The sequence below is a fragment of the Azolla caroliniana genome, unplaced genomic scaffold (assembly GCF_043228905.1).
Source record: "Azolla caroliniana isolate FFs.n. ecotype wild unplaced genomic scaffold, voAzoCaro1.0.p SCAF_1, whole genome shotgun sequence".
NCBI lineage: Eukaryota > Viridiplantae > Streptophyta > Polypodiopsida > Salviniales > Salviniaceae > Azolla > Azolla caroliniana.
In genome coordinates this window covers 27,171,530-27,292,078 of record NW_028230436.1, presented here as the reverse complement: position 1 = coordinate 27,292,078, position 120,549 = coordinate 27,171,530, and the positions used below count along the sequence as shown (strand labels likewise).

The window sequence follows — 120,549 nt, the reverse complement described above, 5'->3', positions numbered from 1 at the left end:
AAACAAGATGACAATACAAATGCAAGGTAATAATGCAATATACATGCCCCCTTGTGATTTATTCTTGTCTATTCTCATCATTTTTTTCTGCTTTTTTTGTGCTACGATAATTTGTTGTACATAATTCCCACCCATTTTCAGCCTATCCTCCACTACATGTGTTTGAAACACATGTTGATTCTCATCTCAAATTTGTTGATTCATCTGGTTATGTTGTAGTAAGTAAACAGTATGTCAGATTCGTCTAATTTGTTTATCGTACTAGCCCCTTGACGATGATGAAGAAGAGCAATCTCTTTCCACACCTAGTTCCCTTACATCTTCACAACTTCATGTTCACCCACTAAAAAGCACCACGAAGATTCAACCCTCTTCTCCAATGCAAATACTTTGCGATGATTCCACATCCATGAATACCTTTGACCAATTGTTCCCATTGGCCAAGCCCAATAATGTCTCATCAAGAGGGATTAAGTTATTAGATTACATGGGGTGTTCACCTGGTTTGTCTAGGTTAGTTACAATATTTATGTGATGAATATCAAGATAAGGTCCCGAAGGAACATTTATCTTGTAAATCCCCTTTGGGCCAAATTAGCACGGTACAAACTTTTCATGGTCGGGAAAATGTCAAGGAGGTTAATGAACTTTATTTTGATGCACTTAACATAAGCTTTGACGATCATCTGTCAGAAAAAAGATAGTAGTATTGGTACTCAAAAATCAATGTGTACACATGAGAAACCAAGAGAAAATGAGGACATAACTAATGTGGTGCCAATTGTGATGGAGGCTCTAATGTTAGTCAATGGTGGGCTTAAGAATGAGATCTATCCATTGGAGGAAACAATTCACTAAAAAAGATGATGGAAATTTGGTGCTGGATGAAAATATGGCTCATGTGAATGAGCCCCAAAAGATTTCAACAGTATTACTCGACATCGAGTGTAAGAAGGAGAAACAACATCCAACTTCTTGTGTGCAGGTACTAGAGTATATTTATGTCTTTCTCTTCTAATAATGTATCCTTTTTTTTTGTTAATTTCATAAATTTTAATATATAGGGGTGCTAGTTTGGGTACCTGGTAAAAATGAACTATCCACTTTTTGAATTACTTCACTATTTCACATGGTACTTTCTTAAAGGATGTCAAATCATGTCTAGTAGGAAATCTACTCAATCAATAACTACGCACAACCTACAAACAAATTTGACCTTTATCTTGGTGGACAATACCCTTGCCGAACATTTGTTCATTGTATACTAGATTTCATGCACATATATATTAAGCTCAAGGCAAGCTATTATAACCATACTCTCGTTGAGCAATGCATTAGCAGAAAATTTTGGATATTTCAATACAAAAAAGTGCAAATTAAAACAAAGATTAAGGGTTCATGCCCTCAATTTGACATAATATTAATTGTCAAAGAACAATACATTTGTCCACCTACTAATGCAAATTCTTGTTTCATCAACTTGTGGCTATACATATAATCCAAAACCCCAACTTTGATTTCAAAGGTGGGACTTTAGCTTCTGAAATATCTTATGTAATCCTAGTCGATATTTAGATGTTTGACTTAGCATACTTGTAGATTGACTCTGTCAATGTTCCCATAAATACTTCCCATTAAGCAATCACCTTCTTGAAAATCTTTTATGCATTGTGCCAATGCCCGTTTTCTGCATGATGTGATTACCCACATGCCAAGAGTTTTATTTTGTGACTTTATAAGGTTCAATCTCAACTTTAATGATGGCCCTTTATTGGGAACACCCCTTGCCTTGAAAGTATATTCGTGTGTACCTTTAGCAATGCTATTGAATTTCAATGTGTTTCTTTTGTTCTTAAAAAAAACCACATTCTCATTTATTTTTTTGCCATACGTACAACAGATAGAAAACCAGAGAAAAAGAAAGAACGGAGAACAGATTCAAAAAAAGAGAAAAACATATAGAAAAAGAGACAAAATAGAGAGAATTCATAAACAGAGAAAGAAAAACAGACAAGATACGTACTTCAGAGTGGTGTAGTGGAGGGCAGGAGATGTTGTACAATCAGTCAGAAGCGACAGGGAGCAACGAGCAAGGATTGACAAGGAGCAGCAAAGCAGGGAGCAACTTTCTCTGTTTTCCTAATCTATATAAATAGCTGGTTCATAAAATATGAGTCGAAGGTATACTTCACAATGTACAATCCTGTGATTTACAACAATGATCCCCACCCTTGTATAATTTAGAGTGGTTGAATCTCATTGTTTTGTAGCAAATTATTAGCGTGCATGATCTCATATTAAAATAATCAAGAGCGAAACATAAAAATCGTTGTGAGACACTTTATCGCTAATATGGCTGGAAAGTAGAACAATTATCATTAATATGGCAAACGTTGGATACCATCATAAGGTTATGCCACTTCAATTTATCTTGTTTATATATTTCTATAGAGTAATCTTATAAGCATATGAACAATACTTTCACCTTATGCTTAAGATATTCACATACTACAAAGAATTGGAGGATTGTGTCACTTTTACTTATCTTCGGTACTTACCTCTATAGGAAGACAACTATTGTAAGTGCTAAAATATATCATATTGCACATCATCCCATAAACAACTCTATAAGGCAATGCTTTCACATTATGCTTAAGATATTCACATACTACAAAGAATTGGAGGATTGTGTCACTTTTACTTACCTTCGGTACTTACCTCTATAGGAAGGCAAGTGTTGTAAGTGCTAAAATATATCATATTGCACATCATCCCATAAACAACGAAGGTGTTGCATTAACTTGAAGGTATCACAACTCTTTAATTCATTGAGCTTCATTTGTAGAGACTTTGTTGGTGCTAATAGATGAGGCATTGACAAATGAATGTGACCTTGATTGTAGTAACTATAGTACTTAACAATTACATAATAACACTTCAAGTTTTTTACGTTTGATATATGAGAATAAATAGTATAATTTGTGGGCATCCATTAATGGATCATTAGGTATTACCCTAGAGAAAGGGAGATGATGGTATATTTGAAGATTTGATCATGTGTGTGTGTGTGTGTGTGAGTGTGTCATATCAAACAAAGCTCTTCTACATTAGAATACTGGAACATAAATATATAACAAATACTCACTGGTGGATAGATTCCTCACACCCTATTTTTGTAGCTTTGTTTCCGTTTTTGCAATTGGCGATGAGATGGGAATTGAACTCATGGCATGTGGCTTAGGTAGCTGGCTATCGTATTTTAGCTTCAATGATTTAATATTTTCTGACTCTAGCAAATGTTCTCCCCTCAAGTAGCTAGGCATAGAGACAATAATGGAAATCCCAACTTATGGCATATATAGGGCATGATCACAAGTCAAATGGACACCTTCATGATCAGTTTACAAAGACAAAAACTCTCTCAAAGTTTTGTAGAAAAGTAACATACTCGTGTCGATAGCTCAAAATGGTCTACATATGATTGGGTGGCACTATTTCAATGTGTCCACCTGCAAATGATTATGACCATTTTCCCCATCCTACTTCTGTGCAAGCAATCCTATCGTCAGTGGCATATATAGGTTGCAAACCACTTGCAAAACTTCAAGATCCAGCTTACAAAGACAACAACTTTCTCTCAAAGTTTCATAGAATCACAAAATACAATATTCAAAAGTATGGATGCTTGCATGGATAGCTCATGACGGTCTAAGTAAGATTGGTTGGCGCTATTTGAATGATTTCGTCCATTTCCCCTTCCTACTTTTGTGCAAGCAATCATATCCTCACCATGCCCATATTTCTTACTTCTTTCCAAGGATTTTTATGCTGCCACATCATTACCCTGCCGTTTTCTTACCTTTTTTGCAAGCAAATGCCACCACATCATCAACCCAAGCATTTTTAATGATTCATTACATGCTTTGTCACACCAGGCTTAAACGGCATATTTCAGCTTCAATGGATTTAACTTTTTGTGCCTCTTCCTTCATGCCAGCAGCTACGAAAATGCTAGCCATTAGAGCATAAGCTGCAGCACAATGACTATCCAGCTGTACCGCCTGCTCAAAAGCAACTCTCCCGAGCTTTACATGACCCCATTTTCTACAAGCAGCTAATAATGCAAGCCAACCGGAAGTATAGTCGCACGGCATAACTTTGATCAAAGATATTGCACTCTCAAAATGCCCTGCACACCCTAATACCATTACCATGCAAGTTTGATGCTCAAAATTCAAAGTAATTCTGAACTTTCCGGACATATTTTTAAAAAGCATTTGGGCCTCATCTAAGAGACCCAAGTGGTTACATGCACTTAGAAGAGATAGGAAAGTGATGTGATCTGGAGACAGACCCTCACTTTGCATATGTTCAAAATTGTTCAATGCTTCTTGAACTTGTCCTTGTTGAGCATACCCTGTTATTAAGGCATTCCAAGAGATAATGTCTCGTATAGGAAGCTCTTCGAGCACTTCTTGCGATTTCGCAAGCACACCACACTTGGCATACATATCCACCAAAGCAGTTCCAAGCACACAATCATGCTTTAGCAAGCCCCTCTTAAGGACCTCTTCGTGAATTTGCTCTCCCTTTTCCACATATCCTGTGTTACCACAAGCTTTCAATACACAAATGAAGGTAACAGAATTAGGGGAGAGGCCCTCACCTTGCATCCGCTCAAAACAATTAATTGCCTCATCACACTGCCCATGTTGGGTGTGTCCTGCTATTAGAGCAGACCATGATACTACATCTCGGACAGGAAGCTCTTCCATTACTTCATGTGCTTTTGCAAGTGCACCACATTTTATATACATATCCACTAAGGCATTGCCAAGCACAATGTCTTTCTGGAGTAAACCCTGATTCAAGATCTCATCATGGATTATTTTGCCCTCATCTATAGTCCCAATGCTACCACATGATTTCAATAGACAAATGAAGGTTACCATATCTGGAGAAAGACCCTCTCTCCTCATCTGTTCAAAACAATTCAATGCCATATAACCTTGCCCTTGTTGGGTATACCCAGTGATTAGAGCAGACCAAGTCACGACATTTCGGGAAGGAAGTTTATTAAACACTTTTTCTGCTTTTGCAAGCACTCCACATTTAGCATACATATCCACTAAAGCAGTGCCAAGAACAATATCATCCTCTTGTAAGCCTCTGTTAACAATGTCCTTGTGAATTTGTTCACCTTTGTCTATAGCTCCTATGCTGCCACAAGCATTGACAATGCAAATATATGTGACTACATCTGGAGAGAGACCTTCTCTTTGCATCCGTTCATAACAGCTCAATGCTTTATTGCATTGTCTCTGCTGGGTGTACCCTGTAATTAATGCATTCCAAGCAGCCACATTTTGAACAGGAAGCTCCTCAAGAACTTCTTGTGCCTTTGCAAGCATACCACATTTGGCATACATATCCACCAACACATTGCCAAGCATCGAATCCTTCTCCAATAAACCCCTATTCAAGATTTCTTGATGAATTTGTATACCCTCTTCTATAGCTCCTGTCATCCCGCAAGCTTTCAAGATGCTGACAAAGGTTATTCCATTTGGGGAAAGTCCTTCCCTTTGCATCTGTTTGAAACAGTTCAATGCTTCATCACATTGCCCCCATTGAGCATATCCTGCAAGTAAAGCAGACCATGACACTACTCCACGTACAGGAAGCTCGTTTAACACTTGCTTTGCTTTAGCAAGAAATCCACATTTAGCATACATATCAATTAATGCATTACCAAGAACCATGTCCTTCTGTAGAAGCCCCCTACGAACTACTTCACAATGAATCTCTTTGCCCTTTTCCATAGCTTCTATGCTTCCACATGCCTTTAAAATGCTAGTGAGAGTTACTACATTTGGAGAGAGACCATCATCTTGCATCCATTCCAAGCAGTCTAATGCTTCATGGAATTGCCCCTCATCAGCAAATCCTGAAATCAATGTCGACCATGAAACCACATCCCGAATAGGAAGCTCTTTAAGCACTTGTCGTGCTTTTACAAGCACACCACATTTGACATACATATCAACCAAAGCATTACCAAGAATGACATCCTTCTTCAGCAAGCCATTACTTACAATCTTGTCATGAATCTCTTTTCCTTTTTCAATAGATCCAATACTGCCACAAGCCTTCAAAATGCAAGCAAAAGTGACACAATCTGGAGAGAGACCCTCACTTTCCATCTGTGCAAAACAATTCAATGCTTTGTGACCTTGTCCATGTTGGACATACCCTGCAATAAGGGCAGACCAAGAAACTACATTGCGGACGGTAAGTTGCTCTAGCACTTCCTGTGCTTTAGAAAAAACCCCACATTTGGCATACATACTTATCAAACTGCTAGCCAGAAAAGGACTCTTTTCAAGTAAGCCTCTTCCCTGAATATCAGCATGTAGTCTACTGCCTTTATCAAGATCCTTCTTCTTGGCGCAAGCCTTCAGTAAGGTAATAAATGCAAAATCCTCCTCTTTGTTCATATTGTTAATTTTTTTGCAAGGTTTCTCCATCATTAGCTCTTCATATGTTGAGAAAATAATTGGTCTCCTCCTCAGCTCTTCATATACCCAACATGGATTGTAACATAAATCAATCCACAAAGACTCATGATTATTTATGTGTTTAATATCTGGCAATGTAGAGTTTTTCTGTAGGAACACAACAGAAATCATATTCTTGTTATCATGCGGAAAATGAACCAAACACATCCAAAAGACATCTATATAATCAACCAATGGAAATGGATCTATTGCTGGTTCTACTGTAAAACTGTGCTCAGGACTGGGAGAAAGGTTCCCTTGTTCATGAAATGCCGATGGGGATTTTACAATTGCCAATCCAAAATATTTTATAAAATGAACACAATATGGTGGAATATATAGTTTTCCTACTAAATTCTTAAAGATTTGCACTACTTCCTCGTAATATCCTATTGTTTGCATATGAGAAGTAAAACTAACCAAATAGTAAAAACAAAGAAAAATATTAATGCATTTATAGCAACCCAAGTGATTATACACAACCTGCAAGAAAATGGTGCCATCATATGACAAAAAAGGATGCCTATGAGGAAGCACAGTATTGGGATTTATATATTCATGAGCAAAAAATTCACCACTGTTTGACAGTATATCAGAGAAATCTGATCCTGATCTAGAAACCACAATTATCACATTTCTACATGAAGAGCCAGTATTATGTCCATCACCAATCCCTGCAACACAACCCTCAGAGCCACACCTTCATCTGATACAACGGGAACCTTCAGCATGTATGAGTGTCTGAATATAGAGGACTAGAAGCTGAACACCTCAAATGTGGCAAGGACACTTGCTACTACTTGCACACATATTCAATAGACTCTTGGTAGAGAGCCTTCACAACGCATGGACCATGCAAACAACGCTGCTTATCCATAAATCAGGAGATTCAATCAAACCTGGGAACTATCGAGCCATCATCATTGGCCATTCACTTGCCAAAATCTATAGCGTGTGCTTGAAGTGGAACTGAGAACTTATCCCAAGGTAGAAGAGATATGATCCTTAGGATAAGTAGGATTCAAACAAGCCTTCTTTACCATTGGCCACATCTTTACGTTAAGTTGCTTGGTGGACCAAGTAAAGGTACAAAAGAAAAGAGAATCTGGCTTCTGTGAGGATTTTCTACAAGATTTCCTTGTATCCAGGGAATGTTTTCATCAGAAACTCCACGCACTTGAAATCCCCCTGATATGATATCAGTGAGTATGTGCATTATATGAGCAAGTGTTGGGAAGAGCTTGATGTCGAAGGAGGTTATCAAGAGTCATAACAAGCACCATTAGCGTGAACCAAAGTAACCTAATTACATTTTTCTTTACCTTGATAGTAAAATCTTGGTCTCTGAATATCTTAATACTCTGGATGGTTTTTCCCAAAAACAACATCTCACAGTGAACCCATGAAATATAAGGCCATGATCTTTCACACATCTGCACCAACTCGCCCACAAGTTGTTGTCACTCTAGAAGGAGGCCAAGTTGAAGAAGTGGATTAAAGCTTCCCTTAAGTCACATTTACAAGCACCATTAGGCACTTCTCTATGATCCAAGATGCCAAAGATTGACCCACTCAAGAATCTACAACTCTAGCAAAGTTAGGACAACAATGCCAACAAGCATTCTTCCAGGTACCTCATACCATGGTTATTCGACATATGCAATCATGTGTGCTCCAAGCCTCCCCATTCACATATGGATATAAATAGAGAATCAACTAGTCATGATGTTGTCTTTGACGTAGCAAAACCTTAACACTTCCAGTGCAGCTGCCCAGCCTACAAACACTAGACATATGCAAAATTCTTACCGGTGTACATTGCCCTTCAATAGATGACGGAAAAGGCTGACCTGGTCCACTTTGGTTACCACACGAGACACAAAGGGAATCAGATACCACAGACTTCTTCCATAGGACAGTATCTCCACAAACAATGTGCAGATGAGTCACCATAGGATAATAATACAGCATCATCCTCTCTCTCCCTAGGTACAATGTCTTTCCTTAAAAAAATTTAGTATTGGGCATATATTAGATCTTTCATTAGTCAATTTAGCCTTTTGAATATGTTAATTTGGCATTCGTTTTGATACACGTAACTTCACATGCTACATGAAAATGTTTCACTTTTGGTCCCATAGATCATATTTGAACTCCAAGGGAAGATATTAAAATCCATGCATTTATCTCTGCCTTTCTGAGGATGCCAAAATATCATCATCTCTCTCGCACACATAACCACGAGCTCATACTTACCTGTCTATAAATATAGCGCCACAGAGAAGGATCCTTGAAGTAATCCTTCCACAAGAGATCCATAATGATCACTCGTCCCACCATGCCGGAATCATAAACTTCTGTCAGGTGGTTTCCAGAGTGCAATTAGGCGTCTCCTCCATGTCCACACGGAAGCTGCGTGTCTTCCGGTCTTCAAAAGGCAGTGCTTTACTCGCCAGCAGGGAGCCTGTCTTCGAATCACCATTGAGCCTGCAACAACAGGGATTGTGCATTTTCTGATTCCCCCTAAGGTAATTAGCAGTTTTGAACACAACATGTAAAGTATTAAGCTTTGCATGTATGCAAGTGTGTGTATATAGATACGCACATGTGACATATGTATGTATGTATGTATGTATGTATGTATGTATGTATTTATGTATGTATGTATGTATGTATGTATGTGTAAGTGTGTGTACGTTTGTTGTCTCCATCGGTCTCACGATATGCTCATGGATAGTTCATGAAGATATGACGGTTTCATTGTCGTATGCCGATTGAGATTCGTAAGCCTCCTCTTTAACCCTTTCTCGCTCAGAGGTGGTTCTCACCCTCGTCATGAAGGTATGGTATATGTATTTTGGGCCATGTTTTCGTTGTACCTAAACCAAACAACTTGATTCTTCTCTTGATCGAGTGACATATTCGGTCACTTGCCCCCTTGTATGACTTTCTTTATTCCTGAAGTGTTTATATTATCGACACGCCACACTTGTCGCCTGTTATGGATTCAACCGTTGTAGAGTTGTTGGGGTGACATTAGGTTCAAGCTACGATTGCCTTCATGCACAAGAACTTTCACTTTCACTTTATTGTAGCAAACACGATTGAGGGGATAGTTATGGTCCAATGGCAATTCACTTTGTGTCACCTCTAATGCAAGAGGATACACTCAAAGACTCATTCTAGAAGTGTAGAGAGAGAGAGAGAGAGAGAGAACAACATTGTAATACCAGAGTATAAAGGTAGTATCTATAAATTATTAAACCCCAACTGTGAAAGGATGAAGTTCATCAAGTGGTTAGCATTTTGTTTGTGGTGACCAAACAGTTGTCATTTGTCCCTTCTCACATCCTTGATAATAGAGTAGAAACTGACATGAACACCCCTAATATGATTATCTCTGTGTGAGCTCAAGAAATAATTAAGAAAACAACCAAGAGAGATGTGGGCTAGGAGCAATCCTGCACTCACTCAATCTCTTCAAACCCTTAAGCATTAAGTCTTCTACTACTAATGGATATGGATTAATCAAAGTTGAGATATTTTGGTGATTTCTTACTTTATTATTATTTCAAGTATTATTGTTGTTTTAAGTCATTTAAAATGTTGGTGATTTCTCCTTCTCTTCGATGGAATATATGTATCGGAGGTCTCTTATACTACACCAATCCATTGTTTGGAAGAGGACAAGGTTTGGTTTATGATATCATCTTTAGTAGTTAGGGTATTATGGAAGGCAAGATGTAAATGTGTATTTCAAAAAGTTATGTTGAATGAGGTTGAGTTAGTCAAGGAGATATGGTTCATGCTCCTCCATACTCTAAGAGGTCAATATGATGCAATACTTGGTGAGCTTGATGTTGTGTTTCATAAGCAACAACATTTTCGAGAAATTTGGAAAAAGGCAGAGGTCTTCACCTTTTTTGGGGAGAGCAACCAAGATGGCTTTTTCCGCCCCCCACCTTGGAAGGACCCTGCATGACCGCTTCCACTACTAGACATGTTGGTTGATGTGGGTAGGAGGGTTATATTTTATTGTATGGGTTCTTTTTTAGCCTTTGGGCATCTTTTCATTAATACCAAGGTGAATCTTGACTTTTTTTTAAAAATGTTTTGACAAGCATTAATTGTGTGAGTTTATGATTAAGAGAGAACGATTCAAGTTTTCTTTACTAGTTGATGTAAACGTTCATAGCTTGAGCGTCATTGACAACTACCCTTGCAATTGCTAAAAAATAGGGTTCGAGTTGAATCAATACCTCAGAATGATCTCATTGTAATTTTCACAAAGAATATTGCAAGATGTGAACTTGGTAAATGTTACGGGCATGACCATATAATATCCCGTGGTAAGTTCATAGTATTCTACACACAAGGACAACTTGTGAGGGTTAATCGAGAGTGTAAAGAAGGGAGGATTACTTTTAATCCTAGGGATTGAGACAACCCATTAAGGCAAAGTGCGAACTTGCCTAGGGGCCTTAGATATGGCTATAAATATAAGGCCTAACTACTCTCATTTGATACATTATCGACTATGTTGAGACTCAGATCTTGTGGTGATCAACTCTTGTAGCAAGTGCGCACCAAGTACAACTCGATGCCAATATGTAGGTATGGGACGCCGATCAAGGCTCAAGTTTATCTCAATCCCTTCGTTGGGGGGTGATTGGTTGGATCGCCACCCTTCTTTGTTGGTCTTCTCTATTTTCCTATCTTATATTTCCTTATCTTTTGCTTACATTAGGATAAAGCTCTAACAGTAAACCAAAACCAAAACAATAGTGAACGTGCATATGGAAACATGAACTCTCGAATAAGGGATTGTTTCCATCATTCTCTAGGTTTTTAAGACATGATCAAACTTCAAAGGGGCATGTCATGATAACAAGCTCAACCACACAACTTATGTGTAAATACACTCATTGCATGTGTTCAACTTTGCCATTGATTCAATGAATGAGAGATGCCTTTGCATTGAATGAAGTGGATACCGTAGATATCACACTCAATGTCCACTCATCACAAGATTCTTCATAACCTCTATGATACTCCAAGCTTGGCAAGTTGCAACCTTAGACAAAGAAACCAATTAACCAACAAAAAGCACTTGAGTGTGTATCCTCTCGACATGCATTGAGATCATTATCAAGTGTGAATCAAGTTTCTTATACCTCCTAGATATTATCACCTTTGGCGATCATTATATGCCATGCCAATTCTAATGAACCTTGTTCCAAAATTGGTGACTTATGAACCATAGAAAGAGTGGTTATTCTATAAATAGATATATTTTTAACTACTAAGGGAGACACCAATTGTGATTTATTTATGGATAAGGACTTGGTTTCTCTCAAATTTATGACTATGATACATTTACGTTGTACCATTCTCTGAATTTCATGACATATTACTCCATGGAGGATTGAGCTTGGGACCTCTCAATATTATGACTTTCACACATGTATACCAATGTGTGTTTTTCGCCATGCTTTGAACTTTTTGTGACACATTGTTTAGCATTGTATAGGTTTTCACCTCACTTTAAGCTTTCCCCATGAGGAGGGGTGTGGAACTACAAAGATGACAAACTTGAACCAAAGTAATGGGAATCCAACCATGATGAGTGGGGTGTGAAATTTTCAACGCGGTTCTTACTTTGGATATCAGACCATATACCTTGTTGCTAAGATGGTTATGTTGAGGAAATGCACGTGGTCTTGGTAGCGCGAACATCCAACTGACCAGCCTCCGATCGATGTACAGTATGGAAACACTTACAAATATGGTGGACCTGAAATGCTCTGATTTATAATGTGGGAGTGTTGCCGTGAGGTAGTGACAAAGTGGTTCATCCAATTACTAGGTGTAGGAAACGGCTCGGCTCAAGCCTAAACCGAGTTGTTAAACCGTTTTTAAACACTTTGGAGGCGTGGAGGTTTGGATCGGGCTTGAGTTTCCTTAACCAGTTTGAGCACGGTTGGCTCAAGCCGAACCAAACCAATTTGATTCAAGTTTGAAAACTTCCAAACCGGTTAAGGCTTAACCAGTGTGGTTTGGACATGGCCAAACCGGTTAACCTGAAACCGAACCGTTGCAGATTGCCTAACATTGTCAATTTATGGCAATTACCACATCATAGACAACATACGTGTGTAGAATGACAGTATTATTATGTACATGTTTGTATGTATACAAACCCAATCGATGTCTTTCCGATTAGAGGTAGCTACAAGGAGAATGAATCAAAGCTGCTGATTAAAATGTTTCAGCAGATTAATCATTGACATGAACCGGGGATGTAAATAAATCAGAAAGGTTACTACGGATATGGATATGGATCTTAGTAACCTTCAAATTGTACGGATATGTACAGAACAGGGTCATGCCATTAAGGAGGAGAGGTATGATCGACACCTTATACTATTCTGCACAGTATCCATGGCGTCTGTACTTCTTGTATAACCGAGACCTTGATTGCACTCAAATCCTTCGACTCGAACAGGAGATGGTGCTGCCATGGCTGGGTACATCGGATTCAACAGCTGGAGATGATGGAATTCTGCATCCTGCGCCATGGGGTTTCTCGCTCTGCAAGGTGGAGAGCCTGTGAAGATTAGATCTTTAACTCCGTATGAGCTCTTGCCTCTCACATCATCATCATCATCATCATCAGAAGCAAGCGCTGTATCTCTCTCTGCAGAAGAAACCTCCTGTCATGTAACAGCAGTAGCACCAAATTAAGCACCATTCCCTGCACTCGCAAAAAACAACGATTTGGTTATACATAATATTGGAACTACCTTGTTCAGGAAAATATCCAAGATCTCATGGCTTGCTCCGCATGATTTAGACATTGCGCTTACATCGTCATTAACGCTGCCAGCATACGCTGCATGAGCGTCAACAATAGACATGGCACTGTAGACCACACGAATATCAACAGTATGTTAGTATAACATTCATGGGTATAAGTAGCACAGATGGTGTAACTACAGAGAATCTCTCCTTCCTGCATCGATGGATATCAAAATAATGCATAATATACAAATCCTGTTTTACGTCTTGATTGCATATATACCTTTGCGATCTTAACGTACTCCTAATCATCGTGGGAGGCCTGATGGATAGAAGCTCTGCAGAGACTGAGAAAAGGTTATTGGACGCCATAGCCGGGCTCTGCTGAAGTATAAGAGAAGACCTCTGTGGCATAGGGCGGATCATGTTGAGCCTGTGATCTTCCCGAATAGTGGTCGAGCTTTGCGGATGACATGTCGAAGCCTGATGGAGAATTTGAGGGGACGAGGGTGAGGATGCATGCGTTGCCACATTGCTACTGCTGCGACTCATCTGTCTCTGTGTGTGTGTGTGTGTGTGATGGGTAGTCCCTGCGCGTGTGAAGTTGTCTCTGCGGGGGCGACGAAGAAGAAGAAGAAGAAGCTCGCGATGGCGATGGCGATGGCGATGGCGATGGTTCGAATCTGGGAGGAACGGATCATCAGAGAATGCATTTAGGGTTTTCTTTTTTGCTGAGTCAGCGTCATCCAAAACCACTAATCTGTTTCTGAATCCGCTAACTTCATTCCCCGGTGGTTTTCCAACAAACCGCTAGTCACCCGCGCAGAACCGTTGTTTTTCGCTTTTTCGCTTTTTCTGACTCGGCACCACGCGCTCTGCTTTTCCTTATCATCCAACCAATACATACATGCATGCATGCATACATACATAACTACATGCATGCATGCATGCATACATATATCATCCCCATCCGCTTTTTCTCATTGGTTCCTTGGAAATCCCCTTGGCTTCACGGTGGCCCATATCTGTATGTATATTATTTCCCCCTTAGAGGCTCCTAACCCGCCCATTTGTTTTTCCTCATTGCCACCCCAACACCTCTCCCTTTCGGCACTCTGGCCCTCCACGTGTCCGAACACACCTCCACGTTCAACCTTTCATGCCCTCGTATAGCACAAAAGCGTAGCACAAGCTATGTTTCCTAACAAAGCTCTTTGTTGTTTTATGCGATTGGTTGTATTTTCATCGTCAAATATGAGCCCCATTGGGAAGGGAAGGAGTTGAATGCATATTGGGCGAGGAAGAGGTAGATTCTGACATCTTCTTAACAATAAGACACTTGGGATATATACACGGTATTCTTGCATCTTGAAACAACTATTAACTTGGATATTTCAACTATGTTGGGTTGGTTTTATCGATTTGGTTAGCAAAGCTGCCATCACTTCCGTCATTTTAACAATAGTGTGATTATTCCTTTGATGGCAAATTTGTATAATGTGTTTACGAAGGTATTCGTAAATCGACTATAGAAATATTTATAGTAGTTTAATTCATTGAAGTCAAAATGGTCTCATTGTGGGTAGGAAGATGTTGCATTATGTGTTTCATGTTCAAATTATCATGGACTATGCCCAAGAAACACAACATGCATTGCTTATTGTGTGAGGAAAGCTTATGCTCATACCAAATGGTCCTTGGTTTCAGAATTGGTACATACTAGTGGTTGTTAATCGGTAATGTCTTGCCTCAATATTTTATTAGGGCAAGAAGCTATATCTCAATCAATCATTACTGCTAAAATCACCTAAGCATATGTCCTCAAAAAAATCAATTCATTAAGGATGCCCACGTAATCGAGTGTTGTTTGCTATTGTTACCCATCCTGTTTTTTTGTTGCGAATCGAGATCATGGCATGCATTCAATAGAGAGTTTGTGGGGTTACACCTTCCAACTAGATTGTTTCATATTTTCACAGGTCTTGTGAATACATTTTGAGAAGGGAATGCAAGATTGAAGAGATGACAACGTACATGGAAAGCCTCTTATCCCATGCAATGAATGAATTGTTAAAGACTATAAAATCATGGGTTCCCTAATACATTGTGCAACTTTAACCATTCAACAAAAAAAATATAAACCAAACAATTTAAGCCGAATTAATTAAACAAAAAAAAAACATTAAACTAAAAAGCATCAAATTAAAATTTATTTATATATTTAAACCTAAAAACCATTATTTAAACCTTTAAATTAATTAAAACATCAAACTATTAATGAGATAAAACAAAGTTAGATAATAACCGATAAACCTTAGTTTGAGAACCAAAACTGGAATGAAACTAAATAGTTTTATTCATAATTGAGACTAAACCATACCATTTAAGAATATTTGAAAGACAGGCAAACCCTTGAATAATATGTGAAAAACCAAACCAAATCGTCGTTTACATAGTTATTTCTGAACCAATAAACTGTTAAACACATTTCGGTTTGAGCCAAACCAAAAGAACGAGAGAGTATACTGTATATACACACACATTCCACCAACAATTAAAAAAACAGAGAGACGACTACTACTGTAATTTGCTTATAATGTTTCTCGCTCGATGTTTCTGCACGCACGCAGACGAGATTTCATGGCGTACGCAGCGCAACTGAAGAAGCGCCACGCTCGATTCCAGGCCGCAGTTCTGCGTAATCTCTTTGATGATTCTTCTTCTCCTCCCCCTCCCCCTCCTTCTTCACCACCGAAAAACTTGAAGGCTCCCGAAATCCAGGTGCGCGCCCACCCTCTGACAGAAAGATCTTAGGGTTTCGGTTTTTATGATGCTCTCATGGAATTGTTCGTTCCCTTTTCGGCTATGTGTGCGTGTCTTGTGCAGTAATGAAACATTAGAATCCACCCAAGAGAATACGGGGTAGGGTTGTACCCCATGGGACCAATCAATTGCTACACAGTACTCTCCATAGCCATGGTCTCTGGGAATTTGGAAACGGTTGAAAACTAAATATACATATGAATGCTGGAAATAAAACATTAAGTTTTTTTTTTTTTTTTGAATTTCGATATCTGGAATTTCCATAAGTTTGCTTTGTGTTCAAATACATAGATGAGCAAAGAGCATTTGTCAACAATGACTCTGGCCTTATTAGGAGTCCATGAAAGCTAATATAACTCTGTGTGACTTTGTAGAAGTCATGCTAAATGTCATCATATACAAGGCATTCCAAAATGACACGTTTGTTTATTTCTAGAAAGTCGAGGAAACAACATAGACCGCATGCTCTCTTTTTCCACTTGATATATGTGTGCATCAGTGTGATGACACATGCCACATGATACAATCCCACATTCTTGGGAATGGGTGCAACCTTTACCTCAGTAATTTTCTTGATCGTAATTTATCATTAATGTAGCTGCAATGGTGCCCCTTCTCTATTTTGTGTGGTGGGTTCCAGTGTACCTGATTATAACATGGACTCGTGTTATCCTGTCCAATAGTCCCAGAAAGATAGGCAGGTGATGTGCCCCCATGTCCTTCAATGTGGCTACATCTGTTTGGATTCTCATAAACTTTAGTTCTATCCCATTCCGATTTGGTATCCTTTGGATGCACCAAGTTTTGCCATACGTTCTCTGTCCCCTCCTTTCAATGGTAGTAATCGTGATATTTTTTGAAATCCACAAGGCAATGATAAAATGTTGATTCCACCCTCCTCCATTGTGTCCCAGGAGTAACAACAGAGATCTGCTGTAAAAGTTTAGGTCTGAAACTGGCATGGACAACAACTACGATAATGTGTTCCTTGGCCTATATATTGATTTCCAGTCACATAGTTTCGCAAAATCAGAACTGTTGATGATGGTATAGTAGTTAGACTTTTCATTACTCTTTTCATCCTTTGATGAAAACAATCTGTGGGGCTTTGGTTAAATGTTTATATTATATAACTAAAGGCCCTGGCCATATGATGAGTTTCTCTCTGAAGTTGGGTCTTCCTCCAAAGTTATGTTGTGTTAGTGGTTGTTCTAGATGCCTCTGGTACACATTGAGTGTAAATTGTTTTTGCAATCCACGCATTTCTTCTTCACAGAAATCTGCATTGACTTTTCATTAATTCCTTTAAACGTTTTTTACTTGATTCCAGGGGTATCTTATATAAGAGGTTGTATACTCTCCCTTTTGGTACTTCTTTTTGTCGATTATTATTTCTTCTGAGTTCTTCTACTTTCTTTTGTTTATAGTTTCTGCATTTCTTAGTTGTTGCTGGACTTGATTGTATTCAAGTGAAATCAACATTCCGTGGAGAATTCACGGCTAATGATTGCCTCTTTTCTTGATTCTATAAGACAAGGGTTGCAATATCTTGTATGGATTTGCGGATCTTCAATGTGTTGTCTGCCTTAAAGAGAAACACAGATAGATAGATAGATAGATAGATAGATAGATAGATTATATTATCGTCTTCGGAGGTCAAATATGACCTATGAGACTATTTCTGGTATTAAACACAGACTATTTCACTGTGATTCCCCATCTATCCACTTGTAGAGAGAGAGAGAGAGAGAGAGAGAGAGAGAGAGAGAAGTGATGTTAATTTTTCTGGTATTAAACACAGACTATTTCACTGTGATTCCCCATCTATCCACTTGTAGAATCGCAATGTGATAATCTGTCTTCTGCTTGAATCAGGTTGAAATAAATCCTCCTGATTGGGATCATAGAGCAATTCAGGCTGCTCTTCCATCTATTCAAATGCTTTGGAATGAAACTTCTTCTCGTGAAGCTAAACATACCATAGAGTCAGATACCACTGTGATGCAAAACGTTTGCAATAGTAAAGGTAGGCCATGTTTGCTCTACCATTCTTGCTTCTATTTGTTGGCCTTGTTGATGAATTGTAGGCTATGTTGCATGTAGATCGTGAAATAACAAAGTCATATCTCTCAAGATCGCAGCGGAAGAGAATAAAGCTAAAAAGACTTAAAGAAAGTATAGGGAAATCTGGAGAAGCCAAGAGATTTGTTGGCCCTCTTTTACCAGTGTCCATTGAACAGAAACAGAGACTTTGTGACTCTATTCCAACAAATCCAGATACTAAGCTTGAACTAGAAGAAGAGATGTACCAACTTCCTCCACAAGCAGAATTTGCCACTGAAACAGATACATGTGATACCAGTGTATGTTTGAGTAGGACCAAAAGGAGGAGGCTTGCAAAGAAAAAGAGTTCAAATGTTGATAACAGGTATTGTTTTTTAGAAAATGCGATTTCAATTGGTCTAGTTAAATAGAATGCTAACACATTAGCCCCATCCTATTCAGGCACCTGCCAAAGAGTTCCATATTTACAGCGGAAATCAAAGGAGAAAGCTTTGTTCTTAAAAAGATGTAAGCAACTCTTTGCAAGAGCAATATCAGAAGACTCTATGTACAGAAGTATATTGTAAATTCTGGTTATTGCTACACAATTGAAGGTCCTTCACTTGGGGGTCCGACATGTGGATACAAAGCAAAATTATTATTCAAAGTAAAATTTGGAGGTGTGAGCTGTATATCATGTTTTACAAAGAAGACATACTATGCTATGAAGGCAAGCTTCACCCTGTCCCTTATTGTGTGTGTATCCTGTCCTATAATTGATGGCACCACTGTTGCATAATTATAGGCAGGATGTGATGGCTAAGATCCGTCATGTAACTTTGGTGACCCATTAGCAAGTACAACAGTAGACATCATATGTCCAAATCAAGCTCCCTGCAATATGCTTTGTTATCACAATCTCATCTGTCAGCAGACAGCTATTAATTTCAGCTTCAGTTAATGATATACATTTTTTAAACTTGAGTCTCCAAAATGATAGGATCTCATGTTGCAGATGTTAACAAGATTGCACAATTTTGAATCATGTACTAACCCGTCAAACAATTGGTACATTATATCTGTTGAGAAACATGCACTTGTGTTTTAGACTCTATTGTCGTTAATCTCTCACAACTTTCATAATATATGAATTTTTCCGTGTGTACAGTACACTAGTTAAAATAAACACATTAAATTTCAGCTTCAGTTAATGATATACATTTTTTAAACTTGAGTCTCCAAAATGATAGGATCTCATGTTGCAGATGTTAACAAGATTGCACAATTTTGAATCATGTACTAACCCGTCAAACAATTGGTACATTATATCTGTTGAGAAACATGCACTTGTGTTTTAGACTCTATTGTCGTTAATCTCTCACAACTTTCATAATATATGAATTTTTCCGTGTGTACAGTACACTAGTTAAAATAAACACATTAATCATGTCATTAAATTGACCGGATCTCATGTTGCAGATGTTAATAAGATTGCACAATTTTGGATCATGTATCAACCCGTCAAACAATTGGTACATTATATCTGTTGAGAAACATGCACTCGTGTTTTAGACTCTATTGTCGTTAATCTCTCACAATTTTCGTAATATATGAATTTCTCCGTGGGTATAGTACACTAGTTAAAATAAGCAACCCTTCAATTATATTGTTAATTTGACTACTAATTATTACAGCTGTCATGCTTCCGGTATTTGCTTACAAGGAGTAGTTTGCACATCTGGGTAGAATTTAGTGAACATATTTTCTACTACGCACACTAAATTGAGAAGAAATGTTATGAATTTTGCGATGTCAATTGCAACAGCTGAATAAACCATCAACGATTCGGACATATTGCGATTGCCTTAAAAATTTTGATAGGGGATTTTACTTAATTTAGTATGATAGATACTCCTACATCGAGAGTTGGAGGCTGTCATTAGAAACTGCGATGACGCACTATCCACTCCGACTAATCTTAACTTAGACAAGTCACCGGCATTTCCTCTCCCAGCATAACATGGATAATTAACTTCTACAAGGACACCTTACATTTCTCGAATACTGCGGGATACAGAATATTTAGATTTTAAAGATTACTACAATTTGATTGCTTACTACTCCGTTCAGTTTGAAAGCAGAGACACATCTCGGCAGATTAAACGTCTCCTGGGCAATATGCGTTAAATAGCACATTTGCATAGATCTGTTCATAATTTCTCTTGATAATTTCTAGTGCCGTGCAAATTAACATAAAGGCTTTCACATGGACTTGACTATCATATTACGAAAACCTGTTCAAACTCTTACTTCGACAACACCTTCAGCCCTACACAACAGCCGTGATCCCTATTTATGCAGTACAACCATCAGAAATATCTAGTTATGAAGAATGACAAGAACAAAACCATACACAAAAGAAAAAAAGAGACAAAGAATTATCGGACTATGCAGAAAACAAACAAGAATCAGAAAACATCCCAATCCCTCGTATCCCCAACATACGGTTATTAATCTGCCATGGAAACACGAACCTTTGCCAACGTAATAGGAAAGACGGCAAAGGGATCAGCAATTCTGCATAATGTAGGAAGCGCGGTAACTGGAGAGATCAGAGGTTTTTTATTTCACAACCAGCCATAACGCTTCCAAAATCGAGAATTTATGTGAGCTACAGCCATAATAGATGAGGCCAGCAGGAGAAACATGCAGAGATAGAAGCACAATCTTCACCTTGTACAGTAGCTCAAGTCTGTTGGTATGGGCAGTGACGACTATGTATAGAATGCATCTACAAATTAGGGTTAGGGTTGGGCTGAAGGGATGGTACTATTAGGTTTATAGTGTTTACTTAGGGCTTTGCGAAGATGTCCGTTTCATACTTGGCTGGCCATTATGTGTCCGATGCGACACAATACTATCAGGATCGTGTCGCCCATGATTTATCAGTTCCTTTCATACTTGTATGAATTTAAGTTACCGGAATTACATGTGCCGCATCAGACATTCAATTACATGTGGCATGCATACCTATGGTGGAATGTTACTTATGCGAATAAACCCAAATCCCGAAATTGTGCTAAAATAGGATATGTGTTAGCATTGGTTAAACATAGGACTATGACCAATACATGGAAGGGGTACTTGTCACCATGAATATGGAAGGGTGATTTTCGTGGCATGAATGGTGTGATCGGACCAAGGATTCCTTGCCATCTACCATTGGAAACTGTTGAGAGATCAAGCTCAACTTAGTTTAGTTAGTTAGTCAACCATGTAACTTCATAGTTACCTAGATAGAATCTAGTTAGAAGTGTTGACTATAACGCCTTAAATAGGACCTTGTACTTAAGTGGGATATTCTAGATTCTCCATTCCTAAGTACATTTAATATAGGACTTACACTTTTGTACCCATATTATCCTTACACATGTCCACCTTTGCACATGAGATCTATATATACCTCATTGTGGGTATTTTTGTATTTGATGATGATAATGCTAATTTAATATACTTACTCATCCCCCATCTTGTGTTGTTCATAAGTGTATCTCTCTCTCTCTCTTCCTCTCACACACATATCACTCAATCTTTCGCTTAACTTAATCACATAATTAGGTACTAATTAACCCTTGCTTAATTACTTACCTAATTCTTAACAAAAACCCATCTAATTGTTGAGGCCCATGAAGTGGCTAGTGTGCTTGCCACCAATATTTACTCTTGGCTTGCCATTAACAACAACCTCAAACACATCAAACTTTTTGACTTGTAGTACTAGAATTCACTAGCTGTGAATGGGAACCAAGTATCATTGAGTGTGGTGAAAGGTATGCGATGGAGCTCAATTGGGTGGTTGGTTTCACTAAGTATGATCATTGCGATGTCGATGGCTTTATCATTGATGCCCATGATGTCAACCATTGTGTTATCCAAGATCATGTGAGCTATTTTCTTTGTGATAGCCTCTTCGACCCACGTGTTGATGTCATCATGAATTCATGAGGGACATGTGCATTGGGTGGAGCCATTAGGGTTCTCAATCATGAGGGATCATTATACAAATTGAGGATTGCTTTGTGCATAGCAAACAACACTAAAAAAATAAACAATTGTGAGTTTTAAACAACAAAATTTATTAAAGGATAATAGAATTTATAGAAACCCTCAAACCTTGAACAAAAAGATAGAAATCCTATAATTAAGATGTTATAGTATGATCACACAACTATGAACTCTAGTTTACTAAGTGGTATAACATGATTAGGAGATACATAACTCTAGTTTACTAAATGATATAACATGGTTTGGAGATAAATAACTTAGATCATCCTAAATAATCCTTGGCAGGTGCTCTTGTTGACACTACTTATTGACAAGGTTAATCTTAAAGGATAGCTAATCACGTTGGGACCTCATGATTTTCCACCATTTTAACCAATTAAGTAAAAACTTGAACATTGGTCGGAGATCAAGGAAAAGTGTTGCACTAGAAAAAGAGATAAAGAAATAAACCCATGGAGAAGATAATGTAAAAGTTGGAACACGACGATAAATAACTCAGTGAGGAAGCACCCAATGGCTATGTAAAAATTGTAAAAGACATTGGTATACGTCTTGTATAGTCTCTTCTTGACATTTAAGTAACCTTAAAGTGGTAAGCCTTCTTTATTATTTTGATCTAAGATGGGACGTTAGGGTATAGGCGATGAGGCTAGTCTACTATGGACATTTTGTCGTAGACAAGTTTGGTAGTCACTACTCACTTTTAGATGTCTTGTATGATAATGTTATATTTTGGTTTAAGTCATATTTGACCTTCAAAGAAAATAATAAACTCTCTTTATACTTCATATACTCTTATTTCTCTAGATGCCACTGTGGAATATAGGGGTTGAACCCATGACCACCTGGTCTCCATTGGGCAACCTTACCAACTGAGCTACATCCATCATCCATCTGGCTAATAAACTCTCTCTCTCTCTCTTCATATACTCTTATTTCTCTAGATGCCACTGTGGAATGTAGGGGTTGAACACATGACCACCTGGTCTCCATTGGGCAACCTTACCAACTGAGCTACATCCATCATCCATCTAGCTAATAAACTCTCTCTCTCTTCATATACTCTTATTTCTCTAGATGCCTGTGGAATGTAGGGGTTGAACCCATAACCACCTGGTCTCCATTGGGCAACCTTACCAACTGAGCTACATCCATCATCCATTTGACTAAGATAATAATCTCTCTCTCTCTCTCTCTCTCTCTCTCTCTCTCTCTCTCTCTCTCTCTCTCTCTCTCTCTCTCTCTCTCTCTCTCTCTCTCTCTCTCTCTCTCTCTCTCTCTCTCTCTCTCTCTCTCTCTCTCTCTCTCTCATCCCCACATGCTCAACATCCAAAAATTCTACATGAGAATACCTTTAAGCTTCTTTATATAGGCTTTCACCCCATGTCTATTATCAAACATGAAAGCATTACGCATATTCCAATTGTGTTGTAGACCCCAATAACGTAAAAATTGGAACAATATCTCCATCTCATCATTTGATCCATTTTGAACATATTGAGAAAAAACCCATTGTTGAGGTCTCAAACAACAACGGGTTAAAACTTGCCAAATGTCCGATAAGTACTTACGAATGGTACACACTATAGGACATTTAATGAACCTATGTGTACTATCCTCCAATGGAACGGTGCAAAAGAAACAAGTGTCATACCCTAGTCCTCGTCTCTTTAAGGCCGAACCTAATGGGAGCCCACCAATCATGACTCTCCATATGAATACCATTGCACGAAATGGTAGATGGGAATGTCAACCACGTTGTAATATTTTCCACCACCTTATATCTGACTTATATACATTCCACAACTTCGTTGCTTTAGGAGATAGCCAAGATAATGATGCCATCACATGATGATACAATATATTTGTAGTGAACTGTAACAAGTGTGTACCATCTTGTAACCGCCAATCTACCCAAGGTGCAAATTTGGTTTTCAATGGCAAAGATCCTTGCAACAATGGTATATCATGTAATTTCTCCCAAATAAATCCATAATTTGGGGGAATACATAACCATCTCTTGGCATCTTCAAAATCCGACAACCTTTGAGATTCATTATCAACCACATCTTCCAAATGTACAATCCCCAATCGAAATAAACGATTGAATTGAGATCTCAACATCTCTTTCCCATGCCAAAACAACACTCGAGAAGAAACAAGCAATTCGTTTTGTAATGATTTACAATATTCTCGATCACTTGATGGTCCCCATTCAAAAAGAGATAATGCATCTTGCCACGATCTTACCAAATGTTGTCCACATACAGAATGTCGAATCTTTGGGGGAATACTTCCATTCAGTAGTGACCACCATGATGCTTGAATCTTTGTTTTCCCATGCACCAATCCTTCATGCTCAATAAAATATTGCATCATAGATATCCATGGTTGATCTTGTTGACATATATCTTGTAATAATGTAAATCTACGAGCCATCAAATGCCTTTCCAAATCCAATATTGTTGCACCACCTAACCTTTTAGGAGTAGCCAAATGGTCCCATGAAATCCATGTAACTCCCATCATTTCTCCCGTCTGCCACAACATGAACCGAATAGGTTGTAACATGCTTTGTAATGCCTTCTTAGTCCAAGGAAGTAAAGGCAAAAAATATAATAACATGGGTATCAAGATACATTGCACCACTTTGAGTCGTACATGAAAGGGTCATAATTGAGACTTTTAATACATAAATTTGTCCCTCAATTTACTACCAATCCAACCAATCAATTGAACATTTGTAACATCAATGCCCAATGGATAACCCTGTTGAGAATCAAGCTCAACTTGGTCTAGTGTGTGAACTCACCTTGAGAGTGAAGAGACACTCAAACAGTCAAGAGTCACCATTATGTCACCACGTTGTATTCTAGCATTTAGTATGAGTCATAGAATCATATTCTATGACACATAACTTATGAGCTTTCACATTCCCCATGCTCCATGAGGCTTGTAGTTAATGAAGAGAGAGGGTGACTACATAAACACCCTCCTCCCACCTTGTATAATGTTGAGTCCTTCTCCTTTGTCAATATACTTTTACCTTGCGTATTCTCTGTGTTTCTCTCTCTCTCTCTCTCTCTCTCTCTCTCTCTCTCTCTCTCTCTCTCTCTTACACACACACATAACTCACATCTCTTCCGCTTCACAAGAATCCTTCTCTTGATTCTTTACAAACCCAAATGTCGATAAATTGAACCTCCTGCAATCATTGACCCTCGTAATCCCAAACATTCCAAATCGCTCTCCGTACAAGAAATAAGGCGAGACTTCCTCCAATTTATATACAACCCTGAAGCCAAAGCAAATTGATCCCAAACTTGCATACTCCTTTTAAATATATTTTTTGAGGCTTGTAAAAACATAAAAGAATCATCTGCCAATGCTTGTGCCACCAATTGTCCACCAAAAGGAAGATGCAAACCCACAATATCACCACCGGCCGCAAGATTTGACAACATTACTAACAAAGGATGTGTAACAATAGCAAATAACAATGGGCTTAGTGAACATCCTTGCCGCATGGATCTAGTAAGAAACACTTTCGGAGTGACTCCGCCATTAAGCATCACACGGGAGGTTGCATTTTGCCCTAGCAAAAAGATAAGTCGATACATACAAGGACCAAACCCCATATTATACATCACACCTGAGAGGAAAGACCAGTTAACATGATCATATGCTTTTTCCAAATCTAATTGCACCATAACCATTTCTTGATGTGTATGTTGAGCACAATCGATCGCCATTTGAACATTCAAAACATTATGCAATATATTTCTACCTGTAATAAAACCATATTGAGATGGATGAATAAGTTGAGGTAAGAACTTCTTAAGTCTGTTGGATAATATCTTTGCAAACACTTTGTACAACCCTCCCATCAATGAAATAGGCCTCCATTGATGAAATGACTCCGGAGATGGTACCTTTGGTATCAATTTGATTAAGCCCACCTTCCAGCTCTCAGGCATGAAACTAGAATCCCAACATTGTTGAAACATTTGTGTGAATGGACTCTTAAGCATGCTAGCATACTTCTTAAAAACTTCATTTGTAGCACCATCAAAGCCAGGGCTTTTACCATTTCGAAGATGTAACAATACCTTTTCCACCTCAGCTTCTTCAAAATCAGCATCCAATTCTTGATAAATATTTGTATTCACGTCACTCCCAATTACATTATAAAACTCTCTCTCTCTCTCTCTCTCCCCCCCCCCCCCCCCCTAATGTAGTAACCTCTTTCTTCGTAAGTAGCCATATACAAGATGATGTGTTTATTCGTTCCCATGGGTCGAATTTGGCCTCCTTGTGAATGATAAAAGAAATTCTATTCTATCTTAGTTATTTTGAAGAAGCATCTAGTTTATCATAAGTACTTAAGATAGTCATAAGTATTTTATCCTAAGTACTTGTGATATCTTGTTTTGGTATAGACTAACTTACTTGGTCAAAGCATAGTGTAGTACCCTATCATATTTTCTTTTTTCTTAACTTAATAAGCCTCTTAATTAAGTCTTTGGGATTGAATATAACTATCTCTTAATTGAGTTAACTGTAATATAGAGATTAATGAGTATTTTGCCGAAGTTGGCTAGCACTTCACTAGAAAACTTGAGAGTGGTTGACAACCACTCTTAACCCTTGTTTTTTGTGGGTTGTGATGGTGATTTCTTACATTACGTCCCACTATAACACACAAATAATTATCTCCAAACCCCTCCTCTTGCACTCACTCAAAGGACACACTTGAGGAAAAGATTAATAAGTGAAAAGGAATAAAAACGTATTCATTAAGAACCACTAGCATCGTTTAAGAAATAACAAAGATGCAAAATATAATGACCGGGGAGGGAATACGTAGAGTTAACTAACTGCCTCACTAAACCACTACTTAATGCAAGGGTTATCTAAATTTTAAAATATAGAATAATAATCAAACAAAAAATAACAAAAAGGGTTTATATTGATAGAGATGGATAGGGGAGGGAAAATGTTGCATTTTTTGTGCACATTTTCTCTCCATTGACCTGACAACATTATAATGTGATTAACATGTGGTCCATGTTACCTCAAATCCCCCAACACGACCTCAATGTGAGATAACTTTGTTGAATAAGAAGAGTACTCGACGTAACAACACTTTGGGGACATCAAATACAACTCCCCGTCCCCACAAATGATAACCATAACATCCAATCTCCTTGACTTCCAGTATCAAAGATCCTAAATGCTCCCATGTCTATCTATGGTTGGAGAGAAAAGCCTAAGGTTGGTGACCTCTACTATATAAACCCCTTGAAGTTTACACGAAGATTTATCATCTTGTACGTGTTTGGCACTTAAATGTGCATGCTACACAAAATTCCTAAATGACATAAGAGAAAATAAACCAAAATTCCTCGAAAGTATATTATGTAATTGATTTATTTTAAAATATCATTAATCAAGATGTAGAATAGCTTCTATGAGCAAAACACTTCATATAGGGAAGAAAATGTGAAGTTTACGGAATTTGGTTCATTTAGGGCTACACAAATTTCAAAGATGTGATTAAGGAAGAAGAGAATATCAATCTTGCCACTTGTATCCAACGTAAATATGAGTGTGCATTATATATCAAGATTGAAATAAAACACATAAATTGGTACGGAATGAAAGTTCAAATGTCACATGATGGGAATAAATTCAGATGGTCCCACGATGATAGAACCTTCCACACCAATGTATATTGATCACCCCTAGAAATGAAGAAAACCCCACTTGCATTCCTTTTATCAATGATACGCAATAATATAAGAAAAACAATAGAATTTGAAGGTTTTTTTACTACAAACATAAAACCATGAGCAATATCTGCATTAAGCATATATGTTTCTCAAATTGAAACAATTTGGAGAGCTAGAATAACCACCTTATTCCCCCTCAACGAATATTTTATCACACATGGAAATGAATGTCTTATGGCACCAAAGACCAACAATTCCAACAAGGACGAGGAATCAAAGTAAGCACAAAACCAAAATAGCTCCCTCAACTGATCAAAGAATGACAAGTTGATGCAATGTGTGATGGAATAGCCATTGAAGGTGTTGACAAGATGTATGATGTGATTCAAAACTTGCTATGGTGCATTGGTGAAACGGTCATGCTTCACGATAATCAACAAGAAATTAAGATATCGTGTTTTATAACAAAGTGATATACCACATTTTCTTCCCAAACTATGTGTTGTAATCAAAGCATGTAATTAATGACCTCATGATCCCAAAATGTTATATTATTATTGTGGCACACATTCACTCCTTTATTTGACAAGGCCTTTTCTTTCTTCTTTTTCGATCAACCATCTATACATCAAGGCTTAATCATCCCATACCTTGTTTTTATAAAGACCACACACTATCTATAACATAATGAAGCATTGTAATTGCAATCTTATTGCACCACGAGTTCTACACAACCATCATCAATGCTTTACCTTTATTCCATTTCATTGTCAATAGGTCCAAACCTTCCCATCATCCCATACCATGTTGCTCCAAATGATCACATGCTAATCCTAGATTATAGACATATTTATGGCATCTTTCATAGTCCCCACAACCTCAATACAACCAATTTCTTTAGTTGACTCTTTATTCCTTCCAATAACAATTCGGATAAAAAGTATTGTCCAATCACAATTGTTTGATCATGTGTTTTCTAGATCTTTTCATTTTCAAGGATTGAACCTTAGCTATACTTTTTGTATCCCATGCCTCAAGTTCAAATCTTACCAAAATGTCCTACTTGATTACATGGCACCCTAGAATGTAGCATTCAACAATTTGTCAGAAAACCTTGTTGATAATTGGCACGCATCATTATGATACCACGAAAAGGCCTCAAAGAACTCTAGTGGCACAACTTTATTACTTGTGATGTATACTAGAAATACAACACGAGGTTCTCCAACTAATTTTTAAGTAATTTTGGCATAAATCAAAGGTTCCCACACTCCTGCCTATTGGTTTTGGCTTATGTCATTTCACCACTCACAAGATTTCATCATGCAAGTGGCACAAGGGAGAACTTTTGAAGACCAACATTAGGCAAACATTTGGTTATGCTATTTCTCTATTGGGATAACATGTTATTCTTCTCATCTAATCCTAAAACATTTTCATAAGTACTTTACATTGTTGTAGTTTTTTAGTAAAGAGAACATCTTATCGATGAACATAAGAAAACCAATTACATGATAATAATAATAAAACTAGGCAACCAATGTTGGTCTATTCCTTCCTTATAAAAGTGAGTGATAAACTTTATGAGCTCCATCAAATAGTTGGAACACATGCATATAGGGTAAGTTACCACACCTTTTTTATCTGAATGCAATCCCATTAATGTTGAGAGATACCATAAATGGATCAAACATTCCAATGCATTGGTGATCGAAATTGACAAAAATGTATTTTGTGAGTAATTGGTGATCGTTTATAGGGAATATCATTTATGCTCGAAGTTGAATTGTGAACATGATATTAATTTGTATATTGGGCATCACATTACTTGTAGTTTTCTAGGGTTTTTAAGGGTTTGGCTTTTGCTCATACCTCAATGGCACATGACATCCGTTCCTCTCTTAACTTCACGGGAGTTTTCTATTGGGTATTCATTTGCTTCAATGTTCTTCTAGCAAGTTATTAAAGGGTCTTCACTCATAAATATGTAAGCCATCATCCTTTGAATGATATTTAAACTGACAATTACCAAAATTATGATGCTTAAATTTTTGCAAGTAAATGTAAGAATCTCCAAACTTCAAGTTTAATGGCAAGAGATAATGAATCACCATCAACCATGTCTAGGATCTCTATGATGACTTGTTCTCTTGTTATGATAATTGGTTGCTGATTTCACACAATTTTTATGCCCAACAAAGAGAATGTTGGAGAGAACATGGGAAATTTACATTAGCACATTGAAAAGGTCATATTTGGCATTTTCAGCTAGGCCTTCTACTATTGTCACTTTTCAACATGGGCATAATGTTTCCTCCTCTATATATGGAGAAGATGTAATGATAGGATTTGGAGTTGATTAAATATTTAATATATTGATTTAAGAATTGATTAAATATTTAATATAGACTTGTCCAAGCAATAAACATTTCTTGGGCATCTTATTGATCCTTTCTACAATTGGCTCACATTACTATTTTATGAATACTTTTTGATCTTTTAGTTTTCTTTCTTTGAGGTCCTTTGTAATACCAAATGATTTCTTAATTATGTGACATTCTTATGAGATGTTGGGGATTTGTGAATATTGTGTAACCATGCAATATAATCTCCAATAAACTCAAACACTAATTTAAGTAGTCCCATAAATTATATTCATGTCAATGTACGACGCGAGTTTGAACTCTCCAATCAACTCAATGCAATCTCCGATCAAGTTAACGAGGTTTTTTAAGCATTACCATAAATAATGTTGATATAAATGTATGACTTAGTTCCAACTCAGTACATACTAACTTGGTGCTTGGATGAAGATCCATGTTTTGACCATGTGCTCAAGTGAACCCATGTTGATGTGACACAAAGTCATTGGCCTATGAAAATTGTGGAGTGGATAACTTCTATTTCTAGCTACTGATGCAAGATAAAATCACATATAGAGGGGAGTAAGAGTAAGACCTAGGCACAAATTGTTTGAAAAGAAAGCATTCTGTGACATTGGTATCTACTCAATTTCCCTGAGGAAGTGTTTTCCTTCTATCTACTTTTAGCGAAAGATAATGATTTGAACTATAAAGAAAGTTGTACCTGAAAACATGGCATTAAAAAGGCCCAAAGAGCTAATAATGGATAAGACCCCAATAAAAGAAAAAGAGAAAAGCCAAGATGATTGAAGTACATACATAAAGTAAAGCGTTGCAAAAGATAGACATGACATTGGCTCTAGTTATATTTGGACGAATGTAGGTAATGAAAGTAGTTTAATTCTCTTTGTTAAAATGAAAAGCAATAGGTAAATTGTGTATATAGTCACCACCAAACCGTTGGTAAACAATACAATCAAAATGCTCAAAGTCTTTTGCTTGTACTTTTGAGAATGCTTTGAAACTGATTAATGTCTAAAACAGATTGATGTTTAAAACAGAAGCATGCTTTCGTACCAATCAATTTAAGCAGTGCTAGACAACATATAAATTTCCAGAGTGAACCTCACAATGCTTTTGGAGACGTTTATCCTAGAAACAACATGTAGATGATTTCTCTTAACCTCAATTTATTCGAAGTTCGAAGCCGATTTTCAAATGTTCGCAGGGATGGAAAATTGCATGAAAAATCAAGTTTAAGAGTGTTTACTTCTGAAAGTATAATGGCTGCTACATGATGATGTCCACTCTATATCTTAGATGTGTTTCCAACTGTGTTTTGGGGGGGGGGGGGGGGGAGAACAGAAGTGGGGAGAAAAACTTTAGCAAGAAGCTGGTGTTATATTATACATATGCAATCTCTCAAACAAAAGAAGACCATGAATCATGAGTTAGCTATAGTTTGAGGCAACAGGTAGATTAACAAGGCCACATGTGCCCCCGAATCACCAATAATGAGAGAGTCTAAGAGCACTTCATCTTGGGTAGTAAACTCTGATTTTAGCCCCCAAGGGAAGGTTAATGTCAGTGTAGACCAAATTTATAGTATTTGAGGAGGGTGTTTTCCACATTTTTGAAGATTCAGATGTAACATAGAAAATCAATGGTTTTGAACATAAGAAAACTCTCCATGATGGATACCCAGATGCATCAATCCCAACTTTCGGCTTTGGGTGGTGATGTATGGTCCACCTTTGATCCAACTACATCCCTCATCCATGGCATCTTGATCACTCTCCCCAGCTTGCCTATCTAATGACTGTGTAGCTGCAAATGAAGGGTCCTCTGAAGAGCTCTGGGAAGGTGGGGGTACCCAAATACCTCCTAACACCACCAGTTGTGGAGTCTGAGTTTTTGTTCTCTCCCCTGAGCACCCATTGGGCCTTCTTGTATGTAGTCTATACTTCTGAAATGTAAAACCAATACATGGCATCAGTATAAATCCCCTCACACTGTTGATCTTATCACATTTTGATTAGTAGCAAACAATCTTGTTTTTTTTGCCCCTTGTAAAAACTAGATTTTTTGTTATAAATCTCGGTGCTTTGTTTTGCTTCTCACCTGCAAATGGCTCTTCACTTCATCATTTGTTAGCCCATCCACTTTCATTAGCTCGCGGATGAGTTTCGGAGTCGCAACTGTATGGGCCATAGAAATGAAGATCATGTTATACATGAGAGTTTTTCATCAAATTTTGTTGATCTCGCATACAATAAATATCAAGCCCCAAATCGTTTGATCATTACAGTAATTGTTTCGGAGAAAATGTCTGCAATGTGGTTACAAGTATGTACCTAAAGAATCGCAATCGCAATGGTTTATGAATTTAGGGTTTTGTGATGTCATGATCAAGATGGACTTCAAACTCTATCCCGAAAGATCGACAAGTTTCCGGTTCGACAGATAATGCATAACTATGGGTTTCTGGGATGACCAAAGATCTAGAAGATTCTAGAATGAAAAGAGTATAGATGATCAAGTACTGTCTAGGGTATTCCAAGTGGTAATGATAAAAATAAAACTAAAAAGCCCTCTAGAATCTTCTTACCTTCTCAAATTATCTGGTCTATTAAACAAAAAATATGGATATATGTATACCTTCTGATCCACCCAACACTTGAAGGGCATGCACAAATTTGCGATGAAGCTCCGAAGACCAACATCGCCTCCGCTTCCTCGACGGCTCATTTGGTAGTACTGTACCACCACCACCACCACCACCACCACGAGAGGCAGGCATAGGTGCATTTATGCGATGATTGGCATTAACCTCCTTGGGATTAATCTCATCATGGTGTTGGAGACTGCTACTAGTGGTAGGAGTTGGTTCATCGATTTCTCCCAAGGACGCTTGATCGAATTGGTCGGCACTGCCAGTTGCATTGTCGGCGTTATGATCCGAGTACTCGTGTGTTAAGAAGGATGGAGGATTATCAGGCCTGTGGCTCATATTCGCTCCTTCATTATCGTCACAACAATGTGGTTTCAAGAACATGGGTGGATTAAGCATGATATTGTCACCACCTTCCACAATAGTTGTTGTGGTAGTAGTAGAAGAAGAAGACCTCTTTATAAGATGTTGATTTTTACAGGGGAAGGGCATGAATGCACCCCGGGGCCGTTCTGGCGAGCGGAGGTCGGGATTTGACATGGCCTCGCTACTTAGGCTACAAGAAGCTCGGCTCTCTCCCAAACTAGGGCAAATATTGGTTGCCCTTCTCTTCACCATTTGTTGTGGTTCCTTGGTCATTATAGATGCTAACATCTGGGGGCATTGTAAAAAAAGAAGAAGACCAAGGACAAAACCACATGAAATCAGTGCCTTAGATCAAAAAGTGTTGTATGTAATATATGATCAAATTCAATGGTAGATTTGTATGAAAATTGAATGTGAATATATATGCACATGCTTGGGGTTTCTTTTACCTCTTGTCCATGAGCATAGGCTTCTGATGGGCTCCAAAATCTAGTCTCTTTCAATTGTTTTGATTTCGACATTAACCCATTTTGATTCAGTGCATTTGTTTGATCACCAGAAGGATTAGCCTGGTTTTGAACTGGTGACCTCTTCTTCATGGTCAATGGAACAAATCTTTCTTCATGATCAACGAGGCCAGATTCAGAAGAATCTGGCCTAGTTGCCGCGGCTGTTTGATGATCTGATCCATGGTTATAATCCCAAAGCTCTCCTTTGGAATTCTCTATGGCTAAAATTATCAGAAGAAGAAACTCCCATCAGAAACAGAGTCATAAATATATGTAAACTAACATTAACATCACTATTTAACTAGGGCTAACATTGACAGAACATTTAGGGATTAATGATGAATGACAACCAGAATTGAGAAGCTGCATGCATATGGGCAATTCTCTCTTGAAAGCATCAATCTTTCTCCGTTCGTCTTCGAGCAATTTCAAGTAAGTGTGGATCTGATCGATCTTGTTCGCATAGCTATTATGTTCTTCGATGTCGGACTCAAGATGATCATTAACACCATGTTTATAACTAGTAATGGATGAGGAGGAGGGTCTGCCCAAAGTTAGCTCTGCCAGAGAGCCCATTGTGTTGGTTCAAATGTATTGTAATGGCTTCAAGTGATGGATTCAGTAGAATTAGATGCTCCTATATATATATGCTTAAATTTAGATATGTTCCATTGCTTTTCTTAATTAACTTCAAACACTAACATACACTAAGAAGGAAATGGGTGTATAAGAATGAGGTTAGTATGTTGACACTATGATCATTAACTTAAGGATGCCTTTTATATGCTAAAAGTAGAGATAAACAGAAGAAGAAGGGCTAATTTACAATTACTAAGGGGTTCATTGTAATTTGTAACTTGCAAATATATATGAGTTGAAATTTCTTTTGAATTAACTATAGAATCAAGTTATTAGAAGAAGAAGAAGAAGAAGAAGAAAAGAAATGTATATGTATCATGGGCTAGGCATAAAAGCATATGATAATCCTAAGCAAAAGTGACAAAGGTAGTGCATGTAGTTAATGTTTCTTTGGGGCCAATGGTTAATCACAAACGATGCCTTGCTTTTTAATCCCCTCTCTTTCAATCATAAGAGAAAACGAGAAGAAGATCAAACGTATACGTATATGAAACGTATACTCGCCTCTTTGACACTCTCCCTCACCCCGACAAAGCCTTGCTTCGCCTCGGTTACCATTGTCGGTCGGTAACCCACGACCCATTAAGATGAACAATATGGACCACACGAGAATGTAAATTACAAGAGAAGACTTAGCTCGTAGTATATTGCTCGGTAGGTTTGACAAAATAAGTTATAGGCATGCTTAGTTGTCTTTCATGCTTGGGCTAAGTATATCCTTGGCTTAACTAAGAGTTTCGGGGTTGGATACAGGTAAATGTTGCATTGACTGACCTAGAAAGTTGCATGCCAAAGTGGTTCACGTTGAACTCTTCAAAAACTACTCGTTGCAAACTTACCTGATTTCTAGCAACTAATTTGCCCCAATTTGCCTATGAAGTTCTCGCAAACAATGCCCCATTGACATATTGGATATGCCATCCAAATACCAATATTCTAAATCAAATTTGAACCTCTCAACTTTTGCCCAAAGCCAAAATTGATGACCACAAACATGAATGCACATGAGCTACGAACTACCTAGCCAAGTTTAAGCAAGCTTGTTAATAGGTATTGTTTGACTTTACATACAAGTGTCTTTATCAAATGTGTTTTCAATCGATAGAGAGATGGTCATGATAGTGAACATCAGAATGCTTTTATTCTTAGCATTTTTGGAAATACATAGGAAACCTTTCCTCAAAGCCAAAACTATTAGAGTACATATTTGTGTATGTGAAACGAATCAAAACATGTAAATATATGTAATTTGATCTCACATACAAACCTTAGTAACAAATGCGTTCTCATTGATAACGAGATGGTTCTTGTAGGAAACATCATTAGAGTTACTTCTAGATGACCTAGATACACACACTAACCAATTATTAGGTTGTCATGTACGGAGGAAAAGAACTTGTAAGTAAATGAGAAAAAATCATTGATCAACCTAAAGGGTGAATCATGGAATGCTAGGTGCTTGCATGACGATCAACAACTATGCATTTTTTAGAGATTGTTACCACAATAATGCCGATAAGAATATAATAAGCGGGCATATCATGGTGCTAATTTCATCTACACATTTAATAAGAAAAAGCACGATCGTATGGATTCCATCGAAATCGATACACTGAATATGGACAGATTCAGCTGCGTGGATGCAATCCGCGACGGATTCAAGCCAGATTCGCCTAAGAAGATTCTCGTTGGACACATTCAAAAGATACGATGCACTTGGATGGAATCCTAGACATTTCACATAGAACCATGATAATATAGATAATAGGACCCACGAAAAGGTACCATGCACTTGGACACAAACCTAGGGATCCATCCCTTTGTAAGGTGCAACGTATATAGACTTGATTCCAATAGTAAGTGATGTAATACCATAAGCTTTCGCTAAAGGTCTACGTGCATTACCTTTTCCAACTAGGCATGAGGGAACACATTCTTCAAAAAATAAAAACAAAGAAACTCCCAAATTGACTTTATTGAGGTTCGAACTTTATGGTATAGGAATTATCAATGGCGAAATGTTAATTTGGTTACTCGTTAGTAATTTCTTTTTCAGATAAAATCATCTAGAATCTCGATTTTTTTTCCCACTCATGAGTGGTTGAGGAATCTTTACACACTTACTTCAGACTTTATTCGGTAAAATTATCTATCATTCATAACTTGCCTAAGAGCATGTAATTGTCAGCAATTAGTGTTTTTGTGACTCTCGAGCGTCGAAACGCCGCATCCTTATCCACAAAGCTTAAAAGCACACATTCACAATTAATGAGTTTCCTCAATGAATTCATATTTCTCTGATAAAAATCAAAGACGGATATCCTATGACCTTAAATTTGTACTACACACCACAAATATTTTAAGCCTATCACCAACACAATGAATGATCATGTGGCCAAATGTTGATCTTTCATTGTTGTCTTCGTAACTTATCAAGGTAAGGATCTGAGGGAGCCTTGTCTAGATAAAAAGTTGATGAATGAAAACGTGATTTTATCTACGTGTCAATATGTGCATGTGACACGCATACAATCATCAAATGGGAAAGAGATGCACAAATGCAAAATGTCAAATGTTTGATATTGAACTTCAATCAAACAAGAAAAACCAAACAATAACAATTTTTTCATGTAGCATGCCATCTTTGTTGATCCTTTTTTTGAAACAATGCATTAATTCTTGTTAACATATTGTATTATTATAGAAATAACGATTCATTTAGCTAGGGACGAGATGTTCCACGAGGATGCGAAACAACACATCTAATACAATATCTATGGTTACAACTTACTTATGTGAGCCATAAAACTCAAGCACGCATTTAGTTCTCTCAAAGGAGGTGATGGATATTGTCTTATACCATATGGAGCACACGCTTTATTCTTCATAAACATAGGGTGTGCATGTAGTCTCTTTTATAGATGAGTGTTCACCTCGATAATTTCATGACACAATCAAACAATTAATATAAATTTTAGTGTTGTTTTCGGAAATATATATATAAAATTTAGTGTCATCATGTACAATTTCTATTTTAATATAGGGCTCGGTAAAATGGGCATTGGGCAATGAAAACGAGCATTCCATAAGCACAAATCTCATCATGATTGTGGAAAAATAGTCCAATTGGATTTCCCAATAATTAGGCTTTCTTCCATCATACTCTCTAGTTAAGTGGTAATTGTTCTCAATGATCTTCCGAAGAGGTTCCTAAACCTTAATACTAATGTGTACAATTACTGTTTCCAATTTAATGAGGCTATATGTCATAGACCTTCTTCATAACTCTGTAATTGTATGGAAATCTCTCTCTATATAAAAATGTGAGCAATATGGTTATCCAAAAGACATTGTAACATTTAATTCAAGGTTTATGGCAAGTATGATACATAGAATAAATCAGTAAAAGTTATAAATATTATACCTTTAACAATCAAAAATAGGTTTTCCTCTCAAGTTTCTCCATGAATACCTACCTTATTGGAAGCTATGAAGTTCTTACAATTAAAAAATGACCCGTATCATGGTAACACGAAGTGTACTGAACGATAATTAGTTCACCATTGAGCACTAATCATGATATAGAGATGTTGGGATTGAGGAGGGGAACATTAATGCAATATAACCAACAATAAAAGAAGGTGCATTTTATGTTTATTACCAAAGGTAGAATGGCAAGATTTAATGTAAAATGCTCATTATAAGAGTAGGCCACCGTATGTATAATGTAACATTTTATCTTTTGTCGACTTTATATATCTAGATGTACACTCTAGCAATGTGTACAAAGACAAGTTAAGGCAACATTGTAGATGAAAGGTAAAAAGATATGCTCGTGGCTTATTGATAAATGATCACATAGCCAAGTGGCTAACTCAATAACTAGGTGAACAAAGGGTTCAATTATGTTAGTTTCCAACGTACAACAATCTCGTGCATTGTATGCTTTTGACTTTAATCTTCGAACTTCACTAACTTGGAACCCATCATTCCACTCCCAATGGTCACACCTCTATTTTCCATCATAGAAGTAGTATCAAGTTGGCCTAAGGTTTGCAATATTCTACTAACTAAAAATGTTAAAAGACCAATAATTCTTGTTTTGTGCCTCATTAATTTCATCTTATAATGGGATGCTTTCGCATATGTAAAGGAGTATGGAAGTTCAATTAAGCATTGTTAAACAATGCAACAAAGATAATATAAATCATGTGTGTGTTATATGTGTTAGAGAGAGAGAGAGAGAGAGACAGACAGAGACAGAGAGAGAGGCAGTTAAACAAAATAGGGTTGAAAAAACAACAACAATTACATGGGGGAGGATTGGTTTACCTACTACATTCTATGCCTTTTCTCAGAGAATCCTAAACCACTTTGTCGTGATAATATAATGAGTGAGATATCATATAGTATTCACTCATTTAATATAGAGGATATATTCCCTTAGACTTATGACAATGTTTGACTTCACACATGTCTCCCATGAGTGTGTTTGCACGTAAAGTAGGGTTGAGGTTGACATCTCAACATTCCTCTTCAAGCTCAAGTATGTCATACAACTAGTTTGGATCTCTTACTTTCACTCGTGCATTCACGCATGGTAGATCAAGAGGATGTAGGCCAAGTACTTTCAAAACTTGTTTGAATTAATCAATTCCAGGTTCCTTGGTAAAGATATCCAATGTTTGATGATCAAGTATGGAGTATTGACCCTCGATATTCAAGAATTTTACGAATAAGCAATGAAACAATATTTCTGATTATGAGAGGATCGTGTGCATGTAATGATCTGGATTGACGATGTGTAACAAAGCCAACTAGACTGCGGTCGATTTGTAGTGCATTGTATCAAAGGGAGAGACAAAATGAGAGTGAATAATAAATGGTGTGGAGAAAGAAATAGTGTCACAAAGCACAATTGCAATAGAGATCATAGTAAGTAAAATTCGTGTTTGTGTAGCATAACATTTGTTTTCCTATGTTCGAAAACAAATGCGAATGTTATTCAAACATTCTTGTGTTTCCCCCCCCCTTTTTTAACGTTTTTTTTCCTTTTTTTAGGTTTATTTACCTCATAATAAATAGTTAATCCAAAAGTATGGTATTTACCATTCTTCGAGGGTGTTTATCATACTCGAATGGTTGAAACATTCGCGAATGCGAATGCACGAATGGTATGTATGGTTCATACTATGATAGAGATTGGTACAACAAGAACTATAGCTCATATGCTCCTAAATCAATAGATATTGATATAACTCAATGTGTGTAATGAAGGCTATTCCTAAATATACATGTAATGTTACCTTTTTATATGCTACATTGCTACACCAAAGGCTCATCACATAATTGGTGGACTTTTGCATCATCCACATTGTACAACTGATAATCATTAAGCATCATATTTTTGTGAGCAAAGATCATGATGCATTGTCATGTATTAACATGAGCACTCTTTTTTGTAAATATGCATCTAATAAGTATGAGATGGCATGGACAATTGGGATATATGTCTAAAACTTGGATGAAAGTATCGTGTGCCTTGCTTTTTTCCAATATTCAATCATGTGAATAATGCACATAAGGAATTCTAATGAGGATCATTAAACATTGTAGTGAGAGTTAATAGAAAGTGTGTGTTAGAGAGAGAGAGAGAGAGAGAGAGAGAGTTCATAAGGCAAGATTATATTAAACAAGATGTGGGTTGAACAAACAACAATGAGCCAACGATTACATGGGGGAGGCTTGCTTTCTCTTCTAGAATAAGAAACAAACCTATCGTAATGTAGAATGAGTGGGATATTATATAACATTCGCCACATTCAATCCAAAGGACATATTCCCTTATAATTTGATAAGGGTGGACTTTTTTCTCCAAATAACAAATGGTGGGGGCATCACCATGATTTAAAATGTGATAGTTGTGGTTTTTCCATTGAATTCGTTCACCATGTCTTATGGGTATGTCCTATTACTAGAGCAGTTTGGAAAAGAATGTTGAGAACTTTGTATTATGTTTATGGTAAATAGGTGTACATGTGAGGTTTTGTGAAATGGGGAAGGCTGGCTAAGGAAATACAAAATTATGAAAAGGAGTTTGTTGATTTTCTTCTCCTCTTAGATGGAAGATAGGTATTAGATGTCTCTTGTACTACAACAATCCTCTATTTGGTAGAGGACAAGGTTTGGTCTACAATATCTTCTTTAGTAGTTTGGGTATTGTGGAAAACAAGATGTAAATGTGTATTTCAGAAAGTCAAACAGAATGCGGTTGAGTTAGTCAAGGAGATATGGTTGATGCTTTTGCATACTCTAAGAGGTCAATATGAGGCAATAATTGGCGAGTCTGATGTTGTGTTTCATTAGCAACAACATTTTAGAGAAATGTGGAAAAAGGAAGAGGTCGACACCTCTTTTGGGGAGAGAATAAAGTGGAGATATGCTCCACCAAGATGGTTTTTTCCGCCCACCGGTGTCGTGAAATGTGAAGTTAATACTTCACGATGTCCAAACAACTGTAAAAGGCTAAATAGGTCTTCATCATCTAGAGTCTACCACGAGGAAGCCAAAGCACTTTATAGATCACAAAGTGGAAGTTGGATGACAAAGATATAGTCCTACGAAGATGCGAGGCTAATCTGCAAATGACGACGAGAAGTGATACTACAATTGTGGAGCTAGTAATCAGATTGTGTAGAGGAGATGATGAGGAATGCGTAGGTTTTTACAGTTTGTCAATCGGAGTCTGGGAGCCAAAGTTATGCCTTAGACAAGTTTGCAATTTTGCAAAAGTGTGAAAAAAAACAAAAACAAACAAAAACGCGAAATTGCAAACCGCCCTTTTGAAGGGTGGTTTGAAGGAAGGTGGGGGGCCTTTCCCCACCTATAAAAGGTCCCCTCCCTGATACGGGAGGGGCATCGAGGAGTCTGATCCCCTCCCCCCCACCCCACCCGATAGAGAAGGAGTCGGTGAGCAGAGGAGATCCGACATCAAGGAGCCCATCGCCTCCCCTGCAGAGTAGCAGAAGGCAAACGGAGGAGGTCACAATGGATGAAGGAGATCGTGAAGGAGCGATGAAGAGGTCATAGACAAGACTCGGCCACATGACGAAGAGGTCGTAGACGGGACTTGGCCACCCGATAAAGCAGTTGTAGACAGGATTCAACCACCCAATAAAGCATAATATAGTACCAAGTTCTCCATTCCTATTCCGTTGCTTTGCATCCCAAATCTCCCTGAGTCATAGAACCCCAGCAATTGCAACACACAACTCTACACTTTTACGACACTGTCTTGGAGGGACCCCAATTTTAGAGGTGTGAAATTCAGTTGCTCAAGTAGATGCATGAGGGCTTTTGCTACTCAACATGTTGGTTGATGAGGGTATGGTGGTTATGTTTTCCTGTATGAGTTCTTTGTAGCCTTTGAGCATCTTTCCATTAATACCAATGTGAATCTTTTATCAAAAAAAAAACTTAGGGTCAACATGGAAAAGTTGGGTTTTCCTAATCAATGGTTAACGACTGTCTCAACGCTTTACAACTCAGCTATTAGTAGGGTATTAGTAGCTGGAGAGCTAGGCCAAGCATTTTCAATTTTGAGGTCAGTGAGACAGGGATGTCCATTGGCTCCTTTTTTATATTTGATGATTGCAGAAGCTTTTTGTAGTTTTCTTACAAGCAATGTTGTGAATATAAAAGGGCTAGAGGAACAAATTGTGGATTGTCAATTTGTTGATGATACAACCTTGTATTTGCAAGGTTCTTATGATAATCTTTCTAGAGTACAACAAGCTATTTATACATTTTTTTATGCTTCTAGGACTGTTATTAATTGGAATAAATTGGTGGGGTTCTGGGTAGGTACCATAGTAAACCCTTTGTGGTGTCCACATGAAGGGTTTCAATGGATTCCGCATGGTAAACCTATAAGATACTTGGGATGTTAGGTAGGTATTAATCTTTCGCTGGAAGATCATGTAGCTCCTTTGTTGCTTGTTGAGAATCAAGCTCAACCTACTCTAGTGAGTGAACACACCCTTGAGAATGTGCACTCAAAGGTCAAAAGTCACCACTCTTATCTACACATTAACTATGTGTCATAGAATCATATTCTATGACACATAACTAATGAGTTTTCACATTCCCCATGACCCATGAGCTTCGGTAGTTAATGAAGAGAGAGAGTGACTATATAAAGAACTCTCCTCCTACTTTGTAATGTTGTCGATTAATCTCCTTTGTAATATACATCTTCTTGAGTATTGTATTGTCTCTCAAAAATCTATCTTTTGTTTCTCTCCTCTAACTCTCTCTCTCTCACACACACACACACATCTCTCACCTATTCCGCAACACAAGAATCATACCCAATTCTTTACACTTGCTATAAGGAAGAAATTGTTATATTGGAATGCTGCTAAATTGTCATTGGGAGGTAGGGTTGTTGTTGCCAATCAAGTAATGTTGGCTTCCATGTGGTACATTTTATCAGCTTGGTTGTGCTCATGTTCTACTTTATCACAAGTACAAAGGCTTCTTAGGAATTTCCTTTGGGGATCTAAAGATTGTTCATATGTGAGAGCCAAGGTATCTTGGAAATTTATTATAGCTCCAAAGGATGAGGGTGGTCTTGGATTGATTTATCCTCTTTTACAATGTAAGGCTTTTTTGGGAAATTTTTTGGGAGCCTTGGAAAAAAATCTTAAGGCAGAGAATGGTTAAAGTTATGCCTTCTATAGGTGGCAATTGGAAAGAGAGTATTAGATGGTGGTTTTTAAGAGATTTTAACCATTCCATTGATATTTTTTGTCGCGATAAGTTTTTAGGGGTATCATGAAGGCATGGTGGGATTTGAAACATAACTTAGTCCAATCTCTACCATCATGTACGGAGGAATGGTTGCGCCAACCCCTCATATTGAACCCACTAGTTACATCAGAGGAGGGAGTAATGTTAGGGAAGAGAACTAGGTTGAATTTGGCTGACTTTGATAAAGGTGAAGCTGATTCAATGGGGAATTGGTTGACTTTTTCTTCTTCGGCCATGGAAAACAAAACCCATGTTTGTAGAACAATTTGGGGAAGGGAACATTATGTATGCAGAAATGGGTAGAGTCTCTACGATGTCTTCCTTTCAACCTTCTCAAACTAGTCTATTTTGGTATGGTATGTTTTTATCCTTACATGTTTTGTTGGGGGGTCATGGGTTTTAAAAACTCTCATAAATGCCTTTACTTCGATGTTTTGCCTTCTCGACGACTTCATTCTCTCTTTGTGGAAGATGGAATTGTAACTCAAGGGAATGTGTTGCCTATTCGTATATTGTGGAAGAAAGATAAAAAATGGATGTTGAATCCACATCCAAATGATATAAACAATCTCTCTGAATTGTGGGTCTATGAGAATAAGCACATTGATCGCCTTTGTGGGATCCCCGTAAGTGGAAATGCTAAACCATATCAACGCACAAAATGCTAGGTAAGCAAATCCCATTGTTTCAGTATTTGGTAAAAATGGGTAGAGAATTGCTAAGGAGGGGTGTGGTTGTTACGCCAACAAGTTCTAAATTATGGAGATCTAGTAATGTAACCGACTATGGGAAATGGCTATGGGCCATGCAAATTCCTAAAAAAGTTGTGTTATTTAGATGGTTGTTGATACATTATGGTATTCCTATGAAGTTATGGATGTAGGGGCATTGCCATGATTTAAAATGTGATAGTTGTGGTTCTCCCCTTGAATCGGTTTACCATGTTTTATGGATATGTCCTATTGCTAGGGCAGTTTGGAAAATAATGTTGAGAATGTGGATTCCTATTTATGGTAAACAAGTGTACACATGAGGTTTTGTGAGATGGGGAAGATTGGCTAAAGAAATATAGAACTATGAAAGGGAGTTTGTTGATTTTCTTCTCCTCTCCGATGGAAGACATGACATTGTATTGGAGGTCTCTTATACTACAACAATCTGTTGTTTGGAAGAGGACAATGTCTGTTCTACAATATCTTCTTTCGTAGTTTGGGTATTGTGGAAGGTGAGATGTAAATGTGTGTTTCAAAAAGTTAAACATAATGTGGTTGAATTAGTCAAGGAGACATGGTTAATGCTCTTACATACACTAAGAGGTCAATATGAGGCAATAACTGGTGAGCCTACAGTTGTGATTCATAAACAACAACAATTTCGAGAAATTTGGAAAAAGGCAGAGGTATTCACCTCTTTTGGAGAGAGAATAAGGTGGAGATATGCTCCACCAAGATGGCTTTTATCGCCCCCCATCTTGGAACGACCCTACATGAGGGCTTTTGATACTTGACATGTTGGTTGATGTGGGTATGAGGGTTATAATCTATTGTACCTTTGGGCATCTTTCCATTAATACCAAGGTGAATCTTCATTTTTATTTTTTTTAAACTCCTTCCATTAGTTATACAATTTTATAGCTGAGAATGTTATATATAGATCCTAGAAAGGACTCCTCCATAGTTCCATCTTATGTGGAGACCCATTGACTCAAGAAAGAAAGAGGACGACCATTGTTGGATGAAGGCCAATTGTTGTTGTTTGTCTCCATTGGATCCACCTGTGATGCCATCATATTGGATCTTTAGCGTGGCCACAATTTCACTCCATATCTCTTGCAATACCGTTGCCTGGTGCACGGTTTGATTGGAGAAGACCCCCTTACAATGTTGTTTCTAGAGAATCCATAATGTTATTGGGCTAACCAATTCCAACACAACTTGAGCTTTGGCATTGATGGGAGTTGAGTGAATATTGTCGATGGTGGAAAACAAGACCTCTTGTGCCTTTATCACCAACGTCATCCATTCTTGATGTTCGTATATGTCAATTGGGGTTTGCCATGGTAGCCCACATACATTTCCCACTTGAATGTGCCTTGCACCTGGCATAATTGCAATAGTCGGCCAATCCCTTGCCATATTCAATGGGTCTCTAGGCAATCCCATAGAGTGTGTCGGTTTGATTCTATTGCATTGGGCACGCTACTCAATTAGGAGAGCTAAGGATCCCACATTGTTACACTCCAATCGGTAGTGACCTATGTATTAATAGCCATTGAAACATGGTAATTCGCCCAACGTGTTGTGATTTCCATAATTGCTGCCAAAACTTGGCAATAGTTGTATGGGGAATATGATATGTGTGTCATATCTTTGAAGCATATGGTTCTCTGTCAGTTTGAGCAGATAAGGGTGGACTTTTGCACATTCTCCAAAGTTTGTGTACACCTTATGTGTGGTTAACGTGACTTCTCAAAATTCCCTTCAACATCTACTATGGTTGTCTTATAGTTATTTATATAACCACCTTGGATTTCACACTCTCAATTCTTGTAGTTTACCTCAAGGTTAGTAGATCAAGTGCATTTGAAAAATCATCCCAATTATTTCCCTCTAAGAGCCATTGGGAAGATAATGATAATATACTATTGGGTGTAGATGTTTTGGAGATCTATCTCACACTACAATTTTCTCATAGATGTAGTGATAATACACCACACCGTGTTTTTTTCATGCTTGACATTTAGTGTCTCATGCCCATTTTATATTATAAAGTATATATAAAGGATCCGAGATAAAAAAAATATGTGAAGTTCTGAACTAAATAGAAATTTTCTAAGTAAAAAAAATGTATATCTCGATTAATTGATGGACAAAAGGTACATGGTGGAAAGTTCTCTGAGCGAATGCAAAAGTGAGAGAATGAGAACCAAAAGTTAGCCCCAAAGTTTGGGCTCAAAATGCCTCTTTTACATGAGAGCTCTTCCCCTTTACACAAGTTGGAAACCATAAAGGGCCCATTTCACATTACAAGCCCATTGAGCATTAGCCATTGCTACATAATAAAAGGTAGTTTCCCATATATTACAATATGAGCATGTTTCTTGTAAACACCTGGCCTATAACCAATATTTTAAATTGGAAACAAAGAATATGACGTTATTTCCTTAACAAGATCATGGATGAAATTTCGTTTAATCACATAATTGAGGATTTAGTGAAATTCCTTATCAAACTTGTGTTCAATAGCTCAGTTTTGCAGAAATGCATCCCCAACCCACCCCATAATAAGGTGCCCTTACATGTGCTAATAATGTGTCATCACTTGTTGCACATCTCACATTCTTAATTTGTTTATATTTATTTGTGACCCCACAATGAAATCGCATTCTCTAGGTCTATCTTGGTATTTGTATCTACTTGGTATTCCACACCCAACTTCTATGTAGTTGTATTTTCAAGTTATTTTATACTTTCAAGGTTTTTACAACTAGACATTAAACATAATCCAAAATTGAGGAGTTGGTGGAGTTTTAGGTGCAACCATGCTATGTGCAATCCAACAATTCATTTTCATTGATTGGATGTTAGTGAACAACATGAAAAGTGAAGCAATTGAAGAGTTATAACATTGTTTTTGGATTTGCATCTTCTATGGGGATCATTCTAAATGTTGCCCAACCAAATGTTTGTCAATGATTGAGGAGTATGAATATTTGATTATAATTATAATTATATATATAATTGTTATATATATTTTATATTTACATTGCTTCATAATATGGTAGGGCAAACCTAATAAAACAAGCTTGCCAATTCATTTTCAAATTGTGGAATTTAGTCACAACAAACCAAGGATGATGTGGAGAGTTGATTAAGTCAAGGGCAATGATGCAATCTCTTCTTGGTGCACGTTAACTTGGACAATCAACGAACTTGTCTCACGTGTAATCTTCTCTTGGTGCAGAGGGTTGTGAAGCTTGGAGTAGGGTGGACTATTTGCTTTTGAAGCCTCTACAAAGGCGCTTGCAAGTGTCATCTAGGTGTGGCTCTTATTTCACTTGACATTACCATTTTCAAGCTCTTTGACAACATTTGCAATGGCCACTTGTTTTGTTGGCCTCCTCTCATTGGACAAAAGGGGAGAATATGCCGAGGTTATCCACAATAGAGCCAATCTTGTAAAATAAAGAAGTATATCAATGAAAATACTATCTTCTATATTTACTCTTATTTAGTTTTTACTCTCATCTTAAGCTAAAGTTCTACTTTAATATCTTGTGCTCTCTTCCTATTTGCCCTAATCTTAGCCTTACCTTCTCACTTTTGAGCTTAAGTCTTAAGTTTTTGTTCATAATATTTTAGCTCCATTCATGTACAGGTGGTTCATTAGAAATCAAACTATATTGTTGGTTAGCTTTTGTATGATTTCTCGATTAAGTGTAGGTTAAGTCAACTTTTACAATAATTTCTTCATTTTCTTTGTTAGTTAAGAGAGGAAGGACATTAGTAAGGAGTTAAGTTAGGGAAGCAAGTGGCACACAATAGGCTAGATACGCACCAAATTTGATGCAACAATTTAATATGAATCTAAAGGTTAGTTCATTGTATTGGCTCAATGTGACCAAACACATAAACAATTTATGTTATGTCAAACTTCTTAGCATCAGATAAAGATCCTCAACAATACACCTCCACAATTTACGTCAAAGTGGGGATGGTGATTATTAGAACGGGGTTGAGTGCTTGAGTTGGGCTTGAAGTTAGTTTTGTTATTATTGGGGCATAAGTAAACTCTAACCTCTAGCATGATATTTGTTGGTACTTTCAGTTTCTATTTCGTTGACGATGTCTGGTATATTAGATTGTGATAAAAATCGTCCATTGGCCATGAAATGAAACAAACACATGTTGTTTGAACAATTGGTTATCACATCATGCAACTAGATTGATAATATCCATGAGTGATTTCGAATCTTCATGAAAGGTATAAGAAGGATTTCCTTTACAACATTGTCAAGACTATGCCCAAATTGACCCATTACTCCTCCTTCATTCCACAAAATGTCACATGTTGGAAGGCAAAAATATCTGGCATTGGGTGTACATTTTGGAGTTAACATGACTTTATATTTGGTTATACACAAGTAATTATGGCTCATGCTCATAGTTTTGTTGAGGATTATGTTTGTACTTGTGATGTATGTTGATTTAACATATCCGTACATTGCCCATATGGGTTATTGTCATCATTGCAAGGTAAGTAAGTTCATGACATTTGAACTTCACGATCATGCACAACAAACTATTCCTTTGTGGATTTGTTAGGTTATACAACCAATGATTGAACTTGGGAACTTGGAGGGAATCTCAATGTCGAGTCTCAACACAACAAAGGCTAGTAGATTGGTCTAAAGTTTCTCGAGGAAGCAATCCAGTTAGGATTGAGAGATTTGAATTCATTGGTGATCTAAACTTTTATATATATTCACACTCTTCCTCGACCTCAACTGAATGCAGGTCGAGAACCCCAAAGCAGGATGGATGATTATAATCGATAGGTGTGTCTGGTGAAACATTTATAATGATGACCATAGCCAAAGGGGTTTGGAGAAATCAGTCAATATGTGGCTTGTTATTCTCTCATAAGAGAGAGAGAGAGAGAGAGAGTCTATGAGGATTTTGAATGATGCTATGAAGAAATGAAGTTCTAGCCGTTGGGAGGAACTTGGGTTCAGTTGAGCCGTTGAAATTTTAGAGAGAGAGAGAGAGAGAGAGAGAGAGAGAGAGAGAGAGAGATCAAAGCTTCTTTACTTCTTTCCTTGGTAGCCCACTCTCCTCCTCCTCCTCCTCCCCTGTTCTTTTGTTCTTTTCTTCATTCCCCTGTTTCTTCAGAAAATAGAAAACAGAGCATCTCTGAGAAACAGTACTCTCATTGAAACCACAGCAGATCTGGCTATTACTTAACTTGAGTGTGTGTTTTTCTTTTTCTTTTTCTGGCCCTTTTTGAAAAGAAGAAGAAGAAGAAATGTTCGCTAAAACGGTGTTAACAGAGGAAGAACGAGTAGTGGACAATCAATTAGGTTATCCTCGAGGCTATGGAAAGCTTTGTCGGCACGCCTATATACAGATGCAAGGGCTTATCACACCTTATACAGAAGGTCCTCCTCAGAGATTTCAACCTTATTCGCCTTTAGAAGAAGAGGTATGATATTGCTTTTGACTCAGCGATTCTTCCACCCGTGCTAAAAATTTAGATCTTTGGCTATGCTTCCACAAACCTTTGAAGTTGGATCTTACTTTAGGCTATGTTGGAAAAATCAAAAAAATGTTTTGTGACTGATTACTTGCTTTTTTCTTGAGAAGATGAATAAGCTCAAAGAGTTCGATGAATTGTTTCCTTACGTTAATGAAGAGGAGAGAGACCTGGCGAATGCGAGAAAACACGCTGATTTTCTATGGCAACAACTGGATCACTTAGGGTTAGCTTTTCATACTCTTCTTTTATGTTATGTTCTTTCTATGATCATCCACACGATTACACATTCTTAATGGGTTGAAGAAAAGCCAAGGGAATCCCATCCATTAATAACTGCACACCATGATCTATTAACATAGCAATGTGTAGGATCCTAACACTTGCCAAGACATTTATCACTCCATAAGTTGTGATTATGATAAATCAAGATCCATAAGACAATGATGTGATTCTTTGATGTAGAAATGCTGGATTTGACCCCGCTAAATTCCGAATCGATATGTATGGCAACGTTGTCTATTGGAATGCCGACCCTGCCTCCCCACTCGCTTGGGAAGTTGATCATTGGTTTCCTCATTCAAGTATGTGCAAATTTCATTGCTATAATTACCATATCTTTCAATGAAAATTTTCAATTTTCAGATTATGTACAGGGATGGCTACAGGCATATACATACATTAACACTTTTTGGGGGTGGTTGGGCCTTAATAATGAATGTTGAATGTTGTGTGGCTAGAATCCTCCAGATCAAATTTGATATTTAATCCTATATGGTGTAAATAGGGGGAGGAAAGACAGTTGTCGGAAACCTTCGCATTGTGCAATGGCAAGTGAATCAAAGGAAAGGAACAAAACTAGAGTTTTTGGTACCTTGGTGGGATCTTCAAATCGGCATTTCGGTCAATCAATTTCTCTGCGCATTCTCTTCTAAAAATGCTGACTTCAGGTTAGATAAATCGGTACTGAATGGGTCCACATTCATGGAAGTTATTTTTCAGGACGGATTCTGATCGTAGATATATAAGAACATTTGAGTTCTTTTACATGGAATGGTTATACAATTTCTTGATTTGGGATAGGCAAAGAGCATTTGCACTGTTCTTCCAAGGTGGAGAGAATGAACAACTGGACGATACCCTTGTAGTTGAGTGTCACTCTTGGCCTCGACACTTCCGTGAAAGGAAACATCAGGTGGGACCTGCTGCAGCCGCCATCGTGAAAGTCCAGAAAACTATGGACGATACTCTACGGGTGCTAAATCACAATCAAACAACATTAACCACAACAAAACAAACCTATCAAGTTGTGAATAATGGTAAAAGATGCATTACAAGCTATGCATATATTCAGCATGGATGAATGTACATATATATCTTGATGTAAGATTGAAATTTGAATGTGTTTTTAAAAAGGCTCGACCGTTCGGCGTCGGTGGAGTTCTGATGAGGAAGAAGCACTTAGAAGAGCAGTGCAGAAGGTTGGTCCTGGGAATTGGAAAGAGATTAAAGAGCTCGAGCCGATGCTTATCAATCGATCCACTGTACAAATCAAAGATAAGGTATATATGCATGCTTGGTCAATACATGATTTTTGTTTATGATCCAATGATATCATGCCTTCTGAAACATGAACTAATTTATATGTTCCCTGGGGTGCGTGTGCACAATGTTATTTATTCTAGTATCGGCTTATGAAAGGAGAATGGAAGGTGGATAAGGAGAATAAAGAGGGTGTCACTTCATTAGTTGCTAGTGCTATACAAAAAGAAGAAAAGCTGAAAGTGGCACAAGAAGAAAAGAAAAAACAAAAAGAAGAAGAGCTTATCAGATTGGAAGATGAGCTCAAGATGTTGAGAAGCCATAACGACCAGGAGAAGTCACTTCTGGAGGAATTGGAGAGAATACTCACAAAAGAAAGGAAACGCGTGGAAAAGCAAAGGAAATGGTCCGAGACGCAATCTCAATACAGGATATGTCTAGACAAGATGATAAGAGACACAATGCACCAGTAAGTGCTAAATAGCTTCAAGTGCTTTTTGAAATTTGTCAATATTTTAATGATGTCCATTTATATAACTAAAACCTATATAAGCATTTAGAGACAAAAAACCTTTTAATCCTGAATGTGATCTACAATTCTAATGCCACATTGTCTGTGAAATTCTTTATGAAAACAGTTTAGGTATAAATCTTGCATCCATTTTTTATATGAACCTTAAATGAATATCATATGGGTTTTCATCCATTTTGGGTTTTGGTTTGTTCTGAATATACAGGTGTGTTGTGTACAAAGAGCAAGCAAGGCTGAATCAAGCTGCATGCAATGCATTGCTTGCTAGGCTGGAGTCTCAGAAAGCCACATGCGACGCAGCAGAAATGGACCTGATGAGAAGGGTGAAGCAGAGAGAAAGCTTAGAAGCATCTGTTAGGCCCAAATTCATCAAAAGAACTCGCAATGTCGGACACACCGATGTGGGCACTTGTGTGAAACCAACGTCCCTCACCAAGATGAGAAGCCAAAGAGAGTGGCCTTGTCAGTCGTTCGATAGCCCTAAGCCGACCCAGTTTCACCAATCAAGGACAGCTGCAAAGGAAGAGTTCTCTACAGAACAATCCTTCGATAATACCACCACGGATTTGAGCAAAGAGGAAGACAGCATCGAGTCATTCGAAAAGGAAGAGTACAGTGCTTCTAATGAACTGGAGGACGAAGAAAACGGAGAAGTGGATACCTTAACCAATATCGATGCTCATAACAGATCAATTAGGTATGCATCACACAATGACGGGAAACAGAAAGTGGTGCCGGCGAATTTGAATGGGAACAGTGGAATGAAGAGGAAGAGCTTGGAAATGAATGATATGGAAGCATTTTTGTTTGAGGATGAGGAAGCCAAGGAAGAAGAAGGATCCACTGACGATAATGGTGATTTTGACGTTGGGTTAATCAGTGATGAAGCCGAGGATGATGAGACCTTGAGGTTTAATGGAGAAACTCCGCAACCGGGTAAGAAGGTTGAAGAGGAGGTTTTTGTTCCGAGAACACAAGATGATGAGCAATTAGATGAGCTCTTGCAAGAGGTGTTGGAGATGAAAGGGAAGGTGAATGCTGCCATGGTTGAGGCCATCAAAGACGAAGAAGAAGAAGAAGAAGAAGAAGAAGAAGAGGAAGAGGATAGGATCAAACGCATGGGGAAGTTCAATTTAGACAAATGGTTGAAGAAGTTATTGCTTAATCCTGAAGCAGAAGAAGGAGAAGATGAAGAGCCAGAAGGAAATGACGTTGAAGAGCCAAAGGACCTAGAAAAAAGAGGAGGACCTATGAGGCTAAACGTGGAAAGCGTTCCAAATAAGGCTCATATGGTGCCAAATGAGGAAATCCATGCTCCAAACCAGGCTAGATATGTAGGAGTAAATGCAGATCACAATGAGTTCACTATGAAGAAGAAGAAGAAGAATAAACCTGAGAAATCACATCCCATATTGAGCCCGTGGATCCGGCGTCCTTCGATTAATCCAACATTCAAACGAGTGGCTTCTAATATCAATGTCCCCGACTCAAACCACCTGTCATCCCGACGGAAATCATCATCATCATTGAGAGGCTATACTGAAATAATTAAGGATTCAAAGATGGAGGAGCTCAGAGTCATATCCAGTTTGGCAGGGCTGAAGCTCAACAAGGACGGGGATGCCCGAGAAGATAAAGAAGAAGATGAAGAAGAAGAGTGCGGGGAAGTGGCTTTCCAGATTGAGTGTGAAGCCGAATTCGTGGAGAAGATGCGAGCTCGTAGGCAGCGGGAGGAGCGCCTCAAGCAGCAAAGGATCGCGGGGATCCACCCTAAGTTACAAGATTTACTGGGTGAATCTTCTTCTCAAGGCCCCCCCATGGACCAGCTTCGCATCGATCACGGATCGCCCTCGGTCGCATCATCATCATCATCGAGGCCATCTCCATTGCAACCCCAGGAGTTACCCCCACCACAATTGGCCCGAAGGACATTGACATTGGTAGATTTGAACCATGTCTCCATGAATGATGAAAAGGCGGGGTGGAAGGATCGAAGGCACTCGATGGTGGGGGGCAGCGAGATGAGACCGAAGCAAGATGGGCAGCTCATCTGGCTCCCCGAGAAGAGCTCGGTCGAGATGATGCCTGATATAACCGAATCTTGTCACCGCCATCATCGTCACCGTCATCGGTCGGTGTCGGTAGCAGCGAGGCCTTGGAGAGGGAGGAGCAGCAGCCCGCGGAGACGGGAGGCAGCGGCAGCAGGGGGCACGGAGAGGAGCTTGTCCACGCCACCGGGGAGGGCACCACCACAAATACCTGCATTGGAGAGGAAGGAGGGGAGGTTGTTAGGGAGGCAATTGTCAGAGAGAGGAGGGGATGGCGGAGGGCTGGCGAGGAAGGTGGATAAGACGATGATGGTGAAGCGGAACAACACGAGCTCGGGTTCGGGTGTCATCGTCGAGAGGGGCCGGGAGAGGAGGCGAAGGGCTGAAACAGGACAAGAAGAAGAACGACAACAAGTAGGGGAGGAAGTTGAAGAGAGATGTGTGGCGGTGGCGGCTATCTCGACACCATCGAAGAAGAAGAGTGGCGGCAGTTTAGTCCAGGGAGGAGAGTGCGGGGACCCGAATGCGAACGAGTCGGGATTCCGCGCCTCCCTCTCCAATGTCTGGAAGAAAGCGGTGAAGAAATTCGACATCGCGCGCGCGTAATGATCTCGTGCCGCCTGCCCGATTCGTGCCGCTCGTTCATTAGCGCGTGCTACCATGTGGCGGCTCCTCATTGGCAAGGGATAGGGAGGGGGGGATCTTTTGCCACTTGGAAGGTGGAAGGAAGATTGGATTGGTGGTTAGTTACCATCATTTCTTCTTTCTTCTTCTTCTTCTTCTTCTTCTTAGAGAGACATGAGATCTCTTTGATTTGTACTTCCGGTATATAATCTATATACCTATATATTTATACTCTATTCTTTTTGTTTTATACAAAATTGTAATTCAAATTTTGTCTCCACTTTCTTCCTTCTCCTTGAGCACAGTATGGTTCTCTCCCACCCTCCTCCCATCCATCCTTGAGCACACCGTTGAGCACACCGTGTCTTACCACGACGACACCAAGGAAATATGCCGGACATATGGGATCTATTCCATTATGTTGCCCGGTCCATTTTGAAAATCCATTGTGATGCGCTTTCGAGACACATTTCTTCGTAAGGTCGAAGTCATTGACTTCATCATGTTGGGTCGAAAAGGAGAGGGAGGGAGGGAGTATGTGCAAACTAGGCCAAATCCACCACCAATTCTATAATGGGTATCATGTCTGGGAATATAGCCATTTGTAATGTCCATTCTCGAAGTACATGAGTAGGATGAGTTTGTTTGTTCTATGTAGGGCTCAAGGAGCGAGTTTTGTGGCACACACTTCTCAATAGGCATCATATATAAAGTGTTTCACTTCTCATAGTTCATATAGTAGTGACCCCTCCCAAACATTCTAACATATCATTCATACAGCCTTGTCCTATTATGATCATGAAAATTGGCCAATTGCATAAGGACATTGTTGGTCACATTTTAATGATCATAGATTGCAGATAGCTGCCCTAATTTGAACCTCTCTCTCTCTCTCTTGGGATGATCATTAGTGGCGAATTCTCTTAATATTTGATTACTCTCTTGAAGGATATCTCCATATTTGCTTGGGGGAATGGCCATATGATTCATACATGAATTCTTTAATTGGACTTTCAAAATTTGCTAGTATGAACTGAAAAGAGCTATCGATACTACAACATAATACCATTGTTTGTATTGTGCACAGTAACCAAATACATCTTGCAATTGTTTGTGACCACACCCGCACATTGCATTCAACCACACTGTCATGTCCTTTTCACTTTAAATTTGGCCAAGTATTTTCCAAGCGCTTCATGGCTTGTCAAGCATAAACCCTATTATATCTATAACTTTGGCTACTATACCAAGAAACATAAAATATTAGCATGCCTTACTATTTGTGACAAACTATTTACATAATGTACAAACATTTGCTCGTTTCTTTCGTTTGGAATAAGTCGTAACTTATTTCGTCAACATAAGAACTCAAAACTAAGAATGCAATGCTTTTAATATGGGCGATTAAGCTTGAAATCAAAGGTGGCTGCAAGAATCACATTTCTATCTAAGAGTTGGAGTTTAATATTCTATATAATATAAACTTATTGCAAATAATAGAGAGTTCATCCCAAAAGAACGACATTAATCATGTTTTTTCATAATTAAACTATGCTAAGACACACATAAAAGAATTTGCACATTTTATGCACGTTTATCACAAAACAATAGACCCATCGGTTTTACGAAGAGAACAATTGAAATTTGTTCATGGGCAAGAGATATAGTTGGTTATCTAGTCAAAACAAGAAATTGTTTAAAGAATGTCCTAGAAGAAGAATAAAGGCATCGTTATGCACATTGAGGACATATACGTGGCATTCTTAAAGTTTTAATTTCAATGTGCGCATATTATCTTCTCATGCTGCAATTGGAAATTGCTCTTGAGATTCTAGACATAATTATGTTTTAATAAATTTGTTTTAACATATTGAAAATGTGATCATCTTTAGGAGCATTTTCTTAGGTGACATTACCAAACCCTAGTTTCTCAAGATTCAAAGTCACAACGTCATGCCACTTACCTTTTATTTATTTTGATATAATAACCTAGTAAATCTAAGAGCAATAAAATCTGTGTGATGTTTTGATTTGTGAGTGTGTGAAGGCGATGATTTGATCGCATTCTCTGGTAACATATAATGTCAATTTAAATATATTTCGATTTTCTTTAAATCATACTCACAATTCTTTCAATATTGTCCATTGTCTATAACTAATGTGACCTCTCATTCCACCCACGTTAAAGGGGGCCAATTCACATGGACCCACACAATTCAGCAATGAGGGGAATAGTCATTGCAAGAAGTAGTGTCATATTTTCAAAGACCATTATCACTTACTTGAAAACCAAATTTAACAAATAGAAAAGATTTGTTTTCTCAACTTAAAATTTCATAATGTCATACTACTCTGTACATTACCCAATAATTGTTCATCGACAAGCAATATATATCCATTTATGCAAGCAAAAGGCACAAAGATGTACAATGTCATGTTTGGGCGTTAAGTACGTAATTCTCATAATACCGAACCCTTCATGGAAGTTGGTCTAGTATGGCAAAAAACCTTACATATCACATTTAGCGAACTCCTTGCAAAATAATGTTAGTATTTCGTTTACATCCGAATTTACATGCTAATTGATAGCATCCTCTTTCCTTGCAATACAATGCAAACTTACCTGTATAGAATATTTTGAAATTCATTTGCTTAACCCCATCTCACATTTATCTACAACATTAGAGGAAATAAGATGTTGAGAAAGAAGAATATAACTTTTAAGATTGCAAGATGACTATAGCAATTGCATTAAGTTTTTGAATTTGTGAAGGCTATTATAAATTTATTATAACTAGCGAAACGCTCAACACGTTGTGCAACCACACATTTGATGGACGTTTTGTATTGCTTAAGGATGGCATCATTAGTTATACATGACCCACATTATAATTGTTCATGAACAATAGATAAAGCCTGTGAAGTGGTGGTAGCTAGAGCTCACTTGCTAATACATACATTATTTCTCAAAATAGTTTTTCTCCATGGAAGGGAACAAAATGGAGTCAAATATCTTAGACCTTTCAATCCGATAGACGTGTCTAACCTTTACTTCCACGTTTATGTGTTGTCACCCAACTTCATCGATTTTCACTTATGTGATCCCTAATATTTTCCATAGCTTGTCAATAACTTGACAATATGTTTAAATGTTTTAATTCTAGCTCACAATGTATCCAATGTGACCTCGTGGTGCATAATGAAAAGGTATTGTTTATAATACGTGGTAGAGTTTCTTTCCATAACATCGCCGAAGCTAGTTCAAATTTTGTGATGCCTCACAAAAGCTTACTATAAAGAACAAAACATGAGTTTGCAATGTCAACAAATTCGTGCATATGTTTCCCACCTCATACACGCAATGGCATAATATTACTTATATGGAACCCAATTAAAATTGGTTAACAGTCAAGAAATATAATTGTGCAAAGGGAACAATCAAATTAATTATATCATTGTGGTGCTTGCTAGGTGGAGTTCATTATTAAACAATTTCACTTATAAAAAAAATTCCGTCACTTCTTAATCATTGAATAAATGTTCCAACTCTTCATTTTTATCCATGTGAGTGTGGATCCTCTCAAGCTTCTCAAAGTTGGATATTTAATTCAAAGTAACAGTATTTGTCACAATCTAGATTATAGAATTGAATCTTCTTGGTCCATTTTGCATTCTCAACTACTCAAAAGGTTGTATCAACTCAATCAAGATTATAAATGTTTCTACTAACGCTAAAATTTGGGGCTTTTATTGGGAGGTATCATGTTATTACACCAATATTTAGGAACATGAGCCCGCATCAATTAATCTAGAACGTCAACTATACTCTACTGCTTAGACCATCCAAGATTTTGAACTTGTGTCAATGAATCTAGAATGTCAAGTCATCTATTGCCAACACAGTTCAAGGTTTTGACCTTAGGTCAATGAATCTAGAAATTCAAGACTAACTTCACTCTGTGGTTTGACCCTAGTAGTTCAATGCTCCAATTTCAAATTTAATCACTAGGCATGCTGCATATATTTGTGTGCCATAAACTTTGAATGCGTACACTTTCAACATACATACTTTGAATGTGTACAAAAGAGAAACATGACCCATGGAACTTTACATCATGCTATACATTAAACTTAAAGACATATAAGGCAATGTTTCTATAACGTTCAATGATTTAGCACATAATTTATTACACTAATTCCATTAATAAGAGTGGATAGATGATCAATGTAAACAAGATAGCTCAATACAATATTGGTCATATGCTTACCCTTACTTGTGTTTCCTATGGGATTGTTGTAACAAATGCAGAGATAGGTGCACACAAATTGTTTAGGCTCAATACATGAAGAATGAAAAAAATACGAAAAATGAAAGTTGTGTTCAAAAAAGGTGGCTAACAAACAAAATGGTGTCTCTTTAAAGATGTTTTCCATGCATAACCAGTTTCATGTGGATGAACACACACTTGGAAAAGGTTAAATCTCCCTCTTTTTTTTCTTACTATCTTTTGCATGGCTAATTTATTTTGTCAAGGATTTCACACCAATAAAGTTTGCGGAATTGAATGCATCAATATAGACAAGGAGTTAGCCGATCTCCATTTCAACAATTAGCCCACACCATGAATATTGAAATTTAAACAAGAAATCATGCAGTCATTAAAACTTAACTTAATGTTGAAGGATTGTTAATAATCACGAGTGGGAGTTGTTTCTTCTTTTGCATTGAACCCAGAATGATATGCACAATCGTACTATCACAATATTGAATGACAACCTCAAAGGATCACATCATACAACACGATTGAAGAGCAATATTGTTTTGAAAGATGATGGATCACATACATCATTCAATAAATAAAACTAAACGGGTGTTTGAAACCTATTTCTTTTTAGTTAATTGTAGTAAGGTTTCGTGCAATACACATACACATTCCTTTAATATTATGTATATGTAAAGTGGAGCCATTGCCAAGGGAAAAACAACATCAACTCCTCTTCATTTTATGAATAGAAAAACTTTATGGGAATGCGAAGGGGACATAAGCGAACAATTCTTTCCAAAAGCAATTCCATCAAAAGACCAGTACACAATATGAAAATCATAGGTTGGACCTAAGAAAAAGACATACAAGGAGAACGACTCGCAAACACGTGTGGTTAAGGGTGTGCGAGAGCAAGGGGGACGTGTAGTAAAGCAAGCATGTAGAACAAAAGGGTGAGGCATACCTCAATGGCTCCAACGAGCTATATATATATATATATATATATATATACATGACTATAGTTGTGCATGTTTGTATGCTAACCTTCTCATCATTCAAATTTAATGTAGTGTAAGAATAACCCTTCAAGAGCGTGGGATTTCGGACAAATTGATAATATTAAGGTCTTACGGATTGTGTGGGTCGAACAAACGAACCAACCAACTATAGTGCCATGACAGGGAGTACTAAATTAGATCATCGACCCCATGACAACATTAGAGAGACCACTATTTTTGGTGGCAAAACTAGTGATTTTGATGGGATGCCCACTCATGATGGCAAGTTCATGGAATACACTGTTGTTGGCCAGTCCTTCCAAGTGTTACCCAAGTATACACCCCCCTTCAACCCCATTGGCAAGGGCTCCTATGGCTTTGTCTGGTAAACCAAATGAAACCCTAATTCTGCCTTATAGAGCCCACTATACTAATTCCATCCCATCCTCAGTCCTTAATTGTGTTTCTTGCTTTTATTCAGCTCTGCAATGGACTCTGAGAGAGGAGAGATGGTGGCCATCAAGAAGATTTGCAGCATCTTTGATACCAAAGTGGATGCAAAGAGAACATTTAGAGAGCTTAGGCTTTTGTGCCACATGGACCATGAGAATGTAAGGCTTTCCTTTGTTAATCATCCCCCCCTCCCTTTTAATTCTTAATCATTCTCCATTAATCAACCCCCTTGATAAGCCTCCATAATCACACCCCCCTCCCTTAATTGCTCACTTGAATCCCCCTTTCAATCGCATCGTTAATCACCTTCAGTTTTGCTCTTAATTACCTTCATTTTAACATGTTAATCTTTTAATGACATTAATCACCCCCCTTGTCCACCTTCATTCAAACATGCTAATCGATTTTTAATGACCTGAATCACAACCCCATAAGTTTTCGAGACTTATCAAACATGAAGCCTGGGCCGCGATTTGCTGTAGACTGGTTGTGTTATGTGAAATCATGTTATGGACATATTAATAAAACACGCTTCGATCCTTTGGACACTCACAATGGCCTTCCATAGATCCACTGCAAAAACATTGCCCCAAAGCACACACTTACAGAAGATTCCTACAGAATATTCTCTCCCCTAATGATATTTTCACTTGTGTGATCCTATTTTCCCAACACATCCACTAATGAAGTTGAGCTTTCTCTATTTTGCTAACAATGAAAGGCTATGCTTTTTTGTAGGTAATTGGCATAAGGGACATCATGCCGCCTCCGAATCTCCATGATTTCGAGGATATTTATGTGGTATATGAACTAATGGACACTGATCTCAATCAAGTTATCCGCTCTCGACAATCGTTAACAGAGGACCATTGTCAGGTCTTATGGTCTCTATTTTCTTCCTTCAAAAGTTTGTTTCATTTTTGTAAATTTTACATTCCAAATCAGTGTACCATTTTTTATAACTCGGTTTCATCATTGTAATTTTACATTCCAAATGAGTACCATTTTTTATAACTTTGTTTCATCATTGTAATTTTGCATTTCAAATGAGTACCGCTAATATTAGAGAATAAGTAGTGATTCAAAGCCTCTCTTCGTATAAGTAGTGATTCGAAGACACCTAATTTATTTTAAAAAAAAACCTTTTTGTATGGGATTTGCAGTATTTCTTATATCAAATGTTAAGAGGATTGAAGTACATTCATTCGGCGAACATATTGCATCGAGACTTGAAGCCTGCAAACATACTTATCAATGCCAATTGCGACCTCAAGATTTGTGACTTTGGGATGGCACGGACAATGTCATCGACGGAGTCCAACTTCATGACAGAATATGTGGTCACAAGATGGTATCGTGCTCCCGAGTTGCTCCTCAACTCTTCCGAGTACACGGGTGCGATTGATGTGTGGTCGGTCGGGTGCATCTACATGGAGCTCCTTACCCATGAGCCTCTTTTCCCTGGTAGAGATTATGTCCACCAACTGCGTTCCATTGTCGAGGTTAGCAAATGATACATCACCTTTACCATGAATTCCTTATCAATTTAGTCCATCTTAATTGCTTTTTTATTTGTGATCAAACATACATGAGGTAGAATACACATGAGCATACACATGATGGGCTTAAAGAGATAGACCATGAGTTTGTAGAGGACAACCAATTTGGTTCATGAATAGAAATGGTCTATACACAAACCATGAGTTTAATGTTACATACAAGCAACTTCATCGTGATATATTTGGTGTGGTATGCCATTGTCTCAAAAGCTAACAATTGGGGTAAAACTTCCCCAATGGTACAAGCATCGTGCATCCATTCTCCTATGTGAATGGATGCTTGAGGGTGCCTTAGCTCTCATTTAATTGACTTCCTTAATTACGCTTGTGCTCATAACAAGATTCGATTTTTTTAGATTTTCCTTTTTTCTTGTTCAACAAGGCTGCATTAAAAAATGTGTTTCTGAATAAACTTGCATCTTATAGATTATGTTATTTAGGGTTTACAAGGTCAATTGTATGCATGATCTAGAATAAATTATACAAGAAAGAAGATTCGTAACTTTGTCCCGTCTACACGTTTTTTTTTCCCCAACAATGATTTATATTATGTCTAAAGTGATTTAAATGATACATGGACACTTCCAAATAATCTTAACAACTTCATCATGGATTTTTTACCTTTTTCAACTGCTCTTAGGCTGCCACATACATTCATTAGTGCAACACATTTTGCATACATATATACCAAAGCATTGCTAAGTACAGTACACCATGTTTTTCTAGCAATCCCTTGTCGATGATCTCTTCATGAACTTCCTTACCTTATCAACTGCTTGTACATGGCCCACATGCCTCATGTTGGTGGAGGAAATACCTAGAGATGTGGCTGATACCTCCAACGCCCATCTACATGTTCCATGCCATTAAAACAAATCTTAATCGTAGTTATCATTATATTCGTCAACACCCAAAAGTGTGCACGTGATGACTAAGTTGTGCTTGCATAAATATTGATGTCGATATTGCACCCATAATGCTACACGTAACATTAAATTTTATTTAAATTCATACCAATAATTTAAACTACTATTCATATGTGGTGACAGACAATTGGAATGCCCGATGATTCACAACTGGATTTTGTGAATAGTGAAAATGCTAGACGATATCTTCGTCAATTGCCAAAATATGAAAAGAAACCTTTACAAGAAAAATACCCCAAGCTTAATCCACTTGCAATTGATCTCATTAATAAGATGCTCACATTTGATCCAACAAAAAGGATCTCAGGTAATGTTTCAAATATATTTAGAGCGATGCAAACTTTCTCTAATGTCTATATTTGTTAACTTTATGTATGGTTTGTTTGCAGTGGAAGATGCACTTGCTCACCCATACCTATCGTCACTTCATGATAGTTGTGATGAACCAATATGTCACTCACCTTTTGTATTCGACTTTGACGAGGATAACTTAACACTAAAAGAGCTTAGGACACTTATCTACAAGGAAGCTCTTCACTTTCATCCTCATTTACCACACAACCAATGAATGACAATACGACCTACAACCTACAATCTTAAAATTTAAAGAGATATGATCTTCTTATCTTCTAATGTTGCACATTATCCACACATTCAATTTTACATAATGACATTGCTTTTCATAGCACATTACTATATCCCAAAAAGTATCCAAGTAAAATTTAAAGCTATTATTTATGCTAATATTTTGTAAAGCATAACCGACACAATGTATCTCATAAATTGATAATTGGTTTATTTTTACATGTATAGAGTGATTATGAGCAATATGTAGTGCAAGTTGCGCCTTTGGACAAGACATTATGTGCTTGAAGATTGCTTTTATAAATATGTAGTAAGGGACTTTAGAAGTTCCCATCGATTCCATTAGTGAGTTATTTGTTATGAATCAATAAGCTTGCGGGGTTCAAGTCTCAAGCCATGGGTTTGATGTTGCATTCACTATGAAAAATATTAGTTAGGGATTATGCACACAAGCATATGTATTGGCTTTACATGTTCATTTTGCAATTGTTAGATACATGAAAAAATCTTCTATGTTTATTTAGTTTGAGATCGTGCACCCTATGACATTGGCAACATTGGGGCAATAGCACATACCACATTAATTTCTCTCCATCGTCATCAAACATCATCCCAACCCAAAACCCATAACCTTGAGGACGTGTGGTATGGACATGCCCGTAAAATGAATCGCATAGTCTCATTGGTCAAGGGTAGTTCATAACACAAATCCCAATGCGCACAATGCATTATTCAAGATCTTTGGTGGGAAAAGGCAATGAGTGAATACATTCAACCCTCCATTCTATTGTGGCATGGAACCTTGTCCTAATGTGCTTTGCTAACTTGGCATCAAGCTCGATTTGTTTTTAATTCGGATGTCCACATACATAATGCGTCTAAATACTTTTCAATGTGAAAGTTACAATGTCCTTCCAGTGTGGGGTTGCATTGTGTATTGCCATTGTCAAACACTAGTTCAAGATGTAGACTACCATGACCACTACTTCCATCTGAATTGTGACATGCTCTTTTTATTAATCATCATGTGGGCCACTTTTGTGATGTGTCCATTATTTCACTCTCCCCCTTTTGTTTCAAAGTGATCTACAAGTGCCATGCACTAGGTGTTTGTTCAAGACCATAGAGTGAGTTCTTGGGGTAACATATGACATACATGTGGGTGATATCCTCATTTGTCGTGGGTGTGGTTGACTTCAAAGTATACATTGACTTACAAGAACTTTGTGAGTTGATAGACTAAAGGACTTAACATGCCCCTTTTGTTCAATAGTATAACCACAAAAGTGCACCTTTGACTTAGGGGCAAGTTTGGTGTCTACTTCATCTTACGCGTGCACATATGCAATGCCCCCAAACAGTTCTCGTTTGAAGAGCTCTAGTTTCCTTCCATCGTGTATTATGGTCGAGCACCAATTCATGATATAGATTGTTGTGATCACCACTTCCGCAGAATATGAATGTGGAGTAGTCTTTGAACCACGACGTGTCTTGTCAATATGCAGATATATAATTCTTGAATGGTAGGAGCCACTCAACCTCACATACACTACATGAAAATGCTTTACTTCGTCCTACTTCCAAAGAAATTGTTTCGCAACCACACCCACGGACTGGACCTGGATATCAATTCATCATGTAATCCTAAGAGGATCATGGCCACCCATACATGCAACAAGATAAGAGTAAAAGTAAAGAATCTGAACTTCAGAATTTTCATCAATGCACAAAAACTGATGGCAGGGCGGCTCAAAACTAAAAATCATTTATATACTAAATTCCATTTACAAAATTATTTACATACTCGAGATTGGCAGCTAAAGCACCCATTACAGAATTTTTACATTCATTTACAAATAATTTTATAGAATTTGCCCCATAGGTACTACTGCTCAAATTTCTATAAATTCAATCACTCATTATAAATCCTTATAATTCATCTTTTCCGACACCTGCTATGCTCTCCAGAATCCTTTCTTGGATGATTTCACCTTTCCCAGGAAGAGAATCCTTATTCTCATTGATAAATTTAATGAGGTCCTCCGTGCTATCAAGGCCACCTTCATAAGGAATCACTTTCCCACTAGCTGAATGCAGGTATATTGTAGGAAAGGCCCTGACATCGAATCGATCATCTTTGATATCATTAGCCGTAGCATCCTGCAAACATATCATGACAAGGTGGATATGGCTTAAGTATCCCAAAACACATAGACAAGGTCTTGCTCAAAGATGTCAAACCTTATGATCTTATAGCATTATATAGATTTTTACATACATATTTAGAAATCATAACATCTGGATTGGACTGTAAGGCAACTGCTACTTCGTTTATTATTGGAGCTAATCTTATGCAATGTGCACACCATGGTGCATAAAACTCCACCAGCACTGCCATGTTCACATCAAACACATTACCGAAAATATATCAAGCATCTATTGATCACCAAAATGATAAAATGATAATGATATCACTGATTATAATCTCAAATCTTCCCATAAAACGTATCATGTCAATTCATTAGAAATCATAAAACGTCATTGAATTATCATTTGGTTCACAGATTATTGGAAAGCTCCACATAATAGACTACAAACAACACTAGCAAATGTTAAACCATCTGCTTAAAATATGACCTATGAAATCTGCATCCATACGTTTTATTTTACCCAGAGTTGAGTTTAGCACCATTTCATCAAATGTGTCTAGAACCACAGTTAAAATATGACCTATGAAATCTACATCCATACGTTTTATTTTACCCAGAATACATACCATTTTTCCCAGAGTTTAGCACCATTTCATCAAAGGTGTCTAGAACCACAGTTTTAATCGGTTCATCGTTCTTTTCTGGAACAGGTTCGGACTTGTAGAATTCTGATACCTTACCATCCTGCAGTGGAAGTACTTTCAAAATTTAAAAACAAGCTGGGAACGTAAGGTAATACAACATCCGGTACTTATGGTTGTTGGAATCCAACATGAATCAAAAGAGATGAAATTCCTTTGTATGTAAACTCGTTTTCCAGTTTGAATTCAAAAAAAAATTTAAAAAATCTTGAATTAATCTAGGATGTTCAATATATATGCATACTCACAAAGTAATCTTTGAACCATTCTCCAATCTTGCCTGGTTGAGCTTTCTCAAGCATATATTTCTTTTCATCACTCCCTTCAAGCACAACACATGGGAGCCTCTCTTTGTTTACTCCAAAGAACTACACATAGAACAAAGTGATTCCTTGATTTGACTTTGAAACTACTTCCAATCAAAATGGTTGAATAGATCAGTTACTATTTACCTCGAAAGCCCGTAATCCATCTTCTGTATCGGCAATGAGAAACCTCATTCCTTTGGCTCTATATTGTCTGGCAAGTTCCTCAAAAACATTCTTTATCTGGTCGTTTTCAATGATTGCATCGACAAATAAAAACGCCTACAAAATGAAAGAAAAAGTGCAGATTCAACTACCAATGGAATCACCCTGCCCACATGGAAGGGACCAAAATATTAACAAATGAAATGTTTTCCACATACCTGTATGCCCAAATCTTAATTTAATAATATAAACTTCTAAACCTCATAGAAATGCATGTCTTACAATATATTTCCAGAACATTAGAATTGCCCAAGTTTTAATGAACACCATATAGGTTACCCTTGATATCTACTGTAAATATGGTTCAAGATATGATACGTGGTACATGTACTACATTCAGAACACATCAAAACAGCAAGTTTCCTTACCCTGATACCCTCCACTTTAGCAAATATTTTGGAGAGATGTTCCTTGTGTACTGGATCTTTCTTGAATAACACTATATATGGGACACTCACTTCTTCCAAAAACTTCTTTATACTTCTTGTTTCGAAATCCTTTCATGGAAACAAATCAGTTGGAAACAAGATTCATTAGAAACAGAGTCACTAGAATATGTAAGCAATTCAACATCAACCACTGAAAGGGTTTGGATAATAGATGTACCTTGAGATCATCATATCCTTCATCAAAATTCTTGAAAACACGGATAACAGGACTTCCAATGAGTGGCGTCGATTTTGTGGGAAGAAAGCTACCATCCATAGTGTGCCGGAATTCATACTGAGAACGTAATTCACTAGCAACCAAAGTGAAGTTCCGAAACTCCTCGCATTCATATGACGAGAAGATTCCCACCTAATAACCCCATCTAATTAACTTGGAGGCTAAATACCATCTATAGAATACTGGTAATGATTTTATATGTGAAAATATACTAGCTTGAATACTGGTCGCTGAAACTCAATACTAAACAAACTACATAGAATTGAGCTCATTATAGTCAAGATGATGAATGATTAATGCCATGTAGCTCCATCATACGAAGTTACCATTTGTAATCAATTACATTTATAAGAAGTTACCATACATGATTAAACATTTGCCACTATAAAAACTAGGTGGAAGCATAATGTTAATGTTTAATTAATTATAAAAATCTAGGTGGAATCTAATAAATCGTAGAGATAAATAGCAGAATTTGATCTCATATCACAGCAGTTTTACTCACAACAACAACAGCATCATTTTCATTTACGAGTTGATGACCTTCCTCAGCATTTACGATCTCTTGGGAAGCAGGTTCAACCTGCTTCTTGAGGTATGAAACTATACCATCAGCATCGTTTGGGCCCTCATACTCTCGGACGAGGTTTCCATTGTTTTCTATTATCTTCAATGCTGGGATCCCATCGATGTCGAATTCATCTGCCAGATCTTCGTTTAGCTGATTGGTCGCATCTACCTTCGCCAAGATGATTGGAGGGTCATGTGCCCGTAACAATGATGCAGCCTTTTCGTACTAGGAGAAATACCACCGTACATATAGATTGTGAGAGAAACTTGCAAATTAATATGCAGACATCTTAAAATGTGTTATTATTAAAGGGTCTAGTTTAGTTATGAGTTCAAATACCTGGGGCGCAAGTCGCATACAATGGCCACACCTGTTAATTATAGTAATTCCGTAAATATTCATGAATTCTGGATGAAATATATCATAATGTGTGCATTAGACAATATTAAGGCGTGACTAATATATATGAACATTTGAATCAAAGTCAATTTTAATATCTACCAGGGAGCATAGAACTCGACAACGATAAATGAATGATCTGCAACTGTTTGCGTGAAATTTGAAGCATCCAACACAAGAACATTGCTTGCGATTACATCACCATGATCATGGTGGATATGAGGCTCTTCACCATTGCCATCGCCATGATGATGGTGGTGATGAATATGTGGTTCGTTACCATCGCCATGATGATGATGATGATGATGTGGTTCTTTACCATCACCATCTTGGTGATGATGATGTAACTCCTCATCATGAATATGTGGTTCTTCACCAGCATCTTCATCATGATGATGTAGATCCTCATGTGTATGAAGTTCTGTATCATCACCATGATGATGATAATGATGATGTTGCTCCTCATGGATTTGTGGTTCTTTACCATCAACATAATGATGATGATTATGATGATGATGATGTGGCTCTTTAGAATCACCATCATGAATATGATGGCGTGCCTCTGCACCATCATCATCATGAATCTGTCGTTGTGAATCATCACCATCACCATCATGATGATCCTGACGATGAAAATGTGGTTCTTTAGCATCACCACTATAAGTACGAGTAGCCATCTTCATGATATCATCATCATTATCAAGTACCAATTGATCAAGTCCATAATTAACATTAAAACTCTGCAAAGTTAAAAGTGCAAGAAGAGCGATTACACCCAACAATCTGACCATATCCATGATCAAAGCCTTATTTTATGTCTGTCTATTTTGCACACTGCCCAAGATACAATGAATCAATATGTACACTTTTCACATAACAATTATTTCCTAAACCCAATCAATCAATATGGAATACACACATACACAAATATATATCTGCGTACTAATCAAAACAATACATCCATTAGGATACATATATGTAGGTAAAATAATCACGTGTGCGTACATGTAAAAACAAAATCTTTGCATGGCCATATTTACTTGTGTTTTGCATGCTCTAGAAGGTTGTCCCCTTTTCACACTCGGGCCCAATGCTCGCCAACACACACCGAAATTGGAAGATGAAATGTTGAGCACGGGGCCCTTGTCTCGGTCCCAAGAGTTGTCATACTTGTTGGTATCGAGCGTGCATGTCTCCTTTTCTCCATAAATAATGCCTTTCATTACGAAAGAAAACACCACCATGACTAACTTACAACAAACTTTAGAAATCCAAGGATCTAAACACTACTACGAACTCGATCCTACCCTACACACCGATTCCGATGACGATTATGATGACATGTCACCTTGCATAGTTGGCTTGCTTCACATATAACCTCCTAAAAAGACCGATTTCATTCACATTGGTTGCATGCAAGTTGCCATGACAAACAATGGCCTTGTCATCATTGGAACTCTCACATATGATTTCAAAAGAACACTTTTTGTATGCTTGAAGAAACGAACATTAGTTATTGATCATTTGACCAATGGCTATCTATTCAGTCCACACTCTAAAGTTGCATGCTTCTTTAAGAAGTTGTGGGGCTAATTTAGAATGATGTATATCTTTGGTCAAACAACCAACGAATGTGTAATTAAAGCCAAACTATGAGATAGCACCGGTAAGTACAAGAGTAAGAAAAGTAGCATAGTTTTGATAGTACTTACGTTTTAAGTGTTAAGTTTTTATTTTTCTTCTCTCATTGATTAATCACATGTAGTGAATTATTGTTGGCACAATCATATATAAGTATCACTAAGTATAAAATTAACTACTTATTAACACTATTTGGTAGCTAGGGGTGATAATTATATTCACTTCCCAAGAAGATATCCGTTTATGACAAAGAAAACTAGTACATTTGAGAGCTTCAAATGTACAAGTCTTCAAGAAATTTGTAGAAAAGCTCTTTAAGGTCGGCATGGACACCCATGGTCACTCTACCATTCACTCTTGTAGATTTGAATTATCATGTTGAGGGACAAAATAGTCAAGAAGAGCTATCATGCAGATGATTGCACTTGAACCATCATGTGTACAAGTACAGTTAAACCATTGTTTAACGTTTGAGAAACCTGGAACATCTAGTAAGCTTTTGAGGTTCATAAAACCCTCCCAAAATGCACCTCCCATACCACTTAACCGCACAAAGTTTGATGATGGGCTAGGGGGGTTAGCTCAAAAATATAGAGTTCACCGACCATATGAGGCCAAATAAGATGGGGTCAAACTACCTTTTTGCCTCCCCTAAAGGGTTGGCCAAATTTGACCATGAAAGACCACATGCACATTAAAGAGAGATGTAATCCTTAAACTTAAATCATTTAGAAAAGAGATCAATTTTTTATTGAGTTAACTCTCTAAGGTAAAATGCCTTTATGAGATATTAACCAAGATTCAATCCAGCATAAGGGAGGTGCATGAGTTCTCGTAACCTGATGATACAATTACAAATGTTGAATGTGGAAATTTTAAGCAAGGCCCATGAACACCAAATATGTACCACCATGTTCACAAACACTATGGTCATGCCGAACTTAAACTGTTCTAGTACTTCAACTAGTCTTGAGGAGCCTTTGGTGGTATCCCAAACGGCCCCAAACCAATAAAGCCTCATCATGGAATTCTTCTCCAACAACCCAATACACGGAGATGATACCACCCTTCAATCTATCCATATGCTGCTAAACTTGGTTGGACAAGAAAGGAGACCCACAACTTTAGTAGTAATGTAATGATAAACGCAAGTCAACTCAGACAATGGATACAAGCACATCAAACCCAAAACTAGGCACCACCATCCAATCTATCCAAACGCCACAAACTTTTGTTGCGTGAGAAAGGAGACCCACACCTTCAATAATTATATTATAATGGTAAATAAATGTTGGCCTAGATAATCAAGGCCATACCCTATATTTACTGAACTAGGTGACACTTATGACCAAATCAAAAGGTTCAAAGCACTATTATTCAAAACACTAAGATACAAATGAGTGCACAATGGAAGTTCTAGCAAGTCTTTATTCCGTCATTCAACTTTAATTACATATTCATTGGTCGAGACTAGAGCATGTCGTTTATTCGTTGGTATCATGGTTTGTGCCTAATTGCCAAACAATGGGATGCATGAGTAGTTGTTTTCAAAAGAGACCTAATGGCAATGTTTGAGGTAGCCATGACAGAGTTCCATTGATGGCTAGCCAATATGTACCAAGTACACTAGCAACAAAGGAGTCAAAGTAAAACTAAATTGAATAACAAAACTTCCAATGTTATATGATCAACCAATTACTAGTTGTCATGAAAGTCTTTTGGCACAAATGGGCCACAAAACTTCATTTTTTCAAGGCAGGTTAGGGAGTTAGGATCCAACAATGAAATGATGCCTACTTCCTAGATATGGAATCAATATTGAAGGTCACAATGGAGGAAATCAAACATGCATACAATGGTAATGACGTGATCACTAAGGTTCATATCTTGTGTCCAGGTAGAAACAAGGTGACACTAGCCTCATGGAAACCCCTAATGACATCATTGTGCTCATTTCTCTCAAGAACGCCAAAGTAATAATTGTTCTCCCATTTTACCAAAAGAGATTGAACCCGACTATGAAGATTGCCAACTCCCAACTTCAAATAATGTTACGAAAGAAAAAGCCATCCTAGCCATTGTCAAGCTCTTTCTGCTAAATGTATAGGCGTGTGCCCTACGATTGTCATCCGCCCAAATATGACAGTAAAATTTCAATGTGAAAAGATTAGCTCTAGTGTGATAAGAACCACTAATTTGTGGCCTAAATAGAAGATTTTACGAAAAATGGTGGGGAAGCCCCTATCATCTAACTTAATTAAGTCACCTAATGGAGCAATGGTAAAGAGAGAGAAACATGGAGGTGTAATATATGTCCTCTATTACTTGTGTATCAATTATTTGACGACTCTATGTCAATTGATGTAAAATAGTGTAATTTTTCGTGTTGTGTTAAGTTTCTACCAATTCCATGGTTCATCTCCCCATTGACAATCCTTGATTAATGTAGTTTGTGTATAAAAGATATCGTAGTTAAGAGGCAAGAAATGGTCATAGTAAGAATGTTGCTCAAATTGTCACACCATCCTCCCATACAATTTAGAGAGTATGAAGACAACACAAATAGAACATTGCTCATTTAGAAGTGGCAAATGAGATATTTAGATCTAGAATCATAATTCCTACAAATAATACTCTAAGCAAACAGTTCCACAAGAAGGCATACTCCTTAAGTGGCAACAAACTCTTCAAGAGCCCTTTTCACAATGGTTCCCACTAAGTAAATTGCCCTTGGCTTTGGGATGCACATATATCCATAACTCTAGTTTTAGGACAATATAGCTTTTACTAACCTACATGGAAAAGAGGATTTGTCCATGATTGAAAATTTTGCGTTAATTGTGAAGGTGACCTTGTTATGTAAGTGTGGCATATGAACAAGTACCACCTATTCTCTCGACACATCAAACACATGAGTTAGAAGTAGATATTCTGACAATATAAACTACAAATCATAACCACTAGCTAGTATGGTTTGCATAATTTTATTTTTAGTTTCGGGAGAATTTAAATGCCCTATTTATTTCGAAAGAACGATGCCTAACATTAAGGAGAATTACCAATTTCATGAAAAGAAGGGTTGCAACTCATCCACAAGAACTCCATGAACCTTGAATCTCAAGGAGATTGGTGATCAATGATAATTATGTTGGTAATCTACAAACATTTTGTTAAACTGGTTATGAACCAAGTGAAAAATGTTTTCTAAATATGTTTGCACCCAAAAGCAATATGGCTTTATTCCATGTATCGCAAACAAAATTACAAATGCATATATTAGTATAAACTATCCTAAATACACGAGTCATTATGTATTTCTAAAGCAAATTGACATACAAAAAGGCTTTTGACACAATGGATGTAACACCATAGCTTAAATTATTCATAAAGTTGAATGTTGCAACAATCACAAACATCGTAAATTTCCTTTAAGAGTGAGCTCTCATGTTTAGTTGAAAGAGAAACCACAAATCCATGGTTACTAGTCAAGTCGGTATAATAGGGTTGTCCACGAAGCATTTTACTCAATGGTATTGCCCATGATGTATCGTTTAATAGAAAGTGGTGAGCTTTAATGTATGCAACGTCCTAAACGGAAAACATTTTAATGCATAAGTGAACAATTCCTTCCTATATAACAATATATATTGACCTCACCACACAAGTGTTCCTTCTTTGTCTCTTTAGGGTGTACCACCATTAGGTTCGACTTCCAATTGAATAAGTGGTAGACATTAGTTATTTGACAGATCTCCAATTACAATAAACTAAAGTGTGTGTGTGATGGCTCCAATGATGCTTTTATAACGCCACGATAACAATGTGAATAGTGTAGGAATTCAACATAATACCATACTCTTTATAAATTTGTAATATATTTCATTTACATGTGTGACTAATCAAGAACATAACTCATGTGATTATAGAATTATAGGATTAAATTATCCCAATATGCCAATCAAGGAAGAGTCTAATAAGGACAGTTTTTTGGGGTTGTGATATGACTATTCAACATTAAATTTAAAAAAGTGACAAATGTTTATCTCTTTCATGACTTAAGGGTAGAACTATTTCTTGCAAGGCAATATTGAGAGGTTGGAAAGGTAAGCTAATAATATCACATATAGAATAGGAGAGAGTCGTGATCACTTTTGGATCACTAAATAAGATGTACATGGAATATATGCTAATCTCAATGGAAGATTTAAAGTGGACTTTTCGTTGGTATGGTGAGCCATTAAGATTGGCTAACTACAACAAAGCGGGAATGTCCCGTTTATCTATTGAAACTAGTTAGTGCTTGATGACATAGATGTCAAACTCATTGTATTTAAAGTGGAAATTGGTGGAATAGTAAGCCACTAGGGTTAGGTGCGATATAATGGTGTCTCCATTTGTGTATTATAAGCTATAAATAATTCATGACTTGTGTTTTTCACTTGCCACACACAAACTACTCATATTTACATATCACACTTAAAATGTCTGTCAATGAAAGAAACCAAATCTCAACCACTATGACTAAAAGATAATTTAATGGATGCTCTACTATAATCAACACTAGTTATTTAAAACCAAAAAACCACATAATAAGCAAGGGACCATTGGAGAAGTGGTGATAATTGACATCCTAGGTGGGCTTGAAACATGACCCATAGACCCAAAAACAAATGTTATGATAGAGTGTCCTAAAGAGGACATGCATGTATCCCTTGCTTGTTGGTTTGTCTTAACTTATAGAAGTTGTGTGGGGATAATTGATGGTGTGATCCAATCGACATAGTGGAAGAAATTCTATTGACCCCACTTATGCACATTATGGTGGCATCAACAACTATCAACTTTTTCGAAGCTTATGGGTATTTCCAGCATTATGATGTAAATGGGGGAAACTTGAATTATGTTATATTTTTCAAAGATGTTGTAGACAAGATGACAATATAGTTGCCTCAAAGCAATCAATGCGCATACAAGAATCTATGGACCTGAGAAGAATGGGTCTTTCCATTGAGCAATGTGGGTATGTATAGCTCTCTATTTTTCAAAGACGTCCCTAGACTTCAAGAGGTTGTAGGCATGATGATGATGCTCATGTATTTGCCCCAACCCAATCAACAAGCACACAAGAATTTTTTTTGATCCACATCCATATGACTCATGGTGTAGCTCAACAACTATCAACTTTGTAGAGAGAGAGACACGGATCTTTCCATTGTGCAACGTGGATATGCACAACTTGGGATCATTATGAGTGCTTTCTTTCGACTCCTAAATGAATGTTGATGTGGCCTCCTTCAACCAATCAATTGCAAACTTTTGTAGAAGATCAAGCCTCGCCAATTTAACCAATCAAACTTTGAATCGTAATGTGAATGTAACCAATCAAATTTGAATCGTGTTTGGTTTTCCAACAATTTCTTAGAACTAACTCCTCACGATGCGTTTTCCGGGGCAAGATGCATGCATATGTGGTTGCCTTGGATCCAAGATTTTCTACAAAATCCAATCTCTATAGATTAAAAGGAACCAAACAATAGTTGGGATTTAGCAAAGCAACGAGGTTCTTTTTCCTCAGCTGAGCAGTGCGAATGACGTAGAGCTTGAAGAAGGCATGTGAGGTTCTATTGATCAATTCATAAGCCCATTTCTTTACGGCCGGCCGGCCCGATTGTTGGCGTGAAAAGCGAGGGTCTTTTTGTTTCGTCTAGGGGGGCGGACAGAAAGCACGAGATGCAATTGGTGATGGAGGGGTGTCCGGCATGTTGGACACTACGCTACGCGATTGGGTGTCGGCCACTATCTCCGATGATGACTCCAAGTGACATGAGATAAGAACACGTGTTCTCTGCTTTCGTGGGTGACCAACCGGCCGGCCGACCCACAGGAGTGTGAAGCCGGCCGGGCTTTTCAAGATTAGACTCATGGCATAGGTAGTAATGGCTTCTATTTAGCTTTTTGGCCTCTAAATTTGGCCCCCCTCCACCTCCAAATTTGGACCCGAATGCCACACGGAAAAGTGGACTAGTGCAGAGAAGAAAGACAAACCCAGATCACACACACTCTCTCTCTCTCTCTCTCTCTCTCGCTCTCTTTCTCTCCCTCTCACACACACACACACACACACACACTCTCCTGCTATTTCATGTGTTCAGAAAGAAGAAGGACAGACAGGTAGGTCAGTTTGGTGATTTCTTGTATTCAGTCCTTTTGTTTCCTTGTTCAGTTTTGTTGGAATTCGCTGGTTGATCAAAGGTTCATTTTGCCCTTAAAAATCTCTGCTAAATACACTGCCCCACCTTCCCCTCCCGAGGGGTTCCTTTTTACTCTCTTTTTTTAAGTCTATATAAATAATTTCTTGGAGTCTACTTTGAGCTTCTCTGTGTGTGTGATTCTTCTTCACAAAAGAGACGGAGGGAGAGAGGAGGGAAGAACAAGAAAAATATATATCATGTATATATGTAACAGATAATGGCAAAGCTTTAGAAGTCTTTGATGGAAAAGGGGGTTTTTTAATTATTTCTTAATTTTGATGATGACAGATGATAAAGGAGTAGTTTTGGATATGGTTTCAAATGACATCCTGGAAGAAGCGAAAATTTTGAGTTAATTTACGAACTTGACCTCTCACAAAGAAGAAGGAAGAGGGGAATTAAAGATGGGTTATGGCATGATCCTCATCAAAGTGCCATAATCTTCACTACTATCAGATAAGTTTTACTAGAAAGGTGGAGATATATATATATATACAACACATTGGCTTGAAGATTTGTTGTCTCTTGCAAGAATTGATTCAGCTCTTCTTGGATGAGATATATATACATAAACATATATTGGAGTATTGGATTTCAGAAGATTGTTTTGCCTCTTATTAAGGATTTGCTTCTGCTACCAGTGGAGGATATAAACAAGAATTGGATTGAATCGACGATTTCATCTATATATACATATATATACATTGAACTGAAAATCTATGGCTTCTATGCCCGAAGATAACAATCGAAGTCACCATCAGCCACTACAACAAGCTATGCAAGCTGTTTGCTCATCAATACAAAGCCCTACTATGGTTACCCCATTGGCAAGTGCTTTCCCACCTGTTGATGCAACAGCATTCTTCACAGACCATCACCATCAAGACCATTGTTTAGTCTTAGATAAGTTCATGGTCGACAGAAATGAAGCCGACCTGGATTCTGAAGATAAGAAAATGCCCGATAACAGAGAGCATAAGAAAAGATCGAAGAACTGGACAAGGGCTGAGACACTAAAGCTTATTAAACTGAGATCTGAGCTCGCCTCGAGATTTGCGAGGACGGGTAGGAAAAGTGAGCTTTGGGACCAGATCGCAGACGGATTGCAACGAGATCAATTTTGTCGGGATGCCCAACAATGTCGAGACAAATGGGAGAAGCTTATGGCTGGGTACAAGGAAGTGAAAGATGGGCATAAAGATAGAGAAGACTATCCTTTCTATGAGGAGCTCCATCCTTTGCTATCGGGGAAAAGCATAAGAAAGGACAAAGATCATCATTTCTTGTCATCTCAACATGAGCCCGACATAATAATGCATGATGCTTCCAGAGATCATGAAGCGCCGAAGAAAGAATCTGAAAATAAAGGCCCTTCGATGAAGTCTAATGGGTGTGCCAATGAAGACGAGAATGCTGAGACGCGTTCATTCAAGAGGAAACGAAGCCCTGAGGAAGCGGACCTCCAGACAATACACTCTATACAATCGTTGCTCGAGACCGTGATCTCTTGCCAACAGAATATCTTCAAAGATTTCCTCGAGGCCCTCGAGAAAAAAGAGGAGCAGCGAGATCAAATCCGAGAAAAGAGAGAGGAGAAATGGAGAGCCGAGGAGCGAGCTCAGAACCTTATCTTCAACAATGCCATGCTATTGCTCACTCAAAAGCTGGTTGAGGATAAGGTAGGATCAGGATCGGGATCGGGACCAGTAAATTGCAACAATCCGTCCACTGCGGATCAACACCGTCATCATCCCATCATCAAACGATCGAAAAATTGGAAGAGGTTTGAGGTGCTTGAGCTAATCCGGTGTCGTGCTGAGATGGAAAGCATGTTTTTGAATCCTACACATAGGCGTTCATCCTGGGATGAGATTTCGGACATTCTCGGTTCCCATGGGATCTCCCGAGATGGAAAGCAGTGCCAAGAGAAGTGGGAAAAACTAATGTCAGAGTATAATGAGGTCCTTGATGGTAGGAAAGAACAAAGCGACAGTGCCTATTTTCACGAGCTTACGAAAGCTATCGGAATGAAAAACAGAGAATCCATTCCTTGATAGTGGTGTGTTCAGAGAGAAGAGAGCCCCCATTTTATAATACATTTGTAAATACCTGCATTATGTACACTAACAAAATATTTGCAGAAATCTCATTTCTTGTGGGGTTAAAGACATCATTATTCACATTAGCCATGTAGGAAGGATATAATCAAATGCATGCTCGGGTTGATCTACTCCAATCTCTATGAACGATGAGATGGCTGCAATATATAGACCTTTTCTCATATGTTTATAATCCTTAATGCTTGAAGGATCAACAATGGTTAATTCGAACCCATAATGATTCATAGCTTTGCGACTAGTTAGTGTATGTTATCTACTACACGACCCATTTGTGGGTGAAAATGGAATGATGTATTTGTGCACAATTTCGAGGATATGTAGACCTCCATTTAATGAAGTTCAATTAATTCACTCTCTGTCAGACAACATTTTGTACATCTATGTAGCATACAGTTAAATGTATAGACTAGTTGGTTGTTTGACTCATGAGGTAATAAGAGAAATATAGATTTCTAGTATCCTTCTAGAATGAACCATTAATAGTCACATTTCATATGTACACGTACACTTACACATGGTATGTGTCTAATTAAATCTAATGATGAGAGATGAATCTTAAAGTTATGCATAATTTCATGACCATTTTATCGTAATTCATCTTTGTATCTAAAAAAAGGGAGATGAAAGAACACGCAAAATCTTTTCAGATCTTCTTATCACGGATCATCTATTGTATTTTATATTAAACATCAAAAAGGAAATCAAACAGTACATACATGCGGGGGAAGAGAGAGAGAAAGAGATGGGAGATACGTTATCAAAATCTTTTGATCGCAAAAGTTGTGCACTTTTTACAAAAGGAGAGTATTAACTGAACCCGACGTGAATCGAACACGCAACCTTCTGATCTGGAGTCAGACGCGCTACCATTGCGCCACGGATCCTTATTGAGATGATCCTAGTTTAAAAATGATATTGTCATTTATATACAATATAAGCAGAGAATAGTAACGTCCCGAGTTATTAAATCCTAGGGAAAGTCAATAAAATTCGATCCAAGACTAGTGTCATCACATGTATCGAGAGAGAGAGAGAGAGAGAGAGAAACATAATAGTTCAATAAATAATAGACATCATGACAAGCAAGAGGTTCCTTAAGACACAGACGGAGACTAATAAATGATGTTTAGGCCAATGTCATTGTGTTACTTGGATGAGTAGCACGCAATTTATTAAATGGTCGGAATCATTACAAGGGGTGCGGCCCCTTGAAGATCTAGTAAGAGAGCTTCGTTAGTTATAGAAGACCAATACCTTCATGTCCAATGGGAGGAGAAAGGATGGACAAACCCATAAATTGGTGAGTCGTCATTATATGAGCAGATGCCCATTGAAAATTGGTAAGAGAGTGTTCAAGCATAGAGGGATATGTTATTATAGAATACAAATGCCAATATTAGAGAAACACATAGAGGGATACCAAAAGTCAAATCGATAGAAATCACTGCTTTAGAGATGATGGGAATAACTCGTTGTTGTTGAAGAGAAAACCCATGTTCACCAACCTATTTGAAATACTCGTATTTAGAAGTTTGAAGAGTGATGTGAGGTGAAATTTGGCAAATTCGAAGATTTTTGTGTGAACATTTTCTCAAATTTGGCCAAATGCTTTCACCTCATAGTGCATGATTAAAAGGTGAGAAGTGTTAGGAATTACACTTAACAAGGGTTCTTTTCAAACATTCAATGAGATCGTACTAGAAGATACGCACCTCACGATAACGTTATGGATTATAATAAAACAATTGACACTTAGAGGGGAATCATTCTCTTTTCAAACAAACTCTTTCATTGCTTTATCTCATTGAAGGCAAGTGGTAATAAGAGGATTGTACTTAGCTTTATTGTGTTTGTTGTATAAATTTTGGTGACTTAAGGGCCCTAGATTTTTTTTACTCCTTTTATTTTCATTTATGAGACTGGAAACAATGGTTTAATGCTACATGGACAATGTTAGCCCTTTGTTCGTGGACCTTGACACATGATTACATATATGTTTGTGTACATAGTGCAAGAAGCAAGGACATACTAGTGAAATTCTTGAGTAAGGATTGTTGATATCACGAAACTTTGATATCAAAGTTACAGTACCATATCTACACAAATTCTCAAGAATGTACAACATTAACTACAAAGATAGGTTAATGCGCACAAAATATGTTGCAAATGTTATGTTAGTGACATGCAAAACTTGGACCTTCCAAGATTGTTCTAGAGATGAGTGACATTTTGGTTTGCCTTCTTGGAAGATTTCTATTCTCCCTATCCCTAAAATAAACTAAGGTCTACATGGGTACAATTTGACACACTCCTCATTGTTTTGGTATGGAACATCCATGTATGTATATGAAGGCTATACAATTTTTTAATGAAACGCTATTAGTCACATTGATGTACATAATAACACAATAAAGTAGTTTGTCAACAATGAACATGTCTTTTAACTTTCTATATGTTTTGAAATGTTGCAAACTTGAACATGATATGAAATGCCTCTAGGGCCTAGGCAGTTCTAAGTTTTGTACCCAACCTTTCTTGACTTAAGGTCATTGTATGTAATGTACATAAATAATAAAGATTTGAGACCACATGCTCCTCACTCCTTGTAATTTGTAATGCTCTATTGCTAATACGATCTAGCAATTTGTTCGTTCCTATAATGCAATCAAGTATATTGATGGGTTAACTATTACAATAATCTATTGTCTTTGTTTTATATGAATCATTCCATCAAATATAAAGTGCCACGTCTTCAATTCAAGTTCACGTAAACATCCTTCTAATGTATATTTATCTTATTTGTTCGCTTATCATTGTCCATCATAGATTAAGCAATGATATTAACTTTTGTTGAAGGAATACACTGTGGTGCATCATGATAAAAACTTAACAACCAACATAAGAAAAACCTATCCTCCAAGAGTAAAGATATGATTGTTAAGAGTTATTTGTGTTGTGTTATCTTGGAATCCAAACAAAAGAACACCCAATCCTCCAATGTGAAATAACAATATTTGTAGTATGGATGATTAGGGATGCCAATTAGTAGAGATCATACATTTAATGTCTTCTTCCTCATAATTGTGCTAAGCACCTATAATGCTTTGTAAGTACCCAGGATTAGTTGTAACTTTGTAACTTTTTAAATATGGAACTATATACATAAAGCCCACAAGTGCCATTTCTAAAGTGTTGGACCATGTTCCCGCTACAAAACATGCGGCCAATTATGGGGATAGTGTGATGGACGACCTCTCAAGAAACGACGGTTGGACCTTACCTCCTCTTTTTTCGAGAAGTCAATGGATCTAACTTAGAGGCCACAACTTGGACTGATGGGTTGCATGAATGAGGCGGTACACATAGAATATGCCTCAAAGAAAGTGCGCACCATCAACATTGTCACTCCACTCCTAGGAATTCCTGAACATCTTAACACTATGGCCTACTCACGAATGTGATTTGATTGGGGTTGGCATAGTGGGTCAAGGGAAGACATCGATTCGACAATACCACATTCTTCTAATTTTGTAGTGTGCGATGCATTCAGGCAATGGTCATTCGGTTGTTGTGAATGTGATTGATTGCAAGTTAGGGGCAAGCACCATTGAACAACGGAGGTCTTCAGTTCAAGGCAACCAAACGAGTTTGCGAAAACACATCTAACAATACATAAAGATATACATATAATGATATATGTATGTAATATCATTATGGGTTTGGGGGGGGGGGGATTGTCATAGATAGACAGAACTTTTGTGTAGTTTGTGTTTTTTGGGGTTTAGTTTTAGGGTACAAAGTTTTATGAAACTGTGCAGGGAGGGAGGGAGGGAGGGAAGGGGTTTGATTCTTTAAAATATTTTTGAAAAACTTGGAACCAATGCAGTACATAGTTGTGTCTTGGCTTTGCTTTTTTTGCTTTTTGCTTTCTCAATGAGCAGCAGCTGAAAATGTTTTGTTTTTTTATTGCTGATTTTGAAAGTTGTAAAAAAGAAGAAGAAGAAGAAGAAGTGAAAAACAAACTGTAAAAAGAAAAAAGAAAAACAAAATTTAACAAACCTAACATATTTATTTAATTTGGCTTACTTTTGGTTTTCTCAATGTTTAATTTAAGAAGACAGAAAAAGCAAAAAAAAACAGGTTTTAAAATGAATCAATCTCAATTAATAATAAACCATGTATGTTTGTAAGCAGGTGCTACAATTTCAAAATTTTGAAAGTAGCAAAAAACAAAAAACAAAAAAAAGGAAGCAAAGAAAGAGAAAAACTACAAATTTCCAGTACCTTGTTGTTCATTCTTTGCCCTGTAATTATTAGGGTTTCTTTTTTGGGGTTTATTCTTGTTTGTTTTGGTTTTTTTTGGGGAACAGAACAAAAATTGTTGCAACCAGATCTCCCAGTTACTAAACTTACTACTACTACTACCATTACTAAATATGTAAGTGCCTCTCTAATTATTATTTATTTTTAGTTACTATGTCTTTGTTTGGTTGTAGTTAGGGGAAGAAGGAAAAGAAAACACAGAGATCTCTCTGTTCTGTTCTGCTCTGCTCTGCTCTCTCTCTCTTATTCAATTGGTGCAGGTTTTATAGCACAAAAAGTGTAGGGCAAAAGAGACAGACAGAGAGAGAGGAAGTAGGAGGAGGTGTTGTAGTAAGTATGTATGTGTGTAAGTAATAAACTGCAGTAAATTGTAATAGTAGTAGTAGTAGTAGTAGTAGTAGTAGTGGTTAAGTAGGCCTCTAAACCTTCTGTAAGACCAAGTAGAAAAGTAGCTATACCCCAAACATTACACTACATACATACATACATATATATATATTTTAGATTGATTGATTGATAGACATAAACCCCCCCCTCTATCTCTGTCTCTCTCTCTTTGGGATTCTGCACAAATTCAAACCAAAAAACAAGAGAGAACATTATACATATACATACATATATATGCATGCATGCATACAATAATGGTGTAAAAAGCTCAGATTCAGAGAGACAGACAGATAAGCCACAGACATTCTTTCTGTGTATGTGTATGTGTATGTTGTGTATGTTTGCTTGAATGATGATGATGATGATAATGAGAGTGATGATGCTACCATAGAAGAGGCAGAGCACAGACCATACATACATGGTTACAAGAAGCAGCAGAAGAAGCAGAAGAAGCAGAAGAAGAAGATGATGAAGATGAAAAGGGATGTGAATAACAACAGTAATGGCAGCAATGGAGACACCGGCAGCACAACAGGAGGAGGAGCAGGAGGAGGAGGAGGAAGGAGCTTCAACGATCCATTCCCTCGCAGATCATCCTCCTTCTCTGCAAACCCTAACCAACCTTCCTCAGCCTACCTGGTCTACCTCCTTCTGGTGAGTGTCAGTTGCATCGTCTTCATACCGTATGCAGGGAAGATCACAGGTGGACTCGGGGGAATCTTCCGGCGCGTGGATGAAGACGACAGTGATCCGGCGTTTGCAGCGAAAACCAGCAATTACAACTACAATGGCAATGGCAGGAAGACGAGCAAGCAATTCAAAGGCATCTCCAGCTCAACCAGTTCTAGGTCTAGGTCAAGGTCAAGGTCCAGCAGCAGTAACAGTAACAGCGATGGCCATTACACTCTGCTGTACGAGGATGGAGGCGCATATGATGGCCTCAGAGGTGCGTATGAAGCCAAGTGCGAGTCCTTGGAGGTCCTTGTCATGGACACCCAGAGAGTTGTCCATGGCGAGAGGGAGCGGACCTTGTTCCTGGAGAATGAGATCCGAGTGCTCCAAATCTCTGAGAATTTCCTCAAGGGAAGGGTCGAATACCTGGAGATGATGAGCAGGAGAAGAGACTCAGGAATCAACAAACCCCCGCCTTCCATGGATCCCTCTTCCTTCTCTTCCGCTTCCTCCATGGATCCTTCTTCTTCTTCTTCTTCTTCTACATATAATATGTTTAGAAACCCTTCGCCATCGCCATCGCCATCGCCATCAACACCTCCACCTGCATCTTCTCCTTTTACTTCTACTTCTACTACTACTGCTGCTTCTAATGGCTTCACCTCTCGGAGTGATTCTCTCATACAAGACCTTCTCAGGATGGTAATGGTGGAGAGGGATCGAACATCGGCCCTGGAATCTGAGATAAGGCTCCTGCAGAGCTCTGAAAGCCTAATGCAAGCTAGGATCCAGAAGCTTGAAGAAAAACTTGGAACTTGCAAAGCATGATCATAGCTATGGGAAAACTCCCCCCCTCCATCCCCCCAAAAAAAGCAATTTCTCTTTCTATTCTACATACCAATTTTGGCCTGAGAAAATTTTCTGCTTCTGCTCCTGTTTCTTCTTCATAATCATCATCTTATTGGTTTGTTTTAAGGCATGAGACACTGCCATTTCTGATCATGGCTATGGTTTTTGGCTTCATTACACCATAACACATTAGTTTTAACTAAAAACTTAGTTGAGCTTCTTCTCTGATTTTGTACATAAAATGGAAAAAACACACATGATTTAAGCTGTGAGATGAAAGGATTGAATTATATGTCAGACTACTAAATGTTTGCATTGATCAAAAGTTGTGTGAGAGAAGGGATTGAATTATAATGTTCTGTGTCTAATGTTTGCATTGATCAAAAGTTCTAATCCCATTACCATGCATTTTCCTTCCATTCTTAGCTTAAGACATATATAAAAAAAAAATATTACATATAATGATATATGTATGCATATCTATCTTTCTAATGTTTTGCATTAATCAATATATCTCTGTAGCAAAAGTAAGCCATCAAATTGATGGAAACCCATGGGTCAACTAGACAAAACTTTCCTTTTGGATGACCATTGGTGAAAGAAGGTAAAATTGGTGGCCATAATCCATTGGTGGAAGAATGGGAGAGCCCCACATACACTTTTTTTTTGTGTGCCTGAAGTCAAGTGTTTGTTGTCTTGACCATGATGGGGTATGTTATATATTATGCCTACCCCACCACCCCTAGGGTCAGGTCAACCTCTTTGCAAAATAATGAGAGGGTAGAGTGATTGATTCTAAGTTCTAACCCAATATTCAATTGATCTTTCTTTTAAGAGTTTTTTTAGAATCTCATTCTAATAATGCTCATTCCCCCCCATTGTAATCCACTTTCCATTCTAGGTTTTGTTCTCGTAGGACAAATTGTTGTCTATATGCTTCTTCTCCTCTCTCTCTCTCTCTCTCTCTCTCTCTCTCTCTCTCTCTCTCTCTCTATCTTTGGTCTCATAGGTCATATTTGATCTCCGAAGACGATAATATAATCTATCTATCTATCTATCTCTATCTATCTATCTCTCTCATTCACCCGAAATCCCAAATTGAATCAACTTCACTGACTTCAAGACTACTTTTTTGGGCTATAGAGTATTCTTAGGAAGTGTTTTTTTTCATGTTCTCCGTAGTAAATAATCGACATTTTACAAACATCGCGACGCTCCTTTCATCATATCTCTTGGTCTCTCGGCGATCACGCCACTCACATCACTGTTATATAGCCCATTTCTTGATTGACAAGTGTACTTGGCTATTGTTACCCATTTAGAGTCACATCAGATGCCCTTCATTATCGTTGAATCATATTGTCCCTATGTTTGTATACATAGTTTCCCGATGTTTTGTCTCTAATATTGTTCTTCTCCCTTGCCCTTTTATAGGCTCACCAAACTCTTTTTTACCCCTCTAAACCATTCCCCCCCTCCTTGTAAAGCCCTTTTTCATATCGTTGAAGCCCCACTTCGAAATTAGCACAATATTTTCAATATTCTTTTATGTAGTTCAATACTATGAACCATTTCATTGTGTAGGTCAAAACTGTCACTCTCACTTAAGCCCTAAGAAAGAGCTCCATATAAAATGCTCTCTCCTTCTCCCCTTTACTAGTCCACAATTTTCGATTCTCTTTTGTACCATCGTAAAGAAAGTCTCCTACTCCCCCCTAATACGACCTTAATCTAATTTTCATCCTAAATTGTTTTCACATCCTCAATAATGTTGTGTTTGTTATGATCATCACCAATCTTTATATGCATTTCATTCGTGCAATTTGCAAACAAACACATGTTACGCTTTGTTCCCCTCCTCACATGATCCTTAGCAAAGAGATGTGAAACAAAATTAGATGGACTAACAAAAAGGTTGGAAACCCATAAAAATGTTTCCACAAACTTTGACAACCTTGCAAACCTTACTTTGTAGAAACCCCAAATTGATTCTATTGTCTCCATTGTCTTCGAAGTCCCAAAGTATGGACATTTATATACAAATGGTTTTTGGGATATAAGTTTCCAAATGATGATTAGGTAACTTTCAGTTTTTGGTTCATTGTTTTGTTGAACTTACAGTACTATCGCTTTTGGATGCCAAATAAGACTAATGGGACTAACGTGGAACATTTTTACATTTGAGAACTCTTGATGTTTAAGGATTTTACTTTCGTAACTACCATTTAATCCCTAGACTAATAGGTCACCATTGAAAATGTGTTGACAAGATATTGTGAACCTAGTCAAAGCTTAAGCATTGCAATAGAGTGTGGTACTCGAGCTCATGAACACGTTCACGAATATGTAGTCATTCAGTCTTATCACGAGTACTTGAAGAGCAAGTGAGAAAAGTTATATGAATGATAATGACTTGGATGCCAAACAAAGGGATGAGTCGTATTATGTACGGGTGAGTGAAGTTCATCTATTTAGGGAAGTAGATGGCTTTCAAGTTTTGTGCATTATATGTAAGTATGGCATGTGGTGTATCAGCCTCTATATATTTCTCAAGATGTGACAATAAGAATTGAAACAACGCCTCATTCTCTAAGGAATCTCTTGGGGCATGATGAACAACTCAAATGTATTGTGTAGTCCAACCCTTTGCTTTATACGGGCGAGTGAAGTTCATCTATTTAGGGAAGTAGATGGCTTTCAAGTTTTGTGCATTATATGTAAGTATGGCATGTGGTGTATCAGCCTCTATATATTTCTCAAGATGTGACAATAAGAATTGAAACAACGCCTCATTCTCTAAGGAATCTCTTGGGGCATGATGAACAACTCAAATGTATTGTGTAGTCCAACCCTTTGCTTTATACGGGCGAGTGAAGTTCATCTATTTAGGGAAGTAGATGGCTTTCAAGTTTTGTGCATTATATGTAAGTATGGCATGTGGTGTATCAGCCTCTATATATTTCTCAAGATGTGACAATAAGAATTGAAACAACGCCTCATTCTCTAAGGAATCTCTTGGGGCATGATGAACAACTCAAATGTATTGTGTCGTTCAACCCTTTGCTTTATATATTATGTCCATCTATAACCCAATCTTTTGCTTTTGGATATCCATCCAACATTTCACTTGCCTCGCATGCAATTGAAGAAAGAGACAAAGAAACCACAAAGCATGGGATGCAATCTTGTCCCCACCTATTTTGCGAGCCTTTCAAATTATTTATTTTTCTAGAAATAATGAAAGTGAATGTTTGGCTCGCCTTGAATTATGCTTCACTTTACTAGTGTATCCGCGATATGGAGCTTTAAACTCACAAAAATGAGGGTATAGCCCACTTTGGCTTTAACGGTTACAACCTTACAATTTACATGTACCCAAATCGAAATACTTGAAGGCATTCAAATAGATTCTCTACCTTCGTAACTCTCCCTGACACCTTACCTAATACTCGTAAGTAGCATATAATGTGAGCATTCATGCATATCACCGATGTCGATCATTCTGATGTGAAAGTATAGATCATCAACAATATTTTGTTATTTTCAATTATAAGAATAACACATTTTGTTTAACAACCCAAACATCTTTTGTTCTTTGAAGGAGAATGCTACCTCATGGTTATTTTCTATGCTAGACGATGTTATTTGAAGTGGACCACATATTTTTTCTTTTATTTTTGACATGCTAAAGTTCATATACAAGTATTGTTTACTTTAAAGGGGAATGTGAGTAATAACATCTTTATAAGCCAACCAAAAAGCAATATCTTGAGTGTGCTTAGGTTTATTGACATTCAACTACTTTGGTTTTGTAAGAGGATTATTACAAACTTGTCCCGCAGCTAATTTTCTGTATTTATGTTATTCTTATATACACCTTGTAAACAATGCTTGAACAAGAAAACCCCTTCTTAATAACCAAAAATGATATTTAAAATGCTCACTCAATCCTACCCCTAAACCTATTGTGAGCTTATTTCTAACATTTATCAATACACTGATGAATTTCCATATTTCTGACACTTCTCTTTAAAGCAAGTTCATTTTTTCATTTCCAACTACACTCCTTACTTCTCAAGCATGCTAAACCTCAAGACATTAACAATCAAGCATCAACATGACCTCCAATTTATTAAGAACACCTTGCAAAGTGCAAATCAAAATCGATTCGATGAAGATTTTCAAGCAACCTAGACTATCTATCAACTTTTATGTTGTCTATCAACAAGGCTGCAATCTAAATTGTTGATTGAGAATTAGGTGAATCCTATATGACTTTCATTAGCCTCAATTCCTAGCAATGCTTGTATCACAACATTTCCCTACTATATCATGGTGAACAAAGAGGAAGGACTTTTTCTTGGTTTTCCCATGACCCACGTTCCAACCACATTGTCACCCTTTTGCAGGTTCATGTTATGACAATATACACATATCAATACACTTTTAGCAATAAGGCAATATTGGGAGAACAACACATGTTCTTTGACATAGGGTTGAGAGTCAAGACTAGAGAGCAAAAAGGTGGAATAATTCGAGCTCCATTACCAAAAATCTCCAATTTTCTTATTTTCACCAAGAATATCCTTCATGGAATATGACTAAGGTAACGTAAAGTGACATGCTTTTTAATTCTCTTTTTATGGACAAATTCAAATTACAATAACACCCAATACAAATGTTTTATGAAAGTTTGCCAACTCAATTCACTGATTTGCTCGCAAAATCACCTTGGGGTATCCCCACATTCAAAATGGAATCATACAAAAATAGACACATGCCATAATTTATATGACCTTTTTGAAAGTGCCCATTTCCATTTCAATACTTTTGTTTTGTAGTGTTATTTTCATTGAGAAAATCACCAATTTGCGTGTAGCTTCTCACACAATGACCGTAATACGCTTGTCTTCTAGAGCGTTAACCAAACCATAGTAAGAACCATACGTACCATACGTGCATTCGCATTCGCGAATGATTTAATCATTCGCGAAAGAAAAACACCCTCAAAGAATGATAAATATCATATTTTTGGATTAACTATTTATTATGAGGTAGATAAGCCTAAAAATGAAAAAAAAAACATTAAAAAAATGGGAAAAAAACAAAACACACACACACACACAAGAATGTTTGGATAACATTCGCATTCGTTTTCCAACGTAGGAAAACGATAGTTATACTAGACGAACACGAATTTTACGTACTATGAACCAAACTACTCTTACATAGTACAAAATGTAGTACATAGGGGTAGTACCATAAGTTTTGGGAATGTAGGGGAATTATGGTAAAGCTAAGGGGTTTTCTATTGTTTCCCCTTTTTTAATTGTACATCAAAGATTCTTTGAACTCATCACTTGATGATTTTCATTGAAGTTTGAGCAATATATTCTACTTGTTCAAAATTCCCGAGAGATAATAACTATTCACTTGAACTTCAGAATAACCATTGACATATCCTTACGGGCAATGTGGATGAGTGTGTCTCCTTGGAGGTAAAGAGAGGTGTGCCATTGCCAGTGTAGATGTGTATACATGTGTGTGTGTGTGTGTGTCTTACTCAGCAATGGAATTGTGATTCAAAATGATAATCACTGTGGGCAGAGGGACACAATGTCGTTCATGGTAAATGTACTTAGTTTGAGAAACTTCTAGATATCGTGTGGCATTGTGCAAAATGTCAGATATGCTATAAATATATATGAAGTGAAAATCACGTTGGCATTAGTGCAAGTGAAAGCATATGCAAAGAAAGAAATTTGTGTAGATATACCCAAATAGATTCTTGAGACACAAGCATTCCTCTCTATTAGTGCATCTCAAATGTACGGAGGTTGAATAACCATGTATAGACAGAAGATTGATCAAAACCACCCAACCAAATCAAACAAGTATCTTCACAATGCCTTGCCCGATACATAATTACTCCTGTAAAACCATGCAAAATCTTCAAGATAAGACACATCCATCCAAAGATATGGCCAATTTAATAAACCAATAAAAAAGAATTAACGATTTTAATTCACAAATGAAATATTCATCATCATTCAAAACAAAGAAGCATGCTCCCATGTTTTAAACACCCCAACAATCAAGTTGATGTAGACTCAAGGCTTTCAATGCTATCCTAATGCTAGTTTTGCATTCTTTATGTCATTATTGACCTTGCATATAAAATGTCTTCTCATGATAAACTTTATTTTTATAATAGAATCACGATTTTCAAAGACGTTTTGTAGTGATGAATTCGAAGCTTTATTTTTTATTTTCATAAGAAGAAATTTAATTAGCAGGATTACAAGCAAATAGATTGCTCTTAAACTAGAACTTCAAACATTATCATGTCCAACAGATACATTGGGCTCTTGTTCTAATTATGAACATTTTGTATATATCTGAGAAGATTATCTCCATGATCTTATGAACGGAATGATAGTTATCATAACATCATCTATACTGATATTATTAATAACATGAACATTAAAGGCTTGTTTTATTTCTAGTAATATCCTTTACAAGTTAAATTAGTGCATGTTTATAAATCATCAGACTCACTAATACCACTGGATTAAACAACAAATAAATCAGTAATGAATCAATTATGTGGCTCAATTCACTTTCATTATAAAATCATTCAAGTTGTAATGTAGGCATGAATACCCAGATCACTTTTCAGATCCTTTACAGTGGAACAAGGAGGTACACAAACCTCTATTTATGCAGAGATTCTGGACACGATCAATACACTATTCAAAAATTGTGAACATTATCCAATCCATAAGGGAAGGTCAATGTTCAGACTGTTTCTCTTTTATGAATTTCAGGAAAACAAAGAAAAAATACATTGTCAAAAACTGGAAAGTTATTAATGACCTGATTTTGTCAAAACTGTTATTGTAAAGAATTCAATGGGTCCAATAAGCTCATGTCCTGGCTAGCTTCCCATCACGATGACTAATTATGAGTAATGTGCCATATTCCCTGGATCACATAAAAATTTCTACATAATTAGAAAACTCTGATGGAAAGGAGAAAAACTCGATGAAATAATGCTTCAGAAAGACAAGTATCCATATCTCTATGAGGACCCAATATGAAAATACACTTTTTACATCCACATTGTCAGAGCAATTTTGTATCAACAATATCTAGCAGTTACATTTCTCGTACGATCTGCTATTGATTACATTTCCTTTCACAAAATCATCACAGGAAAAAAATACTTCTACCTTGTGACAATTTGTTCAGGAGGAACATTTCTGCACTAACAAAAAACACGCATAGAAAATATTTCATTGTTCTATAGAATCTGCGCTACACATGATTATCGTGACCTTATGAGAATCAAGCAAACAAAAACGTATTTCCCAACAACTTGTTAAAGACATTGAATAGAATGTGCTATTGATGCATTCATTATCCTTCATAATATCCTTTGCTTTTCTATAGGAAAGCTATGTAGTATTGGCTTTACTATTGATGTGTAAGCTGGATAGCATAGATTGAAGACTTTTTTCTTGCTTACCAGAGGTGATAGCTCATTACTTATAGATTAATTCTTAGCAATAGTTTGTGATAAAATATAGTGCTACAGTTTATCTTTGCTACATTTTTCTCAATACCATTATCCTAGCTTCGAGCTTCTGTTAACCCCATATAGTGTTTGATTGTTTAATCACTCTCATTTTAGCATATACTGATCCAGTTGATTCATAACTCATTACTGAGGTAATTTCAAAATTTTAATAGGCAATATCAATTATTGATCCTCTGGACATTATCTTTCACTAGGACCACTGAAACCCTTCTTCATGGTGATGATATATTTGCACAATCAGGAGGACAAAAATAGCAAATTAAAAATGTACATAACAATGAAAGGAATAACCTTTCACTCTTAACCATTCATTATCCTCCACATTGTCTTTCACTTGGAACCTCCCTCAGGACATTGCCTCACAGACAGAAAGAAGACAATATCACGCAAACATTAAATAAAGATGGAGAAATGGAATGGAATAATCTTGCCTTTCAAACAGGAGACCATCATGTTTCTTTACTCAGACTTTCACACCAATGCCATTAGCTTCAGCTTCAAGATAAGAGCACACATGTTCCATAACCTCTCGTCCTTTCGCACTGTTCTGTTGAAACTTCTCAACACATCTTTGCTCAATCTTTTCAGCCATAGACGCCAAACCAGACAGAGTATGGCAACTGATACTCGTCTCTTGTTTCAGCACGGTCCAGTTGTCATTCTCGGGATGAGGGGAATACCAGCATTTCTCTTCGACAGAGACAAAGTCCTTGAGAGTAACATTTCTAGTGACCATCTCCATGGCTTTCTGGCTCGCATCAACACTCGACTCTTCGATGCAATGACAAACTGTTTCTCCAACAATCTTTTGGAACCACCAAGGTCCCGGGGCATTGACAGTAATGGCACGTTTCGTAAAGAGCTTTCCATTAGGATCGAGGCATCTCTGTAACGTGTCAACCTCAAGGATGTGCGAGAGGCGAGAGGTGTTTTCTGGATCTGTGTATTTTCTCCAGCACGCAGAGGTCACTCTCTCCCATGGATGAAGGAATGTGTGCTCCTGTGTGTATCTTCTCACCATTTCTTTCTTCTTCTTTTTCTTTTGCTAAGAACACGGATACAAACTGGACAAAAAAACGCTGGTTTTTCTTTCTTTCTCTCACTTTGATGTTTACTAGATTTCTGTTCACTCTTCAGATTTAAAATAAAACTTGTTTTTTTCCCCCTCGACTTGATGGAACGATCTGAATAGAAAAAACTTGATGCTTCAATGGAATCAGAAAAGATCTGATAGTTTCCCCCTGATGTTTGGATTTAATATTAAAAACAATGCATTATTTAATCACTCGATGCTTTGAAGGGGGGAGAAAAGAGCGCATTTGGTCTACCTTGATGATCAGATCGGATAAGAAAGGCTTGTCTTTCACTTGTATCTGATCGGATTTTCTCGGCTCAGGAAATAAAATAAAAAATGCCAGCTGATACCTTGACGCTTGGGCGTGATCAGAAAACGAAACTTTGCGAATCGGATCAGAAAAACGTAGCTCCGCACTTGCAGAAGAACGAAAAGAAGAAGAAATGGAACCCTAAATTTCGAGCGATGGAGGAGAAGAAGAAAAATGGGACGTTAGCTTGCAGTCCAGCGAGGTCTGGAGCAGGAGGAAGAAGAAGTGTAAGGGAACGGAACCTGTGATTTTTCTTGAGAAAAAAGATTGAAGGGAACGTGTTGAGGAAGGTCAACAAGAAAGAAAATGCAAACCCTAATAACTGTGCGCTTTCTGTGCCAAAGCAAAAAAACAGAAAAACTCTGCAGGAATACATGCATACATACACACATACCATACCATACATACTGAGATGCATACATACCATACCATAACTTCATATATGCATACATCCCATGCCATATATACATACATACATACATACGTAGATGCATACATACCATAACATAATATACATGCAATGATGCATGCATACATACCAGACATACATACATGTCATACAATACCATACCATGCATACATACCCCATCAGTGTGGCATGCTCGAGACTCGAGAGAGCATTTACTCTTCCTTATTTCGATAGTGTTGTTCAATGGTCTTATTGCCCACCCATGTTTCCTCCTCCACTTCACCATTTGACCCAAATCAGCACCTCCCGAAGAGAAAATGAAAAGCGTATGGTGATGTGAGTGTGTGTGTTCCAAACTCATATTGGGCAAACACCGGGTAATTCCTTTCATTGCTAGAATGCCATTAGTTAGGTGCAAATATATTGGCTTGAATGTTATCGACATTTATGAGATAGGGATAGCTTTGCCATGCAATGACGAGATGGAAATGCCATAAAGGGTTACCATCTTTCAAGGACAATACTGGAGTATCTTTCCACAAAGTAAGACATTAGAGACGTTGGGCGACTTTAGCTTCTGAACCTCTGATAAGACAATCCCATTGTCATTTTAAAGTATGGCTCGTGTCCAACCATATATTACATACCATTTCAACTGGTGAGGCTCGAACTTGATGTAATGCGAGAGCAATGTGCCTTCCCGATGTAGTATATAGTGGTACAACTCAATAACTCCCATAATGGTTGCATCTTCTTCCTTCTTCCTAAAAACTACATGGACACTAGGGGAAGTACACGAACTATTCCAGAATTAGTGCTAAAACCATGATCCATAAACTCAACATCATAATGAAATACAAAGAGGACAAGTGATGTCAAACCACCATGGCCCATGTGAATAATGACGGAGGAAAGTAATTGGCAAATATTCTTAAGAGATGTTTCCATACCAATTGTGACGTAAGGCAATCCCATAGAAAACGTTTATGTGATTCAGCTTGTAAATGACAACGAGCAAAATTAGAGGATACACCCATGTTGTCCAACCATGTGCCAACAGCCAAGGCTTCATGTACCAATAACCACTACATGTGAAGCATTTTGTCATGATTGTTTTCTTTCCCATAGATTACCCAAAACCTAGCAAGAAACTTTGGAGTAATACGGTATACCTTGTTGATCTAGTATTGAAATGTCGTTGGTAAAACATATTGTGAATCAAACAAAATATGTCTACCTAACTGCACAATATTGATAAAAACTAAAAGTTATTATCAGTAAATGGGTATGTCCATAGATAGTTAGTTGGGTCCCATGTCAATAAGAACAAAGGTTGTTTACCAAACACCCATGATGTCAAATGTGATTTTATGTTCTCTATCGGTGGGTCAATATACAAATTGTGATCATTGTATCCTATTGCCCTTATTTTGTGTTCTATAACATAAGGATAATCGATTGCCACTTCCAGCAACGGAGACAATTGATTTGCATTATCCACATCCAAAAATGAAAGGTCTTACCTTAGAAATATCCTTTTATAGTCAAAGAGTACGTCTAGCATTGAAAAAATACATATCCATCCAATGTGAGAACTAGTGGATGGTATGGTGGCTCTATCCATAGCTTCCTGAATTTTCAAATTTTCAAATACATTATTGGTTCTCCATGAATCTTGGCTAGTACATGATTTTGTTCTTCCTAGGAACGCGATAAAAAACCTACCAGGTTTAATTAAGTTTGCAAGACATTCTACTATTTTGCCCTACGCCAATCACTATCTAGAACCTGACACTAAACCATCTAATATTGTAAAATATGGGTTTGATAATAGCCATTGTCTTAAATATTCATCATTGGCGGAACAATCTAGGTAAGACTTGCTTCCATGCAAAAAAAATAGGTCAAATAAATTTGTCCTCCCACAAATGAGATGATGATATTCTTAAATTTTCCCTAAATATCCAACTTATATCCTTTGAACAAAGTGCACCTAACCAAGGAGAGCATTAAAGAACAACAATTAAGCAACAATAATTTCAAAACAACTATTAAGCATTAAGAACAACTTATACCTCTTGACCAAGAGTAAATCCTCTAATAATCAATTTTGCTAACACCACTCAGGTCTAATCTACTGGATCAATAATACCTAAACCTCCTCCTTTGGAATGAGGTAAGGTAATTACATCCCATTTTACTTTTGGACCGAGCATGACCCTCAACGTTTCTAGACCACAAGAAATTTAATAACAATCTCCCACCATCTTCACTCATCCTTATCATAGAAAAATTTCTTCATTCAATCCACATCAACCATCTCGCCGATTAGCATCTTGCCAATGTCCCCGCAAATCATGTATTAACAACAAAAAATTAGTGTAAAAGCTTCCTCACCCACTCATGATAGTCGGCTTTGACCTCCCTAGCCGACTATTAGGAGTGGGTGAGGAAACTTTTGGACTAATTTTTTGTTATTAACACAAGATTTTCGTGGACATTGACATTGGCAAGATGTTAATCGGCGAGATGACTGATGTGGACTGAATGAATAAATTATTCTCTGATAAGGATGAGTGAAGATGGTGGGGGGGTCGAAGCCGACTATCATGACTGGGTAGATGATTGTGGTGTAACCGGTGCATGGCTGTTGTGATAAACCAGAGTGTTGATGGTATGGAGATTCAATACAAATATATTTTCAATGATCATGGAGATGAAGGACATGGTCGTTTCGTCATGGGAGAGGATAGATGGGGGTTGTCCAAGGTGGCCAATCATGACATGTGCATTATGGACTGTTTGGTGTCTTCAACTGCAATAGATGAAGAAGGCCTTGATATACAAAAATTTGCCAAAAGCAATATCTTGTGGACAAACAGGGTATATATGTTGAGCAGGACTACCAACAAACAGGGTGGACAACCAGGGTATGTTGAGCATGACTACCAACAAGAAATGTATTCTCTTCGACTACGGGAACTTGTGTGGTTATGGGGAGATTGACGATAGGGTCCCCGAGTATATCCCCTTTGTATGTGGTATATAGCAAAGGTGTTATGGGGAGACAACTTGCTTGGCTGAACTCCATAACAATAGTTTTATCCTTATATATATGTATATGTTTACCACTCCCCCTAGTGAAGTTCTTTTGAAAGTTCACACGTAGTAAGGCTCACTATGTAGGTATGGTAGGGAGGGCATGGCTTGTAATATAACAAAACTAAAAGGGCTCCATTTGTAAATTCCTCAAAGTAAAGGGGCTTCCTTACCCCCTACAGAGTTTCGAGAGAGAGACAGAGGGAGACAGAGAGAGGTGATGAAAATGAAGAACAGCAGAGGATGAACTTCAAATCGTGGGTTAATCGAGATGGAGAACGTAAGGAATTTGTTTCATTAGCAATTTCAAATGAGTGGAGGTATTCTATTGATGATCGACATATTGGAAGACCCCATTTCTGTTATCGTCTCTAGATCCCAATGGGAAGGGAAAGAAAAAATGGAGGATTTATGTGTAATCCAAATGGTTCGATTTATGTATGATCCAAGTGGTGAATTTTAATAATTTATATTTAATCAAATGGCGAATTTTTTGTGTAGGAATCCAGATAAGAAATGGGGATTCAGATGACCAGATGAGAAGGTAAAGAAAGAGCGGGTGAGGGGGGGAAGAATGGAGTTTTGTGTAAAAACCATTTCCGGGAAAAGGAATACATGATAAACTGAGAAGATTAAAAATGAGAAAAATGGAGAATTTCAATGCAATCAATGTTTGCCTGAAGAAAAATGAGGGTTAGATTATAGATTTAGAAAGTAAAGAACGAGAAACATGGATAATTGTTTCACCAGTTTGAACAATTCTCCGTTTTATCTGTGAAATAGCCCAGGATAATGGGAAATACCACAATATTGTCAACGGAATTATAGTAGGAAATGTGTGCCGGATTGTATTCCCTTTGTAAATATTAGCTACCGACAAGTTCATGAGATCAGCAGTTGTTTATTAGTTAACAAGGGAGCCGTTTTCCCAAGTATTGGTGAGAAGGGAAAGAATGAAAAATGGAGAATTTATGTATGAAAAATGCTGGACAAATGAAGATGATTGATGATTGTATGGAGACCAAAAAATTTTGTGTGCAAGAGAAGGATCATGCTTCAATTTTGGAATCCATAAAGGTTTGTGGGCAAAGGAAAGATCTACGAAAGGGTGTAGAGATACATTCTGATATTCTCAAAAAAAAGCTTTATCACAAAGATATATTCATCACCAATTCTCTAATGGGCATGTATATAAAGTGTAATGCCTTTGCAAAAGCTCAAAATGTCTTTGATGAGCTGACAATACGAACTGTAGTCTCTTGGAATGTATTGATCACTGGGTATGCTAAGTATAGACTTGTGGATGAAGCTCTAAATTGTTTCAAACAAATGCAAGAGCAATGTATATTTCCAGATGCATTCACCTTTACTTGCATATTGAAGTCTTGTGGAAGCATGGGATTGATCAAGAAGGGAAAAGAGATACATGCGGAGCTCTACAAGGAAAGGTCGTTGGAGAGTAATGTCGTGATTGGTACAGCATTGATGGACATGTATGTGAAATGTGGCATGATTCTCAAAGCACTAGAAGTGTTCGATGAACTTCCAGAAAAAAATATTATTTCTTGGAATGCCTTGATAGCTGGTTATTCACAACACGGGCTTGGTAATGAAGCTCTGAGATACTTTAAGATGATGCAAGAGGAAGGCCTTTCCCCAGACGCTATCACTTATACTTGTATCTTGAAGGCTTGTGGTAGTACAGGAGCATCAAGAAAGGGCGAAGAGCTATATGCTAAGATTAGCAAACAAGGGTTATTAAAAGAAAATATCATGCTTGGCAGTGCATTGGTAGACATGTACTCAAAATGCAATATGACAACAAAAGCACGAGAAGTATTTGATGAACTTCCAGTACAAGATGTCGTCATGTGGACGACATTGATTGATGGATATGCCCAACAAGGCCTGGGTGTTGAGGCGTTAAGTTGCTTCAAAGAAATGAAAGATAAAGGTTTTTCTCCAGATGCAACCACCTTTACTTGTATCTTGAAAGCTTGTGGTAGCCTAGGATCAGTTGCAAAGGCCGAAGAAATACATGCTGAGATTAGGAAGCTAGGGTTAGTGAAGAAGAATACTGTACTTGGCAATGCATTGGTGGACATGTACTTCAAATGTGGTCTGATTCAAAAGGCAAAAGAAGTGTTTGATGAGCTTGCAATACGAGATACCATTTCTTGGAACATATTGATTGGTGGGTATGTGCAATATGGCCTCGCAGATGAAGCTTTGAATTGCTTCAGCAAGATGCAACAAGAAGGCATTTCTCCAGATGGTGTTACATTTACTTGCATCTTGAAAGCTTGTAGTAGCATATCAGCTCTTGATAAGGGAGAAGAAATACATGCTGATATTGACAGGAAAGGTTTACTAGAAAAGAACATTGTGCTTGGCAATGCAGTGGTGGATATGTATGTAAAATGTGGTGCACTTGCAAAGGCAGAAAATACATTTAATACACTTTTGGTTCGAGATGTTATCTCATGGAATGCATTGATTTCTGGTTATGCCAAACATGGTCTGAATTATGAGGTGTTTGGTTGCTTTAAAAGGATGCATGAAGAAGGCCTCACACCAGATGCAGTCACCTTTGTTTCTATCATGAAAGCCTGCGGGAGCTTAGGCTCTTCTGAGAAGGCAGAAGAAATACATGCTGAGGTTAGGAAACATGGTTTGTTAGGAAAACATATAATGATCTGTAATGCATTAGTTGACATGCATGCCAAATGTGGTTCACTTGCAAAAGCACGCGAAGTGTTTGATGATCTTCCGGTAAGGGATATTTTCTCATGGAATGCACTGATTTCTGGGTATGTCAAGCATGGACTGGATGCCGAGTCGCTAAAGTGCTTTGCTAAGATGAAGGAGGAGAGTATATCACCAGATGGGGTCACTTTTGTTTGTATCCTAAAAGCATGCAGCAGTATGGGGTCAATGGAGAAGGGAGAAGATGTACATGTAGAGATGGGCAAGCAAGGTTTTCTAGAAAGAGATATCATGGTTGGTAGTGCATTAGTAGATATGTATGCTAAATTTGGCGCAATAGAAAAAGCACAAAGAGTGTTCAATGAGCTTCATGTACGGGATGTTGTTGCTTGGAGTGCATTGATTGCTGGATATTCCCAGCTTGGTCAGGTAAAAGGGGTTTTTTCCATATTCGACCAGATGATAACAGAAGGTATAGTACCGACTTTGGTCACATTCATTGCATTGCTCACTGCATGCAGCCATACTGGTCTTGTTGATGAGGGTCAAGTGTTCTTCACTGCAATGAACATTATATATTCTCTCACACCAACTCATGATCACTACACATGTATGGTTGATCTATTTAGTCGTGCCGGACACTTTGGCAAGGCTGTGATTCTGATTGAGAAAGTTGAATGCTCAGACCGTCTTCCACTATGGATAACTCTGTTAGGTTCTTGTCAAAAATGGGTAAATGTGGCACTTGGGCAGTATGCCTTTGAGAAATCAATAGAGCTGGATGCAGAATGTGTCACCGCGTATCTTTGCATGAGTAATATATATGCTGCAGCTGGCATGCGATGGGAAGAAACCAGAGTTGAAAAACTGATGATGAAATTTGGAGCATAAAAACACAAAGTTCAGGGCAATCATCCATTCTCACAGAACACATTAGAAGAGGAAAGGAAGCAAAATGAACTAAGAAGAATAGCAGCATGATGTCTTATGTTGTCTGGTCATGCAGAAGGTTTGAAATTTCTTTAGCAATCTTGGTGAACATGGCTCTTGCATTATTTGTTTGCAAATAACGTTTTGAGAGCAGGTGTGGGGGCTTATAATGACATCAAGTTAACCTACAGGATGTGTTTAAACAAGGGAGTAATAGCAATCATTATGGCCATCTCTAGACTTTACATACCGGTAAAAGGGTCTTTGTATATAGAGGAGATTTACAACATCCATAATTATTCCAAAAGGGCATGAAGAGCCATACTCTTCGGGGGCATTTTGCTGTGCATTGCCATGTGAAGGTTATTAACAATCATGTGGATAAGAAAACTGCAATAGCCTAGATGTTTAGCACATGATTCGAATTTACAAGATTGCTACATGCTCTAATAATTTATGTATATTGTAACATAAATGAATTATGTACATGTTTCTTTCATGTTCATTGTGTTTTATGCACAAGCCATGATTCTTGCTATACACAGTGGCTAAACTCTGCAAAACATCCACTGTTACGACAGTGCAAATGCACTCTTCTCCCCCATCAGCATAACTATCCTTCCCAAGGTTATTATGTATATCATGATAAGTGAAGACGGTTGAAAAACTTGTATGAGCAAAAGAGAAGGTCCCGTTGTTAATCCTCTAGATTTGTGCACATCAACAATTGGAAATCAGTTGGGACAGCAAGTACGGATGAAATCAGCAAAGCATAAATCATAAATTGTTTGTCGATATCCAAATAGAATCTAAGTAATAAGGAAAAGATGTACTATAAAAGAAAAGTATGGTTTCAAAGAAAACATTGTTTAGTACAAAATACCATGATAAAAAAAAAAAAATATCTTCTATACCCTTCCCAATGACTTATTTTTGAAAGAATTTTGAAGAGACAAATCTGGCATCCAAATAGTGTTTATTTGTCATCTTTCAAACCAATCATTTAGTGACCGAATTAAGAAGTGTTATCAAACATGTTAGGATAACATTAAATACAGAGATCAAAACAAAATGACCCTTTCTATTGATATTTGTACAAAATGACATCTAACAAACGAGGGAGGGACAATCAAGTGATGATCAGACAACTTGGATCAATAATATCATTACTATAAATGAGAATTCAGAGGCACATTCCTTATGATAATCTATGGTCACTTAGGATGGTGATTAGATGATAGTTACTACCACACAATGATAGATAGGCAAAGATCATGTTGGCATAAACACTGTTTTGTACAACCATGAGTGCATGCCCTTTACAATACATCAAACTAGGAGCACCAACACACAAGAAGCAAGACATTCAAATTTGGTGATACAAAAGAAATTGCTATCTTTATCTTTCAATTAAACTGAGCTATCCATTTCCTTCATCGATTTGACGACCATTTGCATTGTCGGACGCTTCGAAGGATCTTCGGCAGTGCACAAACAAGCAAGTAACAATAGTTTCACCATTGTATGCTTCCATGATCCATCAGAGATAACAGCATCTAAGGCTTCTGAAGCTTGTCCCTGTTTCACCATATTTCTAACCCACCCTACCAAGTTACCGCCTTCCACATCTTTGAACTCAACACCAGTTGCTTCTCTTCCAGTTAAAAGCTCCATCAATATAACACCATAACTATACACGTCTCCTTTAGTGCTACACCTCCAACTTTGTCCATATTCAGGCGGTATATACCCGAATGTACCTGCTATGCCAGTGCTCACATGTGTCTCACAAGCACTAATAAGCCTTGCAAGACCAAAATCTGCTACCCTTGGCTCAAAATTCTCATCAAGAAGTATGTTGCTTGTCTTCATATCTCTATGTATGATGTGTGGGATAAGGCTGTGGTGTAAAAATGCTAAACCTCGGGCTGAACCCTCTGCTATTTTGAACCTCTTCTCCCAATTCAAGGACTCGAGTGCGTCGGCCCTGTTCCGGAGCCATAGCTCTAAGCTCCCATTCACCATGTATTCATAAACTAGAAGCTTTTCTTCACCAAATGAGCAATAACCCAACAAAGGAACGAGGTTCCGATGCTTCACCTTGCCTAAGGTTTCCATTTCAGCTAAGAATTCTCTATGCCCCTGTGTTCGGGATTGGCTTAGCTTCTTCACAGCAACCACTTTTCCATCCGATAACACGGCTTTATACACAGTGCCGAAGCCACCATCTCCAATGATATTAGCCTTGCAAAAATTGTTAGTAGCTTTTAAAAGGTCAGCAAGAGTGAGCCTTAACAATGGCCTCTCAAAAGTAGCCACGTTAATGCTCAATGGCTCTCTCATCTTCTCATTGAAGAAAATCTCATGAGAATCGTTAAGTGAGGTTATCTGATGATTCAGTTTTCTCTGCTCTATGTCTTCGCAGAGATTGTCTTGAATGGGCATTTTCCTTCTTAAAAAGGCTGCAATGATGCAAAAGCAAGCTACAAGAACGCCCGCAGTGATAGCTAAAACAGCCCCTGGGCTTAGTAGAACGCGGTTTCTATGTCCAAATGATGGCGATGATGATGGCGATGATGATGAACAATGTGATGGAAGCATAGAGCCACATAGAGCTTTGTTCATGAGGAAAGAATCCTCAGATAACTTAGCACAAATTCCTTCCTCTGGCACCTCTCCTTCTAGCTTGTTCCCCGAGAAATTGAGAAAGGTTAACACATCCAGATCACACAGATTCAGCGAGATTTCACCTGATAGATGATTCTCTGACAAATCGAGATAAGCCAACTGAGATAGCTCTCCAAGCTCGGCCGGGATCGGTCCCGAAAACCTATTCCTGTGTAGATCAAGGTAAGAAAGGCTAGAGAGGTTCCCTAAACTCTTTGGAATCGTGTCATCGAACATGTTCCCGCTTAGATCTAAAGCTTGAACTTGATGCCATACGATGCTCTCTGTAAGAAGATCTGAAATCCCACCTCTTAACTTATTTGAGCCTAAATAGAACCCCACAATCGAGACCATCTTCGAATACTCAGCTGGGATTTCACCCTCTAACTTGTTGTAGCTCACATCTAAGTGTGTTAACCCAGTGAGCCTCCCTAGTGTGACAGGAAGAGAACCTGAGAGCTCATTATGTGTGACATTGAGCTTAACTAAGCTAGTCACTTCACCGAGTTCCAAGGGAATAGTTCCTTGTAATAGGTTGAAGGCCATGTTTAGACCTTGCAATCTGCCCAACTTGCCAAATGAAGGGGGGATCGATCCGGTCAATGCATTCTCAGAAAGGTCGAGAGTTGTCAAGTTATATAGCAGAGATAACTCTTCTGGAATTGGCCCACTTAACTGATTCCCTTGAAGCAAAAGATTGACTAGAACCGAGCAATTCCCGATGCGATTAGGAATTGGTCCGGTCAATCGGTTGAAAGACAAATCCAAGACACCAAAATGCTGAGTGAACATGGAATCGGGCATATTGAATTCCTTTGAAACGGAGCAAACTTTCTCAGGTATTCTTCCTGAGAGTTGATTATGTGACAAGACCAGACAATCAAGCACGGGGAGTTTCCCGAATATGCCTGGTATTTCTCCCGACAACATATTGTTACCTAAGTCGAGTGTAGCAAGCTGAGAGCAGTTTCCGAGCTCAGGCGGTATTCTCCCATTGAAGTGGTTCGAACTTAAAGTGAGAGTTGTGAGATTCTCTAGCAACCCTAGCTCCACAGGAAGCACCCCTTCTAGATGGTTATTATCTAAACATAGTTGGCTTAAGATAGATAGCTTGCCAACATTACCTGATAATGACCCTGTCAGGAGATTACTCCGGGCCGAGATCTCCATTAGAGATTTAGATTCCCATATCTCATCAGGAATTGGGCCCGAGAAGTTGTTCCCATCAATGCTCAGGGCAACTAACATCTCTAACTTGGAGAGATACCCAGGTAACCATCCGGTTAGTTGATTCCCATTTAGTTCAATATCGGTTAAAGAAGAGCAATTCTGGAACGTGGTATCGATGGTTCCATTGAAGAAGTTCCGGTTGAGAAACAGTTGTGAGAGGAGAGGTGCATTGCAAAGCTGAGTCGGCAACGGACCTGAGAGGTGGTTACCATTTAAGCTCAAGGTAACTAGAGATGAGCAATTACCTAACTCAGTCGGGATATTCCCTTCAAAATGATTGGTCGCCAGCAACAGAGAGCTGAGGAGCTGCCAGCCCCCTAACCAGCCAGGGATGGGTCCACTGAGTTGGTTACCTTCCAGAGACAGCGAGGCAACGAAACGCAACCGGGAGAGTTCATCGGGTAGCTTTCCGGTCAGCTTGTTGAATGAGAGCTCCACGATCCGTAAGCCATCACATTGTCCGAGGTCTGCCGGTACCGAGCCGTTGAAGAGATTGTAGGGCATTATCAATGATGCGAGGTTCTTTAACTGGCCGATCGATCCCGGGATGGGCCCCGAGAGGTAGTTGTGTGTGAAATCGATCTTCACCAATGAGCGCAATCCTCCGATCTCAGCTGGCAATTGCCCTGTCAGCTGACATGAGGCCATGTACAAGTTAGTTAAGTTAGTTAGCCCCCCTATCTCTCTGGGCAAAGAACCACTGAATGAGTTTTGTCCCAGTGAGAGGTCAGTGAGAGACTTTAGGTTCCCTAACTCACTTGGAACTGGCCCTGTGAACTGATTGTTGTTGAGATCGAGGTATTCTAAGCTTGTGAGATTCCCTACCTCCGGAGAAAGGTCTCCAGAGAGCTTATTACTAGAGAAATCCATGACTATTAGGCTGCTAATTTCCCACAATTCAGTGGGGAGAGGTCCGGAGAGAGAATTGCCACTCAATGAGATGGAAGAGAGAGATTTCTGAAGCTTTCCATTAAAGCTTGAAGGTGGGATTGGGCCAGAGATGAGGTTAAGGCTAAGATCGAGTGCCTGCAGGTTTGGTAAGGAGGAAGCCATCTGCGGTGGAAGAGAGCCATAGAGGAGGTTGTCATGAAGGTCAAGGTGTTGCAAATACTTCAAATCGCAGAGATGGTCCAAAGAGAGGTTTCCTTGTAGCGACAGAGAAGGAAGAGAGAGGGAGATGACTCTGTTCTGTTCATCACAGCTCACACCTGTCCATGAGCAAGGAGAAGAAGGGTCCGATATGGACCAATTCAGGAGAGAGTTGGAGGGGTCTTTTAGGTTATTTCTGAAGCTTAGCAGAGAGGATATGTCCGGATTAGTACTAATCGGCGTGGTTAGGGTTGCAGTAGTGGTCCATATTAACATATGGAAGTATAGAAGAAGAAGAAGAACAGGGGAGGTTAATAACCTTCTTGTCAGAGAATGCATTATCATCTGATAAGAGGAAAATGCAGTTAGAGAATGAAGAATGTAGACAGGAGAAGAAGAAGAAGAAGATGTTGGTTGAAAAAGAGGAACAGACGAAGAAATGGGCTATGGAAAGCTGTGTGTTTATCTTGATCTGTTCTTTGAGGCTATATGAGAGAAAAAAACAGAGGAGAGAGAGAGAGAGCTATGGAAAGCTCTGTGTACTTTTGCATTCTTAGGTTTGTATGAAGAATGGAAGAGGAGGAGGAGAAGTAGGGCTATGGCAGTGGTGAGAAAACACAGAGACTGGAATGGATATGCCTGGATATGGAAGGCTCTTGTTTTGTTTTTTTTGTTCTGTTTTGATGAAGATGATAGTGATGAAAGGAAACAGAGTAGAGAGAAAAAGAGAGAGAGAGAGAGAGAGAGCTATGGAGAGCTCTGTTTTGTTTCTGTTTTTATGGCCAAATTGGCTCGTGTGAGGCAGAGAACGAGAGTGTGTCTGTCTCTAGAGATAGAGAGAGAGTGGAGTAAAAAGCAAAAAGAGAAAACAAAACAAAAACAAAAAACAAAAAAGCAGAAAAAGGACTATTGGATTGACTGATTGAAGTACACGCAATCTCCTCTCCTCTCCTCTCTCTCTTCTCTCTTCTCTCTTTTCTTCTCTATAGTTGGAAGAGTTTGGCTAAATGTTTCCTCCAAAATCCTAGTTTTAAATTAGGGGAGAGTTAGTACATACATGTATTGTTGTCTCCTTGAGATAATGAATGATATGGGAAAACAAACAAATCCTGGGGGTTCCCGAGGAGCATACAAGCAAGGGGGGGGGGGGGGGGGGGCGGGATGGCCCTTCCGACTGCCCGATTCCTTGCTCTTCTTCTGCCCTGCTACATGCTCAACCAACCCCACAGTAACTACTCCTAGAGATGTTACCACAAACACCATTTCCTGACTCGTGCTGATCGTCGACCCACCCGCGTTATCATTGTGATGTGACAAACCATCGTGGCCTCTGATCAAGGTATTAGGTCACCTCCTCCCTCTGAAACCCACAGTTGTGCGATGCCCATACCCAACGTGGCCTCTCGTGCCCTTTGAGTCGCCTTGGTCTTTACTCTCGATCGCTGCCAACCTGCTTCAATGTGTGAGATTGTTTTTGGGTGAAAGCTCAATAGCCAATGGCCTTTCTTTCAAGAATGGATATGTGAATTCATTCCCCATTCATTGGAATTCCTAGGAGTTCTCATACATGCATAATAACAAAGACAAACAGTAATATTATGTGATTTAGCTATAAATGCCACATAATATCTTCACCCAAGTAATACATGTCAAGAACAAGTAGCCAATTTTCCATCCATTTTTTGGTTGGTTCGTGTTTAAGATCATGCCCCAAAGTGCATACGTAAATATATACACCGATAACCAATATAATTGTATCTTGGGGCTAGGAGCCCTTGGAGAGGAGTAGACACTTAGGCCACAATAGGTTTTAAACATTGTACATACTCACCTCTATCTAGCTAATATGAGATGAAACAATTTAAGAAACATGGGAAAAGTGAAACCCAATATTAAAACTAATGCTTACACAAATAAACTTGATCAAGTGTATGTGACAGAGATTGAAATCCAACTCAAATTCTAGTTTAAATGCACCGTCACCTTTAGATTGCTTGAATTGTATCGAATTTCACTATGGATTCTTAAGAAGGAGAATACACCTTAAAAAAATACAACTCTATGCTTTTGTGTCGTTTGAACCATATCAAAATTTGCAAGGGTTTTAGGAGATGTGCGTAATAGTTTATGTTAACTCAAGGCCCACATAATCAAATGTCCCCATACAAATCTCTATTTTGTGTTTGCCAAACAATGCAAAAGAGAATATTTGGTATAACCAAATAAATAATCAAAACTTTTTCATATTGTGACGATTGAATGCTAATTTTGTCCTCACAAGGAACCTAACAAATTATATCATTTGAACATATAAAACTTATGTTGAAACATGCTTGCATGTATTGTCATGGAAACGACCAAACTCTTCCAGGAGAACATGCTTTCTTGTAATACAAATAAAAAAAACTAGTTTATGTGGTGATAAAAAGCTTGTCCCATTACGTACTCATTCATTTTTTCGAATGTTTAATGAAACTGTACAGTTTTAGTTGCACGTGAAATGGCATATCGAATATCATGTGCCTAAAGTAATGCCCTAAGAACTAGTGAGATTAATCATAAGACTTTAGAGCTAATTTTTCATGTGAAGTTTCGAGAGTTTGAAATGATGGGGTTGGTTTTCATTGGTCTTAAATTCCATACGCTTTTGATGCCTTTCCTTTACATTCACTTTCGAGATGTGTCTTTCTAAAGCCAAGGAAGTGTCGCTTGGACATTCTGCTTTTTTACATGTTGACCTGACCCATTGAAACTAGTGTGTGATCATAAATGTCATGTATTGCGACAACTATTATCTTCAAACTTAGTGGTAACAAAAATTGCATACTATATACCCTTTGCACTCGATGAAGATGTGATTAAATACATTTGACTTTATACACTGCTACACACACATCTTCTTCGTCTTCTTCTCTTTTACCATAAAATATGATGTTTCATTCAAGTTCAAAAAAAAAAAAGATTCTATAATTTGGTTTATTCATAAATGTCTATTCAAGGAATCGTTGAATGTGTTGTAATTTATTAAAGCTAATAAACATTTCTTATACCAATTGGACATTCAACATATTTATATGTATATATATATATATGTACATTGATGTTTTGTTGATGATTGAGTTCACAACTTGCTCCTGAATAAAACTTCATTCTTCAGTATTTACCTCGATGTTAGTTTGTTTCATGGCCTACTTCCATTAGCACTTCTATATACATTTTTTATACACACACTTGCCTTCTCATTTGTGTTTTACATACCGAGCATGACCAATGTTGGTATCCATATAAAACTTTATGTTATAATTGTTGAGGATACCGTGGAGCTCCAAAGTAAGAGTCCAAAGGTTAGAAGGCATGCCTTACTTGGAAAGTTAGGAAAATCAAAAACATTGTTGGGATTTCAAATACTACAAATATAAAATGTAATGTGTCTACAACCTTATATCCAGAGAAGGTTTTATAATGTATGAAGGGTTGTCACGTTTATCATATCACGAACAATAAAGTCCCCTCTATCTTTATCATAACCATATGTGTATGCTTCCATCCAATGGGACCTCATAAGACCTTTGTCATTGATTATGAGTGTCTGTGTGTTTGTGTTCACACTCAAAGGAAGTTACATCGTTGTACACAAGCAAACACCTCTTATCTCTAAAAGTGAAGATCATGTTATCTCTAAAGGTAAAGGATGTGGCTATAGGCACGCACACTCAATATCCGTTTGAGTTCTCATGATGCATTTGTTTTGAACGGCAAGGAACTGATATCCAAAAAGAAATGTAGATTTTCATAGCAAATGTTTGCAACGAAAATAGAATTGTGTCGCAACTTAAATCCAACTCGTCTTTTGACTCTCCATCTTCATATCTATCTATTTCACTTTATAATCTATTTCTTTCTCATCAACATGCTATTTCTCTGTCCACACATGATGTACTATGCAAGTTTATATCTCTTTTAACCCTAAATTTCTTGATTTGAGTGGTTGAAGCAATCTAGTATCTCTTACGCACAATAGAATCGTTTTTTTATTATTACAAGTTACAAGTTAGCAAGACTTACTTCCCGTGTTCCACATTGTTATCTTTTGTGGTTATAAAAATAACATATGGTCACTTCCTACCATGTAATTATTATTCCTAGAATGTCTAAGTTCATGTAAAACATATGGAAGGCATTTTATGTTTTTTACTAAATAACCATGCATGTTGAACTATGTGCTTACTTGACACTTATGTATGGTACATGCCATTAACATGTTTCATATGGTCGTGACTCGTCACATTGTGTGCCCATAGTGGTATGTGCATATGGCCACCAGTACCATAGTTAGGTTTTGGCTTAACAATGATCTATATTAGGCATAAATAGAACTAAGACCTCGCTTTAACTATTGGGTTGTGGTTGTACGTCAAAATACTTTGCAACAAACCCAATTTGACGGAAGACAATGTAGCAATTATGCACAGGATAATTGGTAATCTCAGTGACTTGCAAATTATGTAGTCACAAAAAAATAAGTGTGTTCATAACGATTGAAATGGTTTAGAAAAAAGCTAGCAAATTACAAAATGTTATTCATTCACAATACTATATGTTAATGTATGGACATGCAAGAACAGTGACCACGTGACCATATTCATGATAATGAGCGTATGAGAGATACATTTATTGAAAATAATCCACTAGATATTTCCTACATGAGTCTAAGTTCGTTTTAGACGAGAAAATTAATGGTAGCCTTTGTCTTCGTACGGTATACCTATGTAATTGATTCTCTTAATTCATGTGAAGTAGGAGGCATTATATGGGTTTAAGAATTTTAGAAAGGCAAACATATAATAGTTGAATTTTATAAACTTACTAGTTTACCTTACCTTTTAAGGTGCAATAGACAACTACTTACAAGTTAGGAGTTAGGACCCACTTCTACAGGAGAGTGACAGGGTAGGGTCTTGTCCTTAAGTATCATGTGTGTGTGTGTGTGTGTGTGTGTGAGAGAGAGAGAGAGAGGTTTAAGGTAGAATTGGTATGTGCATCATTTGAATTTCAGCACAGAAAATTACGTGAAGGGTAAGATTTTCACGAGGAAGGGTTTCCAAGTAAAACTTCCACATTCCAAGCTTCAAAGTTGGCCCACACACATAGGCATGCACGGTTTGCTCTCAAAACTTAAGGCATACTCTAAGGGTATATTTTGTTTGCAAGCAACGTGTGACATAGGACTATGCAAACAAAGCGAGAGCAAAAAAAGGAAAGCATCTCAGTGCAAAGGTAAATGTTGATCTTTACCCTCTTGATGTTTATGAGAATATGATTCCCCCTTTGTTTTTGTTTCTTTCATGAAAAAGCAAAACAAATGTTGAATCATGAGAAGGAAATTTATCGCGTAGATGGGAAACCAATCATATCCTCGTAACTTATTAGGAAACTTGTCCTAATGTGCTCTCTTGCTTATCCTTGTTAATCTAGGAAGAGAAGCATTTATGCATGTAATGCCCTTTGACGTCATCAAATTTGGTATTGAGATTAAGACCAAATCTTGGATTTAGATTGTTTAGTAGGTGATTGGACATCCTCATCTTCTCGTCTTTCTATCCTCCAATCTTTGAAGTATCTCATGATATTCATATAACATAGGAAAAAACATCAGAATTGTTTGGGTGTTTACCAAACCAACCTAAGCTCTAAAAATGACCTGAATGGTGCGTCCAACAACTTTTGTTGGCACTTACAAAGTAATATGGTTGGTTTTGACAAATTATGAATGCTTCTAGAAATATCTGAAAAGGAAGGGGTGCTTTTTGCCTTAAAGCAAACTTTGTTCTAGAATTTTTTGTGTTTTGGCCTAAAACAAAATATGCTCACACACACTTGTGACTCTACCAATATGTTCGAACCCATTGGCAAATGATGTTATTGATCAAAAGAAACATTTTCATGGTTGTGAAGATGAAATATCGCAATGAGGGTTTTTTTATGTGGTACCATGCTTGTTGCACGACGTGCAAATATTGTGGTTTTACTTCAAATCATTTGTGAAGGTCTATTTAAATTTATCCATTTGATTCATAAAAATTATGCACGTGTATATCGGTTGACGGTACATGTGAACCACTTAGACAAGAAGTACACACACACACACGTAGCGAGAGAGAGAGAGGGGGGGGGGGGCACTTTTTAATGTCCACAATGATAGATTGCAATCTATGGGATGGGGCCTACCCCATGGAGAGGAGAGAAAGAGACATACATTTTCTTATTGTCCTCAAAGGCTAAATATGACCAATCGAGTTGAATTAAACATATTCACGTAGTGTGTGTGGAATCAATAAAGAGTGAAGATATTCAAGAACGTTGAAATATTGAGGCATGAAAGTCGATCCTTGAACCCAATGCCTTCTATTGCTAGATAGCAACTTACTAGAGAGAGAGAGTTCACGTTAAAGTGGTGTTTAAAAAGTTTTTTCCCCCCGACAATAATCCTTCTTTGTAAACTATCATATGCGCTTTTCTGATTTTCATAGGATTACAATGTGGGATGTCGCAAGTCCCGAAGTTTAAGTTGAATCAATTTAGAAACACATTTGACAAGAAGTCATTAGCACGCAATCCATCATGACTGATTTTTTTTCACTATGTATCAATGCAATAAGTGTACACACATACACTCACATGGCAGTGGGCACTATGTTGTGGAATCAATCCATCCTTACCACTCACACCATGTTATTAAAGACTCAATCTTGAAAACTTGACATTACAAGGCAATATTTTCACAACCTAATTATGTTTGCATAATTGAATTTTATTTTATATTTTGTATTATGGAGGGGCAAACATTCACAAATATGCATGTATGTAACAAGAGAGATACCTCAAGTCCCAAAGCCGAGGGTGCAATAAATTTGTATACACCTTTGGGACAAAGAAGCTATTGGTGTTTAATCCATTATAACCAATATATGCATGCCCAAATCTAAGTCATTTATTAATTTTAAGATAGGAATGTACTTGCCGAAGATGGACTGACTAGTGTGCTTTGTATTTCACATGTATGCATAACTGTGTATTCACATACTTTACATACATACATGGAACCTTGAGGTTTATCAATAGAAAAGGATAAAATCTTTGAATCTGATGGTATAAGTGAAATTTTATAATTTCATATAAACCAAGGAATCCTTCATATACATTAGTAATTGCCACAAATTTCTGGTTTTAGATGCCATGTTGTTCATGATTATCTTAGAACTATAAAATGGTAGGCATGCCACAAGTCCCCAAATTGTAGCCTAGGTTGCATCTATTTGTCCTTTAGGCCAATGAAGTCATTGATGTGTAATCTGAATGACTATGATAGTTTCTTATCACTACATTAGGATTATGATGTGATAGGCCCAGTGCCTAAAGTGAACCAACTTGTAAACACCAATTGGGCAAGGAAATCATTGGTATGTCATCCTTGTCATGAAATATGTCTTCATCTAAATTGTTAATGTCTAGAGTTAATGTACTTAGTTTAAGATTGTCTTAATATTATATCAATCCAATGAGTGCATATATAGGTATATATTGGCATACTTACATACAATACATGCAAAAAATGGGGGATTCTTGGGTATTTACAATTGTAGCACTCATAAGCTCAACTACATCCTAATGTTAGGCCCTCATCTAGCATCGACATGTTCTTTTCAACTAAATGGTTTGAGTCAAATCTCACATCACACACTCAAGCTTAGCAACTAGTTAGTTGTTCATTGTTCGTAGACACTTGATACAATGATAACCCTTGACACAATGATAACCCTTGACTTCTAAGGTGGTTGAGTTCGGTTTTTTACAATTCCTATTTTCAAGGTCTTTTGTAGTCTGTAAAACAAACCCCTTAGGAATTACGCATTTGTGTCCATATGGCAAGCATTCTAGATGAAACATCCATTCCAAAAGTCACAACCATCCCATATTGTCAATGTTGATGTCTAGCCATGTCATTGTTGTCCACCCTTGGATCTATTTACAACCAATAAGGTGTTGCCAATAGCAGAGAGTAGTCGCTCTTTACTCTGGTGCGCGGGAAAACCACATAATGCGGAGATTGTTGGAAACTAGGCTAGAAACGAAACAATGGGAGGGCAAAAAGGAACTGATGGATCAATCAGCCAGTCGAGGGAACTAGTTGTTAAGTACAAGGAGATCAACATAAGCTCGATTGATTGGATTCACATTAATGAGGGGATTAAATGAGGAGGTATACAGAGATCACGATGTGGACAAAAAGAAGGAACCATGATGGGTTTTGTAAGGAGAAGATGAAGAAGAAAGAGAGCAAATACATACATACATACATATACATACACACATCCATACACACACACATAAGATACATACATACATACATACATACATATATGCATGTATGCATGTATGCATGCATGTTCATATATCATTAAGGCACCCAAAATCCACACTAAAAAAGAGAGCCTTGGGTAAAGCAACTAAATTATTACGAGAAGTAAATAATGCAAAGAAGAAGGAAAACACTGCTCGATAAAAATTTGATAATCATTAATATTCCCTGCAAAATTGGATTTTATTTTTCATAAAAATGTGAGACGAAATGAATAGTAAAAGAAGAAGAAGAAGAAGAAGAAGAGGAAGAAATCGTACAAAATGTAAGAGGAAACGTGAAGTGATGGGCAAGTAAGTAAATAGAGAGAGAGAGAGAGAGAGAGTAATTTGGATAATAAAGGGCTGTCTATTTGTATTTTAAATAAATGGATTGATTAATTAATTTGTCATTATTAAATGTTTTTCTTGAATTTATGGTGTCTGAAGAAAGTGTCAGTGGCAAGGAATCGAACCCTTGACGTACGTACAATCCCCCCGCCCCCCTATCCATCTACATATATATGTATTATGTATATATATATATATGCTATTCCTACTGCTAACTGCTATCCCTTCTCAATCATTTCTTTGATTTTTTAATAAACATAAAAAGAAGAAGCCCCATTTCTTCCTTATGTATTGTAGTTAGTTTGGATCCTTCTTGAAAGTTGAGAGAATTCGAACCCCCGCCCACCCAAAAATCTTCATATCTCCCCCCCCCCTCTCTCTCTCTCTCCACACACACACACACACACACACACACATTATGGGCATCTCTCCCATTGCCACTCAACTCCATACGTGCTCCGCGAAAAAATGCCACACTTTTGGCCGCATTGTTCATGTTAAACCCTAAACACTATGCCACACTTTTGATGGACAAGGTGGGGTGAAATCCCTTTCTCTCTCCATCAAGAAGGGTGAAGCAAAAAAATTGTACATGCATTATTTTCGCACATACAATTTTTTTACTATAGAGTAGTAACCCTTGCCCCCTCCCCGAACTTCTTAGAAACGAATCACAAACGAGATGATGTGTTTATTCCATTGCATTCGTCAACCTCGGTATCCTCGTGGATGATAACAAATTTGTTCTATGCTATTCTCTAGCTGCATTTACTTCTCTACATTTTTTTACACGGAAGCTTTTTTTTTCTCTCCAAAGTACAACTTTTGGGCATCATGATTAATCACAACCCAATGTCACATAATACACATATGCTTGATTGAAAGCAATTTTGGATTAGACTTTAACATGCTTGTATGTTACAATAAGTTGATGATTCGATCCTCATCATTCAATTATACACACTCGAGCCATAGACGTTGCCTACATTTTGGATATGCTTCCTTATCTTTGGTTTGGAATTTTATTTTTATGTTTGTATGTATTTGAGTTTTGAGTTTACCAAATCACCTTTTCCTATGCATATTTAACCCACACGAATGAATGTTTTGGCAGTTTCATAGGCCTTCCAAGACATTTTTTTATCTTCAATTAACTCCTTGTTCCCATTAGCAATATGTCTTGGATTGAGGGTTTTATAACATCTCGTGGCTTGAGGATGCTTTTACCAATTGAATGGAGGCGATTTCATTCTTTTCTATGTGTGAAGTACCAACAGAATGTGCAAACCTTTAATTTTCTGAATTCCATCACCAATTGCAAACTTATTTTCTTCCCAAAGACAACCTTGTCCCTTTATAATCTTGAATTAGTATCTACAATGTTCCATATTATTTTGATATCCTAAAACTTACAAACTCATTGGAACCTCATAGACAAAATTAATGAATTGCCTCTTTGACATGAACATTACATGACAATTTTTTGAATGGAAAGCCTTAAAATGATAGAGGAAATACGAAAACTAGAATATAAGATTAAGATGTTGAAATTATACCCGGAGATGCTTCATATGAAATGGCAACTCTCTCACAACCATATGAAATCCTGTTGTCCAACATAGGAACCCCATGTCATTAACTAGGGCACTATCAAACACACCCACAAAAAGGCATTGCATTATTTATGGCAAAATAAAAACTTCTCAACTAAAATGCCCTCAAGTTTAAGAAATTCCAAAAGTTTTGCATTTTAGTACTGATATTTGTAGAGCCACATCACACCAACAGTTCTTCCCTTCTCTCACACAGTTAATTTAATCCTCAATAATAAGACATGTAGTTAATTTGCTAATTGCCGAAGGTTTAATTAATTGTCCCATTCTTCTCAAGTTTGGGTATACTTAGTCACACACTTCATCGTCAATTCAAGAAGAATTGGTGAGGGAACATGAAAAAACATTGTATGACGGTGTCTAGGGTCTCATAACTATGTTCATTATTATCAAATCTCAACAAGTACTCAAATTTATTGGCTTCCCAAAATGTGTGGGACTTTAGGAAGTTCGTAAAGTCGTATCACATTTTGGGAATGGTGGCATAACTAAACGACATTTTGATCATTTGTCCTTGTATTTAATGCATAAGCATTGCACAAGATTATAAACCATCAAGAAAAGCAAAGTTTGAAAGGACGTATGTCCTATAAGAAGTGTGAATTACTCTTAGGTCATACCATTGCACACAAAACATGACATCCACCGACATTTAGTTCTCTTGTTACACTGCTAAAAATGTTGGGAAGGAGGAAGTAACCTATTGTAGGCCCATTACTATTCCTACAACGTAACCTCCAAGATTATAGACCTCATAGTCTCATGTCACATGGTTAGAAGGTTGATCTCAAAGGGAAAAAGGTTTGTACAAGGCAAACGCACAATAGTTTCTATTATAAGGAATTGAACACTATCTTTCCTAGATCAACTTTTTAAAGCATATGAAAGGACATGTCGCTTAAAAACCTTTGAGACATGCACTCGGATATACCTTTGGGGAGGAACTTTGCTATTTGTCTTGTTAATCTCAATGGCTTTCTATTCACACTCTTCCTTCTCATTAAACACTATATAAAGCAAGTTGTCCTTTAGCTCCATTCAGATAAATTTCTAATGCTCATTGATGTATTGGCAAGCTTTATGGATCAAACAATTGATTCCCACGATCTCTGAGGCCTCATTTTGTTGAATGGATCAATTTTAGTTTCTGCATTCTAGTAATGCTTGATTGAGAATTTGGGAATAGAAAGTGTTATATCATAAGCAAAAACACACATGGATATATTGTTTGCCATTCAATGCATGGGGAGCTAGTTAGAATCTACAAATTAGAAGTAAGTTATTTGTGTCAAAGTTGGGCCCATGATCTTATATTGAGTTCAACAAATTACAATTTTCATGGATTTGTTATAATAGATAAAAGAAAATTAGAAGGGTTGTAACCTTTTTGTAGAGGCTCATACATACTACATGTTGCAACAAACATAGAATCGCTCCATATTGTTTTCAAGTGATTTTGGATAAATGTAGCACAACGAGTAGAGTATGGAGAAAAGTTGATAAAAAGTGAAGCTCATGGTCATTATTTTTGGCCTTAAGAGGTGGTTATATAGTATTGATATATTCTTGAATTAAGAGGCATTTGGTAAACCTTTTCTCATGGTTAGCAAATGTGAAGTTCTCTAAACCTCGGAGAATATTATAAAGAATTTCATAGAGCTAAAGGGTGTAGGCTTCCAAACCCTTGAGTTTAAAGTTTGCTCTTAACATGTATAGAAACGATGAGATTCTATTTTATATTTCAATAGTTATATTTTCATTAGAGGTTGGAACTTGGAACCATGATGTGACAATAAACATTTGTATAATTAACATAAACAATTAGAAGATTGCCTTCTTCGGATCAAGTTTCAACATTTTCAAATATTTGTTTCAATGTCAAATTCATTTAGGTCTTTGAGATATTGACCATGAATGATTACAATGCAGAATGTAACATCAATGTAGTGTGCGATTGCATATGCACATAAACTCCATTAACTATAATAATCCATTGCTCGATGATATAACGAACATTATCAATAAGAGATGCATAGTTGCAAGAAACGACTGCCTCACACACTTTCAATTAAATTCTTGTATAATGCTATTCTATATGTTTTTCCAAGTATAGTAAGCTAATGAGAAATAAACCACGTTACAATGCTAAGTCATGGTGCCACTAACTAGATGCAAGCTACTTATACCGTTGTACTTTATGTGAATGTGCTATCTAATTCATTCCTCTCCTTGATTAGATCTTAAACAATAAAAATTCTCAAATGAGAAATGTGTTAATATTGTATTTTCTTTTGTAAATTGGAAGTAGAAAAGTTTAGATATGAAATCATTAATACAAGGCCTCCTGTATGACAACCCTATGTCAAGTATGCTAATGATAAGTTTATTTTAGTTGATGGAAACAAAAATGTTATTTAAAAAAAAAGTTTGCAACTTTATATGACATAGATTGAACAATCAATGATCATCACCCTTCACGTAAACAAGATGTTATCCCAAAAAAGGGCATTTTACCACTATGTCGAATATCTTTTAGTTGCACATATGACGAGGTGTTGTATAGCAAGCTTGCAATTTCACATATCTAGGGGGGGGGGGGGGAGAGAGATTCATAAACAATGCTTTATTGATCTTGTTACCTCCCCATGCATGTAACTCTAAGAACCATCACATTATCGTTACTTCATTGTCGATTGTTGATTCTACACAACACAATCAAGGGATTTGACAATGGTCTTCCCTATGACCTTTGGTGTTGGTGCATGTTTAAAAATAATAATTCTAGGATTGCATATAGGAATCAATACTTGTCTTGGAGGTGTAGGCAAAACCTTTGATCAAAGTATGCAAAAATCTAAATAAGGTTCATCAATTTTTGAAGGGGAAGTGTTAGAATGGACATATAACTTCCATATCTTGTGGTAACATATTTCCTCTTATATTAACTTACCTATGAGTATCATAAACACAACATATGTACATATATTTTTTGGAAAAAAAACATATGTACATAGTGAAATGATAGGCAACCTTATCGTGTTTGCATCATGCAAAATATAGTCACAAATTCTTCAAACATGGCATTCTGAAAAAAATGCACAAGCATCAAAGCCCAACAAGCATAATAAGCCATGCTACAATCTAAAGATCATTCACATCAAACATAATGATGCCATGTTATGTTGCTTATCTTAATCTGAATATTTGTGATCTTCAAATCAATACCAACTTATTTTATGTACAAAGAAGTGGTTATGTGAAATAATCTTATCTGAAATGTTTAATAGTTGAGAATGAGCATGATTACTAACCTAAGGTGAGAAAGATAAGTTGATATTTAACAAAAGGATTATTTGATGTTGAACGTGTGTCGTAAATACTAAATAATATGCAAGGATCTCTTGTGTACTAGTACGTTAGTGTTAATGGTCAAACATATACTTCTTGATAAAAGGCAAATCCTAATAATTTAACTCTTTCATCTAGGGTATATACTCGTATTTAGTTTGAAACTTGACGTTTTCCGTTAGGGGTTTCTCCTGTCATTTTTACGACCACAAGGTCTAGTGTTGTTATTTATTGTTATATGAGGGGTCATTTCAATAAGATTACCCTATCCCTCTATGCCATATAGATACAATTAGCTATTTGGTTGTTAAATCCAATGTTGTTTAAGAAGTATGTAACCATTCAAAAGGTATTAGTTTTGATGTGCTTGGACCACGATAGTCACAACTATGATATCCTATGAGGATCTTTAAGTTTTGGGGTAAGTAATAAACTTATATAAAAGATGTAATCGAGGAGATTGTCCTCTAACAAGTCAACAACAATCATTGAATAAATATCCTTTCATGGTATCTTTCATTATCATGATTATATTTCCTTCTTGTGTATTGTTGTCCTGCCTTGCCTTGGGTTTGGATGTAATGTCTCCTCACTACCTTGCTTAGTGCACCTATCTTATTCTCGCCTATTCATACACTATGAGTGTACTATTATTGCCTCCACCGAATATGATTCATTTTGTATACATTAGTTCGTCCTTTTACCACAAATATCACACCAAAAACCATCTATTGGTTGAAATATAGGAAAGAAAAAGCCAAATTATCATCCTAGGTTACTGTGAGCCCTTTTTACAACAAAAGCAATCTAAGGAGTTGCGATGACTTTGTAGCTGTGCATGGGATTTAGAGACCAAGATTATGTCAACGACATGCAGAAGAATGGGAACAAGTGTACCTAATAGGTCAATTCCCTCTCCACCTCTACATATGATGTCGTTCACTATCTCATCGATGTGGAGTCTAACAAGGATCATGCTTCACATTTGCTTCATGAGGCATCAACGAATGCCTCAAGAATGAGGCTTTTTGCAACACTAGTATATTATGTCATGATAAAAATGTGCTAGATGGTTGTAGGTCCATTGATAAAGTCCTTCCGTGGAAACCAAAAGATCATGGATTCAACCCCTACATTCCATAATGGCATCTAATAAATCATGAATATGATCTATGCCATAGTACGTAAAATTCGTGTTCCTCTAGCATAACATTTGTTTTCCTACGTTGGAAAACGAATGTGAATGTTATTCAAACATTCTTGTGTATTTTTTTGTTTTTCCCCATTTTAAAAAGTTTTTTTGG

The 120,549-nt window shown here is 37.5% G+C and overlaps 12 protein-coding genes and 1 non-coding gene across 18 annotated transcripts; 6 read left to right on the top strand and 7 right to left on the bottom strand.

Moving 5' to 3' along the window:
- Window positions 1-3,116: 3,116 nt before the first annotated feature.
- Window positions 3,117-8,902, bottom strand: LOC147869373 (pentatricopeptide repeat-containing protein At4g39530-like). The gene is made up of 2 exons (XM_087328608.1): window positions 8,814-8,902; window positions 3,117-6,665 (listed from the first exon to the last, which is right to left on the bottom strand). Exons 1-2 carry the CDS (start codon window positions 8,895-8,897, stop codon window positions 3,927-3,929), a joined length of 2,823 nt encoding a protein of 940 aa, XP_087184734.1. The 5' UTR covers window positions 8,898-8,902; the 3' UTR covers window positions 3,117-3,926.
- A 3,914-nt stretch (window positions 8,903-12,816) lies between these two features.
- Window positions 12,817-13,916, bottom strand: LOC147869372 (uncharacterized). Its single transcript, XM_087338173.1, has 3 exons — window positions 13,639-13,916; window positions 13,361-13,478; window positions 12,817-13,270 (listed from the first exon to the last, which is right to left on the bottom strand). Exons 1-3 carry the CDS (start codon window positions 13,905-13,907, stop codon window positions 12,941-12,943), a joined length of 717 nt encoding a protein of 238 aa, XP_087194299.1. The 5' UTR covers window positions 13,908-13,916; the 3' UTR covers window positions 12,817-12,940.
- A 2,039-nt stretch (window positions 13,917-15,955) lies between these two features.
- LOC147869371 (uncharacterized) lies at window positions 15,956-19,274 on the top strand. Its single transcript, XM_087338085.1, has 4 exons — window positions 15,956-16,136; window positions 18,054-18,204; window positions 18,282-18,606; window positions 18,684-19,274. Exons 1-4 carry the CDS (start codon window positions 15,966-15,968, stop codon window positions 18,751-18,753), a joined length of 717 nt encoding a protein of 238 aa, XP_087194211.1. The 5' UTR covers window positions 15,956-15,965; the 3' UTR covers window positions 18,754-19,274.
- A 12,475-nt stretch (window positions 19,275-31,749) lies between these two features.
- Window positions 31,750-34,849, bottom strand: LOC147869370 (transcription factor HHO3-like). The gene is made up of 5 exons (XM_087328603.1): window positions 34,278-34,849; window positions 33,868-34,148; window positions 33,040-33,706; window positions 32,503-32,579; window positions 31,750-32,347 (listed from the first exon to the last, which is right to left on the bottom strand). The coding sequence occupies exons 1-5, from the start codon at window positions 34,501-34,503 to the stop codon at window positions 32,042-32,044; spliced, it is 1,557 nt and encodes a 518-aa protein (XP_087184729.1). The 5' UTR covers window positions 34,504-34,849; the 3' UTR covers window positions 31,750-32,041.
- Window positions 34,850-38,809: 3,960 nt separating this feature from the next.
- Window positions 38,810-100,738, top strand: LOC147869362 (pentatricopeptide repeat-containing protein At2g03380, mitochondrial-like). Of its 3 annotated transcripts, XM_087328589.1 has the most exons (3): window positions 38,810-38,840; window positions 97,126-97,194; window positions 97,416-100,738. In XM_087328589.1, exon 3 carries the CDS (start codon window positions 97,875-97,877, stop codon window positions 100,509-100,511), a length of 2,637 nt encoding a protein of 878 aa, XP_087184715.1. In that variant the 5' UTR covers window positions 38,810-38,840; window positions 97,126-97,194; window positions 97,416-97,874; the 3' UTR covers window positions 100,512-100,738. The 3 variants fall into 3 exon arrangements, with proteins under 3 accessions (XP_087184715.1, XP_087184722.1, XP_087184718.1); XM_087328596.1 differs by lacking the exon at window positions 38,810-38,840 and having other exon boundaries at window positions 97,126-97,234; XM_087328592.1 differs by lacking the exon at window positions 38,810-38,840 and having other exon boundaries at window positions 97,126-97,329; window positions 97,424-100,738.
- LOC147869369 (uncharacterized) lies at window positions 49,359-54,398 on the top strand. The gene is made up of 8 exons (XM_087328576.1): window positions 49,359-49,578; window positions 49,740-49,855; window positions 50,095-50,213; window positions 50,417-50,579; window positions 50,713-50,948; window positions 51,046-51,191; window positions 51,315-51,640; window positions 51,909-54,398. The coding sequence occupies exons 1-8, from the start codon at window positions 49,402-49,404 to the stop codon at window positions 54,355-54,357; spliced, it is 3,732 nt and encodes a 1,243-aa protein (XP_087184702.1). The 5' UTR covers window positions 49,359-49,401; the 3' UTR covers window positions 54,358-54,398.
- LOC147869368 (mitogen-activated protein kinase 4b-like) lies at window positions 59,479-63,378 on the top strand. Of its 2 annotated transcripts, XM_087328568.1 has the most exons (7): window positions 59,479-59,593; window positions 59,711-60,023; window positions 60,120-60,249; window positions 60,830-60,967; window positions 61,255-61,593; window positions 62,700-62,883; window positions 62,966-63,378. In XM_087328568.1, the coding sequence occupies exons 2-7, from the start codon at window positions 59,815-59,817 to the stop codon at window positions 63,142-63,144; spliced, it is 1,179 nt and encodes a 392-aa protein (XP_087184694.1). In that variant the 5' UTR covers window positions 59,479-59,593; window positions 59,711-59,814; the 3' UTR covers window positions 63,145-63,378. The 2 variants fall into 2 exon arrangements, with proteins under 2 accessions (XP_087184694.1, XP_087184687.1); XM_087328561.1 differs by lacking the exon at window positions 59,479-59,593 and having other exon boundaries at window positions 59,624-60,023.
- LOC147869367 (protein disulfide-isomerase-like) lies at window positions 64,947-69,078 on the bottom strand. Of its 3 annotated transcripts, none has more exons than XM_087328548.1 (10): window positions 68,281-69,078; window positions 68,119-68,149; window positions 67,714-68,004; window positions 67,149-67,340; window positions 66,911-67,039; window positions 66,465-66,599; window positions 66,261-66,380; window positions 65,938-66,055; window positions 65,440-65,552; window positions 64,947-65,321 (listed from the first exon to the last, which is right to left on the bottom strand). In XM_087328548.1, the coding sequence occupies exons 1-10, from the start codon at window positions 68,973-68,975 to the stop codon at window positions 65,091-65,093; spliced, it is 2,055 nt and encodes a 684-aa protein (XP_087184674.1). In that variant the 5' UTR covers window positions 68,976-69,078; the 3' UTR covers window positions 64,947-65,090. The 3 variants fall into 3 exon arrangements, with proteins under 3 accessions (XP_087184674.1, XP_087184676.1, XP_087184683.1); XM_087328550.1 differs by having other exon boundaries at window positions 67,714-67,995; XM_087328557.1 differs by lacking the exons at window positions 64,947-65,321; window positions 65,440-65,552 and adding an exon at window positions 65,703-65,798 and having other exon boundaries at window positions 65,892-66,055.
- LOC147869366 (trihelix transcription factor PTL-like) lies at window positions 76,727-78,541 on the top strand. Its single transcript, XM_087328539.1, has one exon. The coding sequence runs from the start codon at window positions 76,790-76,792 to the stop codon at window positions 78,122-78,124; it is 1,335 nt and encodes a 444-aa protein (XP_087184665.1). The 5' UTR covers window positions 76,727-76,789; the 3' UTR covers window positions 78,125-78,541.
- On the bottom strand, window positions 79,003-79,074 carry TRNAW-CCA (transfer RNA tryptophan (anticodon CCA)). Its single transcript has one exon. It is a non-coding gene; the product is annotated as a tRNA-Trp (tRNA).
- LOC147869364 (uncharacterized) lies at window positions 83,196-84,556 on the top strand. Its single transcript, XM_087328533.1, has one exon. The coding sequence runs from the start codon at window positions 83,366-83,368 to the stop codon at window positions 84,398-84,400; it is 1,035 nt and encodes a 344-aa protein (XP_087184659.1). The 5' UTR covers window positions 83,196-83,365; the 3' UTR covers window positions 84,401-84,556.
- LOC147869363 (uncharacterized) lies at window positions 90,993-93,448 on the bottom strand. Its single transcript, XM_087328530.1, has 3 exons — window positions 93,350-93,448; window positions 92,453-93,205; window positions 90,993-91,405 (listed from the first exon to the last, which is right to left on the bottom strand). The coding sequence occupies exon 2, from the start codon at window positions 93,040-93,042 to the stop codon at window positions 92,485-92,487; it is 558 nt and encodes a 185-aa protein (XP_087184656.1). The 5' UTR covers window positions 93,043-93,205; window positions 93,350-93,448; the 3' UTR covers window positions 90,993-91,405; window positions 92,453-92,484.
- Window positions 100,739-101,611: 873 nt separating the features above from the next.
- Window positions 101,612-105,913, bottom strand: LOC147869361 (uncharacterized). Its single transcript, XM_087328581.1, has one exon. It carries the CDS (start codon window positions 105,879-105,881, stop codon window positions 101,961-101,963), a length of 3,921 nt encoding a protein of 1,306 aa, XP_087184707.1. The 5' UTR covers window positions 105,882-105,913; the 3' UTR covers window positions 101,612-101,960.
- Between the last annotated feature and the right edge of the window lie 14,636 nt (window positions 105,914-120,549).

What these genes read in the sequence shown, in the direction of transcription:
- LOC147869373 (XM_087328608.1), bottom strand. Translation starts at nt 8,897, where the DNA reads ATGGTGGGACGAGTGATCATTATGGATCTCTTGTGGAAGGATTACTTC. An exon ending in GGCGCTATATTTATAGACAG is followed by an intron (nt 6,666 to 8,813) that starts GTAAGTATGAGC and finishes GTGTTCCTACAG; the next exon opens with AAAAACTCTACATTGCCAGA.
- LOC147869372 (XM_087338173.1), bottom strand. Translation starts at nt 13,907, where the DNA reads ATGAGTCGCAGCAGTAGCAATGTGGCAACGCATGCATCCTCACCCTCG. An exon ending in AGTACGTTAAGATCGCAAAG is followed by an intron (nt 13,479 to 13,638) that starts GTATATATGCAA and finishes TGTGGTCTACAG; the next exon opens with TGCCATGTCTATTGTTGACG. An exon ending in TGGATATTTTCCTGAACAAG is followed by an intron (nt 13,271 to 13,360) that starts GTAGTTCCAATA and finishes GTTACATGACAG; the next exon opens with GAGGTTTCTTCTGCAGAGAG.
- LOC147869371 (XM_087338085.1), top strand. Translation starts at nt 15,966, where the DNA reads ATGTTTCTGCACGCACGCAGACGAGATTTCATGGCGTACGCAGCGCAA. An exon ending in TGAAGGCTCCCGAAATCCAG is followed by an intron (nt 16,137 to 18,053) that starts GTGCGCGCCCAC and finishes TGCTTGAATCAG; the next exon opens with GTTGAAATAAATCCTCCTGA. An exon ending in AAACGTTTGCAATAGTAAAG is followed by an intron (nt 18,205 to 18,281) that starts GTAGGCCATGTT and finishes TGTTGCATGTAG; the next exon opens with ATCGTGAAATAACAAAGTCA.
- LOC147869370 (XM_087328603.1), bottom strand. Translation starts at nt 34,503, where the DNA reads ATGGGCTCTCTGGCAGAGCTAACTTTGGGCAGACCCTCCTCCTCATCC. An exon ending in CCTATGCTCATGGACAAGAG is followed by an intron (nt 33,707 to 33,867) that starts GTAAAAGAAACC and finishes CAATGCCCCCAG; the next exon opens with ATGTTAGCATCTATAATGAC. An exon ending in AGTGTTGGGTGGATCAGAAG is followed by an intron (nt 32,580 to 33,039) that starts GTATACATATAT and finishes TGGCCCATACAG; the next exon opens with TTGCGACTCCGAAACTCATC.
- LOC147869369 (XM_087328576.1), top strand. Translation starts at nt 49,402, where the DNA reads ATGTTCGCTAAAACGGTGTTAACAGAGGAAGAACGAGTAGTGGACAAT. An exon ending in CTGTACAAATCAAAGATAAG is followed by an intron (nt 51,192 to 51,314) that starts GTATATATGCAT and finishes TATTTATTCTAG; the next exon opens with TATCGGCTTATGAAAGGAGA. An exon ending in ATAAGAGACACAATGCACCA is followed by an intron (nt 51,641 to 51,908) that starts GTAAGTGCTAAA and finishes CTGAATATACAG; the next exon opens with GTGTGTTGTGTACAAAGAGC.
- LOC147869368 (XM_087328568.1), top strand. Translation starts at nt 59,815, where the DNA reads ATGACAGGGAGTACTAAATTAGATCATCGACCCCATGACAACATTAGA. An exon ending in AACTGCGTTCCATTGTCGAG is followed by an intron (nt 61,594 to 62,699) that starts GTTAGCAAATGA and finishes ATGTGGTGACAG; the next exon opens with ACAATTGGAATGCCCGATGA. An exon ending in TCCAACAAAAAGGATCTCAG is followed by an intron (nt 62,884 to 62,965) that starts GTAATGTTTCAA and finishes GTTTGTTTGCAG; the next exon opens with TGGAAGATGCACTTGCTCAC.
- LOC147869367 (XM_087328548.1), bottom strand. Translation starts at nt 68,975, where the DNA reads ATGGATATGGTCAGATTGTTGGGTGTAATCGCTCTTCTTGCACTTTTA. An exon ending in AAGGATATGATGATCTCAAG is followed by an intron (nt 67,040 to 67,148) that starts GTACATCTATTA and finishes TTTCCATGAAAG; the next exon opens with GATTTCGAAACAAGAAGTAT. An exon ending in ATGTTATGATTTCTAAATAT is followed by an intron (nt 65,322 to 65,439) that starts GTATGTAAAAAT and finishes ATATGTTTGCAG; the next exon opens with GATGCTACGGCTAATGATAT.
- LOC147869366 (XM_087328539.1), top strand. Translation starts at nt 76,790, where the DNA reads ATGGCTTCTATGCCCGAAGATAACAATCGAAGTCACCATCAGCCACTA.
- LOC147869364 (XM_087328533.1), top strand. Translation starts at nt 83,366, where the DNA reads ATGATGAAGATGAAAAGGGATGTGAATAACAACAGTAATGGCAGCAAT.
- LOC147869363 (XM_087328530.1), bottom strand. Translation starts at nt 93,042, where the DNA reads ATGGTGAGAAGATACACACAGGAGCACACATTCCTTCATCCATGGGAG.
- LOC147869362 (XM_087328589.1), top strand. Translation starts at nt 97,875, where the DNA reads ATGGAGAATTTATGTATGAAAAATGCTGGACAAATGAAGATGATTGAT.
- LOC147869361 (XM_087328581.1), bottom strand. Translation starts at nt 105,881, where the DNA reads ATGATAATGCATTCTCTGACAAGAAGGTTATTAACCTCCCCTGTTCTT.